A 144179-nucleotide genomic window follows, 5' to 3' on the forward strand; every position below is an offset into this window, starting at 1 on the left:
TGAAGGGATGTGGGAGGAAGAGCTGTCTGGAGCGGCTCCCCCCTTTGAGCCCTGAACTGTTTGAAGTGATGGACAGGCGATACCCCAGCAGGGGGATAAAAAGGGACCGGTTCGCTAAGGCAGGACACACACGCCACCCGAGGTAACGAGACCCTGGAAGCGGTACGCTTCTCACGAGTCGATGGGAAGTAGCAGACAACGGCCAGGGTGGAAAGGTACGATCAGCGGGAACCCGGTGTGTGTCCGCCCTTGCCTGGGTGCCGGGTTCACTGCAGAGGATCGACCGCATCTGGAGGAGGGATCACAGTCGGTGACCTCAGGTGACATCACCAAGGACCCGCCCAAAAGCTGTTTGTGAGCCATCTCGCCGGTCTGTGAGTGAAGCTGTGCTGAATGATGAGTTGTTCCTATTCTATGTCTCTCTTCCCCACCTTGTCCATCGCCATGACAACGATTACTGCGAACTGAACTACAAACTGGACTGAACTTTGAGTCATTTTGAAATTGGTCATTTACCCCTAGACAACGATAGAGCTTGATTGATGCGGTTATCTTAATTCTGTGCACATGTGCGTTTATCATCGCTGAACTGTTGCATTTATTATCCTTTCGATTAATGTGTTGCTTGTTTCTTTAATAAAACGTTCTTAGTTCTAGTACTCCAGACTCCAACTGAGTGATCCATTTCTGCTGGTTTGGCAACCCAGTTACGGGGTACGTAACATAAGTGGGGTTCTCGTCCGCGATTTTGAACGCTAAATTTGGGACGGAGTAAATTGATTGGGTTAAAATTCCCGAAAGAAAGAAAAGACAAACAGCAGAAATGGAGGTTGAGGAATTTATAAAGGCGCCGACCTTGGAGGCATTAGAGGATGCCAGGAAATCGGAATTGATAGCTGTGGCAAAACGGGTGAATCTTGCTAAGGTGAAGTCGACAATGAGGAGAGAGGAGATACACAGAGCTATTGTAGAGCACTATGTATCTAAAGGTGTGTTTCCCCAAGGTGAGCTGGGGGAGGTGTCTATTGAAAAACCTGCTGGAGACGCGGTACAGGTACAGCTTGAAAAACTGAGACTAGAGCACGAGTTCCGGGTACGGCAGTTAGAGCACGAAGAGAAAGAGAGGGACAGACAGATGGAGAGAGAAGAGAAAGAGAGGGACAGACAGTTGGAGAGAGAGGAGAAACAGAGGGAAAGGGAATTTGAGCTGGAGAAGTTAAAGATAAGGGCCGAGCAGGGGCTCGTGCCGAACCAAGGTGGAGGGTTCAGGGCGACCCAGGAGGTTAGGCTGGTTCCCCCATTTGACGATACCGATGTGGATCGGTACTTTCTCCACTTCGAAAAAGTAGCTATAAGTCAGGAATGGCCGAGGGATAAGTGGGTTGTCTTACTTCAGAGTGTACTGAAAGGGAAAGCCCAACAAGCTTACTCCGCTTTATCCCCGGAAGATGCCCAGAAGTATGAGGTGGTGAAGAAGGCCATCCTCAGGACTTATGAGTTGGTCCCGGAGGCATACCGGCAGAGGTTCCGGAATGCGAGGAAGCGGTGGGACCGCACGTATTTGGAGTTTGCTCGCGAGATGCAAACATATTGTGAGCGTTGGTGCGCCTCGAAAGGGGTAGAGGGGGATTATGACAGACTGCTGCAACTGGTTCTGATTGAGCAGTTTAAAGGTTGTGTCCCTGAGGGTATGAGACCCTACCTCGATGAGAAAGAGGCAGCCACGTTAGCCGCAACTGCTAAGTTAGCGGATGAGTATGCGTTGACGCATAAAATGAAGGTTGCCCCGAGTAAAGGCTACCAGAAGGGTAGTCAGGACGGCGGGGAGAGTCCACCGGAAAAGTCAGAAAGTAAGCCGGGGACTAGTGAAAAGGATAAAGTAGACCGGGAGCAGTCTGGTAGGAAGTCTCCTGGAGTCGTCTGTTATAATTGTGGGAAAGTCGGACACTTTGCGTCCAGGTGCTTTGCCCCAAGGAAGGAGACGGGGAAAGGAAAAGCGGAAATTTTGAATGGCTGTATTGAGCTGTTAAGCGAACCGCTAGGGAAGGACAGGTCTGAAAAAGTCCAGGAAGGGCGCGAGAGGTTTATCTCGGCCGGACTGGTGTCAGTGAAGGAGAGGTTAAAACCAGTTCCAGTGCGGATCTGGAGAGACACGGGAGCGTGTCAGTCACTAATACTGAAGAGTGTATTAGAGTTTAGCTCAGAGACCCAGACTGGGGAGGTAGAGGTCAAAGGTGTTGGGGAAGGGACAGAGTCAGTCCCTTTGCACCAGATACATTTACAGAGCAACCTGGTCTCTGGACTAGTCACGATCGGGGTGAGGTCCGAATTACCGATGAAAGACGTGGAAGTCTTGCTCGGTAATGACATCGCCGGAGGGATCGTGTTCCCAGTCGTGAGATTGACGGGTCAGCCTGCCAGCATGGAGGCCCCGCCCGCGATGGTGAATTTGGCTGAAACATTTCTGCCAACCTTGTATGAGACAGGGTGTAGTGAGATAAGAGGTAGTGAGGGAGCTGGGACGGACGTAGCAGTAGCCAGGAAAGAATTTGTGCAGACGCAGGAGCGAGACGAGGGGCTGATGGTTTTTGCCGAGACCGCTCTCTCTGACACAGCCTTGACAAGCTATTGTGCGGAGGAGGAAGTGCTAAGGAAGAAAGGGAAATCAAGTACAGCATCCGCAGATGAGGAGTGGGGGGTGGTGCAAAAGAGTTATGGGGATGAGGTTTTTAACATGGCCCACGAGGTACCCCCCGGTGGACATTTTGCGGTGCTGGAGGAAACAGTTGGTGGAATCATGAAAGAGAGTTACCGGCTGCCCAGGGGGAAAAATGTTATTGATCATGACCGACGCGAACTGAGACGGTCACCGGCTTTTGATATGCTAACAAACCTAGTCGGTGTTAGCGTGGAAATCAATGAAGCTAGGGGCCCCTTGATAAGAGGAAAAAACCATTTTGAAAAGATTAGGATGGGATCGGTCAGATGGGAGAAGGCTATTGTTTTGGCCAGGTCTACTGATAAGGTCTCTCCCTTAATCCCCGAAGGAGTAATTGAACGACTCGCACCCATGTGTTTGATTGTCCCGAGGAAATGCAAAGAACTGGGACGTTGGGTTATGTCGGTTACAATAGGGCGGCCAAGTAAACAACACCCATATTTTTTGAGTAATTCAGTGACTAAAGGGCTGATGAACACAGAGGTGTGTATTGGCAATTTAACACGGCTGTCTGAAGCCAGCTTGATAGTGAACCTTGGAAAAAATGAATTCGGCCACGCGAATGTCACTTACCTGGGAATTGTGGTGACACAGGGGCAGCTGGCAGTGATGCAAGCTACAGTGCAGGCTATCGCTGACCTCCCAACCCCGACAGACAAGAGGGCCCTCAGAAGGCTTTTGGAGATGGTGGGGTACTGCAGGAAGTTTTGCAATAACTCTGCGGTCAATACCCGTCCCCCTCCTACTAAGCCCTTGCGAGGGAAAATTGAGTCGGAATGGGACGACCCTTGTTGTTGTGGTCCGGGACAAAACCAAATGAGAGGTTACATTGGTCGCAATTCATCAGTGTTTTTGGCCACTATGAAGTTTGCTGAGTTGGAGCCTGGTCTAAGGGATTATTAATAACACGTGTAAAAGGAACAGAAAATGTGATGACTGTCTGTCAAGGTGTTGACAATTTCAAATTCTCTGTATTAGCTAAATAACTGTTAAAGATGTATATTGTGTATGTATCAGATAATGTAGTCATGTTTGTAATTTTTACCTCCCGGTAAAAATCCTTAAAGGGGGGAAGTGTTACGAGAATACACATAAAATTAAGATGTTTGCTGGCCTGGGCTAGCATCAGTGGCATCAGCAGTTGGTCTGCCACCTGCCCTCAGGGGAAGGAGAGATAAGGAACAATGGAGCAGCGTCTGGAGATGTGTAATGAAGGGATGTGGGAGGAAGAGCTGTCTGGAGCGGCTCCCCCCTTTGAGCCCTGAACTGTTTGAAGTGATGGACAGGCGATACCCCAGCAGGGGGATAAAAAGGGACCGGTTCGCTAAGGCAGGACACACACGCCACCCGAGGTAACGAGACCCTGGAAGCGGTACGCTTCTCACGAGTCGATGGGAAGTAGCAGACAACGGCCAGGGTGGAAAGGTACGATCAGCGGGAACCCGGTGTGTGTCCGCCCTTGCCTGGGTGCCGGGTTCACTGCAGAGGATCGACCGCATCTGGAGGAGGGGTCACAGTCGGTGACCTCAGGTGACATCACCAAGGACCAGCCCAAATGCTGTTTGTGAGCCATCTCGCTGGTCTGTGAGTGAAGCTGTGCTGAATGATGAGTTGTTCCTATTCTATGTCTCTCTTCCCCACCTTGTCCATCGCCATGACAACGATTACTGCGAACTGAACTACAAACTGGACTGAACTTTGAGTCATTTTGAAATTGGTCATTTACCCCTAGACAACGATAGAGCTTGATTGATGCGGTTATCTTAATTCTGTGCACATGTGCGTTTATCATCGCTGAACTGTTGCATTTATTATCCTTTCGATTAATGTGTTGCTTGTTTCTTTAATAAAACGTTCTTAGTTCTCGTACTCCAGACTCCAACTGAGTGATCCATTTCTGCTGGTTTGGCAACCCAGTTACGGGGTACGTAACATTACGTACCCCGTAACTGGGTTGCCAAACCAGCAGAAATGGATCACTCAGTTGGAGTCTGGATTACGAGAACTAAGAAAGTTTTATTAAAGAAACAAGCAACACAGTACTCTAATCAAAAGGATAATGAATGCAACAGTTCAGCAATGTTAAACATACATGTACACAGAATTCAGATAACAGGATCAATCAAGCTCTATCGTTGTCTAGGGGTAAATGACCAGTTTCAAAGTGACACAAAGTTCAGTTCAATTTAGTTCAGTTCGCAGTAATCGTTGCCATGGCGATGGACAGTGGGGGGGGGGGGAGAGGAGAGAGAGAGCAAAACAAATGAATATTCAACACAGCTTCCACACACAGACCTTTGCAGTCAGCTTTCGGGCGAGTCCTTTGTGATGTCATCTGAGGTCACCGACCGTGACCCCTCCGTTTCCAGATACGATCGTTTCCCTGCGCTGAACCTGGCACCCAGGCAAGGGTGGACACACACCAGGTTCCCGCCGATCGTGCCTTTCCACCCTGTGCGTTTATGGCCCGGTACTTCCCACCGACCTGTGAGAGATGCACCGCTTCCAGGGTCTTGTTACCTCGGGTGTCGTGTGTGTCCTGCCTTAGCGAACCTGTCCCTTTTTATCCCCCTGCTGGGGTATCGCCTGTCCATCACTTCAAACAGTTCAGGGTTCAAAGGGGGAGCCGCTCTTGACAGCTCCCGCTTTCTGTTACTCTATCTCCCGTCCCTTCATTACACATCTCCAAATGCTACTCCATTGTTTTCCTTATCTCTCTCTCTCTCTCCTGAAGACAGGTGGCAGACCAACTGCTGATCACACAGGACAGCTAACATCTTAATCTATTGTGTATTCTTGTCACAATACATAAAGACATGGCCTCCACAACTGTCTGTGGCAAAGAATTCCGTAGATTCACCACTCCCTGGCTAATCCTCTCCATGTAAACTTTATTAGGCCGTTCATCATTTGATAGGTTCCAATGAGATAACCCCCCCCTTCTTCATAATTCTACTGAATACAGGCACAGAGCCATCAAATGCTCTTCATGTGACAAGCCATTCAATCCTGGAATCATTTTTGTGAACCTCCTTTGCACTCTCTCCAGTTTCAGCACATCCTTTCTAAGAATGGGGGCCCAAAACTGCTCACAATACTCCAAATGAGCCTCACCAGTGCTTTACAAAGTCTCAACATTACATTTTGCGGCACTGTATTCCATCTGCCATTTCTTTGCCCATTCTCCTAATCTGTCAAAGTCCACCTGTAGCGTCTCCACTACCTCACAACTATCTGCCCCTCCACCTACCTTCATATTATGTGCAAACTTGGCCACAAAGCCATCAATTCCATCATCCAAATCATTGACATAGAACATAAAAATAATTAGTTCCAACACAGACCCCTGTGGAACATCACTAGTCAGTGGCAGCCAACCAAAAAAGGCTCCCTTTATTCCTACCCTTTGCCTCCTGCTAATAGCTACTGCTTTAACCATGCTAGAATCTTTTTCTGTCAGTCCGTGGGCTTGTAGCTTGTTGAACAGCTTCACGTGTAGCATTTTGTCAAAGGTTTTTTTGAAATTCTAAGTGCACAACATCAACCAATTCTCCTTTGTCTAACCTTGTGATTATTTTTTCCAAAGAATTCCATCAAACTTGTCAGACTAGATTTTCCCTTGAAGCAACTATGCTGAGTATGGCCTATTTTATCATGTGCCTTCAAGTAAATGAGGTCTCACCTCATCCTTAATCAGCTGCAACATCTTGTCAGACCAACTGGCCTATAATTTCATTTCTTCTGCCTCTGTCCTATCTTGAAGAGTGAAGTGACACTTGCAATATTCCAGTCTTCTGGAACCATTCCAGAATCTAGTGATTCTTGGAAGATCATTACTAATGCCTCCACAATTTCTTTTCACACCTCTTTCAGAACCATAGGGTGTACATCGTCTGGTTCCGGTGACTTATCTACCTTCAGACCTTTCAGTTTCCCAAGAACCTTCCCTCTAGTTATGGTACCTTCACACACTTCATGTCCCCTGACACCTGGAACTTTCACTATACTGCTAGTGTCTTTCTCAGTGAAGACTGATACAAAATACTCATTGAGTTCATCCACCATTTTGTTGTCCCTCATTACTACCTCTCCAGTCAACACACACACAAAATATTGGTGGAACTCAGCAGGCCAGGCAGCATCTACGGAAAAGAGAATAGTTGACATTTTGGATCGAGTCCCTTCATCAGGACTGGAAAAGAAGATGAGGAGTAAGAAAGTGGGGGAGGGAAGGAAAACTGAAGGTGATAGGTGAAACGAAGAGGGAGGGCGGGTGAAGTAAAGAGTTGGGAGGTTGATTGGTGAAAGAGATACAGGTTGGAGAAGTGGGAATCTGATAGGAGAGGACAGAAGGCCATGGAAGGAAGAAAAGGGGCAGGAGCACCAGAGGGAGGGAGGTGATAGGCAGGAACGAAGAGAAGGTGAGAGGGAAATGTGAATATGGAATGGGGAATGGTGAAGGGAGGGTGGTGCATTACCAGAAGTTCAAGAAATCGATGTTCATGCCCTCAGGTTGGAAGCTACCTACACGGAGTGTAAGGTGTTGTTCCTCTAACCTGACTGTGGCCTTAGTAGAGGAGGCTATAGAATAACGTGCTGCAATGGGAATGGGAAGTGGCATTAAAATATTGTGGCCAGTGGAATATCCCACTTTACTAGCTCTCTAGCATCATTTTCCAGTGGTCTGATATTCACTCTTAACTTTCTTTTTCACTTTATGTATCTGAAGAAGCTTTTCGTATCCTCTAATATTATTGGCTAGCTTACTTTCATATTCCATCTTTTCAGTTGCCTTATGTTGGTTTTTAAAAGCTTCCCAATCCTCTAACCACCCACAAATTTCTGTTCTATTATATGCCCTCTCCTTGGCATTTATGTTGGCTTTGACTTCTCTTGTTAGCCATGGTTGTGTCATCTTGCCTTAGAATACTTCTTCCCTTCTGAGATGTATATATCCTGTGCCTTCTGAATTGCTTCCAGAAATTCCAGCCATTGCTGCTGTGTCATCATCCCTGCCAGTGTTCTTTTCCAATCAATTCTGGCCAACTCCTCTCTCATGCCTCTGTAATTCCCTTTGCTCCACTGTAATACTGATACATCTGACTTTAGCTTCTCTTCTCTAATTTGAGAATGAATTTGATCACTTCCCTTCAGGGTTCTTTTGTCTTAAGCTCTCTAATCAATTCTTGTTCATTGCACACACTCAATCCAGAATAGTTGATCCCACAGTGGACTCAACTACAAGCTGCTCTAAAAAGTCATCTCATAGGCATTCTAGAAATTCCCCCTCCTGTAATCCAGCACCAACCTGATTTTCCCAATCTACCTGCATATTGAAATCCCCCTTGACTATAGTGAAATTGCCCCTTTGGCATGCATTTTCTATCTCTCATTGTAATTTGTAGGCCACATCTTTATTACTGTTTGGGGGTTTGTATATAACTCCCATCAGGGTTGTTTTATCCTTGCAGTTCCTTAGCTCTATCCACAATGATTCAAAATCTTCTGACCCTATGTCACCTCTTTCTAATGATTTCATTTCATTTTTAACAGCAGGGCAACGCCACTCTTCTACCTTCTTGCCTGTCCTTTTGATACAATGTGTATCCTTGGACATTAAGCTCCCAGCTTTAGGACATTAAGCTCCCAGCTTTACTCTTTTTTCAGCCACGATTCAGTGATGCCTACAACATTATAGCTGCCAACCTGCAACTGTGCTATAAGCTCATGCTATTCCATATACATTCAAATACATCACCTGCATTTCTGTATTTACACTTTATGATTTTGTCCATCTTTTATGCTGGAACTCATCCTATTAACTGCAATTTTGCCCTATCATCAGCCTCTCTTCACTACACATTGCCTCTGTTTGTAAACCAGCTACCTCATCTTCAGCACTATCATTCGCCCCTCCTACGATTCTTCTTCCATTGAAACATATGCAGCTCAGGACACTAGTCGCACCAAGCTTTTGATTCCTAACTTTTTTTCTGAGGACTTACCAACATCTGCCGCCACAACCTGCCACTGACTGTGCTGGCACTCTGGTTCCCATCCCCCTGCAACTCTAATTTAAATCCCACCGTGCAGCATTAACAAATCTTCTCGCTAGCATATTGTACTTCTTTGCCATCTATTTTACACAATCTTATCTCTTTGCCTGGCTGAGCACTATCCCGACAAATCACTAATAGCAATCCATTTTGTAAAATCTTTGCTCCTTTAATTTCGCCTATAATTTTGTTGAGCATCTTCGTCAAACGAATCGGGTTCCAATCACCAAGACTCCCCGTCTTCACTCAGTTTTATAATTGCTTTAATCTCATCTTCTTTCCATTATTTTGCTGTCCTGTCTTGATCATCCGCTGACTCCTCAGAGTCTGATATCCCATACCTCTGCTTTCTTTTCTTCCTCTTTCCATTCCGTTCCTCTTTCCCGCCGACCTCCATCTCTAGTTCACTTCCACTCTCGCCAAAAACTTCCTTCAACAGCTTGGCGCTTTCCTTGATGTTTGCCATTTTCCAGTCACAACTACGACTCCAGCTCAGACTCCGTTGACTTGGAGCTTGTTCAGCCTGCAGCCAGAGGCTTCTTCTTCTTCTATTTCCGGCTGTTTAGACTCATCTAGGCATATTACAGCCCTCCGCAGGATGTATAATTAATTATAGAACTTCAAGGAACTCAAATTCTCGAATACCAACCTAGTCTCACGTATAAACCGTATAATAGACTCTTCAATCAGATGTTGATTCTCTTGATGGCCAAACAAAGATTTAATAGAAAACCAAAATAAATTTAAGCCAGACAGCCTCTTGAACAACATGCTTCTTTCAATTTTGTATCGATTACAGCTCAGCAAAACATGCTGGACTGTCTCTGGACTACCACAGTCACATAATCCAGTAGGATGTTTTCCTATTATCTTTAAATAATAGTTTAGCCCACAATGCCCCAAACTAAGTCTTGTAAATTTCACCATATCTCTATGACCTAAAAGGTAACAGTCTGAGACCTTTTTAACTAGTAGGTGACTAGAAAAATAATGCCTGCCCCTTAATTCATTTTTCCAATCTTCCTGCCACTTCTTCGCTATACCTTTTTTAATCCTACTTCTCAATTCTGCTCTGCCTAGGGGAACTCTAATTTCTACTTGACTGCTCTGTAAGGAAGATTTTGCAATGCCATCCACAATTTCATTTCCCTCCACCCCAGCATGCCCAGGTATCCATGAAAATCTAACTGCACAAGCCATTTTCCTTACTCTAAACAACACTAAGAGAATCTTAATAGCTATGTCAGGAAGAGCTTTTGATTTACTCCCTTTTATAGACTCTAAGGCAGCAGCAGAATCCAAACAGATGATAACCCTACGTGGTTGAGAGTCTTCTATCCACCATAAGGCCCAGAGGATTGCTAATAATTCTGTTGCAAGGACAGAAACACCATCTGAAACCCAGTGACCAATCTTAACTCCAAGTTGAGACACATACATCCCAAATCCTGCCCTACTGCTCTCAAGGTCCACTGAGCCATCAGTAAAAATCTCCAGATAAGATTCCCATTTATTATTTAAATATTCATTTGTGATCAATGCTGATGAAATTGCATTGCTTCCTTTAAGCTGAAAAAAGGGGAATAGGTCCACTTCTGGTTCTGGAAAGAGCCAAAAAGGGACGGGTGGCAAGCAAATTTGGTCAACAATGTCTTCCTCAGTCAGTTTCAATTTCACAGCCCAGTTATTAACCAAATCTAAAAATGGGTATCTTTTAATTTTACTTTGGCGCTCTGACTTCCCCTGCAAAAGACACTTTGATGGACAGCTGTGATTGAATCCATTTAGTTTTACCCAATACTGCAGGCCCAGCTGAATTCATCTTAAATGTAGAGGCACTTCTCCTATCTCCACACATAATGCCAGGACTGATGTTCTAAAAGCTGCACAACAGAGTCTAAGTGCTTTGGACTGCACAGTGTCTAGTTTTCCACGCACTGCCGTAGCAGCGGAACCATAAGCAATACAACCATAATCTATAACTGATCTAATCATAGCTAGATATATTAAGTACATAGTTTCCCGCCTTGCTCCCCAGTCGCATCCAGCAATACTTCTCATAACATTTAAAACTTTCTCACACTTTCCAATTGTTTTATCGATATGAACCCTCCAAGTAAGTCTTTCATCAAACCACACACCTAAAAACTTGAATACCTTGATTCTTTCTAGCTGAGAATCACAGACACAATTCACAACCAGGAATCTTTCTTCTAAAGCCAAAAATCAAGTATTTGGACTTAGAAGCAGAGATCCTGAAACCCCATTTATTTGCCCAGTTTTCAACTGATCTTAAAGGCTTTTGTCTCTGCCTTAATATATACTTGATGTTTCTTCCTCTTTTCCAGATTGCACCATCGTCTGCAAACAATGATTCACCAAATCCTGTCCCTACCTGATCAAAGATACCATTTATCATGACATTAAAAAGAACTGGACTAATGATACTTCCTTGAGGGGTACCATTACCTATTTTAACTGACTTGGAGCTTGTTTTGTCTATTCTTACTTGAATTGTCCTTTCCTTAAGGAAATCTTTGATCCAATTAAACATTCTACCTCTAATTCCCACACCATAGAGTTTAATTAATAAGCCATCCTTCCATAGTGAGTCATATGCTCTTTCAATATCTAGAAATACACTTACCATTAATTCTCTATATTGAAATGCTTTTTTAATATCATGATCTAAAAGGGCAACAGTTTCCATTGTTGATCTTCCAGTTCTAAAACCATTTTGATAGGCAGCAAAATGTCCCTTATTTTCCGAAAAATAAACAAGTCTGTTGGTGACCATTCGTTCCATAGTTTTACAAAGCACTGACGTTAAAGCTATAGGCCAATACGAAGTAGGACTAGACACGTCCTTACCTGGCTTTAAAACTGGAACTACCACCGCATGCTTCCATTCTACTGGTAATTTTCCTTCTTTCCACACTGATTTAAACAATGCTAGAATTTCTATTAATACAGTGTCATCTGAATGCTTAAGCAATTCATAACACAGTCCATCCCTACCAGAAGTGTTTGAACCTGATTGGACAGCTTCCTGCAATTCCTGAAGGGAGAAAAATAAATTTATGGAGCTATTATCATCCAAACTCCTGTCCAATTTCCAACTTTCCTCTAACGTAATTTCCTTTCTCAAATCACCTAACTCTCCAGAACTGTGTAACACTTGGAACACCTCTACAAACATATCAGCCTTTTCCTTATTGGTTACAGCTTCAATATCTCCTTCCAGCAAAGCTGGGATAGATGGTTTCCTATATATCCCTGACATTCTGTGAATGATCGCCCATAGCTGTTTTATAGGTGTCTCAGGGCCCAGGGTTCCACAAAATCTTCTCCATCTATCCCTCTTTGCATTTTTAATTACTCTCCTTGCTACTGCTCTTTCTTTTTTATACTCCATAACATTATCTAACACTGTGTACTTTCTCAATTTCCTGTAAGCTCTATTTCTGTTTCTCACTGCTATATCACAATTTTTATTCCACCACGGAACTAATGCTCAAGCCTTAAGTATATTCCGTAGCAAAATAGTCAACTGAGCAACTTATGAATTATAGAACAGAGGGATTCATTCCAATCATCTATGGAGCCGTCGCTATTAATCTCTTCTATTATATCCACAGCTTTCTCCTGGTACTCATCCCAATGGGCCAAAGAAAAATTATACCTAGCAGACCTCTCCTCAACTTCTACTATCAAATTTCTACCAAATCTACATAATATAGGATAGTGATCACTTCCTAGTGTGTATCTGTCCATAACATCCCGTTCCCCAACCCTAGCTAAATTTGAGGAAGTGATAGATAAGTCTAAGTGACTACAAGTATTCTTTACAATATTGAATCTTGCAGGCCTTCCATCATTTAGCAGTACCATGTTGTATTTATCTAGAAACCCCTCTATTACCACTCCATTACTATCTTTACTTTCACTACCCCATATAGGATTATGGGCATTGAAATCTCCAACCCAGATTACTGGGGATCTTACCTTATTCATAATTTCATCCAAATCTGATAACATCATATTACCTGGATTATAAAAGTTAATCAAAGTTATTTTACCACGAGAGCTCCAAACCTCCACAGCCACAATTTCAAGGTTAGACTTAAAATCAAGTCTTCTAAACTGGAGTCCTGCTTTTATGAAAGTTGCACACCCTCCACCAGATTTACCTGTTCTGTCAGCTCTCAAACTATCATATCCAGGGATCACAAAATCTAAATGAGGCTTCAACCATGTCTCCTGTATACAGATCAAATCAGGCTTGTCTTTAAAAGTTCCAACAAATCTTTTTAATTCTTGACCATTTGCAGATAAACTTCTTGCATTCCATTGTAATATTAAAAACATCCAAATACTAATTACTGGCCTCTTCATCCACATAAAGCTCCTCCATACTCTCTGATCCCGACAACTGGGAAGTATTCAGTGATTGTTTGTCTGTCATATACTCATGTAATTTTTCCGGCAAAATCTGTTTTATATCAAGGAATCTCTCTGCAGCTCCAACAACTACTTTTATCATATCTGACCTCTTAGCTGTAGTTTTAGCCCCGACCAGTACATCAACAACAAACGCCAAAAAAGAATCTTTAGTCATCAACAATATGCCTGAATGAACCATAGTTGGAGAACTCAGAATGAACTGCCTCCCCATCAATCCAATCTTTTCTTTACTTATCCTTTGCTCTCTATCAACTTTCTTTACTACTTCAGCATATGATATTTTTTGTTGGATACTAACATCCTGAATCTGCTTTGCCTTACTAAAATACTCACATCCTCTGAACGCCTCTATGTGGTCCCCTCCACAGTTACTGCATTTAGGCACCGCTGCCTTACATGCTTTAATATCATGGTCCTCTCCACATTTCATGCATCTTCTTTCACCTCAACATGAACCAGCAACATGTCCAGATCTCTGGCAATTATAACAGCACAAGGGAGGCCTAATGTATTCTCTAACTTGATAAGACATACACCCAAGATAGACTCTAGTTGGAAGAACATCACCTGCAAAAACCAGAAGAACAGGGGAATCCCAATTAACACCTTCTCTCGATTTTAATCATTTGGCTTCAATCACTCAACCACCTTTAATATTGTCCAAAATTTCCTTTTCAGTCATGCCAGACCAAATACCATACACTACCCCCTTAACTCCCTTTCTTTCAGAGTAATACACTCCACTTTCACAACCAATTTTCCCACCATTTTAACACTGTTATATTGATCAATATCTTTGCAACAAATTTTCAGCAATCCATTAGACAAAATCTTGGCCTGGAATCCTTTACCTATTTGGTTCTCTAATGCTGCTGCCACTTTCAAAGGATTAAGGGCTCTAAATCCTCCTTCCCCTTCCTTCTGACCTTTAATTTTATACAGAACTATAAATTCCTCCAATTCACCCATTTTCCTCAATTTGTTATCCCCCATTACTTCAGGTCTTTCTCTTGATGCACCCCTTTTTTGGCTACCCTTACTTCTGGAGTATTCCACAGTCTCCCACCCTCTCCCTTCAATCTCAACCCCACCCCCCCCTCCATTTTGCAGCCATAGGCTACAAGCTAACCCTTTCCAAACTACTGGGCTCCTCCACACCACAGTCCTCAATCAATCAATCAATCAATCAATCAATCAACAGCCCCAGCTGCCAGTCTCAGCTGGCAGCTGGCAGCTCCATTCCCCAGCCACATTTCCAACCCAGCCAGAGATGAATCCTGAAGCTATTTATGAAGCCAGCCCAACCAAGAATCAGCTGCCTCAACAGAAACCGGAAAACCTGGAATAAGGAACATGGACTGGACCGTGAACCGGAATGCAGTTTTCACAGACCGGACCATGACACCTATATAGCTGCAACATTACCTCTCAGCTCCTAAATTCAATTCCATGATTGATGAAGGCCAATACACCATACACCTTCTTAACCATAGAGTCAATCTTCCCAGCTCCTTTGAGTGTTCTATGGACTCGGACCCCAAGATCCCTCTAATCCTCCAAACTGCCAAGAGTCTTACCATTAATACTATATTGTGCCATCATATTTGACCTGCCAAAATAATGATAACGACACCTGGAGGAAGAGCGCAGGGAACGATCCAAGGAGCGGGAGAAGGCAGCAGAGAGAGGCCGCGAGTCCGAAAGGAAGTGGGAGCACAGCTGGGGTCGGGAACGTCGGGAGACCAAGAGACACAGTCGGAGCCGCAGCACGTCCAGGCGAGACCACAGCCGGTGCTGACCCTCAGGGGCTGAGGGTCTGCCTGCCGCAGAAGGGAGATAAAAAGGAACGACTCACGCATCTAGACGGAGTGCACTCGTGGCGCTAGCAAACAGGACATGTGATTCAAAAGGAAAACAAGGGGGAAATAGGGCTAAATTAACATAACAAAGATGGTGATGATTGGAACCATTACAGCATTTGATAGCAGCATTGAAGACTGGGCAACTTACGTTGAGAGAGTGGAGTTATATTGTGAGGCTAATGGTGTTTATGATGAAAAGAAAGCCAGCGTCTTACTCAGTGTTATGGGAGCAAGAACATATGGGCTGCTATGGAGTTTGTTAACCCCTGAAAAGCCAGCTGACAAAACGTTCAAGCAAATAGTAGTCACTCTACAACAGCATTTAAACCCCAAATCATTGGTCATTGCTGAAAGATTTAAATTTCATGAATGGAATCAGAGCAAAAATGAAAGCATTTCTGAATATTGTGCTGAATTGTGCAAATTATCAGAACATTGTCAATTTGGAGCTGGTCTATCAGACGCATTGAGGGACAGGTTCTGTCTGGCATGCACTGTGAAACCACACAGAAGAAGCTCCTGGTTGAAAAAGACCTTACATTAGAGAAGGCACTGAACATTGCAATATCAATGGAATAGCAGCACGGGGTGCTTCAGAGATACAACAAAAATCTCTGGAATATGCTACGAATAAAATGTCACTAAACAGAAATGAAGGAAAGAAATGTTACCGTTGTAGGAACATGTCACATGACCCTGAGGACTGTTGGTTTAAAGTTAAAGAATGCAGAAACTGTGGCAAACTGGGCCACATTGGCAGAGCATGCAAAGCTAGTAAACAGCAAAAAAAGGACAAAATACAGAGAAACAAGAAACCCCAGAAAGGAAAACACAACAATGTAAATGGAAGAAAGCAGGTCTGACGAAAATGAATCAGACGAAAGTGAATTGTCTTGTCTGCAACTTCACAGCGTGAAAGAGACAGATGATCGAAGAGCAATATGGATCACTCCACAAGTGGCAGGCGTGAGACTGAAAATGGAGTTGGACACAAGCTCAGCTTTAACAGTGATCTCTGTACACAGCTACAAACGACTGTTTTCTCACATACCTCTGAAACGAGCTAATCTACTGCTAAAGACTTACACAGGACAGAAAGTGCACCCCAAAGGCAAAATTAAAGTGACAGTGACCTACGGAGACAAAACACAGCAACTGAACCTCTATGTACTGAAAAATGGAGGACCACCATTGCTGGGACGGGAATGGCTCAGGAAAATCCAGTTGGATTGGCACACCATCAAGGCAATAGATGTGTCAACAAAGGAGAGCAGCTCGGTGGGGAAGATGTCTGCAGCTCGGCAGGGAAGATGTCCGCAGCTCTCCTTTCACCCATTGTCGACTATTACAATGACAAAGAGGAGCTAGAGAGTGTCGATGATAAGAACAAATGCAGTATCCATGGCCGCGACTCATTTGAAAGGTTTCAATTAGATTCCCCCTCATCCTTCTGAATTCCAGCAAGTACATACCCACAGCCATCAAACGTTCCTCATATGATAACCCTTTCATTCCTGGAATCATCCTTGTGAACCTCCTCTGGACTCTCTCTAATGCCAGCACATCTTTTCTGAGATGAGACGCCCAAAACTGTTCACGATACTCAAGGTGAGGCCTCACCAGTGCCTTATAAAGCCTCAGCATCTAATCCTTGCTCTTGTATTCTAGACCTCTTGAAATGAATGCTAACATGGCATTTGCCTTCCTCACCACCGACTCAACCGGTAGGTTAACCTTCAGGGTGTTCTGTACAAGGACCTCCAAGTCCCTCTGCATCTCAGATTCCTGGATTTTCTCCCCATTCTCCTCCATTTACTTCTGCTACCAAAGTGCATGACCATGCATTTTCCAACATTGTATTGAATTGAATTGAATTGAATTAACTTTATTTCTTACATCCTTCACATACATGAGGAGTAAAAATCATTATGTTTCATCTCCATCTAAATGTACAACGTGCAATCATAGTAATTTATAATAATTTTAATAAATAGAACAGTCAGTGTAATACAGAGTACACTTAAATCAGCATGAGTTAATCAGTCTGATGGCCTGGTGGAAAAAGCTGTCCCGGAGCCTGTTGATCCTGGCTTTTATGCTGCGGTACCGCTTTCCCAATGATCCTACAGGCCCTTTTACACACCTGTCCTTGTAAATGTCCTGAATCATGGGAAATTCACAACTACAGATGCGTTGGGCTGTCCACACCACCCTCTGCAGAGTCCTGTGATTAAGGGAGGTACAGTTCCCATACCAGGCAGTGATGCAGCCAGTCAGGATGCTCTCAGTTGTGCCCCTGGAGAAAGTTCTTAAGATTTGGGGGCCTATACCAAACTTCCTTAACTGTCTGAGGTGAAAGAGACACTGTTGTGCCTTTTTCACCACACAGCTGGGGTGTGCAGACCACGTGAGGTCCTCGGTGATGTGGAACTTAAAGCTGTTCACCCTCTCAACCCCAGATCCATTGATATCAATAGGGGTTAGTGAAGCACCTTCAATTACTCCAAAAGACTGAGGTTTGGTAAAAATACTGAAAGGCTTTTATTCGCGTACAATACGACCTCCACAGTGAGTGTCTGCCCCCGGACTGAGGGGGAGGGGCAAGACGAACACCTTTATACAGGACTCTGTGGGAGGAGCCACAGGGGCAGTCAGCAGAGGGGTGTGTCCAGACAGGTAACCGAGTTACAACATATATACATGGTTTACCACATTCACCCCTCCTTTTTTTAAAAAAGAGTCCTGCGGGGTGAAGTGACTGACAATATTTACAAGAAGTATATTTACAGGTTAAGTCTATCAGGCGGTCGAGTCCATCGCTGTGATCTACGTAGCACCGGCGGTGATTGACTTCAGGTGCCAGCACGTTAGGCGTCGGTAATCCCTCGTGCGTGTGCGTTGCGCCCGGTATGGGAGTGTCGTGTGGTGTCTGTATAGGGTTTGGGGTGCACGGTGTCTCGTAGGTACATACATTGGTGGGTACGGGGTCAATAGTCACCACGGAGTGTTCAGGGTAGGGGCCCGGAGCTCCTGCGGGCGCCAGGTCGCGGATGGAGACCGTGTCCTCCCGCCCATCACGTAAAACCACGTAGGCATACTGGGGGTTCGCATGATGTAAGTGAACCCTCTCGACTATCGGGGAATATTTATTGCTCCTCGCATGTTTCCGGAGCAGCACTGTCCCCGGGGATGTCAGCCAAGATGGGAGGGTGGTTCCAGTGGTCGATTTTCTGGGAAAAGAAAAGAGCCGCTCATGAGGGGTGGCATTGGTGGCTGTGCATAACAGGGAGCGGATGGAGTGGAGTGCCTCGGGAAGGATCTCCTGCCAGCGGGAGACCGGCAGTCCCTTTGACCTGAGGGCTAAGAGTGTGGCTTTCCACACTGTGCCATTCTCCTTCTCTACCTGTCCATTTCCCCGGGGATTATAGCTCGTGGTCCTACTGGTTGCAATTCCCCTAGCCAGTAGATATTGGCGCAGCTCGTCACTCATAAACGAGGACCCTCTGTCACTGTGGATATAGCATGGGTATCCGAACAGAGTGAAGAGCTTGCGCAGGGCTTTTATAACTGACGTGGTAGTGGTGTCGGGGCAGGGGATGGCGAAGGGGAACCGCGAGTACTCGTCAATTACGTTAAGAAAGTACACATTGCGGTTGGTGGAGGGAAGGGGGCCCTTAAAGTCAACACTCAGTCGCTCAAAGGGGCGGGTGGCCTTGATGAGTGGTGCCTTTTCGGGTCGGTAGAAGTGTGGTTTGCACTCTGCGCAGACTTGGCAGTCCCTGGTCATCATCCTGATCTCCTCAAGGGAGTAAGGCAGGTTTCGGGCTTTCACGAAGTGGAAAAGCCCGGTGACTCCCGGGTGGCAAAGGTCTACATGTAGGGCGTATAGCCGGTTGATCTGCGCGCTGGCGCATGCTCCCCGGGATAGGGCATCGGAGGGCTCGTTGAGCTTCCCAGGCCTGTACATGATGTCATAGTTGTAGGTGGAGAGTTCGATTCTCCACCTCAGAATTTTATCACTTTTGATTTTGCTCCGCTGCTGATTATTAAACATGAATGCGACTGAGCGCTGGTCAGTTAGCAGGGTGAACCTTTTGCCAGCAAGATAGTGCCTCCAGTGCCTTATAGCTTCCACTATGGCCTGGGCCTCTTTCTCTACCACAGAGTGCTGAATTTCAGGGCCTTGAAGGGTACGGGAGAAGAACGCCACTGGTCTTCCTGCCTGGTTGAGGGTAGCAGCCAGCGCAAAGTCGGAGGCGTCACTCTCTACTTGGAAGGGAATGGCCTCATCCACCGCATGCATTGCTGCTTTGGCAATGTCCCCTTTTATGCAGTTGAAGGCCGCGTGGGCCTCGGCAGAGAGGGGGAATGTGGTGGACTTGACTAGGGGGCGGGCCTTGTCTGCGTAGTTAGAGACCCATTGGGCGTAATATGAAAAGAAGCCCAGGCACCTTTTGAGGGCTCTGAGGGTATTGGGAAGAGGGAGTTCCAACAAGGGGCACATACGGTCGGGGTCAGGGCCAATGACTCCATTCTCCACGACACACCCAAGGATAGCAAGTCGGGTGGTCCCAAATACACACTTGTCCTTGTTATAGGTGAGGTTGAAAGATTTGGCCGCTTGGAGAAATTTTTGGAGGTTGTCATGATCCTGCTGGTCGTGACCGCAGATGGTGATGTTATCCAGATATGGGAATGTGGCCTTCAGTTGGCACTGGTCCACCATCCGGTCCATTGCCCTCTGGAAGACAGATACACCATTCCTGACACCAAAGGGGACGCGCAGGAATTGATAAAGCCTGCCGTCCGCCTCGAAGGCAGTGTAAGGGCGGTCCTCCCGGCGGATGGGGAGCTGATGGTAAGTGGATTTTAGGTCTATGGTCGAGTACACCTTGTACTGTGCTACCTGATTGAGCATATCCGCGATGCGGGGTAGAGGGTACGCGTCGAGCTGCGTGAACCTATTGATGGTCTGGCTATAGTCCACGACCATCCTATTCTTCTCCCCGTTCCGAACAACCACCACCTGCACCCTCCAAGGACTTGTGCTAGCCTCAATGACCCCCTCCCTGAGCAGCCGCTGCACCTCCGACTTAATGAAAGCTCTGTCCCCCGCGCTGTACCTCCTGCTTTTAGTTGCCACAGGTTTACAGTCGGGGGTCAGGTTGGCGAACAGCGGTGGGGGAGGGATCCTGACGGTGGAGAGGCCGCAAGTGGTGTCGGTAGTGTGGCAGTTGGCATGATGTTGGGTGGGATGCGCGGGTCGGTGTGTGTGGGTGGTCAGTAGTGGGGTACGTGACATATCTCTACAAAATTGGGGATTTACGACAGTGATTGGTGGGAGGGCCCCGTCATACTTCATTGTCACGCTTATCACGTGGCTCTGGAAGTCCAACCCCAACAGCACAGGGGCACACAGTTGAGGAAAGACCAGTAACGTAAAGTCCCGATATTCTGTGCCCTGCACCACTAGTGTCGCTACACAACCCCCCCCCCCGGATGTCTGTTGTATGCGACCTGGAGGCCATGGTGACCCTCCGACTTACCGGCCGTATCATGAGTCCACAATGCTGCACCGTGGCTGGGTGGATAAAACTCTCTGTGCTGCCTGTGTCAAACAGGCAGCTTGTGCTGTGCCCCTCCACCAGGATGTCCATCATTGACCTTGCGAGCTGGTGGGGAGCGCTTTGGTCGAAGGTCACGGAAGCCAGGGTGGGGTCGCTGTCTTGGTCCGGCGTTGTGGGGTGCCCCGTGAGCACCCGTTGGTCGTAGGCAGTGGGAGGTGGCGCCGACCAAGATGGCCGCCCCCATGTCTCGCACGTGGTGGTGGCGTGCAGGGAAGATGGCGGCCCCCATGTCTTGCACGTGGTGGCAGTGTGCAGGGAAGATGGCAACCCCCACGTCTCTCACGCGGCGCTGCTCGATCTCGCTCGCGGTTTTGACTTACAACCTTGGCGAAGTGGCCCTTCTTTCCGCAGCTGGAGCAGGTAGCTTGTCGAGCCGGGCAGCGTTTCCGAGGGTGCTTCTCCAGTCCGCAGAAGTAGCACTTCGCGGACTCACGACTGGCTGCAGCCGAGGTCGATTCGCCGGCAGGTTGCGGGGTCTGCGGCACCCACGAGGCCATCGGGGGATCGCGTGCCTGGAGAGCCTCGGAGTTATGCAGAGCAGCCTCCAACGTATCAGCCAGCTCCATCGCCGAATTTAGGGTAAGATCAGCTTTTTCCAGCAGCCGCTGGCGCCCGTACACTGACCTGGTCCCCGTGACGAAGGCGTCTCTCACTAGGAGTTCTGCATGCTGCACCGCCGTCAGCTCCTGGCAATTGCAGGCTCACACGAGCGTCCGTAGGGCCTGGACAAACTCAGCACTCGATTCCCCGGGGCGTTGTTGCCATGTCGCTAAACGGTGCCGAGCATAGACGCTGTTTATCGGCCGCAGGTACTGTCTTTTGAGTGCGTTCATCGCGCCGTCGTAGTCCGGCTGGTCTCTGATCAGCGAATAAACCCGTGGACTGACCCTGGAGAGTAGAACTCTGTGCTTCGCTACGGGGTCGGTCGCTTTAATCTCCTCTAGATACGCTTCGAAGCAGGCCAGCCAGAGTTCGAAAGCGTTTCCAGCGTCAGGCATTTGCGGATGGAGGTCTAATTTTTCTGGTCTCAGGACCTGTTCCATGTTTAAAAACGTACAGCGAATAAAATTGAAGCACCTTCAATTACTCCAAAAGACTGAGGTTCGGTAAAATACTGAAAGGCTTTTATTCGCTGTACAATACGACCTCCACAGTGAGTGTCTGCCCCCGGACTGAGGGGGAGGGGCAAGACGAACACCTTTATACAGGACTCTGTGGGAGGAGCCACAGGGGCAGTCAGCAGAGGGGTGTGTCCAGACAGGTAACCGAGTTACAACATATATACATGGTTTACCACAGTTAGCCCATCTCCATTTCTCCTGTAATCCATAACCAGCTTCTTTGTTTTCGTGAATGAAATGAAATTGTATTTCATTTGCCACCTTCTTGCCCATTCTCATAATCTGTCTAAGTCCTTCTGCATCCTACCTGTTTCCTAAACACTATCTGCCCCTCCACCAATCTTCGTATCATCTGCAAACTTGGCAACAAAGCCATCTATTCCATCATCTAAATTATTTATATATAGCATAAAAAGAAGTGGTCCCAACACCGACCCCTGCGGAACACCACTAGTCACTGGCAGCCGTCCAGAAAAGTATCCTCTTATTCCCACTCGCTGCCTCCTACCAATCAGCCAATGCTCTAACCATGTTAGTAACTTTCCTGTAATACTGTGGGCTCTTAACTTGGTAAGCAGCCTCATGTGTGGCACCTTGTCAAAGGCCTTCAGAAAGTCCAAATATACAACATCCACTACATCTCCTTTATCTATCCTACTTGTAGTCTCCTCAAAGAATTCCAACAGGTTCGTCAAGCAGGATTTTCCCTGAAGGAAACCATGCTGACTTTGTACTATCTTGTCCTGTGTCACGAAGTACTCCATCACCTCATCCTTAACAATTGACTCTAACATCTTCCCAATCACTGTGGTCAGGCTAACTGGTCTATAATTTCCTTCCTGCTGCCTTCCTCCTTTCTTTAAGAGTGGAGTGACATTTGCAATTTTCCAGTCCTCTGGCACCATGTCAGAGTCCAATGAGTTTTGAAAGATCATTTCTAATGTCACCACAATTTCTAACACTACCTCTTTCAGAACCCATGGGTGCAGTTCCTCTGGTCCAGGTGACTTATGTATCTTTAGGTCCTTCAGCTTTTTTGATCACCTTCTCTCTTGTAACAGGAATTGCACCCACTTCTCTTCCTTCACACACTACAACATCAGGCATCTATATAAACAATGTCCAAGGCAATTTTTTTCACTGTACTTCAGTATATGTGACAATAATGAACCTATTTAGCAATTTACTTTGTAAAGGGGTATAAAATCATGAGAGGCCTAAATAGGGCAAACTTTCAATATCACCAGATCGAGAGTTAAAGGCATAAGTTTAAGGTGGGAGAGGAGAGATACAAGATGAAATTGAGGTCAACTTCTCACCCAGAGAATGGTGAGCATATGGAACGAACTGCCAGTGGAAATGACTGAGGCAGCTACACCGGTGCTGAAGGAGTAATCTGGAGGTTTAGGAAGGAATCTGCACAGATGAAAGTGCTTGAAGAAAATTGTGCACACAAGATGGCATTGATAAGTGGTGAGGCTTTGCTGCTCCAATGAGAATCATCAAATATTCCCGTTTTAGGACGACTACAGCTGAAATCCACAGTCACATCCATGGGTGCTTCAGTAAGCAACATTGTTTTCTGACATTTGAAAAAATCTCCTCTCTTTTTGCATAACTTATTTCATTATTTTTTTCAATATACAGTCCTGTGCAGAAGTCTATGGCACATATATACAGCTAGGGTGCACAGTACTCTATTTGTTAATGTGGAGCAGAAAGCGAATTTGTAAATCTGGTGAGAGCAAAGGGTGTTGGGGATGGCGAGAGTGGAGTGCTGCAGGAGGGGTGTGGGACAGGTGGCAGAGAAGGAGTGGCAGGGACAGCAGATGGCATGGGTGCAGACGCACACACCCAAGACACCAGGCAACATAATATGATTCCAAAAATTTGCTTTATTAATGATTACAGGATGTCTCTCTCATGCTTTCTGTTTCCTTCTCTCTCCCTTCCCCTTTTCCCAGCCATGATTCCCCTCTTATTGCTGCCTTCTCACTCTCAGTCTGACCCATATCAGAATCCAATTATCATCAGTCACATATGTCATGAGGTTTTTTTGAGATAACAGTACAGTGTAATACCTAAAAGTACTATGGTACTGTGCAAAAGTCTTAGGCTCCCTAGCTATGTATATGTGCTTAAGACTTTTGCACAGTACTTGTTACCATTTATAGTTTCTTTTTAAATTATTATGTATTACATTATACTGCTGCTGCAAAATAACAAATTTCACAATATGTGCCAATGATATTAAAGCTGATTCTGATTCTGATTCTGTCAAGAGACCTGAATTTGGAGCACAGAAATTGCAGGAAGGGTTTCGGACTGAAAATGGGTATAAACTTGTACAGGCCAAGGAGGCTTTGGAAATCTAAAATTCGAGCCGTAGCTGGATTAACATTCTGGGTCAGATGAGCTCTGGTTTACAGAAGCTGGCCAAGTATGTGTTGGTGTAATCACGTAAAAGATAAGAGGAACACTGCTGCCTTTGGCAATCTGTTCAGTCTGGTCACCGAATCACCACATGAGAAGTCACATCGCAGGTACAGTGCAGGGGATTCCATTCAGAGGAACGTTAAGAAAGTTAATTGAATGGTACCGCAACAGCAAACTCTCACTCAACGTCAGCAAAACCAAAAATTTGATTGACTACAGGCGGAACTTGGAGGTTCCTGAGCCAGTCCCCATTAGGGGATCAGAGCTGGAGAAGGTCAGCAACTTTACATTTGTTGGTGTTATCATTTCAAAGGATCTGTCCCGGGTCCAGCAAATGAGTGTCATTACAAAGAAGGCATGACAGTGCCTCTACTTGTTTAGAAGTTTGTGCAGATTTGCCTTGTCATCTAAAACTTTGACAAACTTCTGTAGATGCACATGGGAGAGTATCCTGACCGGTTGCATCACTGGCAGATCTAGAAACACCAATACCCATGAATGGAAAAACTAACAAAGAGTAGTGGATACAACCAAGCCCATCACAGGTAAAGCCTTCCCTACCACTGAGCACATCTACATGGACCACTGTCACAAGAAAGCAGTATCCAACATCGAGGACCCCCACCACCTAGGCCATGCTCTCTTCCCGCTGTCGCCATCAAGAAGCAGGTACAAGAGTCTCAGAACCCATACCACCAGGTTCAGGAATAGTTATTACTCCTCAACGATCAGGCTTCTGTACCAGTGTGGATAACTTCATTCGCCTCAGTGCTGAACTAACCACTGAACACAATCTATGGACTCTCAAGAATTGCACGAACTCAGTATTTATCTATTTTTTGTAGCCTGGGGAAAAGTACTCACTCAGGACAACAAATACTTTTTGGGTTTTCATTCCTTTATCTGTTTCAGATGTTTAAGTGCCAGAAGAGGGTCGCAAAACAAAACAAATGAATTTACAACCAGTCCTTGCCCTTACAATCTCGGTTTAACTTTTGATCCACACCTTGTATATGGACAGAATTGCGTATGTAGTATAAAAAAAATCAGAACTAATATGGTACTAATACGGTAGTGGCAATCCTGAAGGAACACAATACAAACAACGTTTGAATCCCACCCACCCTGCATCTTATACATAACAGTGAAAAATGTAAGCAAATACATCTCATCTAAGGAGTACACACGTGCTGAACTTCCGAACAGAGACTAAACATTCACGTTACGCGGTTACATGCACAATCTGTCCTGATACAATAAAGTTAGACAAAAGGTGCACTTTGGTACAACTTTTACAAGATATTGCCTGGTAGTTAAATTACAGGAAGACTGACCTACTTGATTGTGAGGAACTTTGCATAAGCCATGCGATCTAGCGTCGATGCCTCTACTCGTGAAAATCTAAAGCATCCACATGTAAAACATATCAAATTACCGATACTCTCAATTCGCCAACAAGCATAAATGAATTCACATGGATATCATCGATTAATGCTCACCTTTCCTCACCATGCCTAGTCTCAGGGAGGAACTCAATTCCAACGCCCCACCAGCGTCTTCAGCAGAAACAAAATGGTCTCCCCACTATCCCGCGCATGTGTAATGACATCATCATTTCCCTTAAAGGCACAGACAACTATTCTAGCATTAGCCGGATGGATGCCTAAGTACACTTTTAACGATACTGAATAAGATCCGCAGTCACCGGGTTACATATTTATTTATTTTTATTATGATTATTTGTGTTTTTTGTCTTCTTTTGCATATTGGTTGTTTGTCCATCTTTGCTAATTTAGGTTTTCACTGACTCTATTGTCTTACTTTGTTTTATTGTGAATGCCTACAATAAAAAATCTCAGGATACCATATATGACATACACACATGTACTTTAATAATATATTTACTTTGAACTTTAATGAATGTGATATATATATATTTCTCATTCCAATACAAATCACTCATCAAAATAGTTATTACTTTAGTATTAATGTTATTCAGGGTTAATTGCACTCTTAGATTAAACCACTCCTCTCCCCAAGAGGCAAATGCAAATAAAAATTGAATCACTTTGAGCTAGTTTATAGCATAGCAAACTTTTGGTAATTCTGATATTTTAGTACTGCTCACACCCTGGGAGATAATGATCAAAATCTAAACTTGGTACAAATCATAAACCCCAGTTTATAAATATGAGCATTATAATTTGGACAAGCGGTTCACATTGTCTAAGATATGTTACTTCATGCAAATTCTAACCTCCTTCAGGATTCTAAGCTAATTAATATTTGGTACAGTAATGCATTGTATACATAACTAAAGTGAGACAGGTTCAAACTTGTAAGTCATATTTCCAAGTACTCACAGTAACAATGATAAACCACTTTTGTTTCTCTCTTGCTAGGCAAAATAAATTTCTGCTGTTCTATTTTCTCAAAGTTGATTAGATATGCAGTTTTGGCTGTTACTGAGCCACAGGAAGGAAGAGACCTTCACATTTGACATAATGCTGACTTAATTTACCCATCCCAGTTTTCTGCATTACAGTTATTACTCATACTCGTCAAGATCCCAGCAAGATGTCATGCAAGACTAAGCCCTCCACTGCTATCGTCAAAACTCAGTTCTTTTCAATTTTATGACTGAGGCCCAAGATCCTGAACTCCCACTGGTTGTGATCCATCATATACAAATTCACTGTGTTTAGTTAGATCAGCCAATTGAACCAATTTTGACTCCTTTTGACTCAGAACTGAATCCTGAAAATCAGCTGATCTATTAAATTAGATATACAATTCTACATGCATAACTTGGAACCTGCCTTCACGACCATCCATCTGACAATTAGTTCAAAGTCATTACCCTTGTTCAGTAACCTCCTGAAGACATCACTTTCCCTTTGCATCTTAGATTACTAATCAAATATTTCTTCTCTCAGCTTACAATATTTTGTGCTATTATTGCTAATTGCCTTTCTCCACCATTCTAAAACTCCTTTCCAAATTACCCTTACATCTTGTCCTCAAATTTATACCTCTTGGATATCTAGTCCAATCCTCACAACTATCCTATCTAAAAACTCTTGCTTAATGTCTGGTCTTTTTTTAATCCAAAGGGTCAGTTTTTTATTATAAGAGTTGCCACATTGATGCATCATACTGTTCTGACATAGTGCTAAGGAAGTCATGGGATAGGGGGTTAATAATGGAAAGTGACAGAGGTAGAAGGTTAGTTATGATCTTATTGAATGGAGGAGTAGGTGCAAGGGTCCAATCCTGCTACCATTTTTGGCTTCATACTGTCAGTTCTGGGAGCCCAGGTTCGATCATGATCTTGTGTTTTGCATGTTTACTCTTTGATCAAGTAGCTTTCCTCTGGGTACTCAGGGATCTTCTGACATTTCAAAGACAAGCGGTAGATTAAATGTGCATTGTACATTGCCCCTAGTGTAGGTTAGTGTCAGAAAGAGATAGTAAAAAGAAAGTTAATGAGTGTCTGTTACAGGGATAAACAGAACTAGGTCCCCCTCTAAAAGCTAGCATATAACTTTGGACTAATTGCCCTCCTAAACATAAGAAATTCCCTCACTGCTGGAAACTAGTCCTAGATTGGAGGAAAGTATGGGGGGGGGTGGGGAGAGTGGATGTCAGAGGAGGGTTTTTTACACACAGGCTGGTGTGTGCACAGAATGTCCTGCTGGGGTAGTGATATAGGTAGAACCATTAGGAGCTTTTAAGAAACTCTTAAATAGGTACATGGATGATAGAAAAATGAAGGGCTATGGAGGATGGAAGGGTTAGATTGATCTTAGAGTAGGTAAAAAGGTTAGCACAACATCATGGGCCAAAGGGTCTGTAGAATGCTGCAGTTTCCGTGTTCTAGTATCAAATTGGCAAGATAGAATCCATGACGAAAATGTGATTGCTGTAATATCTCAGAACAGTAATAAATTTGTCAGGCAATAAATTCCTAATAATAAAAATAATTACAAAAATTAATAAGAAGAAAATTAACCGCATAAATATACCTTTAATTTTTGTTAACTGAAGGCAGTCAACCTTAAATTCTCTTTCCCTATTTTTAGAATAAGAGATCATGTTTTGTGCCTTAGTTATTCTATGTAAAATTACTTTTTTTCAGTTTCAGTTAGTATCCACCTGTGCTTCCAGGCTTAAAGTAAGGTGTGTTATGAGACACCCTATGACTGAGTGACATGACATCACACCACATCAGTATAAAGGTCTTAAATATAAGGAAACCTAAGTTTCCTGAGGTAGTCCCAATCTACTTGGCATTCAGATAGATTCTTAAAGTATAATGTGTTCCAGAGCATTTTGCACAAAGGCATTGTTATGGAATATTTTAATAATTTGGCTATATACTACAGGTAAGAAAGAATTGTACCATGATTACTGCTTATATTTTAAATTTTCTTATTAACACCAATAACTGTTGTATTTCACTTTTGTAATTGGGTTTTGTGGCACTTATGTGAATGCTTTTATTTCTGAACAATAGAAATTAAGTTATGATGAAGAAAATGTTTTCCAAATGCAAGGTAACTTAAGTATTGTAACTTGTGTTAATTGCAAAGATCAATACATGTTCTCATTGAAGATTATAATTGTGAAAAATGATTCTATCAAAATTAAGGTATAATGCAAATTGATGATGTATAGGTTAAAATGAATTGTTTGAAATCTCACTTCAAAAACATTGAAACTATTGGTATTTGTACAAAATGTATTTAAACAGCTACTGCATATTTCATTGTTTTGTGTGGTATCCCAAAACTGCAGTTTTCGTGATCGCCTTTAAGATAATGGCTATAGTAGAACATATTGGAAGGTATACTGTATCTAGAAATTATACTGTAGCCAGGTTTGACATGAAGGTCAGTTGACGTGATAATCTGGGAAGTCAGCTACTCTTCATGTTCTCTGAGTTTTCCCCCACCCCCCCCCCACAGATCAGGGTCACGTGAAGTCATGGGAGCAGGTGATGGGTGGTCGCATGTCACAAGTTTTGGTTATTGGCCCACTGACGCCAGGCAGACAATCTCTGAAGTGTATTGATAAAGGCTGGGGTCACTCGTCTTGTAAAGACACTGTCCAGAAAAAGACAATGGTAAATGACTTCTGTAGAAAAATTTGCCAAGAACAGTCATGGTCATGGAAAGTCCATGATCACTCAAGTCATACGACAGCACATAACAAACGAGCGAAAGATTGAAAAGGTGATCATGGATCAAAGACAAAGGCACCTGCTGGGCTCATTTAAGAAACTCATAGACAGACAGATGGATGGAAAGGAAATGGAGAGCTGTGGGCAAGGAAATGGTTAGATCTATCTTGGAATAGGTTAAAAGGTGAGTACAACATTTTAGGCTGAAGGACCAAGTCTGTGCTGTAGTGTTCTATGTTCTAAAATGTCTAATACTAGAGGCCAATGCATTTAAGGTGAAAGGGGGTAAGTTCAAAGGAGATTTTAGGGGCAACTTTTTAGCACAGATGGTGGATGCCTGGAATTCTCTGCCAGGGGTAGTGATTGAGGCAAATATGATGAAGTTGTTTGAGAATCTGATAGACAGGCACAAGCATGTGCAGGCAGAAGGGATTCATGTAATCAGGCATCATTAGCCTCACGAGTTCAGCACAACATAATAGACTATAATAGACAACATAATGGCTTCTTCCTGTGCTGTACAGAGGGCATTATCATACACCTGGCTGGATTAAATTCTCCACGCTATTACTCTGCCCAACTTTCCAACTGATCTGCAGTATATCCAGCTGTATCCTTATGCATCCTCTTCTGTCGTCTTCTACTCCACCAATTTTAGTATCATTGGCAGATTTACTCATCAACCTCCATACATTCTAATCCTGTTTATCATACCTGTGACAAATAACAATTCTCCTGGCACTGATCCCTGCACTACACCACTCCTCCAGAGGAACACACCTCTGCTTCCTATTGCCAAGCCAATTGTGACCACCGTTTGGATCCCATGTGCCCTGACCATTTGGACCAGCCTACCATGTGGGGCTTTGTCAAATGCCTTGCTAAAGTCCATGTAAATTATGCCTACCACACTATCTTCAATGTTTTAGTTACCTCCTCAAAACGACCAATAAAGTTTGTGAGACATAGTCTCTCCTGCTCAAAACCATGCCGATTTCTCTCACTGAGTGCAAATCCTGTCTCTTTGAATTTCTTCTAATCATTTCCCCGCAATGGATTCAAGACTCACTGGCTTGCAATTTCCTGACTTTTCCTGACAGCCCTTCTCGAATTCATGATCATCATTACATGCCGTGTTGTATGATATGGGTAATCTTGACCACAATTGCCTTGGCAAATTTTCTACAGAAGTAGTTTGCCATTACCTTCTTATGGGCAGTGTTGTTCCAAGACGGGTGACCCCAGCCATTATCTACACTCTTCAGAGATTGTCTGCTTGGTGTCAGTGGTTGCATAACCAGGACTTGTGATATGCACTAGTTGCTCATTCAACTAACCACTACCTGCTCCTATGGCTTCACATGACCCTGATCAGTGGGTGGGGGGGATGCTAAGCAGGTGTTACACCTTGCCCAAAGGTGATCTGCAGGCTTAATAGACAATAGACAGTAGGTGTAGGAGTAGGCCATTCGGCTCTTTGAGCCAGCACCGCCATTCACTGTGATCATGGCTGATCATCCACAATCAGTATCCAGTTCCTGCCTTATCCCCATAACCTTCGATTCCGCTATCTTTAAGAGCTCTATCCATCTCTTTCTTGAAAGCATCCAGAGACTTGGCCTCCACAGCCTTCTGGGGCAGAGCATTCCATATATCCACCACACTCTGGGTGAAAAAGTTTTTACTCAACTCCGTTCTAAATGGCCTACCCCTTATTCTTAAACTGTGGCCTCTGGTTCTGGACTCACCCATCAGCGGGAACATACTTCCTGCCTCCAGCGTGTCCAATCCCATAATAATCTTATATGTTTCAATAAGATCCTCTCTCAGCCTTCTAAATTCCAGAGTATACAAGCCCAGTCGCTCCAATCTTTCGACATATGACAGTCCCGCCATCCCAGGAATTAACCATGTGAACCAACGCTGCACTCCCTCAATAGCAAGAATGTCCTTCCTCAAATTTGGAGACCAAAACTGCACACAGTACTCCAGGTGTGGTCTCACCAGGGCCCTGTACAGCTGCAGAAGGACCTCTTTGCTCTTATACTCAATTCCTCTTGTTATGAAGGCCAGCATGCCATTAGCTTTCTTCACAGCCTGCTGTACTTGCATGCTTGCTTTCAGTGACTGATGTACAAGAACACCTAGATCTTGTTGTACTTCTTCTTTTCCTAACTTGACTCCATTTAGATAATAATCTGCCTTCCTGTTCTTACCACCAAAGTGGATAACCTCACATTTATCCACATTAAACTGCATCTGCCATGCATCTGCCCACTCACCAAGCCTGTCCAAGTCACCCTGCATTCTTATAACATCCTCCTCACATTTCACACTGCCACCCAGCTTTGTGTCATCGGCAATTTTGCTAATGTTACTTTGGTAAAGATGTATCTCCAATTCACCACCCCCTTTTTGAATTAGGGAAGACTATTAAGTGTTCTTAATATTAACTGTTAAGTGTCCTAGCAATCTCCTCCCTTGCTTCCCATAACCTTCTGGGATGTGCAGGTCCAGAGGATTTATCCATTTTAATGTGTGCCTATTCGAACAGTCCCTCCATCCTAACACTGACATGTCCCACTGGCTCCTGCAAAGCACCACTATTTACCATTTTCCAGTCTGAAAGATAACTATTTACCACCACAACCTGTTTTGTGCCTTTAAATTCATTTCCCAATTCCCATTCATGCTGACAGCAATGTTATAGATCTCAGTTTTGCAAGCCAGTATACGTAAGACTTAATTTCCTTCAAAAAATGTCAGTCCTGATGAAGTGTTTCAAACAAAGCATCGACAATTCCATTCCTCGCACAGATGCTGCTCGACCTGCCAAGTAGTCTAGCAGATGATTTGCTACTCCAGGTTCTACCATCTGCCGTCTCTTGTTTTGACATCTTCAGAATATTGATCATCTATTTCCCAATTACCTCTAAAAATCTATGCTAGCTAACATTAATTAATTCAAGTTCCAGAAAGTGGATTTATTTTCTGAGTGTTTCCATCATTTTCTGTTTTTGTTCAGGTCTTCAGCATTCTCTCATAGAAACACAGAAACATAGAAAATAGGTGCAGGAATTAGGCCAGGTGTTGAGGGGAATGGCCACAGGGGTACTCAGCAGTGGCTCCTTAAACACTTTCCCCTTCCTGACTGTCACCCAGTTTTCTCTGTCCTGCACCTAGCTCTCTATATGTCCTTTCTATCACCCCTTCAGCCTCCCAAATGATCTGGAGTTCATTCCGTTCCAGCTCCAACTCCTGAATGCGGACTCTTAGAAACTGCAGCTGGATGCTCTTCTCGCAGTTGTAGTTGTCAGGGACATGGGGGAGTCTTGCTGTCTTTCCACATCCTGCAAGAGGAGCAAACAACTATCCTGCCTGGCCTAGTTGAGCAGATATAAAGAAGGGGAGGAGGAAAAAAAAACTTAGCTCAGATGACACCTGTCGCGCCAATGTTTGCTGTTCTTGCCCCTGCTCTCCTTTAATTTGCTCTTGCTAATCACTCCCAAACATGGATTGCTTGCTAGTCAAAGCTCTATTATGCTGCAGTGACCCACTGCTCCGTTTTCTATGCCTGAGTGAAATCCTCCCCTGTCAAAACTTCCAGTGTCCAGATTGGTTGCTGGTCAAATATCTATTTAAAATGGAGGTTGATTAGTTCTTGACTAGTAAGGGTATCAATGGTTACGGGGTGAAGGCAGGAGAATGGGGTTGAGAAGATAATGGATCAGCTTATAGAATGGTGGAGCAGACTTGATGGGCTGAATGGCCCAATTCTCTCCTATGTAATTTGGTCTTATAATGAGCTAATAGTCATGAGTTCATGGACTATTCAGGAATCTGAAGGAGGAGGGAAAGAAGGAGTTCTTTAAAGTTGAGTGTGGATCTTTAGGCTCCTGGCAACGCACACAAATGGCTGGAGGAACTCAGCAGGCCAGGCAGCAACTGGGAAAAGAGTACAGTTGATATTTCGGGCCAAAACCCTTCAGCAGCCTTCTGTACCACTTCCCCGACAGTAATAAAAATGTAGTGAGTAATTTAAGTCTGGTTTCTGCTTAAAAGCACATCCTCGCCACCTCAGTGAGCATTTCATTTCTAATTTGTTCAGGGACAATTATTCCTTTGGATTTATGAATAGCAATAGAAATAGGAATGAAATATTTTGGGTCCTTTCACCTTCAAGAAAAGTGAAGTCTACAGCTTATACTGAATCCACTGGATTACAATTTCATTTTAGCTCTTCTTTGTCATATTCATGTGGCATATTTTTCTAATGATAGTTGAGATTTATTTTATTGAAATTAATATTCTTGCTATTTTTTTCTCTAATTGGCCAGAATGAAAGTGTCAGAATATTTTTGGGAAATGTTATTGTGGGTCATTTGAGTAAATATATAAAATATGGCTAATATAAGAGAGAATAATTTAAGGTAATTGAAGTATGGGGAGATGTCAAAGGTAGGTTTTTTACAGAGAGTGGTGGGTGCATTGAATGCACTGCCAGTGGAAGTGGCGGAGGCAGATACAATAGGTATGTTAAAGAATCTCTTAGGTGGACACATGGAGGATAGACAAATGGACGGCTCTGTGGGAGGGAAGGGTGAGATTGATATTCGAATAGGTTAAAAGGCCAGCACAACATCATGTGCCAAGGAGCCAGTATTTAGTCATGCACTTAACAACTTCCAAAGGCATAACAGACAGGAGTTCCTCTAGAAACTACATTTTTCTGCCTGAGACTGCAAAGGGACACCGAAACTGGCGTAGATGATGCATTCTCTACAGCCCCTCTATCCTTTAAAGAGTCTCATAAAGCAGGAAAGCAGCCTGCTGTTCAGTCCACCATCTCTACATTGACCAGTAACAATTCTTCTTCCAGTACTTAGTCCCTAGTCTTCTATGTCTTGGTGATCAAATGCCCAACTAGACACTTCTTAAATGTGGTCAGCGACTCTGCTTCCACTACTCAATTGGACTAGACCAGATTCTTTATGAGTCATGATGAAGGGACTCATCCTGAAATGTCCACTCTTTATTTTCCTCCATGGATACTGCCTGACCTGCTGAGTTCCTCCAGTATTGTTTGTGTGTGTTGCTCAAGATTTCCAACATCTTGTGTTTAGGAGTTTGGATATTATATTGCACTCATGTAAGCTGTTGGTGAGTCCACGCATAAAGTATAGGGTACAACTGAATATCAGTTTTTCACTTTGATTCTTAAACAAAAGCAATCTCTCAGCCTCTGGATTGAAAATTTTGGCCTCTTTGAGGAGACAATTTAACACAATTTATGATGAAGTACAGCATTATATTCTAATTTTAACTGTGTGCCTGGTAGTTTTGGATTTACATACGGAAATAGTGACTTAATGAACTGGATTCTGAATTGCAGTAATTACAAAACTACCAGCATTCTCTATTGTTACCCGATTGAAATGACAACTATGGAATTCTTCAGACATGTCTTACAACAACAAAGACATCTCACCAAAATATCAGCGCTGTTTTACAATCTATTCAACTTAATCCAGATAAATAAAACAAGAGACAAGAATTTCAGGCATTTAGCTCCTATTGTTAGCGAAAAATCTGTGTAAAAGTTAGATTTTCATGCAAGGCAGATCAGTGAGGCTTTAATGGAAAGTATCCGTTAGTCTTGCAAGACCACGGATCTGCACCTGGAAAGTCTTCCCTCTCCAGGGTGCAGGCCTGGGCAAGGTTGTATGGAAGACCAGCAGTTGCAAGTCTCCCCTCTCCACGACACCAATGTTGTCCAAGGGAAGGGCAAGGGCCGATACAGCTTGGCCCCAGTGTCGTTGCAGAGCACTGTGTGGTTAAGTGCCTTGCTCAAGGACACAACACGCTGCCTCAGCTGGGGCTTGAACTCACGACCTTCAGGTCGCTTGTTGAATACCTTAACCACTTGGCCACGGGCGGGCTACCTATTAAATCTCATGGTCCAACAAACATTTTAGCACGTTGCAACTCCCTCAGACAATGATATTTCAAAATAAATATTAAAACAATAGAAATAATTTATCTTTTTAAAAAGAAGTTTGATGTTTTATTTTCTATCCTGATATTTATTTAGTGCAGCATGAGGTAATTCAAGTTCAAAGTTCAAAAGTTCAGAATACATTTATTATCAAGGTACATCTATGTCACCATATACAATCATGGGATTCATTTTCCTGTGGACATACTCAATGAATCCAATAATCATGATAGAATCAATGCAAGACCACACTAACAGGGTAGACAACTAGTGTGCAAAAGACAAAAACTGCAAATACAAAAAGAAAGGGAAAATAATAATAACAATATTAAATGAACAATAAATATTGAGAACATAAGATGAATAATCCTTGAAGTGAGTCCATAGGTTATGGGAACTGTTCAGTGATGGGGCAAGTGAAGTTGAGTGAAGTTATCCCCTCTGGTTCAAGAGCCTGATGTCTGAGGGTAATAACTACTCTTCACCTTGGTGGTGTGGGACCAGTGGCTCCTGTACATTTTTCCTGATGACAACAGCAAGAAGAGACCATGATCTGGATGGTGGGGATCCCTGATAATGGATGTCGCTTTCCTGCAAAATTGCTCCGCGTAGATGTGCTTGATAGTGGGGAGGGCTTAACCCATGATGGATTGGGCTGGATCCACTACTTTTTGCAGGATTTTCCATTCAAAGGCATTGGTATGTCCATGCCAGACTGTGATGCAGCCAGGCAATATACTGTCCACTACACATCTATAGAAGTTCTGCATGATCCTGGTTTGCTTTTCAGTACTTTTCAATGTGATTGGTTGCTCAACCAGTTTCATATTGATTTTGATAGGTGTCACAGGTCCCTGACATCTGACTACAAAGGAGTTCTTCTTAAAAAAATCTCTATCAGCTGCTCAGGGTTTGTTATTCCTGGGCTTTGTTACTGAGATCCTTATTGATCATTGTTGAGCATAGATATTACAACTAGTAGGCCAATCAGCTCATCGAGTCTGCACCACCATCCCATCATGGCTGATCCCGGAACCCACTCAACCCCATACACCTGCCTTCTCACCATATCCTTTGATGACCTGATCAATCAGGAAACTATTAACTTCTGCCTTAAGTATACCCATGAACTTGGCCTCCACTATAGTCTGTGGCAGAGCATTCCATAGATTCACTGGCTAAGAAACTTCCTCTGGCTAAAAAAAACTCTCTGGCTTTTATCTCCATTCTAAAAGATCACTCCTGAATTATGAGGCTGTGTCCTCTAGTTCTGGATACCACCACCAGAGCACCCATCGTCTCCATATCGAACCTATCCCGTCCTTTCAACATTCAGTAGGTTTCAATAAAATACCCCCACATTCTTCTGAATTCCAGTGAGCTCAGGCCCAAAGATGCAAAATAACCCTCATATGTTAACCCCTTCATTCCCAGAATCATCCTCATGAACCTCCTCTGGACTATCTCCAAAAAACAGCACATAATTTCTGAGATATGGGGCCAAAAACTGTTAACAATACTCCAAGTGCGGCCTGATTAGTGTCTTTTAAAAGCCTCAGCATTTATTTGTAAATTAACCTTCTGGTAGTCTTGCACAAGGATTCCTAAGTCCTTCTGCACCTCAAGCTTTCTCCATATTTAGATAATAGTCCACACTATTGTTCCTTTTACCAAAATGCATTATCATACATTTCCCAACACTGTATCCCATTTGCCACCACTTTGCCAATTTTTACAATTTGCATAAATCCTGATGCAGTCGCATTGCGCTCAGCACTACCTACCCCTCCACCCATCTTTGTATAATCCGCTACTTTGCCACAAGCCATCAATTCCATATCCAAATCATTGACAAACACTGTGAAACGTTGTGGTCCCAATATTCTCCCCTGAGGAACATCACTGGTTACTGGCAGCCAATCAGAAAAGGCCCCCTTTATTCCCACTCGCTGCCTTCTGCCTGTCAGCCATTCTTCTATCCATGCTAGTATCTTTCCTGTAACATCATAGGATTTTATCTTGTTAAGCAATGCCATGTGTGGCACCTTATCAAAGCCTTCTGAAAATCCAAGTCAATGACATCCACTGCCTCTCCTTTCTCTACCCCGGTGGTTACTTCCTCAAAGAACTCTTAACAGATTTGTCAGGCAAAGTTTTCCTTTACAGAAACTATGCTAACTTTGTTTTATTTATCATTAGTCTCCCAGTGCCACAAAACTTCATCCTTAATCATAGACTCCAACATTTTCCCAACCACTAAGGTTAGGCTAACTGGCCTATAATTTCCTTTCTTTTGCCTTCCTCCCTTCTTAAAGAGTGGATGACGCATGCAATCTTCCAGTCCTCTGGGACAATACCAGAATCAAGTGATTCTTGAAAGATCATGACCAATCCATTTGTTATCTCTTCAGCAATCTCTCTCAGGACTCTGGGATGTAGTCCTTCTGATCCAAGTAACTTATTCAGCTTTAGACCCTTGGGTTTGCCTAGCACTTCTACCCTTGTAATAGCAATGGCCCTCACTCCTGCTCTCTGACCCTCATGGACCTCAGGCACACTGCTAGTGTCTTCCACAGTGAAGACTAATGCAAAGTACTCATTAGGTTCATCTGCCATTTCATTCTCTCCCATTACTACCTCACCAGCATCATTTTCCAGTGGTCCAATATCAACTCTCACTTCCCTTTTACTCTTGACACAAGGATTCCCAAGAAGTCAATGTGCAGACTATTTTCTAAAGGGAGAGAAAATCCAAAAATCTGAGTGGCATAGGGTCTTGGGAGTCCTTATGCGAACAACCCTAAAGGTTAACTGGCAGGTTGAGTCAGTGGTGAGGAAAGCAAATACAATGTTAGCATTCATTTCAAGATGTTTAGAATATAAGAGCAAGGATGTGATGCTGAGGCTTTACAAGATACTGGTAAGGCCTCACTTTGAGTATTGTGAACAGTTTTGAGCTCCTCATCTAAGAAAAGATGTGCTGGCACTGGAGAGAGTTCAGAGGGAGTTTTTAAAGATGATTCCAGGAATGAAAGGGCTATCATACAAGGAATGTTTGATAGCTCTGGGTCTGTACTCACTAGAATTTAGAAGGATGAGCGAGGATCTCATTTAAACCTTTCGAACATTGAAAGGCCTAGACAGAGTAGACATGGAAAGGATGTTTCCCATTGTGGGGGGAGTCTAGGACAAGATGGTAGAACCTCAGGATAGAGGGTCGTCCATTTAAAACAGAGATGCAAAGAAACTTCTTTAGCTAGAGCATGGTGAATTTGTGGAATTTGTTATCACTGGCAGAGATTGATAGGTCTTTGATTGGATACAGCATCAAAACTTATGGGGAGAATACTGGGGAATAGGGCTCAGGGCAGGAAAGAAAGGATCAGCCATGATAGAGATGCAGAGCAGACTCTATGGGCCAAAGGCCTAATTCTGCTCCAATGTTTTACAGTCTTATACCCCTCTCATCCATGTACCTATTCAAATTTCTCCTAAATGTTGAAATTGAACCTGTATCCATCACTTGTGCTGGTGGCTTGTTCCACACTTGCAACTTCCTCTGAGTGAAGAATATTCCCCTCAAGCTCCTCTTAAGCATTTCACATTTCACCCTTGACCCATGACCTCTAGTTGTAGTCTTACGGTGCCTCAGTGGAAAACTCTGCTTGCATTTACCCTGTCTATACCCCTCATAATTTTATATAGGTAGGTTTTGAACATTCTGTCAATAACATAAAATTTGGATTGCTAAAGAGATGGGAGAATACTGCTAGTACTTGCCCTGAGGAGTACTAGCAGTATTCTCCCATCTCTTTAGCAATCCAAATTTTATGTTATTGACAGAATGTTCAAAACCTACCTATATAAAATTATAGGTAGGTTTGTCTGTCTTCAGGCAGAATATTTGTCAGTTACGCCGATTACGCTCATTCTTGACTGAATGGGAACACAAACAGAACAAATTAGTGTGGAAATAAATATCTACAGTATATAGCTACACCAGTGGAGTTAATTCTATACAAAAACATATTTAGAGATCTATAGATAGATAACTGCAGTATTAAGGCAGAGTTTCCAGGAAAAGTTTACAAAATTTTAGAAGCTGTGCCAAGCCTAAAGTAACTATAGATAGCAAAATGCCAAACCATATCTCTATTCAGGCAGTGTATCTTTGATGGTCACAGATTTACCTTGCAGGCTTTCTTGGATACTTCTGAAATCAAGCACTGGCATTGTCAATGGTGAGTGGACAGAAGCAGAAAGAAAAAGACTCTTTGATCTGAGAGCAAGACTTTCAACTTCACACTTAATCGGTGTGAACGGTTGATTGCGAGCTCTGTAAAATAATTAATGGTGTGATACTCAAAGAAGCTGGAGATTTTAGCGGACAGGCGGCACCAGTGGTGGGAAACGGACAGTTGATGTTTTGAGTCAAAGCGCTTCATCAGGGCAAGAAAGAATGAGGGTAGAAAGTTGGGAAGGAGGTGGGCAAGAGCTGGTGGGTGTCGGTGGATCAGGGTGAGAAGAGAGGTTGATAGGCAGTTAGGCATTTAAGGGGGGAGGGATAGTGGGAATAATGCAAGGAGCTGAGAGGTGATGGAGGGAGCAACAAAAGGCTGAGCTTTTTCTTCACCAGTAACCTACACTCCCATTGGAGCGCCGACCATTGATCATCTCCCATCTATATTGTCTTCTTGTCCCCATCATATAATTTTGACCTTGATGTCTCTCCTTCATGTGTTCTTTGGTCACCTCTTTTTCCTTTTTCCTTGGGGATTCCATTTTTACTGCCTATCTGGTGATGTTGTTGGTTGGTTTCTTCAAGGTTTGGCCAAACGACCTCCATTTCTGTTTGGTATTCGTATCTCTATGGATTCCTGGTTGGTGTTTTCCCATAGTATCTGGTTAGTTACTTTGTCAGTCCATCTAATGTTTAGGGTCCTTCTCAGGCACTGGTTGATGAAAGCCTACCATTTTTGTAGTGTCTTCTTTATTGTCCTACAGGTTTCAGAGCCCTATAGGAGCAGTGTTTTAACATATGAGTTGAAAATTCTGATTTTGGTTTTCTTTACTCTGGCCTTCTTAATCCTGACCTTGGCATCCTCATCCATTCCAGCATACATAACCTCCGACAGGCTTGCTTGTCAGCTGTGCCTAGCCATTAGAAGTAACTCATCCAGTCAAACAAGAGGGTAGAGTCAGGGAAAGCAGCTGGCCCAGAGAGTGTATCATCAGAGTTGTTGAAGGCAGACTCCAGACTTTTGGCAGATGTCCTACACACTTTGTTCTGCCGCATCTGGGACAAAGAAAAGGTGCCACAAGTGTGGAAAGCAAGTCACATAATCAAACTTCCAAAGAAAGGTGTCCTATGAGACTAAAAACTTCTGAGATATATCCTAATGTCTGTGTTTGGGAAGGTGTAAACAGAATTATTCTGCAATACCTTCAACAAGCTGATGACACAAAATAAAGAGACCAACAAACAGGCTTTAGGAAAGGTCGCTCCTGCACGGACCGGATAGTTACCTTAAAGGTAACCTTAGAACAGTCAGTCAAATGGAATACTCCTCTCTACATCAACTTCATCAACTATGAGAAAGTTTTTGATAGCTTAGACAGAAACACTCCATGGAAACTTATGAAACATTATAGAATTTGATCAACATTTAAGAGAAGTTCAGATAAGTATAGCGAGGTCTGTGGTCCGGCTGTGGATCATCGTGACTCATCAAAATAACAGTTTGGCAGGGACTAGATGGGCTGAAGGGCTGTTTAGTACTGTAGTGCTCTATGACTCTGTGACTCTTATGACTGGAGGGGATAGTGGACCATAGAGTAAAGTGGATGAGGTGTGGAAGGGAATCGGTAGGATAGAGAGAGCCCCTTTCTCCTCACAGCATCTCTTTGTTTGCTCAGAATCAGAATCAGTCTTAATATCACTGGCATACGTTGTAAAATTTATTCACTTTATGTCAGCAGTACAATGAAATCCATGATAAATAAACAGAGAGGAAAACTGAATTATATTAAGTATATATCTCTGTTTATGAAATAGTTGAGTTAAAATAAGTAATGCAAAAACCAGAAATAAAAAATGTAGTGAGGTAGTGTTCATGAGTTCAATCTCCATTGAGAAATCAGATGGCAGAGGGGAAGAAGCTGTTCCTGAGCTGGTGAATGTGTGCCTTCAGGCTTCTGTACCTTCTCGGTGGTAACAATGCGAAGAGGGCTCGATCTGGGTGGTGGGGATCCTTAATGATGGACACTTCTCCTTGAAGATGTCTTGGACACTACGCACTAAGGAGGCTAGTTCCTATGAGGGGACTGACTAATCGTACAAGCTTCTGCAAATTACTTCGATCTTACGCAGTAGTCACACCCCTCCCCCATACTAGACGGTGATGCAGCTAGTCAGAATCCTCTCCGTGGTACATTTGTAAAAGTTTTTGAATATTTTAGTTGACAAACCAAATCTACTCAAACTCCTAACGAAAGAGAGTGGTTGTCTTGCTTTCTTTATAGCTGCATCAGCATGTTGCATCCAGGTTAGGTTCTCGAAGATATTGACATACAGGAATTTGAATTGCCCACTCTCTCCACTTCTGATCCCTCTATGTGGATTGGTAGGCACACACAGGTTTTAATGAAGTTGGTGACAACTATGGCATACTCGTCCAGACTCAAAGGGGACTCCCTGAAAATAGTCCAGTCCACCCATTCAAAGCAGTCCTGTAAGTGCTCCGTGCCTCCCTACTCCATCCCTTCCTGTATCTGCCTGTACTCAGGGAATAGAAGTACAGCCAGGTGATCAGATTTACCAAAGTGGTGGACATGGAATAGCATGGTAGGCACTCTTGACCTTAGTGTAAGAGTGGTCCGGTATGTTATTTCCTTTGGTGCTACAGGTGATTTGTTGATAGTAATTATTTAGTGACTTTATCAAGCTGGCCTGGGAAGGCATCAGGATGTGCTGTTTCATGCTGTTTCATGCATGTTGATTACATCAGTCAGTTTGTCAAGAGTCTGTCTGACATTAGCCTGAGGTAGAATGTACACCACTATCAATATGATCACTGAAATCTCCCGCAGCCGGTAAAAGAGCCGGCACTCAAATGCGAGGCATTCCAGATCTGGTGAGCGATACTGGGATGATGTCACTGAGACATTAGTACACCATGAGGAGTTGATCATGAATCATACACCTCCACCTCTGCTCGTGAGGGACCCGACAGTCCTATATTGATGGTGTATTGTGAACCTCTCTATTCGAATTGCTGCATCTAACACGAAAGGGGTTAGCTAAGGTTCCATGAAGCAAAGGACGCAAGTGGTCCTGGTGTCCATCTGATACAGCACCCTAGCTCTAAGATTGTCAGTTTTATTTATCAGAGACTGTACGTTTGACAGCAAGATAGTTGGTATTGGGAGCCGAAAACTTTGTTTTTTTTTTAATCACACCGTCATCCCAGCAGGTCGACCTGTTTTCACCAATGGCTTCTTAAAGTGACAGTGCACCAGCCACAGTCTGGTTGATTTCTATTGGTTTTAAGCAGTGATAGGTCATTAAATTGCATTAAAATTAAGGTGTAAACTCTTCTACAGAGTGCAGATGTTGGAATCTTGAAAAGCACAATGAGTGCCAGTTAGATTTTAACCTTGGTTGTTCCAAGTCTTCACAGAGAACGTAGAAGAGTACAGCACTGGACAGGCCATTCGGCTCAAAATGTTTTGATGTTTGGTTTCGGATAATTGAACCTGTACACAGCAGCAAAGCTACAATATAAGGTTTGACCCAGTAAAGACAGGATACCACAGGTCTGGGAATATTGTAAAGAAAGAAAGAAAGAGACTAACCTCAGGCTTCTCCCATTTGAAACATATAAAACCTATATTTTCAAGAACATAAAGATTCATGCTCTTCCTCTGTATAAAATAAACATCAATTTTGTTTCAACAGTTTCCTCAGAACTAGCATCAGAGGAAAAGGAAGCATCATCCAAAATAACTTCAAATTTGAAGGAAATCAAAACAAATCTCCAAAAAAAGGATGTTGTCAAAGCATTTTCCCCAACAGATACTAACACAAAGGGAGAAAGGACTAGAGAAGAAAAAGACCATGTTCCAGTACATAACCAAGCAGAACATCAAAATCAAAGCTCCACATTTTCTCCAATAGCCATGGAGAATGAATCAACCCAAGAACACACTCCAATATCTGACAGATCAGCACATCAACAAAAAGCATCCTCTAGTTCTCCAACAATTATGGCAGCTGTAACAACACCTACACGTTCTCCAGAAAGAATTGTGACAGAAAATGTACGAACCCAAGAAGAAATACCAGCATGTCAATTGCCAGGATATCAACATGGGGCAAGTTCACCAACAACCGCAGCAGGTAAGAAATATTGTGTTCAGCGGTAGTCTGTGAAAGATAAAAATTCAAGATCTTTATGAATTAAGTCAAAGTCAATTTATCAAAGTACATATATGTCACCATATACTACCTTGAAATTCATTTCTTGCAGGCGCTTACAGGACAATAATGAAACATAGTAACATTTCTGAAGAACTATACTGTACATAAATTACTGGTGGTTATCCATCGTATCCACCAATGACAGGAAACTTGTGCGGGGGAGTTTCTAAAGTGGAAAAGCCACTCTCTCAACCTCAATAAATAAAGACTGACTAACAATCAATGTTCAATAGAAGACAGATTGGGCAGATAGAAGTTAGGTACATAGATTTTTAAAAAATAAAGAATTAAATAAATGAAATGTAGAGTCCTTGAAAGTGAGTTTGTAGGTTATGGAATTGGTTCAGAGTTGAGGTGAGAAAAGTTATCCACACTGGTTCAGGAGCCTAATGGTTGTAGGGTAATAACTGTACCTAAGGCTGGTCATGTTTGACCTATGGTTCCTGTACTTCCTGACCAATGGTAGTAGTGACAAGAGCATGGCGTTGATGGTAAACCATACCATGTAAATCATTATGTGTCCATTAGACAATAGGATGATGTCAATAGTTATTACTGAGCAAGAAAGATTAGAACAAACGTTATTACTAAAATAAGCACAGGAATTGTCAGACACATTGAGTAGGTGAAACAGCACTGTGGAAAGAGGAAGAGAGCTAATGACAGAGTTTGAAGACCTACAGCCCCGCATTTCCTTCTTGTTCAGTTGCCCAACCAGTTCCTCTCTCATTGATCATCTAAGTGAACTCCTTTACACATTGGTCAACTTCTCCAACTCACTCACTGTTCCCAAATTGGAAGGCTGGAATATATTGAATGACTGCCTGGGGTAGTTATTCATTAAATTTCACTGCCTCCTGTGGCAGACAGATCCAAGGTTCACTACCTAAAAGGTGAAAGGATTCCTCCTCACCTCAGCTCTAAATGTCACACCTTGTTTTCTGACTTTCTGGCTATTGGAGATATCCATTCTATACTTATCTGTTTGGTTCAGTTAGAGTTTCGTTAGGACTGTGACACCGAACTGTTCCACAAGCTGGTGGCTATCCATTGTATCCACCAATGACAAAAAACTTCTCCGGGAGAGTTTCTAAAGTGGAAAAGCCGTTACACTGGGCAGTTCACTTTTAAGGACTCCACAACTCATGTTCTCATTATCTAGCTATCCATCTGTTTGTTTGTTCACTTGTTTATTTATTTATTGTACTTGCACAGTCTGTCTTCTTATACACATTGGTTGTTTCTCCGTCTGTGCTTCTCTGTAGTTTTTCACTGATTCTACTGCATTGTGTTTCTTTGTATCTATTGTGAGTACCTGCAAGAAAGAGAATCTCAAGTTGTTATATGATGACATATGTACTTTGATAATAAATTTACTTTGAAATTTGAACTTTAACAGGTTTCTGTGAGATCTCCTCTCATTCATCAAATCCTCAGTGAATGTAGGCCTAATTGATCCAAGTACTTTTCATGCATCAGTCCTGCCACCCTAGGAATCGATCTGGAGAATATTTATTGTACTCTCTCCAAGGCAGGAAAGTCTTTCCTCCAATAAGGAGACCAGAACAATACAGTACACTCCAGATGTGGTCTCAACAAGTCTCTACACAGCTGCAGTGCCTCCTTGCTTCCTCTGTTTAGCTCATAATCCCACCACTCTTTCTCACCCTTCCCTCTATCTGCTATCGTTGGCTGTGTGAAGTTATATTTTGTTTCAGTGATATATATATATATATAGAGAACCCATTTAGTTCGTCCCAGAGCCGGGGGTGCATGGTAGTGTAGTGTCTAGTGTGGTGCTTTATAGCACCTGTGACCCGGGTTCATTTCCTGCCATCATCCATAAGGGATTTGTACGTTCTTCCAGTGACTTGGTTTTTCTCCAAGTGCTCCAGTTTCCTCCCACATTCCGAGGATGTACTTGTTAGTGTTAGCAAGTTGTGAGCATGCTCTGTTGGCGCTGGAAGCACGTGAGCTGCCTCCAGTACAATCCTTGCTGACTTGATTTAACACAAGCAATGCATTTCACTGTATGTTTCAATGTACACGTGACAAATAAAAGCTAATGTTGCTAACCTTAACCCATACATCCCATACGGATGGGGGAGAATGTACAATACAAATTGCTTATAGAGAGTGACGGGAATTGAACCACAATCACAGGCACTAAAAAGGTGCTATGAAAGCTGTAACTCTAATGTGCCACCCAAATCTTCCTCTTTCAACATTCCAAAAGGACAGTTCCCTCAGTCACTCTTTTAAAGTTCCTATGAAATGTTTCTTATTGAGCCACCTTTTCTTCCTATTTAACATCAACTAATCAAGCAAGAAAATGCAGGTAACTCCGTAAGACCATAATACAAAGAAGCAGTATTAGACCATCTGGCCCCTAAGATCTGCTTCGACACCTCTGTCATACCTGCATCTATGACCGCCCCGGCAACATGTTCCATGCACCCACCACTCTCCGTGTACAGAAAAATTACCTCTGACGTCCCCTCTATACTCTCCTCCAGTCACCTTAAAATTATGCGCCCTCGTATTCGCCATTTCTTCTCTGAGAAACGTCCCTGAATGTTTACTCGATCTAAGCCTCTTATTATCTTGTACACTTTAATCAAGTCACCTCTCATCCTCCTTAGTTCCAAAGAGAAATGCCATAGCTCGCTCAACCTGTCCTCATGAGACATGCTCTCTGGTCCAGACAGCATCCTGGTAAACCTCCTCTGCACCCTCTCTAAAACTTCCACATCCTTTAATGAGGTGACCAGAAATGAACAGAATATTCGAAATGTGTTCTAACCAGGGTCTTATACGATGTGGTTCATAAAATAAAATTACTCTAGTGATGGGGTGAAGGAGGGAGGAAGATAAATACTTGCCCAAATGCAGACCATTCTGATTATAAGTTGACCAGATCAGTAACACCTGAAAACAAAACTTCCTTGAAACTTCTAAATGAAAGAGAGCAGTTGAGAAGAATGGGGGGGCATCTCATTGAAACCTGTTGAATATTGAAAGGCCTAAATAGAGTGGATGTGGGGAGGATGCTTCCAATAGTAGGGGAGTTTAGGACCAGGACTGCACAGCCTCAGAATACAATGACATCCCTTTAAAACAGAGATGAGGAGCATTTCCTTTCGTCAGAAAGTGGTGAATTTGTGGAATTCATTGCCACATGCGGCTGTGGAGGCCAAGTTATTGAGAATATACTAAGTAGAGGTTGATATATTCATCACAGCATCAAACATTATGGAGAGAAGGCAGAGGAATGGGGTTGAGAGAGATAATAAATCAACCATGATGGAATTGCAGCGCAGACTTAATGGGCCAATTGGCCTAACTATGCTCCTATGTCTTATGATCCTATGAAAATAAAAAGCCCCCGCAATAAACAACAATGAACTTCAAAAATTAGAAACTTGACCAACTAATACATGAATTTTAAAAAATGCTTAGTTTCATTCTCAAACCAAATAACTCTGTCATCAATTTCTGATGCCTTATGCTAGCGGCAATTGCTAAATATAGAATAGGCATCCGTTAGTCTCATGAGACCATGGATTTGCGCCTTGGAAGGTTTCCAGGGCGCAGGCCTAGGCAAGGTTATATGGAAGACCAGCAGTTGCCCATGATGCAAGTCTCCCCTCTCCACGCCACCAATGTTGTCCAATGGAAGGGCATTAGGACCCATACAGCTTGGCACCAGTGTCATCGCAGAGCAATGTGTGGTTAAGTGCCTTGCTCAAGGACACACACGCTGCCTCAGCCAAGGCTCGAACTAGCGACCTTCAAATCACTAGACGAACTCCTTAACCACTTGGCCACGTGCCAACTTGTTAAATAACAGCCTGCATAATTAATGCACACAAGAGATTCTGCAGCTGCTGGAAACAGAAACATAGAAACATAGAAAACCTACAGAAAAATACAGGCCTTTCGGCCCACAAAGCTGTGCTGAACATGTCCTTACCTTAGAACCACCTAGGGTTACCCATAGCCCTCTATTTCTCTAAGCTCCATATACCTGTCCAAGAGCCTTTTAAAAGACCCTATCGTATCCGTCTCCACCACTGTCGCCAGCAGCCCATTCCACGCACTCACCACTCTCTGCGTAAAAAACTTACTGCTGATATCTCCTCTGTACCTATTTCTAAGCACCTTAAAACTGTGCCCTCTCTTGCTAGCTATTTCAGCCCTGGGAAAAATCCTCTGACTATCCACACATCCAATGCCTCTCATCATCTTATACACCTCTATCAGGTCACCTCTCATCCTACTTCGCTCCAAGGAGAAAAGGCCGAGTTCACTCAACCTATTCTCATAAGGCATGCTCCCCAATCCAGGCAACATCCTTGTGAATCTCCTCTGCACCCTTTCTACGGTTTCCACATCTTTCCTATAGTGAGACGAAATCTTGAACTACTCACACAAAATGCTGGAAGAACTGAAGAGATCAGATAGCATCTATTTTTGGGAATAAACAGTCAACGTTTCAAGTTGTAATCCAAGATTCTGATGAAGGGTCTCGACCTGAAATGACGACTGTTCATTTCCTCATGTACATGCTGCCTGACCAGCAGAATTTGTGTCTGTTGCCTGCAGAATTCTATTTAACAAATCTGGCAGGTATTTGCGCATAATACATTTGGATAGACACTCAGTGACCACTTTATTAGCTACACCTCATAGCTACTGAGTGTGCGTTTGTGATGTTCTGCTGCTGTAGCCCATCCACGTCAATATTTGACTGTCAAGCATTCCGAGATGCTCTTCTGCATTCCACGTTGTTATTTGAGTTACTATTGCCTTCCCATCAGCTTGAACCAGTTTGGCCATTTTCCTCTGACCTCTCATATTAACAAAGTACTTTTGTCCATAGAACTGGTGCTCACTGGATGTTTTTGGTTTTCACACCATTCTCTGTAAAATCCTAAGAGATCAGCAGTTTCTGAGGTACTCAAACCACCCTGTCTGGAACCAACAAACACTCCATTTTCAAAGTCACTTGGATCACATTTCTTCCCAATTCTGATGTTTGGTCTGAACACCAACTGAACCTCTTGACTTCATCTGCATGCTTTATTGCATTGAATTGCTGTCGCATGAATGGCAGATTAAATACTTGCATGAACAAGCAGGTGTACTGTTGTACCTAATCAAATGGCCACTGGGTGTAGATTTTTGGTCTCAGCTGCTCAGTGTCCCATCAATACAAAACAATCGTGAACTATGACAAAACTGAGTTGCTTTCCAATTAATAAATTGTGTCTCTGTTTCCACAGTTGCAGCTGAGGAAGCAGGTTCTGTTCCATATAACATATCGTTCATTGTAAACAAACTGACATTTGAGGAAGTGAAATCAGACCCAGCAAAACCAGCAACAAAGATTGCAGCTGAGGTGAGAGAGGTGTACATGTTAGTCTGTTGGTGATATTTTCACCTCATTATTTCTTCTTTATCCTTCATGATATGCCATTTTTCGCTTGCTCCACAGCTCACAGATCTGTTCATGAACAGCAACATCAAAGCAACTTTCACGAAGTGCACCATGAATATATTCAGGTACAATATATTATCGTTACATTCAACGTGAGATTCAATCACTCTCCATAAGCACTACATAAGAATACTGAGTTTGCCACATTCCAAAAAAATTCAAAAGGAGTTTTGCATAATAGCAGTGCAGAAGTAACAACATTTCTGCCTGCGGTGTGTACCAAACGAGAATTCACTTGTGAGTTTAAGCATCAACTACAGCTTGTTCTGGCACAGAAGTACAAGTGCAGGAATGACAAAATCCTGACTATGGTGTGTGCTGACCAGCAATTCCTGAATTTAAACGTCAGCAAAGTTTTTGCTCAGGTATAGAACCTCAAAATTGATTTTGTAGAAATATGTCAATCACTCTGGACAAACTTCTTTCCTTTTCCACAGAGAGCTAATGAATGACAGCACTGGAGTGACAGTGAATTGTTTGTTCAAAAATGAGTCTGAAGCACAAGGCATCAACGAAGAACATGTGTATGATATACTTAAAGAGGAAACCAGGAACTCTTCCAGATTTGGGCCATATGAATTGGAGAAACTCAGCCTCTATGTAAATGGTATTTATCCACCCATTTCTTCATGTTCCTCCTTGCCATCTACTATACACGGTCTATTGTAGGTGATAATCGGCAGAGATCACTGCGCCACAATTAGGTGCAAAGAAAAATCCAACAAAAGCGCTTCAGCAGCTCAACCACTGACTGTTCAGGCCACGAGTGAGGCCTGGAAGGAACAGACATTTTTCTTAACTGACACCACCATTCATGGTGAATGATACAGAATAGGTATTCACAGCAACTTGTCAACAAGATCAGCAGATCTGTTAGAATTAAATATTCAACATGTATTTCAGGTTGTTAAGATACAGCAATGACCTGTAATAGTGTTTTTAGAAACATAGAAACATAGAAAATAGGTGCAGGAGTAGGCCATTCGGCCCTTCGAGCCTGCACCGCCATTTATTATGATCATGGCTGATCATCCAACTCAGAACCCAGCCTTCCCTCCATACCCCCTGACCCCTGTAGCCACAAGGGCCATATCTAACTTCCTTTTAAACATAGCTAATGAACTGGCCTCAACAGTTTGCTGTGGCAGAGAATTCCACAGATTCACCACTCTCTGTGTGAAGAAGCTTTTCCTAATCTCGGTCCTAAAAGGCTTCCCCTCTATCCTCAAACTGTGACCCCTCGTTCTGATTACAATTGTTTTTTCTCTGCAGGTTACACAGAGCTCCCTACTGCCATTGGTAAGTATGTGTGTCTGTTGTATTTATTTGAAATGTTTTCCCATTCTCTACATTCATGGTGGTATAACTCACTTACTCTGCAATATTATCATTTCATATGAACTTCAGCAAGGTCTTTGATAAGGTCACACTTGGGAGGTTGGTCAAGAAGTGTCAGTTACCAGGCATTCATAATGAGGTAGTACATTGGATTAGACATAGGTTTTTCAAGAGAGCCGGAGAGTGGTAGTAGGTGGTTGCCTCTTCGGCAGGAGGTCTGTAAATAATAGTGTGCCACAGGGATTGTTACTGGGCCTGTTGTTGTTTGTCATCTTTATCAGTGATCTGGATGGTGATGTAGTAAACTGAATCAGCAAATATTCAGATGATATCAAGATTGGGGATGCAGTGGACTGCAAGAAAGGTTATCAAAATTTGCCACAGGATCTGGACCAGCTGAAAGGTGGATTGAAATATAGCAGATGGAAATTAATGCAAATAAAGGTGAGGACTTACACAGTGAACAGTTGGACACTGAGGAGTGCGGTAGAATGGAGGAATCTGGGAATACAGATCCATAATTCCTTGAAAGTGGTGTCACAGCTAGATAGGGTTGAGTAAAGGACTTTTAGCACATTGGGTCTGTAGTGGATATGGCTCAGTCAATCACGGGTAAATCCCTCCCCACCATTAAGCACATCTACATGGAGTGTTGTTGCAGGAAAGCAGCATCCATATCAGAGACTCCCATCACACAGCTCAAGCTCTCTTCTCTCTGCTGCCATTGGGAAGAAGGTTCCAGAGCCTGAGACCCACACTAGCAGCTTTAGGAATAGTTATTAATCTTCAACAATCAGACTCCTGAGTCAGAGAGGATGACTTCAATCAACTTCACTCACCCCAACATTGAACTGTTATCAAAAATGTGGATTCATTTTCAAGGATTCATTATCTAATGTTATCAATTTTTATTGCTTATTTATTAATTATTATTATTTCTTTTTTTTTTCTTTTTGTATTTGCACAGTTCGTAGCCTTTTGCACCCTGGTTGTCCACCCTGTTGGTGCAGTGTTTCTTTGATTGTACCAGTATTATGGTTATTGGTTATTTTTTCTCTGAGTATGTCCACAAAGAAAATAAATCATAGGGTTGTATAAGGTGACATGTATATCTGAGATAATAAATTTACATTGCACTTTGAACTTTGGTCTTCATAAATCTAAGTATTGAGTACATTAGTTAGGATATAATACTGAAGTTGAATAGAACATAAGTGAGAACTAATTTGGAGTATTGGATACAGTACTGGTCACATACCTAAAGGAAAGATACGAGCGAGATTGAAAGAGTACAAGGAAAATTTACAAAAATGCTGCTGGGACTTGAGGAACCGAGTTAAAGAGAAAGGTTGAATAGGTTAAGAATTTATTCCCTGGAAAATAGGAGAATGAGGGCAAATTTGATAGAGGCATACAAAATTATGAGAGGCATAGATACAGAAAATGCCAGCAGGATTTTTCCACTGAGTTTAAGAGAGACTAGAACTACAAATTATCGGTTACGCGTGAAAGGTGAAATGTTTGAGGGGAACATGAGGGGAAAGCTTTCACTTGGAGGGTGCTGCAAGTGTAGTACAAACTGTGGGTGAAAGTGGTGGATGCAGGTTCAATTTGAACATTTAAGGGAAACTTAGATAAATACATGGAAGGGAGGCAATAGGAAAGGTGTAGACCGATGAGACCAAACAACATAACAGTCTGCTTGGACCAGATGAGCCGATGGACCTGTTTTTGTGCTGCAGTGATTTCTCACTCCAAGACCTAGTGTTGTGAACTGAAGCATTCTGATTATTGGTACGGAGACTCACAAAATGTCTGAGAGCTGAGCAAAAGTAACAATTAGGTTGCTAATTAAAACCAAATATTTCCATTTGCTAATGACCTAAATGAAGCTTCTATGTCTACATCTTCTAACTCCTCCATGGAACAAATCAGAATTCTTCATCACAACATCTTGCAAGAGAATTTCACTGAAGGATTTGCACAAATATATATCTCAAATTCCATTCTGTACAACAGTACAGATTGTGAAAAAGTTTTCGAAATGTGGGCTAATTATGTAAAGATCCGGCTGATAAATAGTGCCCTTTTTTCTACAGTTCCAGTTGAAACAAATCCCATAGTATATTATGTGTCATTCAACGTAAAAAAGCCAAACTTTGAGGAAATTCAATCAAACCCATCAGTACAGGCCAAAGTGATTACAACTGAGGTGAGAGTTTCAACCAGTTATGCAGCTGTTCGCATTTCAGTCTATCAATTCCATTTTATCAAACATTATAAACCATTGATTCTCTCCCCTACAGCTCACAGATCTGTTCCTGAACAGCCACATCAATGCAACATTCCTGAAATGTGTCGTCCACTCATTCAGGTAAGAAATGGGAACATTTCAGAAAGATTATTTTTATTGAAAGTAATTCTGCTTGAGTTATGATTTAAGAATACTCAAATAGACAAAATTTGACATGTCCCAATAGTTCAAGGAATTTTTTCCGACAAAAGGAATGCAGAAGAGATACAGTCCTGACTGCAGAGTATACCAACTGTTAATTCAGTTCCTGAATTTAAACATCAAAAATATTTTAATGCAAAAATTGAAATTCAAAATTGATTTTGTAAAAATATGTCAATCACTTTGGAAAAACTTCATTTTCTTATCTACAGAGAGGTAATGGATGACAGCACCAGAGTGACAGCAAATTGTTCATTCAAAAATGAGACTGATATCGAAGGAGTCATCATTGAACATGTGTATCAAGTGTTTGAAAAGAACACCAATGACGTGTCTATACTTGAGATATATGAACTGGAGAAGCACAGTCTCTATGTATCTGGTACATATCCATCCATTCCTTCATTCTCTTCCTTGTATTCTATGTCACACAGTCTATGTAGGGGATTACCTGCAGAGGTCACAGTCCTATAATCAGGTGCAAGATACAATCTCAAACAAGTCCTTCAGTAGCTCAATCACTGAATATTCACACCACAAGTGAGGCGTTGAAGCGTCAGACAATTTAATGACTGACAGCAGAGTCCATAGAGAACAATACAGAATCTGTATCCACAGCTGCTGGCTGAACATAAATGGCAGACAAATTAAAATTAAAAATTCAACAGGAATTTCAGTTTGATGAGGCTTGACAATGATCTGTAATAGTATTGTTGATAACAATCTGTTTTTCCCTGCAGATAACATGGAATCTCCGACTGCCATCGGTAAGTAAGATCGTCTGTTGTAGTTATCGGATATGTTTATCACTTCTCTGCATTCAGGAAACACAGATAACTTATTCTGTAAAATTACCATTTGATGGATGTTAAAAATTTGCCTTCTGAGTTTTGGTAAATATTCATGTAAGACTCATTGCATTTAGTGGCATGATCTTGGGGGTGGCGCCCACTGCCCGGCCAAACTTTAGTGTTCTTGTTTGGGTGGATGCTGCGTGTTGTCTCCCCTGTATAACATCTGTAGCCCGAAATAACATTTAGTCCACAATGTGTGGTTAAACGATTAAGATTTTATATTTAAGTATGGGGTTAGTAGAGAAACAAAAGAAAAGGAAAACAAATAAAAGGCGACAATAATCTCATAAACATGTCCAGTGCACAAATGTTGGAGCTCATGGAATCCCTTTCGCTGATTCTCCTTCGCTAGTTGGCCCCTGGGCTCCCGCCCCGAGTCCAGGACCAGCGGGTCCGGAAACCGTCTCCTCAAGCCATGTCTTCTCTCTTCATCCTCCTCACGCTTTCTCTCTCAAATCCCACGCAAACAACAGCTTTCAGATACACAGGAAAGAATAATATCTATCCCAATCGGTTAGCAAATGAATATAAGTCCCGTTATCACTAATTATAAACAAAACATGCTGCTACAGAGAACATTACCTCAGCAGTTAAAATTACAGAGAAGTCATTTTATTAGCCTTAGCAAGTAACATGAAAGAAGAAACCCCTTACATTCAGAGAAAGAGAGGATGCCAAGTTTATCTGAGAGATAAGTGAATGCAGCAATTACATTGCAGATAAAAACAAAACATTTCCATTTACATATGTCCTAAAAAAAAGTTTCTATGTCTACATCTTTTCACAACTGACAGGAGCAATTGAGATATCCTCCTCCCCATATCTAGTAGCATAATTTCAATGAACGAAAACAGCCTTATATAACACTGGTACATCAGGAACCATTGCATAAACTGTACAGCATTCCAGCAATTGGAAATGTTTTTGAGATAAGAGACTACTAAGCAAAGCCACCACAAGTAAATTGTGCCCTTTTATTCCACAGCTCCAGTCGAGGAAACAAATCCCATTATGCATTATGTGTCATTTATTGTAAAAAAGCCGAACTTTGAGGAAATTCAATCCAACCTATCAGAACAGGCCAAAGTGATTACAACTGAGGTGAGAGCTTCAACCAGTTATGCAGCTGTTCGCATTTCAGTCTATCAATTCCATTTTATCAAACATTATAAACCATTGATTCTCTCCCCTACAGCTCACAGATCTGTTCCTGAACAGCCGCATCAATGCAACATTCCTGAAATGTGTCGTCCACTCACTCAGGTAAGAAATGGGAACACTTCATCAAGATTACTTTTTAAAAATCATTCCGTTTGCGTCACGCTGGAAGAATACTTAGCTAGTCGAACTTTCACAGATACCAAAAAGTTCAAGAAATTTTGCACCACAATAAGAGTGCTGGAAAGTGTCTGTCCCGACTGCAGTATATACTTAATGTTAATTCAGCTCCTTAAGTTAAACGAGAATTTTTTTTTTAGACTTACAAACTGAATATTGATTTTGTAGAAATATGTCAATCACTTTGGAAAAATTTCATTCTCCTTTCAACAGACTGGTAAGAGATGACAGCACCAGAGTGACAGCAAATTGTTCGTTCAAAAATGAGACTGATATCGAAGGAGTCATCAGCCAACAAGTGTATGACGTATTTGAAAAGAACACCAATGACATGTCTACACTTGGGACGTACGAACTGGAAAAGGACAGCCTCTATGTATCTGGTACATATCCACACATTCCTTTATTCTCTTCCTTGTATTCTATGTCACACAGTCTATGTAGGGGATTACCTGCTGACTCCACAGCCCCAGAATCAGGTGCAAGATACAACCTCAAACAAGTCCTTCAGTAGCTCAACCACTGAATATTCACACCACGAGTGAGGCGTTGAAGTGACAGACAAATTAATGACTGACAGCAGAGTCGATACAGAATCTGTATCCACAGATGCTGGCTGAAAATGAATGACAGACAAACTAAAATTAAAAACTCAACCGGAATTTCAGTTTGCTGAGACATGAGATTGATCGGTAATAATGTTGTTGATAACAATCTGTTTTTCCCTGCAGATAACATGGAATTCCCGACTACCATTGGTAAGTAAGATCATGTGTTGTAGTTGTCAGATATTTTTATCCCTTCTCTGCATTCAGGATATACAGATAACTTATTCTGTAAAATTACCATATTTAGACGTTAAAAAGTTGCCTTCTGAGTTTCGCTAGACATTCACAGAAAGAAAGGTCGCCAAGTTTTTCTCAGAGATGAGTGAATGGAGAAATTACATTGCCAATAAAAACAAAATATTTCCATTTACATATGTCCTAAAAGAAGTTTCTATGTCTACATCCTTTCACTACTGACAGGAGCAATTGAGAAATCTTCCTCCCCATATCCAGTAGGATAGTTTCAATGAATGAAGGCAGCAAATATATGCCTTATGTTACATAGGTACATCACGAGCCATTGTATAAACTGTACAGCATTCCAGCAATTGGAAATGTTTTTTGAAATAAGAGGATATTTTGGAAAGCCACCACAAGTAAATTGTGCCCTTTTATTCCACAGCTCCAGTCGAGGAAACAAATCCCATTATGTATTATGTGTCATTTATTGTAAAAAAACCGAACTTTGAGGAAATTCAATCAAACCTATCAGAACAGGCCAAAGTGATTGCAACTGAGGTGAGAGTTTCAACCAGTTATGCAGCTGTTCGCATTTCAGTCTATCAATTCCATTTTATCAAACATTATAAACCATTGATTCTCTCCCCTACAGCTCACAGATCTGTTCCTGAACAGCCGCATCAATGCAACATTCCTGAAATGTGTCGTCCACTCATTCAGGTAAGAAATGGGAACTCTTCATCAAGATTACTTTTTAAAAATCATTCCGTTTGCGTCATGCTGGACGAATACTTAGCTAGTCGAACTTTCACAAATACCAAAAAGTTCAAGAAATTTTGCACCACAATAAGAGTGTTGGAAAGTGTCTGTCCCGACTGCACTGTATACTAACTGTTAATTCAGCTCCTTACTCTGAAAAGAATTTTTTTTTCGGACATACAGAATGAAAATTGATTTTGTAGAAATCTGACAATCACTCTGTAAAAACTTCACTTTCTTTTCGACAGAGAGGTAATAGATGACAGCACCAGAGTGACAGCAAATTGTTCGTTCAAAAATGAGACTGATATCGAAGGAGTCATCAGCCAACAAGTGTATGACGTATTTGAAAAGAACACCAATGACATGTCTACACTTGGGACGTACGAACTGGAAAAGGACAGCCTCTATGTATCTGGTACATATCCACACATTCCTTCATTCTCTTCTTTGTATTCTATGTCACACAGTCTATGTAGGGGATTACCTGCAGAGGTCACAACCCCAGAATCAGGTGCAAGATACAACCTCAAACAAGTCCTTCAGTAGCTCAACCACTGGATGTTCACACCACGGGGGTGAGGCGTTAAAGTGACAGACAAATTCATGACTGACAGCAGATCGATAGAGGAGATACAGAATCTGTATCCACAGATGCTGGCTGAACATGAATGGCAGACAAATTAAAATTAAAAATTCAACAGGAATTTCAGTTTGCTGAGACATGAGAATGATCGGTAATAGTGTTGTTGATAACAATCTCTTTTTCCCTGCAGATAACATGGAATTCCCGAATGCCATTGGTAAGTAAGATCCTGTGTTGTAGTTGTCAGATATTTTTGTCCCTTCTCTGCATTCAGGATACACAGTTAATTGAGGTATCCTCCTCCCCATATCCAGTAGGATAGTTTTAATGAACGAAGGCAGCAGATATATGCCTTATAGAACATAGGTACATCTCGAGCCATTGTAAAACTGTACAGCATTCCAGCAATTGGAAATGTTTTTGAGATAAGAGACTACTAAGCAAAGCCACCACAAGTAAATTGTGCGCTTTTATTCCACAGCTCCAGTCGAGGAAACAAATCCCATTATGCATTATGTGTCATTTATTGTAAAAAAGCCGAACTTTGAGGAAATTCAATCCAACCTATCAGAACAGGCCAAAGTGATTACAACTGAGGTGAGAGCTTCAACCAGTTATGCAGCTGTTCGCATTTCAGTCTATCAATTCCATTTTATCAAACATTATAAACCATTGATTCTCTCCCCTACAGCTCACAGATCTGTTCCTGAACAGCCGCATCAATGCAACATTCCTGAAATGTGTCGTCCACTCACTCAGGTAAGAAATGGGAACACTTCATCAAGATTACTTTTTAAAAATCATTCCGTTTGCGTCACGCTGGAAGAATACTTAGCTAGTCGAACTTTCACAGATACCAAAAAGTTCAAGAAATTTTGCACCACAATAAGAGTGCTGGAAAGTGTCTGTCCCGACTGCAGTATATACTTAATGTTAATTCAGCTCCTTAATTTAAACGAGAATTTTTTTTTTAGACTTACAAACTGAATATTGATTTTGTAGAAATATGTCAATCACTTTGGAAAAATTTCATTCTCCTTTCAACAGACTGGTAAGAGATGACAGCACCAGAGTGACAGCAAATTGTTCGTTCAAAAATGAGACTGATATCGAAGGAGTCATCAGCCAACAAGTGTATGACGTATTTGAAAAGAACACCAATGACATGTCTACACTTGGGACGTACGAACTGGAAAAGGACAGCCTCTATGTATCTGGTACATATCCACACATTCCTTTATTCTCTTCCTTGTATTCTATGTCACACAGTCTATGTAGGGGATTACCTGCTGACTCCACAGCCCCAGAATCAGGTGCAAGATACAACCTCAAACAAGTCCTTCAGTAGCTCAACCACTGAATATTCACACCACGAGTGAGGCGTTGAAGTGACAGACAAATTAATGACTGACAGCAGAGTCGATACAGAATCTGTATCCACAGATGCTGGCTGAACATGAATGACAGACAAACTAAAATTAAAAACTCAACCGGAATTTCAGTTTGCTGAGACATGAGATTGATCGGTAATAATGTTGTTGATAACAATCTGTTTTTCCCTGCAGATAACATGGAATTCCCGACTACCATTGGTAAGTAAGATCATGTGTTGTAGTTGTCAGATATTTTTATCCCTTCTCTGCATTCAGGATATACAGATAACTTATTCTGTAAAATTACCATATTTAGACGTTAAAAAGTTGCCTTCTGAGTTTCGCTAGACATTCACAGAAAGAAAGGTCGCCAAGTTTTTCTCAGAGATGAGTGAATGGAGAAATTACATTGCCAATAAAAACAAAATATTTCCATTTACATATGTCCTAAAAGAAGTTTCTATGTCTACATCCTTTCACTACTGACAGGAGCAATTGAGAAATCTTCCTCCCCATATCCAGTAGGATAGTTTCAATGAATGAAGGCAGCAAATATATGCCTTATGTTACATAGGTACATCACGAGCCATTGTATAAACTGTACAGCATTCCAGCAATTGGAAATGTTTTTTGAAATAAGAGGATATTTTGGAAAGCCACCACAAGTAAATTGTGCCCTTTTATTCCACAGCTCCAGTCGAGGAAACAAATCCCATTATGTATTATGTGTCATTTATTGTAAAAAAACCGAACTTTGAGGAAATTCAATCAAACCTATCAGAACAGGCCAAAGTGATTGCAACTGAGGTGAGAGTTTCAACCAGTTATGCAGCTGTTCGCATTTCAGTCTATCAATTCCATTTTATCAAACATTATAAACCATTGATTCTCTCCCCTACAGCTCACAGATCTGTTCCTGAACAGCCGCATCAATGCAACATTCCTGAAATGTGTCGTCCACTCATTCAGGTAAGAAATGGGAACTCTTCATCAAGATTACTTTTTAAAAATCATTCCGTTTGCGTCATGCTGGACGAATACTTAGCTAGTCGAACTTTCACAAATACCAAAAAGTTCAAGAAATTTTGCACCACAATAAGAGTGTTGGAAAGTGTCTGTCCCGACTGCACTGTATACTAACTGTTAATTCAGCTCCTTACTCTGAAAAGAATTTTTTTTTCGGACATACAGAATGAAAATTGATTTTGTAGAAATCTGACAATCACTCTGTAAAAACTTCACTTTCTTTTCGACAGAGAGGTAATAGATGACAGCACCAGAGTGACAGCAAATTGTTCGTTCAAAAATGAGACTGATATCGAAGGAGTCATCAGCCAACAAGTGTATGACGTATTTGAAAAGAACACCAATGACATGTCTACACTTGGGACGTACGAACTGGAAAAGGACAGCCTCTATGTATCTGGTACATATCCACACATTCCTTTATTCTCTTCCTTGTATTCTATGTCACACAGTCTATGTAGGGGATTACCTGCTGACTCCACAGCCCCAGAATCAGGTGCAAGATACAACCTCAAACAAGTCCTTCAGTAGCTCAACCACTGAATATTCACACCACGAGTGAGGCGTTGAAGTGACAGACAAATTAATGACTGACAGCAGAGTCGATACAGAATCTGTATCCACAGATGCTGGCTGAACATGAATGACAGACAAACTAAAATTAATAACTCAACCGGAATTTCAGTTTGCTGAGACATGAGATTGATCGGTAATAGTGTTGTTGATAACAATCTCTTTTTCCCTGCAGATAACATGGAATTCCCGACTACCATTGGTAAGTAAGATCCTGTGTTGTAGTTGTCAGATATTTTTATCCCTTCTCTGCATTCAGGATATACAGATAACTTATTCTGTAAAATTACCATATTTAGACGTTAAAAAGTTGCCTTCTGAGTTTCGCTAGACATTCACAGAAAGAAAGGTCGCCAAGTTTTTCTCAGAGATGAGTGAATGGAGAAATTACATTGCCAATAAAAACAAAATATTTCCATTTACATATGTCCTAAAAGAAGTTTCTATGTCTACATCCTTTCACTACTGACAGGAGCAATTGAGAAATCTTCCTCCCCATATCCAGTAGGATAGTTTCAATGAATGAAGGCAGCAAATATATGCCTTATGTTACATAGGTACATCACGAGCCATTGTATAAACTGTACAGCATTCCAGCAATTGGAAATGTTTTTTGAAATAAGAGGATATTTTGGAAAGCCACCACAAGTAAATTGTGCCCTTTTATTCCACAGCTCCAGTCGAGGAAACAAATCCCATTATGTATTATGTGTCATTTATTGTAAAAAAACCGAACTTTGAGGAAATTCAATCAAACCTATCAGAACAGGCCAAAGTGATTGCAACTGAGGTGAGAGTTTCAACCAGTTATGCAGCTGTTCGCATTTCAGTCTATCAATTCCATTTTATCAAACATTATAAACCATTGATTCTCTCCCCTACAGCTCACAGATCTGTTCCTGAACAGCCGCATCAATGCAACATTCCTGAAATGTGTCGTCCACTCATTCAGGTAAGAAATGGGAACTCTTCATCAAGATTACTTTTTAAAAATCATTCCGTTTGCGTCATGCTGGACGAATACTTAGCTAGTCGAACTTTCACAAATACCAAAAAGTTCAAGAAATTTTGCACCACAATAAGAGTGTTGGAAAGTGTCTGTCCCGACTGCACTGTATACTAACTGTTAATTCAGCTCCTTACTCTGAAAAGAATTTTTTTTTCGGACATACAGAATGAAAATTGATTTTGTAGAAATCTGACAATCACTCTGTAAAAACTTCACTTTCTTTTCGACAGAGAGGTAATAGATGACAGCACCAGAGTGACAGCAAATTGTTCGTTCAAAAATGAGACTGATATCGAAGGAGTCATCAGCCAACAAGTGTATGACGTATTTGAAAAGAACACCAATGACATGTCTACACTTGGGACGTACGAACTGGAAAAGGACAGCCTCTATGTATCTGGTACATATCCACACATTCCTTCATTCTCTTCTTTGTATTCTATGTCACACAGTCTATGTAGGGGATTACCTGCAGAGGTCACAACCCCAGAATCAGGTGCAAGATACAACCTCAAACAAGTCCTTCAGTAGCTCAACCACTGGATGTTCACACCACGGGGGTGAGGCGTTAAAGTGACAGACAAATTCATGACTGACAGCAGATCGATAGAGGAGATACAGAATCTGTATCCACAGATGCTGGCTGAACATGAATGGCAGACAAATTAAAATTAAAAATTCAACAGGAATTTCAGTTTGCTGAGACATGAGAATGATCGGTAATAGTGTTGTTGATAACAATCTCTTTTTCCCTGCAGATAACATGGAATTCCCGAATGCCATTGGTAAGTAAGATCCTGTGTTGTAGTTGTCAGATATTTTTGTCCCTTCTCTGCATTCAGGATACACAGTTAATTGAGGTATCCTCCTCCCCATATCCAGTAGGATAGTTTTAATGAACGAAGGCAGCAGATATATGCCTTATAGAACATAGGTACATCTCGAGCCATTGTAAAACTGTACAGCATTCCAGCAATTGGAAATGTTTTTGAGATAAGAGACTACTAAGCAAAGCCACCACAAGTAAATTGTGCGCTTTTATTCCACAGCTCCAGTCGAGGAAACAAATCCCATTATGCATTATGTGTCATTTATTGTAAAAAAGCCGAACTTTGAGGAAATTCAATCCAACCTATCAGAACAGGCCAAAGTGATTACAACTGAGGTGAGAGCTTCAACCAGTTATGCAGCTGTTCGCATTTCAGTCTATCAATTCCATTTTATCAAACATTATAAACCATTGATTCTCTCCCCTACAGCTCACAGATCTGTTCCTGAACAGCCGCATCAATGCAACATTCCTGAAATGTGTCGTCCACTCACTCAGGTAAGAAATGGGAACACTTCATCAAGATTACTTTTTAAAAATCATTCCGTTTGCGTCACGCTGGAAGAATACTTAGCTAGTCGAACTTTCACAGATACCAAAAAGTTCAAGAAATTTTGCACCACAATAAGAGTGCTGGAAAGTGTCTGTCCCGACTGCAGTATATACTTAATGTTAATTCAGCTCCTTAATTTAAACGAGAATTTTTTTTTTAGACTTACAAACTGAATATTGATTTTGTAGAAATATGTCAATCACTTTGGAAAAATTTCATTCTCCTTTCAACAGACTGGTAAGAGATGACAGCACCAGAGTGACAGCAAATTGTTCGTTCAAAAATGAGACTGATATCGAAGGAGTCATCAGCCAACAAGTGTATGACGTATTTGAAAAGAACACCAATGACATGTCTACACTTGGGACGTACGAACTGGAAAAGGACAGCCTCTATGTATCTGGTACATATCCACACATTCCTTTATTCTCTTCCTTGTATTCTATGTCACACAGTCTATGTAGGGGATTACCTGCTGACTCCACAGCCCCAGAATCAGGTGCAAGATACAACCTCAAACAAGTCCTTCAGTAGCTCAACCACTGAATATTCACACCACGAGTGAGGCGTTGAAGTGACAGACAAATTAATGACTGACAGCAGAGTCGATACAGAATCTGTATCCACAGATGCTGGCTGAACATGAATGACAGACAAACTAAAATTAAAAACTCAACCGGAATTTCAGTTTGCTGAGACATGAGATTGATCGGTAATAATGTTGTTGATAACAATCTGTTTTTCCCTGCAGATAACATGGAATTCCCGACTACCATTGGTAAGTAAGATCATGTGTTGTAGTTGTCAGATATTTTTATCCCTTCTCTGCATTCAGGATATACAGATAACTTATTCTGTAAAATTACCATATTTAGACGTTAAAAAGTTGCCTTCTGAGTTTCGCTAGACATTCACAGAAAGAAAGGTCGCCAAGTTTTTCTCAGAGATGAGTGAATGGAGAAATTACATTGCCAATAAAAACAAAATATTTCCATTTACATATGTCCTAAAAGAAGTTTCTATGTCTACATCCTTTCACTACTGACAGGAGCAATTGAGAAATCTTCCTCCCCATATCCAGTAGGATAGTTTCAATGAATGAAGGCAGCAAATATATGCCTTATGTTACATAGGTACATCACGAGCCATTGTATAAACTGTACAGCATTCCAGCAATTGGAAATGTTTTTTGAAATAAGAGGATATTTTGGAAAGCCACCACAAGTAAATTGTGCCCTTTTATTCCACAGCTCCAGTCGAGGAAACAAATCCCATTATGTATTATGTGTCATTTATTGTAAAAAAACCGAACTTTGAGGAAATTCAATCAAACCTATCAGAACAGGCCAAAGTGATTGCAACTGAGGTGAGAGTTTCAACCAGTTATGCAGCTGTTCGCATTTCAGTCTATCAATTCCATTTTATCAAACATTATAAACCATTGATTCTCTCCCCTACAGCTCACAGATCTGTTCCTGAACAGCCGCATCAATGCAACATTCCTGAAATGTGTCGTCCACTCATTCAGGTAAGAAATGGGAACTCTTCATCAAGATTACTTTTTAAAAATCATTCCGTTTGCGTCATGCTGGACGAATACTTAGCTAGTCGAACTTTCACAAATACCAAAAAGTTCAAGAAATTTTGCACCACAATAAGAGTGTTGGAAAGTGTCTGTCCCGACTGCACTGTATACTAACTGTTAATTCAGCTCCTTACTCTGAAAAGAATTTTTTTTTCGGACATACAGAATGAAAATTGATTTTGTAGAAATCTGACAATCACTCTGTAAAAACTTCACTTTCTTTTCGACAGAGAGGTAATAGATGACAGCACCAGAGTGACAGCAAATTGTTCGTTCAAAAATGAGACTGATATCGAAGGAGTCATCAGCCAACAAGTGTATGACGTATTTGAAAAGAACACCAATGACATGTCTACACTTGGGACGTACGAACTGGAAAAGGACAGCCTCTATGTATCTGGTACATATCCACACATTCCTTTATTCTCTTCCTTGTATTCTATGTCACACAGCCTATGTAGGGGATTACCTGCAGAGGTCACAACCCCAGAATCAGAGCAACATACAATCTCAAACAAGTCCTTCAGTAGCTCAACCACTGGATGTTCACACCACGGGGGTGAGGCGTTGAAGTGACAGACAAATTAGTGACTGACAGCAGATCGATAGAGGAGATACAGAATCTGTATCCACAGATGATGGCTGAACATGAATGGCAGACAAATTAAAATTAAAAATTCAACAGGAATTTCAGTTTGCTGAGACATGAGAATGATCGGTAATAATGTTGTTGATAACAATCTCTTTTTCCCTGCAGATAACATGGAATTCCCGACTGCCATTGGTAAGTAAGATCTTGTGTTGTAGTTGTCAGATATTTTTGTCCCTTCTCTGCATTCAGGATACACAGTTAATTGAGATATCCTCCTCCCCATATCCAGTAGGATAGTTTTAATGAATGAAGGCAGCAGATATATGCCTTATAGAACATAGGTACATCTCGAGCCATTGTAAAACTGTACAGCATTCCAGCAATTGGAAATGTTTTTGAGATAAGAGACTACTAAGCAAAGCCACCACAAGTAAATTGTGCGCTTTTATTCCACAGCTCCAGTCGAGGAAACAAATCCCATTATGCATTATGTGTCATTTATTGTAAAAAAGCCGAACTTTGAGGAAATTCAAACCAACCTATCAGAACAGGCCAAAGTGATTACAACTGAGGTGAGAGCTTCAACCAGTTATGCAGCTGTTCGCATTTCAGTCTATCAATTCCATTTTATCAAACATTATAAACCATTGATTCTCTCCCCTACAGCTCACAGATCTGTTCCTGAACAGCCGCATCAATGCAACATTCCTGAAATGTGTCGTCCACTCATTCAGGTAAGAAATGGGAACACTTCATCAAGATGACTTTTTAAAAATCATTCCGTTTGCGTCACGCTGGAAGAATACTTAGCTAGTCGAACTTTCACAGATACCAAAAGATTCAAGAAATTTTGCACCACAATAAGAGTGCTGGAAAGTGTCTGTCCCGACTGCAGTATATACTAAATGTTAATTCAGCTCCTTAATTTAAACAAGAATTTTTTTTTTAGACTTACAAACTGAATATTGATTTTGTAGAAATATGTCAATCACTTTGGAAAAATTTCATTCTCCTTTCAACAGACTGGTAAGAGATGACAGCACCAGAGTGACAGCAAATTGTTCGTTCAAAAATGAGACTGATATCGAAGGAGTCATCAGCCAACAAGTGTATGACGTATTTGAAAAGAACACCAATGACATGTCTACACTTGGGACGTACGAACTGGAAAAGGACAGCCTCTATGTATCTGGTACATATCCACACATTCCTTCATTCTCTTCCTTGTATTCTATGTCACACAGTCTATGTAGGGGATTACCTGCTGACTCCACAGCCCCAGAATCAGGTGCAAGATACAACCTCAAACAAGTCCTTCAGTAGCTCAACCACTGAATATTCACACCACGAGTGAGGCGTTGAAGTGACAGACAAATTAATGACTGACAGCAGAGTCGATACAGAATCTGTATCCACAGATGCTGGCTGAACATGAATGACAGACAAACTAAAATTAAAAACTCAACCGGAATTTCAGTTTGCTGAGACATGAGATTGATCGGTAATAATGTTGTTGATAACAATCTGTTTTTCCCTGCAGATAACATGGAATTCCCGACTACCATTGGTAAGTAAGATCATGTGTTGTAGTTGTCAGATATTTTTATCCCTTCTCTGCATTCAGGATATACAGATAACTTATTCTGTAAAATTACCATATTTAGACGTTAAAAAGTTGCCTTCTGAGTTTCGCTAGACATTCACAGAAAGAAAGGTCGCCAAGTTTTTCTCAGAGATGAGTGAATGGAGAAATTACATTGCCAATAAAAACAAAATATTTCCATTTACATATGTCCTAAAAGAAGTTTCTATGTCTACATCCTTTCACTACTGACAGGAGCAATTGAGAAATCTTCCTCCCCATATCCAGTAGGATAGTTTCAATGAATGAAGGCAGCAAATATATGCCTTATGTTACATAGGTACATCACGAGCCATTGTATAAACTGTACAGCATTCCAGCAATTGGAAATGTTTTTTGAAATAAGAGGACATTTTGGAAAGCCACCACAAGTAAATTGTGCCCTTTTATTCCACAGCTCCAGTCGAGGAAACAAATCCCATTATGTATTATGTGTCATTTATTGTAAAAAAACCGAACTTTGAGGAAATTCAATCAAACCTATCAGAACAGGCCAAAGTGATTGCAACTGAGGTGAGAGTTTCAACCAGTTATGCAGCTGTTCGCATTTCAGTCTATCAATTCCATTTTATCTAACATTATAAACCATTGTTTCTCTCCCCTACAGCTCACAGATCTGTTCCTGAACAGCAGCATCAATGCAACTTTCCTGAAATGCGTCGTCCACTCATTCTGGTAACAAATTAGAACATTTCAACAAATTTACGTTTTTAAAAAATAATTCCGCTTGAGTCATGGTGTAAGAATTCGGAAATAGAGAAATTTTGGCATATCCCAAAAAATTCAAATGTTCCCAACAATATCAGTGCAAGTAAGTGAAAGACCTGTCTATGGTGTACACCATCCGTTAATTCAGTTCCTGAATTTAAACATCGGGAAAATGTTTCTCTGGCATAGAAATTCAAAATTGATTTTGTAGAAATATATCAACCATTTTGGAGAACTTCATTTGCTTTTCTGCAGGGAGGTAATGGATGACAGCACCAGAGTGACAGCAAATTGTTCATTTAAAAATGAGTCTGATACAGCAGGCGTTAACAGAGAACGTGTGTATGAAGAATTTGCAAGGAAGACCAGTAACGTGTCTGTACTTGGGTCATATGAATTGGAGAAGAACAGCCTCTCTGTAAATGGTACTTACATGTTTTTCATGTCTTTTACTTCACACAATCCATAGTAAATGATGACCTGCAGGGGTTACAGCGCTGCAGTCTGGTTCAGGGCAACAAAGCCACACAAGTCCTTCAGCAGCTCATCTACTGACTCTTCAGGCCTCAAATGAGGCAGGAATAGAACAGACATTTTCCTTGACAGACAGCACAGTCCATGGTGAATGAAACAGTGGATGCCTAGTATGTGTGTCCATGGCCACAGTTTGTTGATCTTGTCAAATTTGAGAGAAATTATTAGGTAAAACTAAACAACAATATGAGCTGTATCTTGGGTTCTTTTGAATAATTTTATTTTGTAGACACTATGAAAGACTTCTCCTCAGGTAACCATCATCCTGTTTTACCGGTCTCTCTGACTGGCACTCTCCATAAAGACACGCACACACTCCCAAAATTAACTCTCTCACCAGTTCTGTACTGACCATTGCAATGATCATGGACGCGATAATGGGACAATACACTAAATTCTTTCCACATACATCACAAGGTCATTCACAGTCCAACAGATACATTGCCATTTCTTGAAATCTTTAACACCTTTAAACAGTTTGGGGTTTCTCTACAAACAACTCAGGATAGACTACAATTTTCTAGAGTAATGGATCTTCTCAGAAAAATAGAGCCATAGAACCATTGAACACTACAGCCCGGAAAACAGGCTATTTGGCCCTTCTAGTCTGTGCCAAAACATTATTCCGCTAGTCCCATCGACCTGCATCCAGTCCATAACCCTTCAGACCTCTCCCATCCATGCACCTATCCAATTTTTTCTTAAAACTTAAGAGTGAGGCCACATTTACCATGTCAGATGGCAGCTTGTTCCACACGCCCACCACTCTCTGAGTGAAGAAGTTCCCCCTAAACCTTTCCCCTTTCACCCTAAAGCCATGTCCTCTCGTATTTATCTCTCCTAATCTAAGTGGAAAGAGCCTATTCACATTTACTCTGTCTATACCCCTCATAATTTTGTAAACCTCTATCAAATCGCCCCTCATTCTTCTACGCTCCAAAGAATAAAGTCCTAACCTGTTCAATCTTTCCCTGTAACTCAACTCCTGAAGACCTGGCAACATCCTAGTAAATCTTCTCTGCACTCTTTCAATCTTACTGATATCCTTCCTATAGCTAGGTGACCAGAACTGTACACAATACTCCAAATTTGGCCTCATCAGTGTCTTATACAACCCCCCCCCACCCCCATAACATCCCAACTCCTATAATCAATACTTTGATTTATGAATGCCAGGATGCCAAAAGCCTTCTTTACAACCCTGTCTACCTGTAACACCACTTTCAGGGAATTATATATCTGAACTCCCAGATCCCTTTGTTCCTCCACACTCCTCAGTGCCCTACCATTTACTGTGTATGTCCTACCTTAACTGTCCTTCCAAAATGCAACACCTCACACTTGTCTGCATTGAATTCCATCTGCCATTTTCTAGCCCATTTTTCCAGTTAGTCCAGATCTCTCTGCAAGCTTTGAAAGCCTTCCTTGCTGTCCACAATGCCTCCAATCTTAGTGTCATCAGCAAACTTGCTGATCCAATTTACCACATTATCATCTCGATCATTGATATAGACAACAAACAACAATGGTCCCAGCACAGATCCTTGAGGCACACCACTAGTCACAAGCCTCTAGTCTGATAAGCAATCATCTGCTATCACTCGCTGTCTTCTCCCACACAGCCAATTTTGAATCCACTTTACAACTTCTCCATGGATACCTAGTGTCTGAACCTTCTGAACTAACCTCCCATGTGGGACCTTGTCAAAGGCCTTACTAAAGTCCATGTAGACAACATCCACAGCCTTTCCTTCATCTACTTTCTTGGTAACCTCTTCGAAAAACTCTACAAGATTTGTTAAACACGAACTACCACACACAAAGCCAAGCTGACTATCCTTAAACAGCCCTTGGCTGTCCAAATACTTGTATATCCGATCTCTCAGAACACCTTCCAATAATTTACCTACTACTGATGTCAGGCTTACCAGCCTGTAATTACCTGGTTTACTTTTGGAGCCTTTTTTAAACAACGTAACAACCTGAGCTACCCTCCACTCCTCTGGCACCATACCCGGGGCTAAGGACATTTAAAATATTTCTGCCAGGGCTCCTGCAATTTCTACAATAGTCTCTCTCAAGGTCCGAGGAAATATCATGTGAGTTAATTCACAAACTTGACTATTAAAACTGTTCAGGCAAAACTATTTTACAGTTTAACACTTGGAAAAAATATTTTATTCTTTTAAGGTGCTGTGGGCACAGGTCAAAAACAAATATTTTCACCAAAATGTTATAAAGATGTGTGTTGTTGAGATGATGGAAATAGCACAGACACCAATGTTGAGGATCTAAAGGCTTTACCACAGCTATTCTGTATAATATTAAATAGCTGACAGTGAACTGCTGCATTAAATTGCAATTGTGTATTCTGACAATTATATTTCCATTGTTTGCAGGTTACATGGAGTTATCCTCACCAACTAGCACCGGTGAGTATAGGTTTCTATTCTATTTTATAGGATATACTTGCCTATCATTGATGCTAATGACAGTTGTATTTACGTATTCTCCAAGTCTGTCACTTGATAACTGTGAATTGAAGAGCTCTCCTTTGAGTAAAGGAACTATACTACACATTCAATTGCAATAAAATTGACTTGATGAGCCATCACAGATGGCACGAAGCCTCATGGTTGCCTGAGAAATGAATGGCCTGAAAACTTTGCTTGTTGACAGAAAAACATGTTTCTTTGTTAATAAAAGAAAAGAATTTTTGATAACAACTTCCTTCACTTCCAGCAGGAATGATTGACAAATCCTTCTGCCAAAATGTGCGTGAAGAATTCCACTAACAAAGGAAGGGACTGTTTACCTCAGATTACATTTGTATTTCTCTGTCTGCTGTTTAAATTGTTCAACATTCCAACAAAAGAAAACAGATCCTGAAATGTGGCACAAACGTGCTCAGAGTGCAGCTCAGAAAGAGACCCATCGGCCCATCTAGTCCATGCTGATCCATTTAAAGAGCTTACTCACATTGACCTACAATGGGATCATTGCCCTCCATAATTTACAGCTAATAGATTGTGTCCTCTTCTTCCACAGTTCCAGACAAGCACACATACCCTATTTATTACAACGTGACATTTGTTGTAAACAAACTAACACTTGAACAAGTTGAATCAAACAAAACAGAAAAGGCGAGCATGATTGCAGCTGAGGTGAGTGAATTGCATCTGTTAGATTTCTGTTGACATGTTACTTCCACATGAAGTCATGATGATTTGTTCTGACACAATATTTGTTGTTGCACACAGCTCACAGACCTGTTCAAAGACAGCAAAATCAACACAACGTTTATAGAATGTGCTGTTGAATCGTTCAGGTAACACATTATTGCATTAATATTAAATAATTAAAATCAATTCTAATGAAGTTCTTCTGTGAAGCTCAAGCAATAAGCGATAGAAGCAGCATTCGCAAATGGTATTTCCCCCTTCATAACACATCCGAATCAATATAAATTACAACAGAGGAATGTGCTGGCCATTCCTTCAACTCTTGTAATGACACGACAGCAACTTTTTCATTGTGATCTTATTAACACTGCAATGAAATGTGTACCAAAAAGAGTTTAACATTTTTCCTGAACTTCTTTCCCTTTCTACAGAAAAGTAATGGATGACAGCACAAGGGTGACAGCTAACTGTTCCTTCAAAAACGAGTCTCTGATGGAAGGTATCGACAGAGAACGTGTGTATGATATATTTAAAGAGGAGACAAGCAACATGTCAACATTTGGGTCATACGATCTGGAGAAGCACAGCCTCTACGTAAATGGTACTTATGCAGATATTTGTACTTGTACCTCCTTGTCTTCTGCTACACACAATCTATAGAAGGAGATGATCTGTAGAAGTCACAGCACCACAACGAGGTGCAAGGCAAAAAACCCACATGAGTCCTTCAGCAGCTCAGTAGCAAACTTTTCAGGCCTCAAGCAATTCCGTGAAAGAACAGGCATTTTCATTGATTAACCATATATTGATTGGTGAATGAAACAGTGGAAGTCTAGAATGTGTATCCATAGCAACATGGTAATATTTTTGACCTGGGACAAATAAATAGAATAAACTTTAAATATATATGTTAACTTCAAAATTAAGCTGAATTTGTGGAACTGATCATTTACCAGAGTCCTCGATGTTTAATATTTAATGTATGCTCAAGTGCTGATCGATATGAAATAGGTGACTTGGAATGCACAGGATATATGCATCCCAAACAGGAAAAAGTGTTCTTAAGAAAGGATGACACATCGGTGGCTCACAACAAAAGTCAATGCCAGCAAAAAAAAACGATATAATAGAGCAAAAGGTAGCTGGAAGTCAGAGTACTGGGAAATCTTTTGAAAACCAACGTTTACAACAAAAAAGTTGCTAAGAAGGTAATAGTGGAATATAAAAGTAAGCAAGCCAATAATGTTCAAGAGGATATCAAAAGTTTCCTCAGATAAACGTGTAAAAGAGAGGAGAATTTGGATATTGGATTGCTGGAAATTGATGGTGGAGATGTAGGAATGGGGACGAACTTAATGAGCATTTGCTTCAGGCTTCACTATGGAAGACACTAGCAGTGTGCCGGAAGTTCCAGATGTCAGGGGTCATGGAGTGTGTAACGTTACCATTATTAGGAAGTAGGTTCCTGGGGAACAAAAAGTTTTGAATGTAGATAAGTCAACTGGGATGGATGGTGTACACCACAGTTTTCTGAAAAAGGTTGCGAAGGAGATTATGAAGGCATCAGTAATGATTTTTCAAGAATCACTGGATTCTGGAATGCTTTCAGAAGACTAGAAAATTGCAAATGCAACTCCACTCTTCAAAAAGGGAGGGAGGCAAAAGAAAGGAAACTATAGGCCAGTTATTCAGACTTCAGTGATTGGGAAGATGTTGGAGTTGATTATCAAGGATGAGGTCTCAGGATACTTGGAGACACACGATGAAATAAGCTGTAGTCATCATGGTGTCCTCAAGGGCAAATCTTGCCTGACAGTCCATTGGAATTCTTTGAAGAAATAACAATCAGGATCAACAAAGGAGAATTGGTTAATGTTGTGTACTTGGATTTTCATGCCTTTGACAAGGTGCCACATATGAAACTGCTTAAGCTACAAGCCTATGGTATTACAGGAAATATTCTCACATGGATAAAGCAATGGCTGATTGTCAGGAGGGAAAGAGTGGGAATAAAGGGAGCCTTTTCTGGTTGGCTGCTAGTGACCAGTTTTGTTCCACAGGTGTCTGCGTTGAGACAGATTAAGAGAATGGCCAAATGAATGGCAGATGGAATATAGTTTCGGGATGTGTATGGTCCTGCATTTTGTTAGAAGAAATGAAACGGTTGACTATCTTCGAAATGGAGAGAAAATACAAATACTGTGATGCAAAGGGACTTGGGAGTCCTTGTGCAGGATTCCCTGAAGATTAATTTGCAGGTTGACTCTGTGGCGAGTCAGGCAAATGCATTGTTAATACTCATTTCATTAGGATTAGAATATAAAAGTACATTTGTAATGTTGAGACTTTAGAAAGCACTGTCGAGGCCTCACTTGAAGAATTATGAACAGTTTTTGGCTCCATAACTTAGAAAGGTTGTGCTGAAACTGAAGAGGGTTCAAAGGAGGTTCATAAAAATGATTCCAGGATTGAATAGCTTGTCATATGAAGAGTGTTGGATGGCACTGGGCTTGTATTCACTGGAATTCAAAAGCATGGGGCATGACCTCATTGAAATATTGAATGGTGAAAGGCCCTGATAGCGTGGATGTGATGACATTGTTGTTAGAGTCCAAGACCAGAGGGCATAGCCTCAGAATGTAGGGGCATCCTTTGTGAATGGAGATCAGGAAGAATTTGTTTAGACTGTGAATGGAGAATCTGTGGAAATTTTTGCCACTTGTGGCTGTAGAGGCCAAGTCTTCACCTACATTTAAGGCAGAGGTTGATAGGTTCTTGATTGGTCATGGTATGAGGGATTTGGGGAGAAGGCGGGAGACTGGGACTGAGGAAAATTGAATCAGTCATGATGAAATGCTTGAGCAGACTCAGTGGGCCAAATGGCCTAATTCTGCTCTTATATCTTATGGTCTTATTCAACAAGTAGGTTGAACTGCAATACATTTTCTGACAACTCACTTTTCATTGTTTCCAGGTTATAGAGAGATTCCCTCACATATTACCCCTGGTGAGTATGGGTTTCCATTGTATTTTGTAGGATATTTTTCTCTGTTATTGAATGCTAATAATAGTTGCATCATTTGATACTTGTGAATTGATGAGCTCTCGTGTGTGTAGATCATATCACAGAAAACACAAAGTCTCATGGTTGCCTGAGAAATCAATGGCTTTAAAAATTTGCTCTCTGACAGAAAACACATTTTTAGTTGTTCATAAACCAGAAGCTGTTTAGATAATGACTTCCCCTTGCTTGTAGCTGGAACGATTGTCTCAAGCCACATAAAGGAAGACACATGCACATTTTTGTGTCTTCTGACACATTGACTTACAATGAGCATGGCATTTGCCTTTGACACCATAACATGGCAATATACTGACATTTTTCTGATATTTACATCCAAGATACGTATCACCAATTCTAAATTACTCACAACAAATTTTTTCTTTCATCCTCAATCAATTTTAATATGTTACAAGCTTCTGGAAGAGCTGTTTTGTAATCTTGTACATTTTTGGAAACACTTTTTAAACTAATTGAGTTTTTTGACTATAATTGGCATGCCGAGAGGATAGAGCCATCAAGATTGGTGAAGACCAAATCCTGTGTCCTTTTTGCAAATCAAGAACGTATTTATTCAATGCGTTACCTTTTTCATTCAATTTTTCATATAATTTCCTACTTCGGTCAATCTCCAGGCCAAATACTATTTTGTTCCATAATTTTGTTTTGATTAGAATTGTTAATGAATCTGTGAGTGTTTGTGGAATTATGTCAGTATATTTTGCCATGTGATAGTGTCAAAGGGAAATTCCGTATTTCATGCAGAGCGTATGTGTCAGAAGATCCTGAAGTGTGCACATCTCTTCCTTTTTGTGACCTTATATGATTTGTTTCAGGGATCATGTCAATCAAATTAATTGATGAATCTCTCATATAGGAGATGATAATCAAGGTTCAAAGTCTTTATGGTTAATCATTACAGCTCCAGATATTGCCAATATTTTTCAGAATATTCATGTTTGAAAATCTTGGGCAATGGCTTTGTCCTTTCATTATCATATCTATTTCAGTGATTCACCAGTGACCCTAGTCTGTAGAGGTTCTCCGTTTACATGCAGCTGAATTTATAATCTTCTTCATTTTGCCTTTTTTATCTTGTCTCCTTCTCGTCAACTGCATCTCTGTTGATAATAGGATTGGATTCTCTACCTACACATTGGATTATCTCCTCCAATAATTAGTATGTTTGTTTCTTTGCAGTTTACATCATGTGCGATTTTATTCTATTTACAGACTGGCTACGGGGTACCTAAACCAAAAAAAAAGTACATCTATCCTGATGACGTACTCCTTGCTAGAGATGGTAAAGAGGTGTAGTGGCTAGCATAATGCCAGGAGCCCAGATTCGATTCCTGGTGCTGCCTGTGAGGAGTTTCTACATTCTCACCATGATCACATGTGTTTCCTCTAGGTGCTCTGGTTTTTAAAGATGTGTGTGTTAGTAGGTTAATTGGTCACAACCATGTAATTGAGTAGAGTGGGTTCGTTGGGCTAGAAGGGGCTGTTACAATGCTGTATCTCTAAATTTAAAAAAATACTCTAGGATGAGTCAAATCCATTTTTCTATCACCTTTGTGCCTTTTAGAGAGTTTCTTAAATGTCCCTAGTGTATCTACCTCTACCACCAGCTCTGGCAACACATTTCACACACCCACCATTCTCTGTGTAAAAAAATTACCTCTGGCATTCCACCTCCACTTTCCTCCAATCACCCTAAAATTATGATCCCTTGTATTAGCCAGTTTTATCCTAGAGGAAAGTTTCTGGCTGTCAATGTCTTTCATCATCTTGCGCACAGTCATTTTGTTCGAGTGTTGTTTGAAGTTACCATTATGCATCCTCTCCTTTCCTTTGTTATGCATGCATTTGCAGTAGCTCAAATAGCAAATCCCAATAAAAAACGGCAATACAACAAGGTTGTTAATTTAATTTTTTTTTGGCAGATGAACCAAATCAAAGCAGATCTCAAATTCGATTTAATGTAACCTTCACTATAACAAATTTGCCTTATATGGAAGGACTTCATAACCAGGAATCCCACTTGTACCAATCAGCTTCGCAAATAGTTACTAAACAGGTAGATGACCAAAGAAACATTCATTAAAATTATTGAATCATTATTTAATCTATTCAGCTGACTGAAACTCTGAAAACATTGTTCTTGCAGCTCACTGCCTCGTTTGAAAAAAGTAAAATAAATACAACATTTATAGCCTGCAACACAATGTCTTTAAGGTGAGTATTATTCAGCATTTTCCTCATTGTTCACTTAACCAATCCATCCAATCAGATTCAGGACAGAGGAATGCATCAGGAAACTAATTCCAGTGTTTTCCTCTGTGGAAACGTTATTTTGTTTCATTCCACCAGCCTCATCCAATATGCTTGAACTGATTTTTTTTTCAGATGCTTAGGTTCTTTCTTTTAAGTGCCTGATTGCTTCAGAATCAATTATCGTTTACGGTCTCACTTTCTATCATTTTAAAGTATGTAACTTAGATTTGGATTGTTGTATGAGCAGATGGTGCTCACAAGTCCTGGTTATGCGACCACAGCTGAGAGGCAGACAATCTCTGAAGAGTATTGATAATGGCTGGGGTCATCCATCTTGTAAAGACACTGCCCAAAAGAAGGCAATAGCAAAACACTTCTGTAAACTAATTTGCCAATAGCAATCGTGGTCATGAGATCATAATCACTTACTTCATACAACACAGCACATAATGATGATGATGAAGTTAGAACTACAGTATATCTCCAATGGCTTCCTTTATGTATTTCCAAATGTTCCTGCATTGACATCTCTCACTGTGTAATTGCTTGCTACTTGCCAATATTTGCTCCTTCAGAATTCCAAAAGCACTTAAAAACTCTAGCAAAGGCCAGAGAGCTTTTGACACATTGGCCTTCATAAATCAAACTATTGAGTTTTGAAGTTGGGGTGCTTTGATGAAGTTGTATGAGATGTTGGTGAGGTTTAATTTGGAATATTGTGTGCCATTCCGGTCACTTCCTACAGGAAAGTTACCAATAAAATTGAAAGGGTACAGAGAAAATTTAAAGAATGTTGCCGGGACCAGAGAACTTGAGTTACAGGGAAAGTTTGAATACGTTAGGATTTTATTCCCTGGAGCACAGGAGAATGAGGGGAGATTTGACAGAGGTATACAAAATTATTAGGGATATAGATATGATAAATGCAGGCAGGCTTCTTCCACTGAGGTTGAGTGAGTAGAACTAGAGGTCATGGGTTAAGGGTGAAGTGTTTAAAGAGAATGTGAGGAAGAACATTTTCTCTCAGAGGGTGGTGAGAGTCTCAAACTAGCTTCCAGTGGAAGTGGTTTGATTTCAACATTTAAGAGAAGTTTGGCTAAGTACATGAATGGTAGGGGATGGAGGGCTACAGTCCAGGTACAGGTGAATAGGACTAGGCAGATGAACAGTTTACTATTTGTGTGCTGTAGTGATCAATGATTCTAACTCTACCACTTACACCAACATCCCCTTCTTTCTGCTTATACATGTATTATTATTACATGTGATTTAGATATTTTTGATAATTAAATCCTTACTAAGAACACAAGATTACAGAAAAAAAACCATAATTAACTGTTATAGGTTGGTGTTGCCACACATATCCGGTTTCATTTACAAAATGGTCCATTTGTGTTAATTGAGCTTGCAGTCACAGCATGTTTCAATGTTAATAGTATTGGGACACCTCATTAGGGGAGCAATTAGCATTACGCTATTACAGCCCGGGCCATTAGAGTTCAGAATTCAATTCTGGCATCCTCTGTAAGGAGTTTGTACCAACTCCCCACGAGCATGTGGCTTTCCTCTGATTTTCTCCCAGTTAGTAAGTTAATTGGTCACTGTAATTTGTCGTGCGATTAGACTATGCGTTAAGTGAGTGGGTTGCTGGGCAGTGTGGCTCTTTGAGTCAGTAGGGCTTGTTCCATGCAGTATCACTAAGTAAATAAAATAAAAATAAAGTCATTCCTCCGGGGAAAATCAAAAACACCGAATGTGAGATATCTAAAAAATAGAAAATGCTTAAACACTCAGCAGACCAGGCAGCATCTCTGGAAAGAGTAAGGAAAGGTCTTTGACCTGAAACTTTAACACTTCTATATCGTCCGTCACATTTGCTGTCAGACATGCTGAGACTTTCTTACATTATCTGTATAGTTATGATTAAGGATGTAAACATTTATCATTATTAAAGCTTTGCTGTCTCAATCAGTATATCAAAGTTTATTGTCATTTGACTGCCAAATATACAACCAAAGAAAACTACATTCCTCCAGACTTTCCTATGAAGCTGTCAGAAAATTGTGCGTAAAATGGTTGAATTTCTAGATTATGAAAGCAGTCCTTGAGTGATGGCATATTTTAAACTGCATGAATGAGATTAGCTAAAGAACAACTTCCATTTCAATTGGCTCCTGTGTTTCCTCCCTTCCTGCTGCATTCCATTAATATCATAATCACCGGTTTTGATGAGGGTTTTTTGACAGAAGAGTTAACTTTCTTTCCCCTCTGGTGCCACCCACCCTGCTCAGAAAGTGCAGCATTTTCTGTTTTAGTTTTAATTTTTCCAAAGTTTTCAGGTTTTTATTACTCCATTTATAATGTTTTTGTTTGGCAGTGCGACAAGCGATTACAAGACAAAAGTGTATGCAATCTGTTCTTTCAATGAAACTTCTGATGAAGAGAACGTGGATAGAGTTATCGTGTACCATCAATTCCGTTACAAGACAAAGAACCTCACTGCTTTGGGACCCTATTCCGTGGATAAATACTCTCTCTTTGTAAATGGTATGAAACACCAGGTCATTTCCGAGAAAACGTTCTCTAATTTCAGCATGTCTCTATGTTCATTTGAAAATGGGCTGAATATTTTTCCTTGGATATTTCCAAAATGCAATTCTTCTTAAATTCTGCTTCCCCTTTGAAAGTATAGAGCTGTGTTATTGCCTTGTGGATGGTATTAGTAAAGCAGAAGGAACCTGTCTTCTCCCAATCCCATTCCAATATCGGAAAATATCTTATCTGATCTCTGTGACCTAATTGCCCATGATGCTATCAAAGCCAGACTTGTGACTAGAGCTGACTAGGCCATTTGCAGAAAGGGACACCGGATTTCATTCTCACCACATCTTGAATTGTTTAATACACATTAGATATTGGACGAGCTCAGCAAGTCAGGCAGCACCTATGGAGGTAAATAAACAGGCAAATTTCCGGGCCAAGACCTCCTTGGTGCGTGTGTTCCTATTGCATTAGTTCCTTGTAGTCCTTTGAAAATAGCAATCAAATCAAAACTTCATCTTTTCGGTTTGTCTAATTTCTCTCTGTAATCTGACTCCAAAGATTGAAGTATCATTCTTGTGAACCTATGTTATTCTTCCTCCAAGATCAATAGGCCTTTACCTGAGTGTAGTCCCTAGAACTGATAGATTAGAGTATGTTAGTTTATGGGCATACACACCAAGGTACAATTAAGTTTCTTGCTCGCAAAATGCCTCCAACTTCTGGTGCCATTTGTTTTCACAAAATTTCATGTGTAAACTAACCAAGGATTCCCACATATTCTATCCCTAGTTTGCTACATATAAAAGTTGCAACACTTGCGTTACACATTTCTTTAAATTCTTTGTAACATATGAAGGATCTTAATACATGAACACCAGGATGTTTCAGGACCTGCAGTAGAAAGTCAAGATAAGTCTAGAATAGACTTCTCAATAGAATGTACCTAGCAAGCTAAAGGGGCTGGAGGCTGACAGTGCCCCAGATCTATGACCAATATCTTAGGGTCTTAAAGAAAGTGGTTACAGATATTGTGAACATGAAATACTATGCCAATGCTGGGGATCAAAGCAACAGGCACAACACACTGGAGGAACTCAGCAGGTCGGGCAGCATCCGTGGAAACGTTGACTGTTCATTTCCATGGATGCTGCCCGACCTGCTGAGTTCCTCCAGCGGGTTGTGCGTGTTACAGATATTGCAGATGTATTGCTTACATTCTCCCAAAATTTCCTGGATTCTGGTGAGGTCCAAGAGGATTGGAAATTATTCAAGAATCAAGAATCAACTTTATTCACCATATACATTTACAGGTATTAGGAATTTGCTGTGGTGTGTTGGTCAGGTTGAGATTTGCAAAAAAAAAAAAATTCAATAGTTAGAAAGAATAAAGAAGTAAATAAAAGATAAAGTTAGAGATTTAAGTATGGGGCTGGAATAAAACACACATAAATACATAAATTCCATGCATTTGCAATGTAAACAGTTATATAAAGCGGTTTGAAGAGTTTACAGTACAGTGCAATGAGGTGGTAATAGATAGAGGGGGGTGAGGGGGGCTAACTAGAATGGTTGATCTGATTAACTGCCTGGGGAAGAAACTTTTAAGATGATGTGAAGATTTTGTTTTAATAAGCCCTATCACGCTTTCCAGAAAGGAGCTTTGGGAAAAGGCAGCTTCCGGGTTGGGGTAGTATCTGCAATGATTTCTTTCTGTCACGATTCAAAAAAGAAGGGAGATAGAAAGCTTCAAACTACAGATCTGTTGACTTATAAACAATCAGAGCAAAAAGATTGCAATCTGTTATGAAGGAGGGAATGATGATATTCATAAAATTGACAGTGTTCTCCTTGCTTCCTTTAACCTCTGAGATGGAAACCACCAGTTTCTAAGACTTGTCATGATTGGCTTGTGCCATAATTTTTATCACTGCTAATTATTCTGCAATTAAAACAATAATTGAGACAGTAAACTACCACTTTTAAAAATGGTCCAAAGTAATATTTTTGTTTTTGAAAATATTAATGCAAAATTATAAAGCAATTGTGCACCATCTTATCATTCTTTAAGTATCACTTATCAGAATTTGTGTTTGTTTTTGATTTTTTGTTTTCAATTTATGTTGTCCTTTCAAAGCAGTGAGAAATGTTTTTTTAATCAACGTATGTTTCCTTAATCTCATAGCTTTTCTTATTTCAATATAATGATTGCACCTAACATTATCTTTATATTTAATTTCATTGTACTGTTCTTTTCCAGACTATCATGAATCAGCTTATCCAACCAGTAAGTATAAATTGCCAGTGCTTTTTATATTGTATTTCAGTTCTTATCTAGGCTTAATTGCATAGCTTTTATTTGGTACATTATGTCAATCAGTGAAGGATCTTTGAACATATGTGGGTTATTTAGTTTCTTGAGATGGCTCTGACATGCAGTTAGATTGTGTCTAATTTGTATCACAACCATACTTACAATAGTTCTTTATAGCCTTTCTTATTTATCATAATATTTAACAGAATTTGGGAGAACTGTTTTAGTGAGGTTCTTTTTCATATACTAAACTATTAACATCCTTTGATATTTAACAAGGGGTCACACCATGATTTATGCTTTGGCATGATATAAGGGGACGTGGAACGGTAACCATTCATTTAGAGACATGATGGCATAGCAATCAGTGTTCATGTTCTTTCTGTGACCCCATGGGTTTCCTCCAGTTACTCCAGTTTCCACTCACATTCCAAAGACATTAGTTAGCCGTTGATGAGTTCTGGGAGAGTGTCGTAACTTGTGGGCTGCTTGGCACCATCTTTGCTAATTTGATTTGACTCAAAATGATGCATTCCACTATACATTTGGATGTACATGCAAGAAATAAAGCTAATCTATTTAAAAAGGATCTTATTAATCTCCACTGATATTATTGTACACTCAGCTCTCCTTTCTTTAATTTCTGAAAGGTGCAGTTTCTGTATGATATGCCCTCTCATGTAGCAATTTGCAGAGAGTACAGTATTATTCATTAGGTGATGAATACTGAGAGTTCAGCACATAGTCTGTACACACCAGAATAATGATAACACACAATTATTTCACAAATCATCTCTCATATTTACAAATACTCCCGTTTCCAGCCATTAAACTGAACAGAACAGTAAAACACTTTCAAACTGAAAGTTTTGTCTCCGTCTGTGACTTTGTTAGTACTTTATAATGTGCTTAAGCTTTTCTTTGTTGACTGTCATTTACAGAACTGTACAAAAGTCTTAGGCCCATATATATAGCTAGCGTATCTAATACTTCTGCACAGTATGTATTAATTTTATGTATTGCACCGTGCTGTGGTTGTAAAAAAAATTACAACGTGTGAGTGATGATAAACCTGATTCTGACATGGTTGTGGACTGAACGTGGGAAGGGGACAGAGGGAAAGGAATCTGGTTGAGAAAAGGGGAAGGGAGAGAGGAGGGAATGGGAAGCACCAGAGAGACACTCTGTATTGATCAGTAAACCAATTGTTTGGGATCAAATGACCTTGCCTGGTGTCTCAGGGCTGGGTGTGTCTGCACCCATGCCACACCTCCCCCACCCAGTACTGTAAATTCACCATAGCTGTTAATATGTATTTATTTTCTTCCCCATAAAGTCAGGTCACAATCCAATTTTACAAAAACGCATTATTCACTTTTGTTTTTTGATAGCGATCCAGATTAGTAGTAAAGCAGCGTTATTGATTGTGTCTGTTTCCACTTTCTAGAAGAACCACCCATTGTACCTGAAACTCAGCACCCAAGTTTGAGTCAGACACCTCTATGCTTCAACGTGTCTTCTATCGCCACAAAACTACCATACAGTTCAGTTCTACTTGATCCAACATCACAAGTCCATCAATCTGCTTCATTTAATTGCATTCAACAGGTACCACAATTATTACAAGAATAGTGAGACAGTTTATCCATTAAGCGATAAAATGTTTAAAAATATATATATTTCTTGCAGCTCAACGGCATACTCCGCAACAGCAGTATCAGTGCAGCATTTTTGGGATGTACAAATGTCTCCTTCAGGTAAAAATCCTTTAAAACCTACAAACTGAAGACCTTGGAGACTTTTAGTCCTACAGTATATACCTGCAAATGCCCAGTTTAGTAGCAAGGCTTAAACTTTGCCTCTGTTTCAATGTGACTGACAATGTATTGAAATTATTTATTGAATTAGAGTTTTTTTTTAATTTAGTACTGTTATTTTACTCCACATAATGAGAATTGGTTTATTATTGTCACATCTACTGAGATACAGGGAAAAGCTTGTCTTGCATACGGCTCACACAGTGCATTGAGGTAGTACAAAGTAAAACAATGGCAGAATGCAGAATAAAGTGTTACAGCCACACAGAGAGATAGACAATAAGGGGAAAGGTCATATTAAGGTAGATTGTGAGGTCAAGGGTCCATTTTATCATTTTAAGATGTTTCCCATGGTGGTGGATTCCAGAACAAGAGGGCACGGCCTCAGTATAGAGGGATGTCCATTTAAAACAGAGATGCGGAGAAATTTCTTTTACTAGAGGGTGGTGAATTTGTGGAATTTGTTACCACAGACAATTGTGTAGGGCAGTTCGTTGGGTGTGTTTAAGGTGGAGATTGATAGGTTCTTCATTGGCCACAGTATCAAAGGTTACGGGGAGAAGGCCGGAGAGTGGGGTTGAGGAGGGAAATAAAGGGATCAGCCATGATGAATGGCATAGCAGGCTCGATGGGCCAAATGGCCTAATTCTACTCCTCTCTCTTATAGTCATTCAATAGTTTTGTAACAGTGGGGAGGAGCCTGTCCTTGAGCCTGCTGGTATGTGCTTTCAGCCATTCATATCTTCTGCTTGGTGGGAGAGGGGAGAAGAGAGAATGGCCAGGATGGGTGTAAATTTTGATTGTGCTGGCTGCTTTACAGAGGCAGCTAGAACTATGGACAGAGTCCATGGAGGGAAGGCTGCTCTCTGTGATGTGCTGAAATGTGTCATTACTCTGCAGTTTCTTGCATCAAGGGCAGGTAGCTGCCATTTCTTCAATCTATTGAGTTGATGGATAAGTGTTCCATTATAAAAGAATGTTTTACTTTGTATCTTATTAAAAGGATTCTTTATCACTGGACATGTTTTATATTGCCGACCGAAGAATGTATTTGATCAGAATTAGTAGAGCACAGGGCATTTAACATTGCTGTTTGAGGATGAATTTCTAGGAATTATTAAGGTTAATAATGGTCAGGTGTTGAAAGGGATAATAAATCAGCCATGTTGGAATGGCAGAGTAGACTTGATGTCCATCCTAATGGCTTAATTCTGCTTGTATATCTTATGATCGACCTCATTATGATCTTGCATTTTATTGTTTACCTGCACTGCACTTTCTCTGTAGTTTTTACACTTTATTCTGTATTTTATCGTTTTACCTTGTTCTACTTTAATGAACCCTGTAATGATTTGATCCATATCAACAAAGTTACAAGTAAATTTATTATCAAAGTACATACCTCTCACTATTTACAACCCTAAGGTTCATTTTTTGTGGGCATGCTCAAAAAATCCATAATAAAATAATAACCATAACAGAATAAATGAAGCATCTCACCAACCTGGATGTTCAACTGGTATGCAAAAGACAACAAACTGTGAAAATACAAATATAAATAAATAATAAAAAAAATAAACAATAAATATTGAAAAAATAAGATGAAGATTCCTTTAATGTGAGTCCGCAGGTTGAGGGAACAGTTCAGTGGTGGAGCGAGTGAAGTTGAGTGATGTTATCCCCTCTGGGTCAGAAGCCTGATGGTTGAGGGTAATAACTGTTCCTGAACCTGGTGGTGAGTCCTGAGACTCCCGTATCTTTTTGCTGATGCAAGACAAGCTTTTCACCAAGTTTTGCTACACATGACAATATTAAATCAATACTATATTAATACCAATTAAGCAGGATAAGCTATCTTTAAAGATTTGTAAGTTAGTGTTTTATGAAATCTAAGTGCATTATTTTTGAATAACATTTCAATTCACTTGTTTGGCAGCAATGCAAATAAGGGCCTTGTGAAAGTGCTTGCTACCTGCCTGTTCAAGAAAGATGTTCAGGAGGTTGACAATGTTATTGTGGATCAGGTATTCAGAGATGCAACAAGTAATACCTCCAACACGATTTATGGATTTCTCATGGATAATCTTCAAGTTACTGGTATTTATCTTACATTATTCCTGTGATAGATGTAACAGCCCATGCACATTAGCATGAAATAGGTGTAGAATTGATTCCCACTATATTTGTCTGCTTTTATTCCCTCCTACATTTTAATTTTATTAATTATCCATTTCATCATGGGCACTTAGGGCAGCAATGAAGGTTCTCCATCTCTGCCTGTCCTTGGAATCTTCTTTTTTTTTGTTCATTCAGAGTTGTTAGGCCTGAGCTGAATCCTCAGACCTGGGGGATGTGTGGACCACTCTTCATCTGGACTTTATCCCTTGACCCTGCCTGACATGGGTGACTCTACCAAGAGCCCTAATTCTAGCCAGTGTAGTTCTGTAGGTCATTGAGGCATATAAACCTCCATACCACAGCAAGCTTGTAGTCCTCTTGGAGGCCCCTCCTATATAGCCCTCCATTTTTCTATCATCCATGTGCCTATCTAAGACTTCCTTAAAATGCCTCCAATGTATCTGCCTCTGCCATCACCCTGGCAGTATGATCTACTTCTGATAACTCCCCAGTACTTTTCTCCAATTCCCTTAAAATTAGCCACTAGCATCAAATTAGACATTACTTCCCTGGATAACGTCTCTGGGTATCCAGTTGATCTATACCGGTCATCATCCTTCATTCCAAAGAGAAAAGCCCTAGCTTGCGGTTTCTCACTCAGTCTATGGTTGAACTTAAACCCCATGTGCCACTCTCCTGTGCAAACCACGTATCCCTAGTTCCCTTAAATCCAAACACTCAACGATATTCAAAAAGTTAACTATTTAGATATTTACGAGCTCTTGCTTAAGGTAACTTCCGTTTTGTTGCTGCATGTTTGCTTAGTTTTTTATCAAGATAAGAGATGTTAACAGTGAGGATTGTAAACATGAGGTATAGATTTTACATTTGACTGTAGTTTTTTCTGTATTAATTTTGGAGATATATTTAAAAATATGTCTTATTTTAGGTTGCAAGGAACCAGAAGTCCCTACCACAGTTGCCACACCTTCACAAGAGGTTTCACCAACAGAGGCAGAACGTCAAGGCGATCTCACCTTCGAAGTTAACTTCACAATAATAAACGTCAACTTTACAGACAACCTCTTTAATTCAAGTTCCTCTGAATATATAAACCTGTCTAATGGTATTACAAAAAAGGTATTGATTTCTGCTTTTGTTAATTGCTTAGGCATAAAAATGAGTTCTTGTATTTTTAAGGAAACGTTGCAGAAAATATTTTATGCACTTGATCTATTTAATTTTGAAATATTTGTAAACATAACAAGCAAATATGTCCCATTTAATTCCATTTTCATATAAATTCATTTAAATTATTATTTTAAATATTTAAAGAAGGCAAGGCTGACATTTACTATAAATCTTTACAGATGTCGGCGTTATTTAGAGAAAGCTCTTTGAAGAAAAGTCATAAATTCTGCCGTGTTACTGAATTAAGGTAAGGACAAGAGTTTTGTAACTTAGCATTTAAAGAACATAGTTAGAAATCTATTTCATTATTAATAATTGGACATTTCTTAAACTTTTCAAATAGTATTTCTGGCAATTTTAAACACAAGAGATGTTGGAAATTCAGAATATCGCACACAAAATGCTGGATGAACTCAGCAGGTCAGGCGGCATCTATGGAGGAGAATGAAGAGTGGATGTTTCAGGCTGACTCTTCATTGGGACTGGCATTCAAACAGCCCACTGATTCTGCCAGATATGCATTTAAAACGTGATTGACAATTTCTAAAGATTAGAGATTAGCTTTATTTCTTATATGTACATTGAGATGTGCAAAATACTATATGTCATTTGTATCCAATCAAATCAGTGAGGACTGTGCTGGGCAGCCCACAAGTGTTGTCACACTTCCAGTGCCAAGATAGCATCCTACAATTCGCTCACCCTGACCAATATGTATTTTTGGAATGTGTGAGGAAACACAGAGGGATTTTATAAACTCTTTACAGACAGCAGTGGGAATCGAATCCTGATCTTACAGCTGGCGCTGTAAGGCATTGTAATAACTGCAATATTAGTCTGAATAACAAAGAAGCAAGAATTGCAAAGGTATCAAGTGGGAAGTGTCCATTTGAGCGTTATTAGAAACATAGAAACATAGAAAACCTACAGCACAAAACAGGTCCTCCGGCCCACAAAGCGGTGTCGAACATGTCCTTACTTTAGAGCTACAGCACCTAGGCTTACATGTAGCTCTCTATTTTTCCAAGCTCCATGTATCCAAACTGGAGTCTCTTAAAAGACCCTATCATTTCCACCTCCATCACTGCCACCGGCAGCCCATTCCATGCACTCACCATCCTCTGCGTAAAAAAACTTCCCCTGACAACTCCTCTGTACCTACTTCCAAGCACCTTAAAACTATGCCCTCTCATGATTTCAGCCCTGGGAAAAAGCCTCTGACTATCCACACAATCAACGCCTCTCATTACCTTGAACACGTCTATCAGGTCATCTCTCATGCTCCATCGCTCCAAGGAGAAAAGGCCGAGCTCACTCAATCTATTTTCATAAGGCATGCTCCCCAATCCAGGCAACATCCTTGTAAATCTCCTCTGCACCCTTTCTATGGTTTCCACATCCTTCCTGTAGTGAGGCGACCAGAACTGAGCACAGTACTCCAAGTGGGGTCTGACTAGGGTCCTATATAGCTGCAACATTACCTCTCGGCTCATAAACTCAATCCCACGATTGATGAAGGCCAATGCACCGTATGCCTTCTTAACCACAGAGTCAACCAGAGTAACAGCTTTGAGTGTCCTATGGATTCGGACCCATGATCCCTCTGATCCTCCACACTGCCAAGAGTCTTACCATTAATACTATATTCTGCCATCATATTTGACCTACCAAAATGAACCACCTCACACTTATCTGGGTTGAACTCCATCTGCCTCTTCTCAGCCCAGTTTTGCATCCTATCAATGTCCCGCTGTAACCTCTGACAGCCCTCCACACTAGCCACAACACCTCCAACCTTTGTGTCATTAGCAAATTTAATAACCCATCCCTCCACTACCTCATCATTTATAAAAATCATAAAGAGTAGGGGTCCCAGAACAGGTCCCTGAGGCACACCGCTGGTCACCACCCTTCACGCAAAATGTGACCCATCTACAACTAGTCTTTGCCTTCTGTGGGCAAGGCAGTTCTGGATCCACAAAGCAATGTCCCCTTGGATCCCATGCCTTCTTACTTTCTCAATAAGCCTTGCATGGGGTGCCTTGTCAAATGCCTTCCTGAAATCCATATACACTACATCTACAGCTCTACCTTTATCAATGTGTTTAGTCACATCCTCAAAAAATTCAATCAGGCTCATAAGGCATGACCTGCCTTTGACAAAGCCATGCTGACTATTCCTAATCATATTATGCCTCTCCAAATGTTCATAAATCCTGCCTCTCAGGATCTTCTCCATCAACTTACCAACCACTGAAGTAGGACTCACTGGTCTATAATTTCCTGGGCTATCTTTACTCCCTTTCTTGAATAAAGGAACAACATCTACAACCCTCCAATCCTCTGGAACCTCTCCCATCCCCATTGATGATGCAAAGATCATTGCCAGAGGCTCAGCAATCTCCTCCCTCACTTCCCACAGTAGCCTGCGGTACATTCCATCCGGTCTCGGTGACTTTTCCAACTTGATGCTTTCCAAAAGCTCCAGCACATCCACTTCCTTAATATCTACATGCTCAAGCTTCTCAGTCTGCTGGAAGTCATCCTTATAATTACCAGGATCCTTTTCCATAGTGAATACTGAAGTAAAGTATTCATTAAGTACCTCTTCCATATCCTCCGGTTCCATACACACTTTTCAACTGTCACACTTGATTGGTCCAATTCTCTCACATCTTATCCTCTTGCTCTTCACATACGTGTAGAATGCCTTGGGGTTTTCCTTAATCCTATCCGCCAAGACCTTCTCATGGCCCCTTCCGGCTCTCCTAATTTCATTCTTAAACTCCTTCCTGCTCGCCTTATAATCTTCTAGATCTCTATCATTACCTAGCTTTTTTTGAACCTTTCATAAGCTCTTCTTTTCTTGATTAGATTTACAACAGCCTTTGTATACCACAGTTCCTGTAGCCTACCGTCCTTTCCCTGTCTCATTGGAACGTATCTACGCAGAACCGCACGCAAATATCCCCTGAACATTTGCCACATTTCTTCCGTACGTTTCCCTGAGAACATCTGTTTCCAACTTATGCTTCCAAGTTCCTGCCTGATAGCCTCATATTTCCCCTCACTCCCATTAAGTGTTTCCCTAACAGACCAGGTATAAACAGCAAACTAAAAAGAGGTCAAGAAAGAGTGAATTTTAGGAAAGAACAAGAGGAATAAAGAAAAAAATAACATTGTTTAAATATAAGATTCTGGTTAATTTTCAGTAGCAGAGAAGTTGTTTAGCTGCCATTAAGATTCATTATATCATTGAAAATTTACATATATACTGAGTGGCATGCCCTAACATCTGCCAGAATCTTAGTATATCTTAAAGGTGAGATATAATTTCTGCACAATTTCTGCAAGAGTAGGGCACCTCTGAAATTATACATTTATCTATGTGAATGGTTACTAGTAGCGTCCATTCTAGGCAAGAATAGTGAGCATTGATATTCCTACTGTGATATACCTGCTCGGTACATGGGCTTAGAAAAATGGAGGGCTATGGGGAAGTCTAGTAATTTCTAAGGTATGGACATGTTCGCCACAACTTTGTGGGCTGAAGGACCTGTATTGTGCTGTAGGCTTTCTATGTTTCTATGTTTCTAGGTTTTCTGTGTTTCTATAAAATCCAACACAAGTGACAGAATGTTTTAGTAAGACATTTGTACTTACATTGTTTCTGATTTCAATCTTCCCAACAGCCCAGGACCCGACAGCCCAGGATCGGTGAATGTTTTCACTACTTGCTTCTTTGACCCTGTTAAAGAAACTGAAAGTATCACTGAAAACAGAATCAGATCAGACTTTGAAACAGGAACAAATAACGTAACTTGGCTTGGCCAATACCAACTTAAACCTAGAAGCCTTTCTGTGGGTATGTGTTGTTACTTATTTTTATACATTTATTTATAATACATTGATGAACCTATTGTGCATTTGTTAACAGAAGTCTGAACCATACATAATTGCAGCGAATCGGAGAAGTTTGGATAAGTACGTGGATGGAGGGCTATGGTGTATGTGCAGGTTGATGGAACTAGGCAGAATGACAGGTTTGGAATGGAATAGGTGGGCCATAGGGCCTGTTTCTGTGCTGTAGTTCTATGAGTTTATGACATGGCATAGGTAATTTTAGAACAGGTGGTTTCAGGTGAAACACCATCCAATAACTGAGAGACTTTTCTAAGGGGATAGTGAGAGTTCAGGGTGAATGTTACAAGGTTGGGATGGTGAGTGTAAGGAATCCTGAATATTTGTCATCTCCATTAGCTTTCAGTTGGGGACTAGAGAACTGGAGCATAGCAAATGTGGTTCCTTTATTGAAAAAAGAGGAGCAGAACCAACCCAGATAATTTCAGGCCAGCGAGCCATACATCAGAGAAAGGCAACATTCGGAAAAACTTCTAAAGTAACAACTGACCTCTTTCATCGTGCCTCTGCTCAGTTATGTCTTACGACATCAAAGTTTGAAACTAGATCAGATTTAGTTTGTCCATGAGTGCAAAATAGCTTTTGTTTCATTATTAGCATTTTGCTCGTCCCATATTTCATATCAAATCCTGCTTACACAACATTTTGATTTTTTGGACCCACAGTTTTCTGGATTATGATTATGAAGGCACGTAGATGAAGATTACAGTGCACCAAATCTTCAAATGTTAATTCTTAAGATTTAATTTTACTTAAATCATCAAGGTCATTTGTTCAAATTTCAAAGTTAATTTGCTATCAAAGTATATGCATGTTACAGAGAATCTTACAGAGAAGATTTACTAGTACGTTACCCGGGTTTCATCTCCTAAATTACAGAGAAAGGTTGAACAAGTTGGGTCTTTATTCTTTGGAGCGTAGAAGGGGGGACTTGATAGAGGTATTTAAAATTATGAGGGGGATAGATAGAGTTTTCGTGGATAGGCTTTTCCATTGAGAGTGGGGGAAATTCAAACAAGTGGACATGAGTTGAGAGTTAAAGGGCAAAAGTTTAGGGGTAACATGAGGGGGAACTTCTTTACTCACCGAGAGTGGTAGCTGTGCGGAACGAGCTTCCAGCAGAAGTGGTTGAGGCAGGTTCGACGTTGTCGTTTAAAGTTAAATTGGATAGATATATGGACAGGAAAGGAATGGAGGGTTATGGGCTGAGTGCAGGTCGGTGGGACTAGGTGAGGGTAAGAGTTCGGCACGGACTAGAAGGGCCGAGATGGCCTGTTTCCATGCTGTAATTGTTATATGGTTATATGTTACCAAATACCACAATGAGATTCATTTTCTTAAGGCAAAGTCAATAAATCTTTAGAATAATAACCATAATAGAATTAATGAAGGACTGTCCAACTTAGTTATTTGACCATAATGCAGAAAACAACAGACTGTACAAATGCAAAAGGAAGGAAGTATTAATAATAAATAAGCAAAAAAATATCCTATCAAGCCTTGCAGGCATTCACAGTAAAATGAATATCAGGGTAGTATATGGTGACATTTATATATACCTGTAACATACAGTTCTAATTTGTTGTTTTCCTTGCAGCTGCGGCATCACCAGTTACCACTGACAAAGTAGAATTACCATATTGGGCCATCATCGTTATTGTACTGGGCATTCTGCTGGCTTTGCTTTTAGTTATGATTCTGGGATGCTTGGTAAGTTCATCAGTAAGTTAGTTCATGGAGTGAAAACTATGGCTAGGAATTAGGCTTGGCTTTGATGGACTGTGAGAGCTGAGGGAGTATGAGTATTTCATTCTTAGAGGTGGCACAGTTGCGTAACTGGATGGCAGGGTGGAGATACGTCTCTACCAAAGGAGGTGTAAGGTGCTCCTTTCCTCCACTGGCCTGCAAGTTACCCTTGGGCAAGGTGTAGTACCTGCTTAGAACTCCTACCCCCGATCGAGGTCACATGAAGCCATGGGAGCTGGTGGTGGATGGTCGTATGAGCAGCTGGTGCATATCACAAGCTCTGGTTATGCGACCACCGACGCCAGGCAGACAATCTCTGAATCAAATCAAATCAAATTCAAGTTTAATTAGCATTCAATCATACATGAATACAGCCAAAAGAAACAGCATTCCTTGAGGTCAAGGCGCAAAACATATACAACACATTCAAAATTGTGAGCAAAGAAAAACCAGTCATGCAAAAAAAATATAGAGCCCGAGTTCACAAACATACCCTCACAATCTAGCCTGTCAATTCACCAATCTAACACTGGAGGGCAGGGTCACCCATCTTGTAAAGACACAGCCCAGAAGAAGGCAGTGGCAAACCACTTATGTAGAAAAATTTGCCGAGAGCAATTATGGTCAAGATCATGATCGGCTACATCATGACAAGGTACATAATGAATAATGGTTGCATAGCGGTTAACACAATCCTCTACAGTGATATTATTGAGTCTCACCAATGTAGAGGAGGCTACACCAGGAGCACCAGATACAATAGATGACCCTATAGACTAGCAGGTGAGGTATTGCTTCTCCTGGAAGGAGTGTTTAGGGTCCTGAATAGCGGTGAGGGAGGAGATGTAGCACTTATCCTGCTTGCAGGGTTAAGTGCCAGGAGGGAGATCAGTGTGGAGGGACAAATAGACAAAGGGGACATGTACAGAGTGATCCCTATGGAAAGAAGGAGTAAAGATGTGCTTAATGGCAAGATATGTGCTGGATATGGAGGCTCTTGGGGTAGTAGGTGAGGAAAAGGGAACCCTATCTCTGTGATGATGGCAGGGGGGATGGAGTGAGGGTAGATGTGTGGGAAATAGAAGAGATGTGGGTAGGAACAGTATCTCCTCATTTCCTGCAGCACGTTTTGATGATTTTGTTTTCTTAACATATATCACTCATGGATTAACCTTGTAGAATCTTTCCTAACAGAAAGAGCATATGCTTCATCCTGATTTCTAGTTCAAAATGATCAAGCAAATAATTTCTGAATTTCGACCCCATTTCCATAAGAATATAGCCTACATCGTGTAAACATACACTACTTGAATATTGTGATTCTTCTGATAAAACATTGTTCAAATAAACTTCATTACCATTTCCTTGTAGATTGCATTGTGTATAAAGAAGAAATTCCATGGCTTCTACAACCTGCTACAAAATCCTTTTGGAATCTACTACAGTCACCTGGATGGAAAGAAGTAGTTCTTGCACTTGAAAGTTAATCTTACTAATATGATCATTGTAATATTTAAGAGTGTAGCTAATGTAATTTTGTAAAATATACAGTTCTATATATTTTTGACTAAGTCACCTTGAGCAGCAACTTCTGGTCAAAGTTTTATTATTTGGTTTTGTTCTGAGAAAAGTAGTTACCCAAGTCACTTGGACATATACACCTAACTCCTTCCTGGAAAGATCTTTGAAAAAAAGTTTAAGACTGAAAATGATGAGCATCCTTCACAGTTTCACACAAATTATCCATTGTTCAATTTGATAAGCAAGGATGATATTTTTCTATCTATTACTGCTACTATTTAGGTAACACACAAGTTTTGAGAGTATTAATATATTTCTTGTAGTTAAAAGGAAATAAAATTGGAATACTGAAATAACTTGACAGTGCAAGTACATTTTGTATTTAGAAAGTTATTTAAATTTCACCTCACATTTTCACTATGGTGCAACTTGCACCAGATTCACAGAAGTACTGAGCAACCCTGCCAACCCAGGCCAGCCTCTACTATTTCATCTTTTATTCCCTTCACCCAGGGGCTCCTGACCGTTTTTATGCCATGGACCCCTATCATTAAATAAGGAGTCATGGAGCCCGGGACGGGAACCCCTGCAGCAGGCTCTCTTCAATCTGCAGCATCGAGCAATTATTCAAGTCCTGTGTGGTCAGCTATGCAAGACTCCTAGTTCATCCGTTTTGTATAAATGAAGCTCAGTGCTGAATTGAGTTCTCACGTCAGACATCAGAGAATTCTTCAACCACTTGACAATCGTTCTGGGCATGTTAAATTTGTTCCTTAATTTCTCCGTATGTAGGAGAGAGAAGACTGCAGATGAACTATCTGTATGACAACAACAATTTATTGAAAGGGTATCAATGGATTAAAATATTGGAACAATCAGTACTTCATTCCTTTGTAAATATGTAAACCCTCTGTCTGTGTTCTGTTGTTCATTATATATTTATGAGAAATTGTAGGGATGATTCTGCAGTTTATTGCTGCCTATGGAGAGCTGCTCAAAATACATATACCAGAAATGTGGGCATATAATTTTAAATTGCAGAATCAGCCCTGGGAGAATTTAAAATGCATTAGTTTTGATATTCTAATTATAGAAAGACTTTTATAATTATTAATTTAAGACAATAATTTTCCATTATTATGTGAACAAGTTGGGATTTCCTAACCTAATAAATGTCAGTGTTTTAATGTTTGAGTAGTTCACTGTACTTCAGAGTTCAAAATAAATTTATTAACGAAGTACATAATGCCACCATATAAAACCCTGAGATTCATTTTCTTAAAGGCATTCACAGTAAATGCAAAGAAACACAATAGAATCAAAGAAAGACTGTGCACAAAGACAGACAGACAACTGATGTTAGAAAGACAACAAATTGTGCAAATAAAAAGACAAAGTCATAATGATAAATAGATATCTAGAACACTAGGTGTAGTGTCCTTGAAAATGTCAGAGAGAGTGAAGTTATCCCTTCTGGTTCAGGAGCTTGATAGTTGAATGGTAAATATTACTCCTGAACCTGGTCCTGAGGCGCCTGTAATTTTTTCCTGATGGCAACAATGAAGACAGAGCATGTCTTGGATGGTGGGAGGTGGGTCATCTGTTATGACTCAAAAATATTTTGGTCAAAGATTCTTTTAGAGTTGGCGGAAAAGCTTTCTTTTAAAACTTTGAGACTGAATCTGTCAGCAGGATCATATTATACTTGGGATATGGAGGGTTTAGAAAAGATGAATCAGACTCAGGCTTAATATCGTTAGCATATGTTGTGAAATTAGTTAACTTTGTGGCAGCAGTACAATGCAATACATGATATTAAGAGAAATAAAAAAAGCTGTGAATAACAGCAATGAGAAGAAGGCATACCCTGGGTGGTGGGGATCTTCAATGATGGACGCTGCCTTTCTGAGTCACCACTCCTTGAAGATGCCCTGGATACCACTGAAACTATTGCTCAAGATGGAGCTGACTCATTTTACAACTCCCTGTAGCTTATTTCGATCTTGTGCAGTAGCCCCCATACCTGATGGTGATTCAGCCAGTTAGAATGCTGTCTGGTATATCTGTAGAAATGTGCGTGTTTTTTGCTGACACACCCAATCTCCTGAAACTCCAAACAAAATATAGCCATTGTCTTGCCTTCTTTACAGCTGCGTCGATAGGTTGGGTCCAGGTTAGGTCCTAAAGATTTTGACACCCAGGAACTGGAAATTATTCATTCTCTACACTTCTGAGCCCTCTATGACGACTGGTGTGTGTTCCCTCACCTTACCTCTTCTGAGGTCCATAATCAGCTCTTTGGTTTGGCTGACATTGAGTGCAAGGTAGCTGTTGCAACACCACTTAACTAGCTGGTATGTCTCGCTCCTGTAGCCCTCTCATCTCCATCTGAGATTCTGCCAACAATGGTTGTATCATCAGCAAATTTAAAGCTGGCATTTGAGCTATGCCTAGCCATAAATTAATTGGTGTAGTGAGAATAGAGCCATAGGCTGAACACACATCCCTGAGCTTCACCAGTGTTGATTGTCAGCAAGGTAGAAATGTTATTTCCAATTTGCACTGATCATGGTCTTCTGGTTGGGAAGTCGAGGATCCAGTTGCAGGGGGAAATACAGAGGCCCAGGTTCTGGAGGTTTTCGATCAGAACTGTAGTCCAAAGATGTACTGATTAGTAGGTTAATTGGTCATTGATTTAATCCTGGGCATGCGCCTTGAAAGTCTAGAAGGGACTATTCCTCGCTGTGTCTCTAAATAAAAAATATTGAAATATCACACTTAGTGGAAAATATCTCATGACTTTTTCTGTGGAAGTGAAATACCAGGACATGAAAAACACAGAGTAAATACAGGTGATTAAAAATCTCTGTCCAACTCACATTTCAAGCCTACTCTTTAAAATTATCCATGTTACTGACCCAAACACAACATTGCCACCCACAGGAAAGGTTTTAAAAGCAGCAGTTTACATAATGTCTGTGGTATTAAGAGCCATTTTGTTATCAGGTCCATCGAGGTTGCATAGGAGAGTGTTCAGAATCAGAATCAGGTTTAATATCACTGGCATATGTCATGAAATTTGTTGATTTATGGCAAAAGTACAGTGCAATACATAATAATAACAAACTATGAATTAAATAATACATAAATATACATACATACGTACCCCGTAACTGGGTTGCCAAACCAGCAGAAATGGATCACTCAGTTGGAGTCTGGATTACTAGAACTAAGAAAGTTTTATTAAAGAAACAAGCAACACAGTACTTTAATCGAAAGGATAATAAATGCAACAGTTCAGCAATGATAAACACACATGTGCACAGAATTAAGATAACAGCATCAATCAAGCTCTATCGTTGTCTAGGGGTAAATGACCAATTTCAAAGTGACACAAAGTTCAGTCCAATTTAGTTCAGTTCGCAGTAATCGTTGCCATGGCAATGGACAATGTTGGGGGGGGAGGGAGAGAGAAAACGAGAGCGACTGATCATTCAGAACGACTTCCACTCACAGACCGGCGATATTGCTCACAAGCAGCTTTGGGGGGGGGGGGGTCCTTTGTGATGTCACCTGAGGTCACCGACTGTGACCCCTCCTCCAGATGCGGTCGATCCTCTGCAGTGAACCCGGCAACCAAGCGAGGGTGGACACACACCGGGTTCCCGCTGATTGTACCTTTCCACCCTGTGCGTTTAAGGCTGATCCCGCGATCAGCCGTCCAAGAGCTTCCCACCGACTCGTGAGAGGCGCACCGCTTCCAGGGTCTCGTTACCTCGGGTGTCGTGTGTGTCTTGCCTTAGCGAATCTGTCACTTTTTATCCCCCTGCTGGGGTATCGCCTGTCCATCACTTCAAACAGTTCAGGGTTCAAAGGGGGAGCCGCTCTAGACAGCTCTCTCTCCCGTCCCTGAGGACAGGTGGCAGACCAACTGCTGATGCCACTGATGCTAGCTCAGGCCAGCAAACATCTTAATTTATGTGTATTCTCGTCACAATACACATACAGATGTAAATATACATACATAAATATGTAGATAATGTCCTGGTTAAAATTTCTGTGAGGCATTACATTAGCAGTTTTCTGTAAAAGCAGTGTGCCATGCTGGAGATTGGGTTTTGGCTTAGGCTAAGATAAGGACCCATGTTGTCATAGAACATAGAACATAGGATGGTACAGCACAGTACAGGCCCTTTGGCCCACAATGTTGTGCCAACCCTCAAACCCTGCCTCCCATATAAGCCCCCACCTTAAATTCCTCCATATACCTGTCTAGTAGTCTCTTAAACTTCACTGGTGTATCTGCCTCCACCACTGACTCAGGCAGTGCATTCCACGCACCAACCACTCTCAGAGTAAAAAACCTTCCTCTAATATCCCCCTTGAACTTCCCACCCCTTACCTTAAAGCCATGTCCTCTTGTATTGAGCAGTGGTGCCCTGGGGAAGAGGCGCTGGCTATCCACTCTATCTATTCCTCTTATTATCTTGTACACCTCTATCATGTCTCCTCTCATCCTCCTTCTCTCCAAAGAGTAAAGCCCTAGCTCCCTTAATCTCTGCATACTCTCTAAACCAGGCAGCATCCTGGTAAATCTCCTCTGTACCCTTTCCAATGCTTCCACATCCTTCCTATAGTGAGGCGACCAGAACTGGACACAGTACTCCAAGTGTGGCCTAACCAGAGTTTTATAAAGCTACATCATTACATCACGACTCTTAAACTCTATCCTTCGACTTATAAAAGCTAACACCCCATAAGCTTTCTTAACTACCCTATCCACCTGTGAGGCAACTTTCAGGGATCTGTGGACATGTACCCCAAGATCCCTCTGCTCCTCCACACTACCAAGTATCCTGCCATTTACTTTGTACTCTGCCTTGGAGTTTGTCCTTCCAAAGTGAACCACCTCACACTTCTCCGGGTTGATCTCCATCTGCCACTTCTCAGCCCACTTCTGCATCCTATCAATGTCTCTCTGCAATCATTGACAATCCTCTACACTATCTACAACACCACCAACCGTTGTGTCGTCTGCAAACTTGCCAACCCACCCTTCTACCCCAACATCCAGGTTGTTAATAAAAATCACGAAAAGTAGAGGTCCCAGAACAGATCCTTGTGGGACACCACTAGTCACAATCCTCCAATCTGAATGTACTCCCTCCACCACCACCCTCTGCCTTCTGCAGGCAAGCCAATTCTGAATCCACCTGGCCAAACTTCCCTGGATCCCATGCCTTCTGACTTTCTGAATAAGCCTACCGTGTGGAACCTTGTCAGATGCCTTACTAAAATCCATATAGATCACATCCACTGCACTACCCTCATCAATATGCCTGGTCACCTCCTCAAAGAACTCTATCAGGCTTGTTAGACACGATCTGTCTAGCTTAGGAATGTGAGTCAGCCAATCAGGATTGTGGGATGCGAGAGAAAGTTCTAGAGAGCTGTGGGGAAGGGATTTCTGAATGACAGTAGACTGGCTTGTGGTCTTTAGGCAGGAGCCGCAGATTGGGACACAAAGGAAGATTGCATATGAAGTTTGCATAAGAGCCCGGTGAGAGGACTACAGTTTGTGGGGGCTTCGTTCAGAGATTTTGGATGCTGTTTCAATGCTGTTTTAAGATTGATTAAACAGTCCTAGTGTTTAAGCCTGTGTTTAAATTAGTGTCAGTGAAAGTGATTAAGGAAGTTTATTATGGACATCACAGGGATAAAAGCTGATGCGAATTGAAGTGGTTATCCACAGATAATGCTTATGTTCTGAGCAGGGTGGATGCCTAAATTCCCAACGAACTGCTTCTGAAGGTGCTGAGTTTTGTAAGAGTGTTGGGAAAAGTTACGTTGATTGAACGGCGTTGTGACCAATCACCTGGAAAGGATGTCATGTTAGTCCAGACAGGCACTGACGTAACTGAAGTCATGCTGCCTGATATGTTGGGAGACACTGGAAAGGAGAGGTCATGGCAGTCCATATTTTTAGAGAAGGAGGGCATGTAGCTGAGGATGAAGACTTCAAAGACAAGTTGTTCAAGTTTCTACAAAGAAAGGGGTAAGAGTTGTTTGATATGAAAGGTCTAATGGGTGATGGAAATTCTGAGCTGGTTTTGGCTATTACATTACTGGCTGATAAATGCCAAAGTTATCATAGGCTGGGAGTGTTCCCTGGAGTCAAGCCCACACCCACCGGGGAAGAAGAATATGCGGCTTGGGTGGAGCAGAAATCTCAGTTAATGGGTGAGTGGCACTGCTCAGATAATATGAAAAAACAGAGACAGGTACAGAGTTTAAAGGTACAGCGGCTGATACAGTGAGGTTTCTAAAGGCAGAAAACCCATTGGTCACGTCAGCTAATTACCTGCAAGCTCTGGAAGATACTTTCAGCACTGCTGAAAGTTCAGCTGATCTTAGGATGAGGTTTAGGCAGATGTTTCAGGAGGGAGGAGAGAAGCTGTCTGCCAACATTTTCAGGTTGGACAAACTGCTGCACTGTTTGTGTCACAAAGGGGGCATTCACCTGTCTGAGAGAAATGGCTTGAAGGTGGGGCAAGTTGGGAAGGGTGCGCTGTCACATGACATGATTGCTCTACGTGTTCGAATGACCTGCAAGATGCGCTCTCCTCCATCTTTTACCAAGTTACTCAGAGAAATTAGACGGGAGAAAAACATGACTGGGAAGCAGAACATTTCCAAAAGCTGAGGAGTGTCTTCAGTGGTAGCCTCTGCTGCTAAAGTGACCCCTGATGCCCCAGAAGTAGAGCTTTTGACGAATTAGGTGAAAACCTTCGAGCTGAGCTGACTTGATGGATGTCTGCTAATGTTTCAGCTAAAAGTGACACGTTCATTGGGAAAACCGGCCCCCCTGTAGGACTTTACTAGAGAGACGACCGCTATTTTTTGTTACAACTGTGGAGAAGATGGACATTTCAAGCAAGACTGTGAGGGACAGGAAAATCTTCAGAAAGTACATCAGCGGTTAATCAAATGGAGAAGGAAACAGGCAAAACTATGAGGGGATCCAGTAAAGGGACGGGCTGCTGTCTCAGAATGGATATATTCTAATCAGTATATCGAAGTGAATACTAAAGTGCAAACACTATTTCTGAAGGTTTAGCGGGACCAAGCTCTGACGTATCCATATGGATTGAAGGCGTTTATGCTAGAGCAGTGTTTCCCAACCTTTTTAGCCCAACGCCCCCCCAAAGCTCTTTCAAACTCGCCAACACCCTTCTAAGCACAACCGATCAACAAACTGACGCAATAGCCAGAGCTCTACATATCGTCCTTGCACATCTGGAGAAGAAGGAAGTTTAATGAGAATGCTGTTCTTGGACTACAATTTAGCATTCAACACCATAATTCACTCCAGGCTTGACATGAAACTCAGAGACCCTGCCTTGTGCAGCTGGATCCTGGACTTCCTGTCAGATCGCCGGCTGGTGGTAGGAGTGGGCTCCCTCACCTCTACCCCTCTAACCCTCAACATAGGAGCCCCTCAGGGCTGTGTCCTAAGCCCCTCTCCTTTACCCTCTGAACACCCATGACTGTGTCGCCATCCACAACTCCCATCTGCTAATTAAATTTGCTGATGACGCCAGCAGGTGGTAAGAATGGGCTCCCTCACCTCTGCCCCTCAATATAGGAGCCCCTCAGGGCTGTGTCCTAAGCACCCCTCTTTTACTCGTTGTACACTCATGACTGCGTCGCCACCCACAGCTCCAATCTGCTAATTAAACTTGCTGACGACACTACACTGATTGGCCTAATCTCAAATAATAATGATGCAGCCTACAGAGAAGAAGTCATCACCCTGACACAGTGGTGTCAAGAAAACAGCCTCTCCCTCAATGTCACAAAAACAAAGGAGCTGGTTGTGGACTACAGGAGGAATGGAGACAGGCTCACCCCTATTGACATCAATGGATCTGGGGTTGAGAGAGTGAACAGCTTTAAGTTCCTCGGCAGTAACAGTACTAAGGACCTCACGTGGTCTGTACATACCGGCTGTGTGGTGAAAAAGGCATAACAGCACCTCTTTCACCTCAGACAGTTAAGTTTGGTATGAGCCCCCAAATCCTAAGAGCTTTCTACAGGGGCACAATTGAGAGCATCCTGACTGGCTGCATTACTGCCTGGTATGGGAACTGTATTTCCCTCAATTGCAGGCCTCTGCAGAGAGTGGTGCGGACAGCCCAGCCCATCTGTAGGTGTGAACTTCCCACTATTCAGGACATTTACAAAGACATGTGTGTAAAAAGGGCCCGAAGGATCATTGGGGACCCGAGTCACCCCAACCACAAACTGTTCCAGCTGCTACCATCCGGGAAACGGTACCGCAGCATAAAAAGCAGAACCAACAGGCTCCGGGACAGCTTCTTCCACCAGGCCACCAGACTGATTAATTCATGCCAACACATCTGTATTTCTGTTATATTGACTATCGTGTTGTTAATACTATTTATTATAAATTACTATAAATTGCACATCGCACATTTAGACGGAGACATAACGTAAAGATTTTTACTCTTCATTTATATCATTTATAAGGATGTAAGTAATAAAGTCAATTCAATATACTTTCTGGTGTCACCAGAGTGTAAAAACCTGCCTACCATATGCTAACATGAGAAAAATTATTCTACTTTAATTTTTTTTTGTCTTTAAACCTAATTTACACCGTACCTATGTGTGGTACAGCAGCTTCAATATCAATGTAATCTAATCTAATCTAATCCTTGTGTTTAATGGTTTTCAAGAGTTAAAACACCTTGTTCGAGTTGTGACAACAAAAGCCTTAAATCCCACATGTAACAATGTCCAGCGGTTTCTGTTTTTTATGAGTATGTGGTTCACTGCACTGAAGCCTGTTTCAACAAGATAGAAGGATGGAAATGCAATAAAGAGCAGTTTGGCTCTTCTCCAAAGTCCAGGGAACTTTGTATGACAGTGTACCCACATACCACAAAGGTATTTTTGTAAAAAATTTTAGCTTCTTCATCATTCTGAATTTTAATAATTTCTTCCTGCAAGCTCTCTTCCTGTTCTTGCACGTTGCAAAGAAATGGGTTAATTACCCAGTCTGAAATTTCCAGATCGATCAAATCCTTGAATCGATTCTGAAAATCCTTCTTCAGTGACAGCAACAGCAGACAGTACATTTGCACATCACCATCTATTAAAGAGAGTGCCATACTTTCCATGCAGGGAAACTGTGAGAACAATCTTCATCCAATGTTTTGCCTATATATTTCCAATTTTCTGTTAAAATTGGACACTACATGTTTTGCCTGGACTAAATTGAAATTCTCACCCTGCAATTTCATATTTAGAGGGAGGCCTGCTGAAGGGTCTCGGCCTGAAATGTCGACTGTACTTTTTTCCATAGATGCTGCCTGGCCTGCTTACTTCCTCCGGAACTTGTGTGTTTTTTCGATTTCCAACATCTGCAGATTTTCTCTTGTTCATATTTAGAATGTCATGCAGATCGGCTAAGTATGACATATCTCCACTTAAAAGTTCAAAATTGTTTCCCAAGTTCTTGCTGATTTTGAACAAAAATTCAACCACAGTGTCTAAAAGACCAATGAAACATTTTAAACCGCAGCCTTTTGACAGCTAATGCACTTCAGCATGAAGAAGAACATAAGATATAGGAGCAGGAGTAGGCCATACGGCCCATCGAGCCTGCCCCCCATTCAATAAGATCATGGCTGATCTGTCCATAAACTCAGCTCCATCTACCTGCCTTTTCCCCATAACCCCTAATTCCCTTACTATGTAAATACCTATCTGACTGTTTCTTAAATATACTTAGTGAAGAAGCCTCAACTGCTTCCCTGGGCAGAGAATTCCACAGATTCACCTTTCTTTGGAAAAAAGAGTTCCTCTTCATCTCTGTTCTAAATCTTCTCCCCTGAATCTTGAGGCAATGTCCCCTAGTTCTAGTCTCACCTATTTCACCTAATGGAAACAACTCTCCTATTTCTAGCTTATCTATCCCTTTTAAAATATTGTATGTTTCTATAAGATCCCCTCTCATCCTTCTGAATTCCAGAGAGTATAGCCCCAGGCGACTCAATCTCTCCTCATAGGTTAACCCCTTCATCCCTGGAATCAACCTGGTGAACCTCCTCTACACTGCCTCCAAAGCCAGTATATCCTTCCTCAAGTATGGAGACCAGAACTGCACACAGTACTCCAGGTGCAGCCTCACCAGTACCCTGTATAGTTGCAAACATAACCTCCCTGCTCTTGAATTCAATCCCTCTAGCAATGAAGGCCAACATTTCATTTGCCTTCTAAATAACCTATTGTACCTGCTAGCCAACTTTTTGCAATTCATGCAAAAGCACTCTTAAGTCCCTCTGCACAACAGCATGCTGCAATTTTTCACTATTTAAATAATAATCTGCTCTTCTATTATTCCTTCCAAAGTGGATGATCTTGCATTTACCAACGTTGTATTCCATCTGCCAGGTCTTGGCCCACTCACTTAGCCTATCTATATCCCTCTGCAGACTTTCCACATCCTCAGTACAATTTGCTTTTTCACTCAGTTTAGTGTCATCAGCAAATTTTGCTACGCTATACTCAGTCCCCTCTTCCAAATCATCAATGTAAATGGTAAACAGCTGCGGGCCCAGCACTGATCCCTGCGGCACCCCACTCACCACGGACTTCCAACCGGAAAAACACCAAGTTATACCAACTCCCTGCCTTCTATTGGTTAACCAATCCACTATCCATGCCAATACACTTTCTCCAACTCCATGCATCCGTATCTTATTTATAAATCTCTTGTGCGGCACCTTATCGAACTCAAGTATACGACATCCACCTGTTTCCCTCTATCAACTGCACTCATTATGTCTTCAAAGAACTCCAGTAAGTTTGTCAAACAGGACCTGCCCTTTCTGGATCCGTGCTGCGTCTGTCTAATGGAACCACTCCTTTCTAAATGCTTACCTATTTCTTCCTTAGTGACAGCTTCAAGCATTTTCCCAACTACAGACATTAAGCTAACTGGCCTATAGATGCCCGTCTTTTGCTTGCATCTTTTTTTAAAAAGTGGTGTGACATTTGCTGTCTTCCAATCCACTGGGACCTGCCCAGAGTCTAGAGAGTTTTGATGAATGATTATCAACGCGTCTACTATAACCTCCGCCAATTCCTTCAGCACCTTGGGATGCATCCCATCAGGACTAGGGGACTTATCTACCTTCAGGCCCTCTAGTTTGCTCATCACTATCTCTTTAGTGACAGTGATGTTATCGAGGTCCTCACCTCCCATTTCGTCCATAACGTCCTTCTTTGGCATATTAGACGTATCCTCCACCATGAAGACCGATACAAAATAGTCATTCAATGCCTCAGCCATTTCCTTATCACCCAATATCAATTTCTCCTTATTGTCTTCCAAGGGACCTACATTGACTTTAGCCACCCTCTTCTGCTTTATATACTTATAAAAACTTCTGCTATCTGTTTTTATATTTTCTGCTAATTTACTTTCATACTCTATCTTCACTTTCTTTATTTCTTGTTTCGTTGTTCTCTGTTGCTTTTTAAAGTTTTCCCAATCCTCCAGTCTCCCACTACTCTTTGCAACTTTGTACACACGAGCTTTTAATTTGATAGTATCTTTTATTTCCTTAGTTATCCATGGCTCTCCCCATACTTACTGTCCTTACTTTTGACTGGAATATACTTTTGTTGAGCACTGTGAAAAATCTCTTTGAAAGTATTCCACTGTTCCTCAACTGTCCTACCAAATAGGCTGTGCTCCCGATCCACATTAGCCAACTCCCCCCTCATCCCGTTGTCATCTCCCTTGTTCAACCATAATACATTGGTTTTAGATCTAACTATTTCATCCTCCATCTGAATGCAAAATTCAATCATACTATGATCACTCTTTCCAAGAGGATCCCTGACTACAAGATGGTTAACCTTAGCTGTCTCATTGCACAGGACTAGATCCAAGATAGTATTTTCCCTTGTAGGGTCACTAACATGCTGCTCAAGAAAGCCATCACGGATGCATTCTATGAAATCCTCCTCAAGACTTCCTTGACCAACCTGATTCACCCAATCTATGTTGAAGTTAAAATCCCCCATGCCAACTGCCGTTCCGTTCTTACAAGCCTCAGTTATTTCTTGGTTAATTGCCTCTGCCATTGCAGTATTTTTATTAGGTAGCCTATAGACAATATCCACCAGTGATTTTTTCCCCTTTACTATTCCTAATATCTACTTAGGTGGACTCAACATTCTGCTCCATAGGTTTTATATCGTCTCTCACAATCGCCCTGATCTCATCCCTAATCAAGAGCGCCACTCCTCTTCCTCTGCCTTCCTGCCTATCTTTCCGTATTACCTGATACCCTTGGATATTTAATTCCTAGTCATTTCCACCTTGCAACTGGGTTTCTGTAATGGCCACTAAATCATATGCCTTGGTAGTGATCTGTGCCACAAGTTCACTAACTTTGTTTCTAATACTATGGGCATTTAGATAAAGTGCCCTTATACTCATTGTCCTTTTAGAATCTAGTGACCTATGCGATTTTTGCTTTTTACTTTTATGCTCTCTACTCTTACTTTTCTCTTCACTAACTCTAGCTTTAGTCTCTGCATCACTTCCCTCTTCTTTTCTGTCTGGGTTCCCATCCCCCTGTCATATTAGTTTAAAGCCTCCCCAACAGCACTAGCAAACAATCTCCCTTGGACATTGATCCCAGCCCTGCCCAGATGTAGACTGTCCAGACGGTACTGGTCCCACCTCCCCCAGAAGCGGTTCCAATGCCCCAAGAATCTGAAACCCTCCCTCCTGCACCACTGCTCAAACCATATATTCATTCTAGCTCTCCTGTTATTCCAACTCTGGCTAGCATGTAGCACCAGTAATAATCCTGAGATGATTACCTTTGAGGTCCTACTCTTTAATTTATCTCCTAGCTCCCTAAATACAGCTTGTAGGACCTCATCCCACTCTGCTCCTATATCGTTAGTACCTACATGCACCACGACAACTGGCTGCTCACCCTCCCCTTTCAGAATGCCCTGCAGCCTCTCCAAGACATCTCTGACCCTTGCACCTGGGAGGCAACACACTATACGGGAGTCCCGTTTGCGGCCACAGAAGCTCCTCTCTATTCCCTTTACCATGAAATCCCCTCCCACAACAGCTCTGCCATGATTTTTCTTGCCCTCATGTACAACAGAGGCATGATCCTGGCTACTGCTGCCTTCACCTGATGAGCCATCTCCCCCAACAGACTCCAAAGCGGTATATTTGTTTTGGAGGGAGATGACCGCAGGAGACTCCTGTACTACCTTCCTGCTACTACTCTTCCTGTTGGTCACCCATTCCCTATTTTTCCTTAGATCCTTAATCTTGGATGCTCCAAAGTGAGTCCATGCACAGCTCTAGTGTTGCCATGTGGTCTGTCAGGAGCTGCAGCTGGACACACTTCCTGCACACGTAGTCTTCAGGGACACTGTCAGCCTCTCTGAGTTCGCACATGTCACAGGAGGAGCATGGCACGGGTCTGAGCTCATCTGCCATGTCAGGGCAACGGATGTTAGCGGAAGAGGACCGCGGGAGAAAGGGAAGAGCCCGCTGGGGAAGTCAAAGATTGTTATCTGTGAGTCTCTGCAAATCAGTTCTTAGGCGAAGTCCCGTTTGAGCCAAAGGCCCCTCTGAACACTGCCCGTTGTATATGTCGGTCTTCTTTTTAAGCTCTTCCCGCTCTCTACTGGCTGACGTCATGTGCCTGTGCAGTCTTGCCTCTCTTAACTCCGAGTAGTAAAATGCCTTCTCTCCGAAAATCCCTTCAAACCTTCCACTCGCGGCCTTCTTGCTTTGAATCTAAAACTGCTGAAGAGTCCTTGCCTATTTAAACTCTTTCATCGTTATCTTCACATAATTTCCAAAATATTCTGCTAATTAATGGATGAGCTTTAATTTTGTTGATAGCAGATATTATGAGAGTTATGCTTAAAAAACGTCACTTACTGAGAGTTTGGTAACGAGATGCTGACGATGAATTGCACAATGGATTGCAAACAGACTTGGAATTTCTTTTTTCATAATTGCCACTAAACCAGCATGGCGACCTGTCACATATGATGTTCTATCTGTTGCATAAGAAATCATGCTCCTACTCAGGATACTTTCATCCTCAATATGCATTTTGAGCTCACTGTAGATCAATTTCTCCATTGTTATTTGTTTTTAACCTTCTACAAAAGAGAATCTCTTCATAAACTTTTCCATTTTTAGTAACCCATATATATGCCATTAGTAATGTATTGTTGTCTCGAACAGTTGACTCATCCATTTGTATCCCAAATTCTATTTTTTTGTAGTTCTGTGCATTGTTGATACACAATGTCTTCACTCATTTGATTAATATGATGAGCTACAGAGTTATCACTCAGAGGAATTGATTTTAAAATGCTGGTATCCATTTTGAGAACAGTGGTGAGCACTTCTGATACAACAGCCATTATTAATCTTTCACCAATTGTATGAGATTTTCCATACTCAGTTATCATTTTGGAATTGCTATGAGAAGCAATGAGACCATGATCAAGGAGTAAAGGGACCAAGGATAGGATGGATGGTAAAAAAAACAAAGACAGCATGCAATTAGACTGTCAGGAACAGCATGCAGATGATAGGACAAATTTACAGGCAGCAGGGTGAGTATCAGTGCATTAGCAGTACAGAATCAAAATGGTATCAAATACAGTACTCAAATTGTTATATCTCAATGCATGGAATTGTTATAGCGGGGGTGTTGGTGGCGGACCCAAATGCAAGACACAGACACTGAAGTACTCGGAACAGGACTAGGTGTGTCAGGAAAGCAGGGGAAGTGGGGAAACATAGAAACATAGAAACATAGAAACATAGAAAATAGGTGCAGGAGTAGGCCATTCGGCCCTTCGAGCCTGCACCGCCATTTATTATGATCATGGCTGATCATCCAACTCAGAACCCAGCCTTCCCTCCATACCCCCTGACCCCTGTAGCCACAAGGGCCATATCTAACTTCCTTTTAAACATAGCTAATGAACTGGCCTCAACAGTTTGCTGTGGCAGAGAATTCCACAGATTCACCACTCTCTGTGTGAAGAAGTTTTTCCTAACCTCGGTCCTAAAAGGCTTCCCCTCTATCCTCAAACTGTGACCCCTCGTTCTAGACCTCCCCAACATCGGGAACAATCTTCCTGCATCTAGCCTGTCCAATCCCTTTAGGATCTTATACGTTTCAATCAGATCCCCCCTCAATCTTCTAAATTCCAACGAGTACAAGCCCAGTTCATCCAGTCTTTCTTCATATGAAAGACCTGCCATCCCAGGAATCAATCTGGTGAACCTTCTTTGTACTCCCTCTATGGCAAAGATGTCTTTCCTCAGATTAGGGGACCAAAACTGCACACAATACTCCAGGTGTGGTCTCACCAAGGCCTTGTACAACTGCAGTAGTACCTCCCTGCTCCTGTACTCGAATCCTCTCGCTATAAATGCCAGCATACCGTTCGCCTTTTTCACCGCCTGCTGTACCTGCATGCCCACTTTCAATGACTGGTGTATAATGACACCCAGGTCTCGTTGCACCTCCCCTTTTCCTAATCGGCCACCATTCAGATAATAATCTGTTTTCCTATTTTTGCCACCAAAGTGGATAACTTCACATTTATCCACATTAAATTGCATCTGAAGAAACGACGCTGGACAAGACACAGGCCCTGGACAAGACGAGGACACAGGCCCTGGACGAGGCTAGGATACAGGGCCCGGGCTGGGACTAGACTGGGAAAGTGGGACCTTGACAAGGAACTAGGAACTTGGAACCTAGACAAGGATTCCGAGCCAGAGACTGGACAGGGACCCGGAACCTGGGTCTTGACTCGAGCTCGAACCCCGGATGTAGGTTAGGACAAGACGTGGCTACAGGATAAGGACTGGCAACAGGACTGGATGTGAGACTCCTGGACAGGATGAGAGAACCCCAGCACAGGACAAGGAAACCCCAGTACTGGGCTGGGCAAGGCACATGGACAAGATGAGAACATGAAGCTGGGCCTTGGTCAAGGGAGAGCAGGACGTAGGGCCTTGGTCGATGGATAGCAGGACGTAGGGCCAGGACTCGTACACAGAACACAGAGAGACAGTTCCAAACACAAGGCAGTGGAAAACGGCCAGACCTACCTAGCGAAGGTGTGGACACAGAGACAGTTCTCAACACAAGGTAGCGGCAAATGGCCAGACCTACCTAGCGAAGGCATGGACACAGAGACGGTTCTCAACACAAGGTAGCGGCAGATGGCCAGACCTACCCAGCAAAGGCGTGGACACAGAGAGACAGTTCCAAACAATGCAAGACAGAACCTTATCTAGACACAGAAAGGCCCCAATCTTGCCCTGGCGGTTGAACCTGACGGCGTTACAGGCCAGGACAAAGGTGAAGGTAGCAGGCAAGACTTCAGAAGGAAGGGGAAGGGGAGTAAACAGTCTAGCAACTGAAGCTTTTTCTTCTTCTTCTATTTCCGGCAGCTTAGACGCATTTACGCATATTACTGCCCTCCGCAGGAAGTATAATTAATTACACAATTTCAAGGAACTCAAATTCTCGAATATAACCTAATCTCATGTATAAACTGTCATGTGGTTTCCAAATAATTGCATTGCCTCAAATCACATTAATTTAATTTGAATCATTTGTAAAACTAAAAGCTTCTTGTTTGAGAATATTCATTATTGCATGCTTAACATTTAAAATTGCTGTTTTCCAAGTCTATCTACTATTTCCAAGTTTTCCTTTTCTTGAATCAAAGCTTGTAGTTGTTTATTGAGATCTTGAAGTTCTTCCTCAGTTGTTTCCATGTTTCCATTTTATAATCTGAATGTAGATAATTCACTTTGCAACAAATTCCTTTTTCCTTTTGTAACTTTGGAATAAGTTCCTCCATTTTTAATTTGTTTTCCATGTCACTGAATTTTGACAACAAGCATCTTTTCAGAAACGGTCTTCTTTAAATGAAGTACTGTTTCGTCCAATCTCTTTCCAACTCACAGTTGTTCTTATTGAGTACTTCTATTTGTGAACGGAGTTCTGCACATTTACCCTGTTACATACTTCATAAATTCTTCATCATTTGCGATAAGACTCCTTGCATTCCTTTGTGACAGATATATATAGCCATTAATTTACCACCTCTCCTGCCTATGTACTGTTTGATCCTCCATTCAACCTATCTTTGACTGCTTCCCACCTAAGTCCTGTAATACCAAGATATTTTTCTGCAGACTTGATTACAATTTTAATTTTTTCAGTTCTTTTGTCTGTTTGTGCTGAACAGTTAATTGCATCTACCATAAACAGTACAAAATCCTTCTTACTCATTATTAATGTATCCTTATTTATCATTCTATAGCCCTCACAATTCACCGGTTTATTATTCCCTGAATTTGTTTGCTCAATAGCCTTCTCTTTTCCAGCAAATGCTTTCACTGCCTCTACATAACTGATCCCTTGAGTTACTTTTACATATTGTATCTCAGTTTCTCTCTTGCTAATAACACACCCTTGATAAGCTGCACTGTGTTCCTCGCCACAATTGCAGCATTTCAGCCTAGCTCCCGCCTAACATTTCCTGTATTCATGTTCTCCAGCGCATCTTCCTCATCTTTGTTTTCCTCTGCAGACCGCCGCAATATGCCCGAATTTCTGACATTTAAAGCATCTTAAAGGCAGTGGTATATATACTCTGACCTTATAACACATATACCCTAAATAAACTTTAGTCGGTAATCTCTCTTCATCAAAGTTAATCATAACTGATAAACTATCGCACCTTTTCCCATTTCTTGTAGCCTTCAAACGTTTGACCTCAATAATTTTTGCTCCTTTTATGTTCTGTTTAATTTCATCCATAGTAACTTTTGTTGGTATCCCCAAAATAACACCTCTAGTCCACTTGCCATTGTTGGGTATTGAGCATTGTACTTTTTTGCTGCTTATTTTATTTAATCTTATCACTTTGCCTCGTTGAGCACTATCCCAACAAATTACTAATAGCGATCCATTTTGTAAAATCTTTGCACTTTTGACTTCACCTATAAGTTTGTTGAGTTGGGTTCCATTCACTAAAAGATGCTCCATCTTCGCTCAGTTTTATAATTGCTTTAATCTCATCTTCTTTCCGTTGTTTTGCTATCCTATTTTGTTTATCCCCTGACTCCTCAGATTTTGATATCTCATACCTCTGTTTTCTTTTCTTACTCTTTCCACTCCATTCCTCTTTCTCGCCAACATCCATCTCTAACTCACTTCCACTGTCCGTCGACCAGCAGTTCATCCTGCGGGATATTCTCTTTATCAACTCAGCAGATGTGGCCTCCCTACTCGTCTCCTCTTCAGCAGTTCCGCCCACGATCGGCACTCCGGAGTTGCTCGAATCGGTGATGAAAACAAACGACATTGTCGCCCTCCGTTCCTCGCTGCCCGCAATGTGCAGGCTCGGTACTCCACTATTCAGCTCTATACATTCAATTCGCCTCTCCCCAATTCAGCCTCAAATCGAATCAACTCCACACTATGTCAACTCGAGCCACTTTCCCAGCAACTGAAGCTGAACCCAGGAGCTGTTTATGTAGCCAGCCCAAAATGGGAAACATATGTCTCAATTATGGCACACAACAGGACAAGGGAAAACTGGAAAACCTGGAATAAGAAGCGATGGACTGGACCGTGACAGGAATATAAGAAATAAGGTGGATGATCTTGTTGCACTTTTACAGATTGTTGGGTGTGATGTTGCGGCCATCACTGAATTGTGACCGAAGGATGGTTGTAGTTGGGAGCTAATGTCCAAGGTTACTCATTGTATTAGAGGGATAGGAAGGTAAGCAGAGGGGGTGGTGTGGCTCTGCTGGTAAAGAATGGCATCAAATCATTAGAAAGATGTGACATAGGATCAGAAGATATTGAATCCTTCTGGATTGAGTTAAGAAACTGCAAGTGTAAAAGGACCCTGGTGGCAGTTATGTACAGGCCTCCTGACAGTAGCTGGGATGTGTACTACAGATTCCAATAGGAAATAGAAAAGACATGTCAAAAGGGCAGTTTTATGATAGTCATGGGAGATTTTAATATGCAGGTAGATTGAAAAAATCAGGTGGTAATGGATCTCAAGAGAGTGAATTTGATGAATACCTATGAGATGGCTTTTTAAAGCAGTTTGTTGCCTACTAGGATTAACTGTACTGGATTGAGTGTCATGTAATGAACAAGAGGCAATTAGGGAGCTTAAGGTAAAGGAACCCTTAGGAGCTGGTGATCACAATATGATTGAGTTCAACTTGAAATTTGATAGGGAGAAAGTAAAGCCTGACATAGCAGTATTTCAGTAAAGGAAATTACATTGGTATGAGAGAGGAACTGGTCTGGGAAGGAGATGTTGGCAGGGATGACAGCAGAGCACCAATGGCTTGAGTTTCTGGGAAAAATGAGGGAGGTGCAGGATAGATGTATTCCAAAAACAAAGAAATACTCAAATGGTAAAACAGTAAAACCATGGCTGACAAGGGAAGTCAAAGCTACTGTAAAAGCAAAAGAAAGGGCATTCAACAAAGCAAAAATTAGCAGAAAGATTATGAATTAGAAAGCCATTAAAACCTGCAGGAAGGAATTAAAAGAATAATTGAGGGAAAAGATGAAATATGAAAGCAAGCTAGCAAGCAACATCAAGGTGGATAGAAAAAGCTTTTTCAAGTATATAAGAAAAGAGAGATGAGAGTGGATATAGGCCCGCTAGAAATTGAGGCTGGATAAATAATAACAGGGGACAAGGAAATTGCAGATGAACTAAATGAGTATTTTGCATCAGTCTTCATTATGGAAGAAACTAGCAGTGTGCCAGGTTTTAACAGATGTGAGGGAAGTGAAGTGAGTGCAATTCCTATTACAAAGGAGAAGGTGCTCAAAAAGCTGAAAGACCTAAGGGTACATAAGTCACCCAGACCAGATGAACTGCACCCTAGGATTCTGAAAGAGGTAGCAGTAGAGATTGTGGAGGCATTAGTAATGATCATTCAAGAATCATTGGACTCTAGCATGGTTCCAGAGGACTGGAAAATTGCAAATGTCACTCCACTCTTTAAGAAAGGAAGAAGGCAGCAGAAAAGAAATTACAGACCAGTTAGTCTGACCTCAGTGGTTGGGAAGAAGTTGGGGTCAATTGCCAAGGACAAGGTTATGGAGTACTTGGTGACATGGGACAAGATAGGACAAAGTCAGCATGGTCTCCTTAAGGGAAGATCTTGACTGATGAACCTGTTGGAATTCTTTAAGGAGATTCCAAGTAGGATTGATAAAAGGGATGCAGTGGATGTTGTACATTTGGACTTTCAGAAGGTGTCACACATAAGGCTGTTTACTAGATTAAGAGCCCATGGTATTACAGGAAATTTGCTAGCATGGTTAGAGCATTGGCTGATTGATAGGAGGCAGCAAGTTGGAATAAAATATCCTTTTCTGGTTGGCTGCCTGTGTTGAAACCACTTTTTTTTATGCTGTATATCAATGATTTATATGATGGAATAGATGGCTTTGTGGCTAAGTTTGCAGATGATATAAAGATTGGTGGAGGAGCAGGTAGTGTTAAGGTAAGAAGCCTGCAGGCTTCATTCAGAACGTTAGTAGGGTAAAGATACTCACTACAAATTCCAACAAGGAAGTGGAAAATGAAATACACTGTTGGAAAATGCATGGTCATGCACTTTGGTGGAAGAAATAAAGGGACTGTGAGGCAAAGGGACTTGGGAGTCCTTGTGAAGGACATCCTAAAGGATAACTTGTATGGTGCACCGGGGAAACAGAAAGTTGTGTCCATTTCAATAGTGATATCTGTTACTTAATTTACAAATGGAAACGGAGAATGGGAATGGGCCTGTCAAGATTCTCCATCAGAACCACCTTCTACCTCTAGGACAAGAGGTACGAGTTGACCCAGAGCCTGCCCTGGAGCCTACACCTAGCAAGAGGATTCTGCGGTAATGTGCAGGAACTGAAGGACCAGCAGTGGCGTTGCTGGCATAGCCCTATGATCAACTCCATTCCTTCTCTCCTATGGAGGCATCAAGCAGGGTTGAAGTTGGCAAGGACGAGAGCAGAGCACAGGTGGGTGCTTGGCACCATCTGCCTGCATTTCGCAGGTCTTCCTCTCCCTCTCACATGCTGTTGTCAGAAGAAAGTGAAGGAGCCTTGGTACCCATGTTGCTGGGATTGATCAGCAAGGCTGTGGATTCATTTTTGGGGATTTGGAGGACATGTTACTTGTGTTCCTGGATTCTTGTTACTATTTATTTTCTGTTCTTGAATGGTTTGATTGGGGTGATTAATGCAGACTGAGGCACTTTGGTGAAGTATGGCCATGCAGCCTGTATTGGACAGTAGCACGGTCCAGACTGAACTCAATAAGTCAGATCACAGCTCACCATGTATTCAGCAGCGGGAAATACTTGATCGAATAGGATTATGTACTATTCGCACATTGCCTGCTAAAGACCGTCATTAGTCTTTCTTCTGTTTAACCATGTTTTGTGCTTGCTAGAAGTTGCTACAGACAATGGGGAATTATGTGCCAGGAGCTGAAGGCGCTTCTCTTTCGTTCAATGCATTGGCAGAAAGCAGTTCCTCCCAGACCTGCTTTGGAGGCAGTTCCCAGAACAGTAGACCAAACTCCTGGGTGTTTCCTCTGAATTTGCCTGAAGGAATCAGAATTTTCACTGCAGCACCACAAATGTTAATTAGTTACCGGGTACTGAAGGGTAGTCAAGACATCGGTCATCAGATATCACATGATGATTAATTAGCTGCTTAAAGAGCTGTCCACCATGAGATGAATAGGTTGTAAGCACTAAGAAAGTTCTAGACAAAAAGAGTGATGGACTTCTCTATACCCCTCGAATGGCACCTGGTATCCTGCTAATACTTCTGGTATTCCATTATCCATATTCATCAACCTTTCTCTATAGACCTTGCCCTCAAGAGAATGGAAAACTATTTCCATTCTCTTGCCTGGTTGAAGGTTACTTATGGCCAATTCAGAATTTATCCTCTGTAGTAGCAGGGGTCAAGAATATGATGTGATCTGAATATGGTCATTTTCTTTTAAAAGGGTTCAGCAGACAGCCAAGATGGGTGTGAAATATCACAAAAGGAAAAAATCAGGATCAACGTGAGAAGAAGCAAGAAAGAAAACATACAAATTAGGACCGAGAAAAGGCCGCACGGCCATTAAGTCTTCCTGCCATTTATCAAGATCTGGATTTGCAATTTCAATCTTGCATTCCTGCCTACCCTGAAAAAAAAACCTTTCACCTATTTACTTACCAAGAATTGATCTGTTTCTGCTTTTAAACTATTGACAGATTTGTACATTGAGGGAGAAAGTTCCAAAGACTCACAGCCATCTGAGAAATAATTTCATCTCATCTCTGAATTAAATACCTAGAAACATACAGCACAACACGGTCCCTTTGGCCCATGATGCTGTGCTGAACGTGTACTGTATGCCTTCTTAAACACAGAGTTAACCTGCGCAGCAGCTCTGAGTGTCCTATGGACTCGGACCCTATGATCCCTCTGATCCTCCACACTGCCAAGAGTCTTACCATTAATACTTTATTCTGCCATCATATTTGACCTGCCAAAATGTACCACTTCACAATTATCTGGGTTGAACTTCATCTGCCACTTCTCAGCCCAGTTTTTCATCCTATCAATGTCCCACTGTAACCTCTAACAGCCCTCCATATTATCCACAACACCCCCAACCTTTGTGTCATCAGTAAATTTACTAACCCATCCCTCCACTTCCACATCCAGATCATTTATAAAAATCACGAAGAGAAGGGATCCCTGATGCACGCTACTGGTCACCTACCTCCATGCAGAATATGACCTGTCTACAACCACTCTTTGCCTCCTGTGGGCAAGCCAATTCTGGATTCACAAAGCAAGGTCCCCTTGGATCCCATGCCTCCTTACTTTCTTAATAAACCTTGCATGGGGAACCTTATCAAATCAGTTGCTGAAATCTATATACAGTATATCTACTGCTCTACCTTCATCAATGTGTTCAGCCGTATCTCAAAAAATTCAATCAGGCTCGTAAGGCACAACATGTTTGACAAAGCCATGTTGACTGTTCCTAATCATATTCTGCCTCTCCAAATGTTCATAAATCTTGCCTCTCAGGACCTTCTCCGTCAGCTTACCAACCACAGAAGTAAGACTCACTCACTCAAATACACAACTCTTTATATTTAATGTGGTGGCAGGGTGGAGATACATCTCTACCAAAGGCGCTCCTTCCCTCTGCCAGCCTGCAGGTCACCCTTGGGCAAGTTATAGCCCCTGCTTAGCCCCCCGATCAGGATCACGTGAACAGTGATCATTCCTTCCAAATCCTCCCAAAATCCACCACGTCCAAGTCTGGTCCTTCAACCTGAATTTGGCCTCATCGTAGCAGGAGAAGAGATTGTGGACATACAAGGCAGTGTGGGAAAGGGAAGTTGAACTGAAATGCAGTGGCCACCTGGAGATCCTGCAGAGGATGGAGTAAAGGTGCTTGACAAAGTGATTCCAATCTATGTCAGGTTTCACCGATGTAAAGGAGGACATACTGATTTCGACTTCCTGAGAACAAGCTGTTGGGTGGAAGCACAACCCTCACTAACGTGAGATATTCGTCACATTCCACACCCAGAATTATGCTGTCAGAAGAACGTACCTATGACATTTAGAGATATTTAAAAACACTCATACAAAAGCAACTAGAACATTGGTAATAAACAAATACAACTTAAAGATAAATTTAACTTGATCCTTCAGAAGTGTTCCCCTTCATTACTTCACTGCTGCTCCCACTTCTCCTCCACCACAATAATCATATGAGTTGTAACCCCTTCAAATCCTGGGCATTTACTCACCATCCATTATCCCATCCCCAGTGTTTCATCAGCAACACTCCCCAGACTCCTGACTTCCCAAAACACAGACCATGTTCTCAACTCCCTACTACCATCGGGCAGGAGGTACAGGGGCCTTAGGTCCCACACAACCAGGTTCAGAAACAGATATCTCCCTCCAACCATTAGGCTCTTGAACTGGCATGTATAACTGTAAATCAGCTCAACTTCTGAACTGATTCCACAACCTACAGACTCACTTTCAAAATCTCTACAACTCATGTAGTCAGTAGTAGTTATTTTTTATTATTTGCACAGTTGGTTGTTTGTTAGTCTTTGTTTATGTATAATTTCTTCATTCACTCTGTTGTATTTCTCTATTTTCCTGTAAATGCCTGCAAGAAAGTGAATCTCAGGGTTGCAGATGGTGACATTTACATACTTTGATAACAAATTTACTTTGATTTTGACTCTTTGCTGAACCAGACCTGCATGAACTCTGGCCCACAATATTTGCATCACTTTGACACACACATGTAGAAATTCTCGGCAAGTCTGCTACAAATAGTGCTTGAGTACTATTGTGAGAACTTAGTCTATTGGACTCAACTGCCTAAAAGGGGAAGTATAATTCTCATTGATGGTCCATTTTGTGCATGACCAGATATATGATGCATTGTCAGAATTTTCATATGTGACATATTCATGCTCAAGAATACTGCCTTCCATGTCCTCCTTCCGTTTCAATATACAAAGACTACACAAAGAGTGTAGAGTACAGCAGATAAGTGGTTGAAAGTAAACATAAGCAGCTACTCTTCATAAAGAGACAGCATTCTTCTTGTCACCTTCCAGTTCCTTAAGCTTCCCTGGATGGTATTTCCACCATCGTCTGTAGGAGTTTGAATGTTCTCCCTATAACCGTTTGGGCTTCCTCCAGGTGCTCCAGCTTCCTCCTACATTCTAAAGACAGGTTAGGGTTATTAAGTTGTGGGTTTGCTACATTGCTACCTGAAGTGTCACACACTTAGGGGCTGTGCCTAGTGCATCCTCGGACTGCGTTGGTCTTTGATGTAAATGATGCATGTTGTAGGTTTTGATGTCTCAATGTGCTTTTGACAAATAAAGCTCATCTTTACCCTGGCGACTCTATTCTGATGTGCGCCACAACCCACTAATGTTCTTAAAGAGATGAGTTTGGGAAATTTGGTTAGGTGATGCAAGGACATAGTAAACTTTTTCATTGATGAGTGCATGGAACATCCACCTATACCTTACAATGGAGTATTTCTATTTGTTAAAATAACCACTGTTAATCAGAGAAACATCAGCATACTGTTGAAAGTATCCTGACTGGTATCATGATCTGGTACAGCAATTTGAAAGTGCAGTCAGAAATGGCAAGTTGTGGACTCTGCCCAACACAACACAGGCACAATCCTCCCCACCTTGGTAATATCTATCAGAGGTGTTGCCACAAGAAGGCAACAGCCATCGGTAAAGATACCACCATCCAGTCCATGCCACCTTCTCACAGCTGCCAGCAGGCTCAACAGCTACTTCCTTTCAGCTACTTGGTTCTTGAACCAGCCAGCACAACCCTAATCACTACAGTTCAGAAATACTATGACCACTTTGATAACTTTGCATTAAAATGGACATTGTTTTTTGTTCTGTTTGTGTTCTTTCTTGTAAAATTTGCTTATGTTATGAGACTGAGGTCCTTTAACATCTGCCAGACGATGCTGAGGATGTTCTACAAGTCTGGTAAGTTAAGTCTGATGAGGTTCTGAACTGGAAGAAGGCCAAATTTGAAGAAATGAGAAAGGATCTAAAAAGCGTGGATTGGGACAGGTTGTTCTCTGGCAAAGGTGTGATTGCTAAGTGGGAAGCCTTCAAAGGAGAAATTTTGAGAGTGCAGAGCCTGTATGTTCCTGTCAGGATTAAAGGCAAAGTGAATAGGAATAAGGAACCTTGGTTCTCAAGGGATATGGCAAATCCGATAAAGAAGAAGAGAGAGTTGTATGACATGTATATGAAACAGGGAGTAAATAAGGTGCTTGAGGAGTATAAGAAGTGCAAGAAAATACTTAAGAAAGAAATCAGGAGGGCTAAAAGAAGACATGAGGTTGCCTTGGTAGTCAAAGTGAAGGATAATCCAAAGAGCTTTTACAGGTATATTAAGAGCAAAAGGATTGTAAGGGATAAAATTGGTCCTCTTAAAGGTCAGAGTGGTCGGCTATGTGCGGAACCAAAGGAAATGGGGGAGATCTTAAACGGGCATTTTGCGTCTGTATTTACTAAGGAAACTGGCATGAAGTCTATGGAATTGAGGGAATCAAGTAGTGACATCATGGAAACTGTACAGATCGAAAAGGAGGAGGTCCTTGCTGTCTTGAGGAAAATTAAAGTGGATAAATCCCCGGGACCTGACAGGGCGTTCCCTCGGACCTTGAAGGAGACTAGTGTTGAAATTGCAGGGGCCCTGGCAGAAATATTTAAAATGTTGCTGTCTACAGGTGAGGTGCCGGAGGATTGGAGAATGGCTCATGTTGTTCCGTTGTTTAAAAAAGGATCGAAAAGTAATCCGGGAAATTATAGCCTGGTAAGTTTGACGTCGGTAGTGGGTAAGTTATTGGAGGGAGTACTAAGAGACAGAATCTACAAGCGTTTGGATAGACTGGGACTTATTAGGGAGAGTCAACATGGCTTTGTGCGTGGTAGGTCATGTTTGACCAATCTATTGGAGTTTTTCGAAGAGGTTACCAGGAAAGTGGATGAAGGGAAGGCAGTGGATGTTGTCGACATGGACTTCAGTAAGGCCTTTGACAAGGTCCCGCATGGGAGGTTAGTTAGAAAAATTCAGTTGCTAGGTATACATGGAGAGGTGGTAAATTGGATTGGACATTGGCTCAATGGAAGAAGCCAAAGAGTGGTAGTAGAGAATTGCTTCTCAGAGTGGAGGCCTGTGACTAGTGGTGTGCCACAGGGATCAGTGCTGGGTCCATTGTTATTTGTCATCTATATCAATGATCTGGATGATAATGTGATAAATTGGATCAGCAAATTTGCTGATGATACAAAGATTGGAGGTATAGTAGACAGTGAGGAAGGTTTTCAGAGCCTGCAGAGGGACTTGGACCAGCTGGAAAAATGGGCTGAAAAATAGCAGATGGAGTTTAATACTGACAAGTGTGAGGTATTGCACTTTGGAAGGACATACAGGTTAAATGGTAAGGCACTGAGGAGTGCAGTAGAACAGAGGGATCTGGGAATACAGATACAAAATTCCCTAAAAGTGACGTCACAGGTAGATAGGGTCATAAAGAGAGCTTTTGGTATATTGGCCTTTATTAATCAAAGTATTGAGTATAAGAGCTGGAATGTTATGATGAGGTTGTATAAGGCATCGGTGAGGCCGAATCTGGAGTATTGTGTTCAGTTTTGGTCACCAAATTACAGCAAGGATATTAATAAGGTTGAAAGAGTGCAGAGAAGGTTTACAAGGATGTTGCCGGGACTTGAGAAACTCAGTTACAGAGAAAAGTTGAATAGGTTAGGACTTTATTCCCTGGAGCGTAGAAGAATGAGGGGAGATTTGATAGAAGTATATAAAATTATGATGGGTATAGATAGAGTGAATGCAAGCAGGCTTTTTCCACTGAGGCAAGGGGAGAAAAAAAACCAGAGGACATGGGTTAAGGGTGAGGGGGGAAAAGTTTAAAGGGAACATTGGGGGGGGGGCTTCTTCACACAGAGAGTGGTGGGAGTATGGAATGAGCTGCCAGACGAGGTGGTAAATGTGGGTTCTTTTTTAACATTTAAGAATAAATTGGACAGATACATGGATGGGAGGTGTATGGAAGGATATGGTCCGTGTGCAGGTCAGTGGGACCAGGCAGAAAATGGTTCGGCACAGTCAAGAAGAGCCAAAAGGCCTGTTTCTGTGCTGTAGTTCTTCTATGGTTTCTATTCTGTGCTGGCCAGTGCGATCATGTTTGCTGTTGTGTGCTGGGGCAGCAGGCTGAGGGTAGCAGACACCAACAGAATCAACAAACTCATTCGTAAGGCCAGTGATGTTGTGGGGATGGAACTGGACTCTCTGTCGGTGGTGTCTGAAAAGAGGATGCTGTCCAAGTTGCATGCCATCTTGGACAATGTCTCCCATCCACTGCATAATGGACTGGTTGGACACAGGAGTACATTCAGCCAGAGAATCATTCCACCGAGATGCAACACAGAGCGTCATAGGAAGTCATTCCTGCCTGTGGCCGTCAAACTTTACAACTCCTCCCTTGGAGGGTCAGACACCCTGAGCCAATAGGCTGGTCCTGAACTTATTTCCTAGCATAATTTACATATCATTATTTAACTATTTATGGTTTTATTACTATTTAATTATTTATGGTGCAACTGTAACAAAAACCAATTTCCCCCAGGATCAATAAAGTATGACTATGACTATGACTGTGTTTTTCTTCTATGATGCTATGTGCCTGAGAAGTTGCTGCAAGTTTTGCATTGCACTTGCGCACACATCCCGTACTTATGCATACGATAATAAACTCGACTTTGACTTTGAAATCAGACTTACATCTTTCAGCTACTTCTTACTTAAGCCCATCATCCCTACTGGGGCAGAAGCCACTGACAGCAGCTTTGCAGAGTCCTCTGTCCTGGGCCAGTCTTTCACATTATCCCCTCATGTGGTCCATCTTCTTGGTGCATCCTTCCTCTCCCAGGGATGAGGTCTTTGGAGCTTCTGTTGGTGTTTATATAGCTTTAGGTTTTTACGGGTTATGGTTGATTGCTCCATATCCAGCCCTTCTTTCACAGCCAGGCTTGGGACCATCTACGGTGTAGTTATCTTTCATGCTATGGAGTAAAATTATTTTATTCATCTTTCATTCAACAACGCATTTTAGGTTGATTCAGGTGAATGCACACACTCAACAATTCAGGAACAGCTCCTTCCCCTCTGTCATTCAATTTATGAATGGACATTGAGCCCATGAACACTACCTCACAACTTTCCTATTTCTATTTTTGCACAACTTATTTAATTTGACTATTTAATATACAGTCTATATACTTACTGCAATTCACAGTTTATTTTCTATTATTATGTATTGCTTTTGTTATGTACCCCGTAACTGGGTTGCCAAACCAGCAGAAATGGATCACTCAGTTGGAGTCTGGATTACTAGAACTAAGAAAGTTTTATTAAAGAAACAAGCAACACAGTAAACGAAAGGATAATAAATGCAACAGTTCAGCAATGATAAATACACATGTGCACAGAATTAAGATAACAGGATCAACCAAGCTCTATCATTGTCTAGGGGTAAATGACCAATTTCAAGTGACACAAAGTCCAGTTCAATTTAGTTCAGTTCGCAGTAATTGTTGCCATGGCGATGGACAATGTGGGGGGAAGGAGAGAGAGAACAAGAACGAATGATCATTCAAAACGGCTTCCACACACAGACCTGCGATATTGCTCACAAGCAGCTTTCGGGCGAGTCCTTTGTGATGTCACCTGAGGTCACCGACTGTGACCCCTCCTCCAGATGCAGTCGATCCTCTGCAGTGAACCTGGCACCCAAGCAAGGGCGGACACACACCGGGTTCCCGCTGATCGTACCTTTCCACCCTGTGCGGCTAAGGCTGATCCCGCGATCAGCCGTCCAAGAGCTTCCCACCGACTTGTGAGAGGCGCACCGCTTCCAGGGTCTCGTTACCTCGGGGTGTCGTGTGTGTCCTGCCTTAGCGAACCTGTCCCTTTTTATCCCCCTGCTGGGGTATCGCCTGTCCATCACTTCAAACAGTTCAGGGTTCAAAGGGGGAGCCGCTCTAGATAGCTCTCTCTCCCGTCCCTTCATTACACATCTCCCAAATGCTGCTCCGTTGTCTTCCTTATCTCTCTCTCTCCCGAAGACAGGTGGCAGACCAACTGCTGATCACACAGGACAGCTAACATCTATGTGTATTCTTGTCACACTTTGTACTGCTGCTGCAAAGACAACAAATTTCATGACATATGCCCGTGATATTAAACCTGATTCTGATTCTGAAAATATATTGGTAAATTGCTGAACTTAAACATAATCACTGTGAAAGACTCAAGAGATTGTGAAGAGTGAATCAAAGTTCCAAACCATTGACAATTAAGAAATAAAAATATTGTTCATGAGATATTGTGGGGTGGAGCAATTTGACCTATACATGATCTATACCAATTATGTGATCATATAATCATTGTGCAAGTATGTAGAAAAACATATAATTTTAATGAGCAAAATTAGGCATGGTCATTCAAAATGTCACACATACCAATATACTTCTCATGTCATAATGTATTTGCTACCTCAGTATGTGAATAGAAAAGGTTAAATAAAATAATAAAACATGGTCTAAATCTGTGTGTTGCCTTGGTTTCCTTTCAGATGTAATGGCACTGATCGTGGTCGTATCTACAATGTCCCATAAAATAGAGCAATCCAGGACTTGGCAATGGAACATTGATGATCTGAATTAGATATTAAGTACTTTAATAAGAACCTTCAAATATTAGCTTTATTTGTCACGTGAACATTGAAACATACAGTGAAGTGTGTCATTTGCGTCACCAAGAATGTTTTGGGGGCAGGCCACAAATGTCGCATGTTTCTGACACCAATATAGCATACCTACAATTTCCTAAACCTAACCCGTATGCCTTTATTTGGAATGTGGGAGGAGACCCATGTGGTCACAGGGAGAATGTACAAACTCCTTACAGACAACAGCAGAACTGAACCCTAATGTTCCAACCGCTGGTGTTATAAAGCATTAGCTAAACGCTACATTGCCATGCTGCCCATTTCAATACCTTTTCAAATCATAATATAAAACATTTGCTCTTTATAAATAAGCTATAGTTTCATAGTCGCAATGTACAGAGAGAGGCCGTTTGAGCAACACATCCATGCCAACTGGTGGGTATGGTTCCATGTTAATTCCATCTTCCAGTGCATAGACCAGAGCCTTCAGTACCTTGGCAATTCAACAAAGGGGAGAGGTGGAGGGGGAGAGGGGAGGGGAGGTGAGGAAGAGGGAGAGGGAGAGTAGGGGGAAAGGTGGAGGAGGAAGGTGAAGGATGGGAGGGGGAAGGGGAGAGGAAGAGGGAGACGGGGAAGGGGAGGGAGAAGGAGAGGGAGATGGAGGAGGAGGGAGAGGAGGAGGAGGAGGAGGCTGAGTAGTGGGAAGGGGAGGGGTAGGGGAGAGAGAGATGGAGAGTGAGAGGGAGAAAAATAGAGGGAGGGAGAGGAAGAGGGAGTTTTGAGCCTGGTGCTACATGAGTCCAGGCTTTTATATCTTCTGTCCAATGGCAGGGCGAAGATGAGAGTTTGTCTGAGATGGGAGAGGTTTTTGATTTTGTTGCTGCTTAACCAAGGTACACAGAAGTGCAGAGAGAGTCCATGGAAGGGAAGCTGGTTCCTGTGATGTGCTGGGCTGTGTCCACAACTTTTTACAGTTCCTTGCAGTTGCCATACCAAGCTGTGGTGCATCTGGATAGGATACTTTCTAAGCAACACACAAGCTTTGCGAGAATACTTTCAATGGTGCGTTGATAAAAATTGGTAAGGATCAACAGTGACATGCTGGATTTTATTAGGCTCCTGAAGAATTGAAGAAGAAAGCTGTGAAGAACCAGATGCAATGCCACAATGATCTCAGTCAAACACTCAACAGCAAAGAATGCATCGTTAAAAGCTGTTTTTGACAACTGCACCATCCCCCTGCCACTTACTCACAAATAGGGCCTGTCATTCAGCGATCAGGCCTCACCTTCACAGGTTTGTCTTGCTGTTGCATACAAAGTACAGCTGCAAGCCTCACAAATACATCTCTCCGGCTGCGCATCCTGCAATTAAACATGAATGAGAGCTGCAATACTTCTCTCTCTTGGACAATACAATAACTTATTAGTGATGACCCAGTGGTGAGGAAGAGGGTACAGGAGAAAAACAGAAACCATGTCATAAACACAAGAGATTCTGCAAATCCTGGAAATCCAGAGCACACACACGAAATGCTGGATGAACACAGCAGGGCAGACAGCTCCTATGGAGAAAAATAAACATTTGTGGCCAAGACCATTCATCGGGAGCCAATGCACAGGCCAAAGCTTACCAACAATAAAGTGGACCCTGTTCCACTGGTAGAACATAACAATATACTTCCTTCTTCTCCATTCTGTGTAAGTTGACAGGATGGTTAAAAAGACATATGACATGTTGGCCCCAATTAGTCGGAGAATTGAGTTCAAGAGCCACAAGGTAATATTGCACCTTTATAAATCGGTTGTGTTCAGTTCTGTTTCCCTCAATATAGGAAGGATTTGGAAGCTTTGAGAGGGTGCAGGGAAGGTTTACCAGGATGCTGTCTGGATTAGAGAACCTCCTGTACTGTATGAGGATACGTTGAATGAGCTCTGACTTTTCTCTTTGAAATGAAGGAGGATGAGAGGTGACTTGATAGAGATTATAGGACGATAAGAACCATAGATAGAGTGGACAGCCAGAGGCCTTTTCACAAGGCAGTAATGGCTAATACGAGGGTGTATAATTTTAAGGTGATTGGAGGAAGGTATGGGGGAATTAAAGAGGTGTTTTATTTTACACAGAGAGTGGTGGGTGGGTGGAACACACATCCGGGTGATAGAGGCATATAGATTTGGTACATTTAAGAAACTTTTAGATTAGCACTTGGATGTGAAAAACATGGAGGCCTATGCAGGAGAGAGGAATTACATTGACCTCAGAGTAGGTTAGAAGTTCAGCACAACATCATGAGTCAAAGGACTTAGACTGTGCTGTAATGTTCTACATTTTCTCAATCAAAGGGCATCACTGTAGCACAGTGGTTAGCACAATGCTTTACAGTACAGGCAACCCAGGTTCTATTCCTACTGCTGTTTGTAAGAAGTTTGTACGTTTTCACCGCAACCGCATTCGTTTTCTCTGGGTGCTTTGGTTTCCTCCCACAGTCCAAAAAAGTCCCGGTTATCAGGTTAATTGGTCATTGTAAATTGTCCCAAGATTAGGCTAGGATTAAATTGGGGGAAAGCTGGGGGGCACAGCTCGAAGAGCCTGAGGGACTTATTCCATGCTATACCTCAATAAATCGATAAATGAATATCCACTCAAACAACTTGGATTTATGTGACAATAATCTAACCATGATTTAGTTAATAACCCTTGCAATGATGTTATCATGACTCTCTTTCTGAAGGGTTATTATTTCATCTTCAAGCCCTAGATTATTCCAGATCAGGAGAACTTTTATAACATTCCTAGCCTGAGGACAAAGCTAACCCCACAGAGAGTTCAGATGGTTTTCTGACTGGTTAGACTGCCTCTTTCTCTGGGAAAGTATACACCCTAATTATTACCACTTCCAGAGACGGTCGGTATTTAAGTGTAGACAGATGGCAAATTGTCTTCATTAATATAAGTCTCAGATATCACCACACCCTACAGAGAAGAGGTTCAATAATAGATCCATAATAACTGGATAATTATGTAGGAGGAAAAGTAGGTTTATCAAATCAGTAACGTAATTAGCTGTTCGCGACTACTGGCGACCTCAGTTCTGAGTTCATAAAAGTACAATCTTACAATTACTTGTTATCTGGAATTACTTGAATTAACTAACTTTTTTTAAAAGCTTGAAGTTATAATTTTACTGAGAATAAATAATAGAATGCCTAGAGATCATCAGAGATCTTGGAAGGAGATTGTACATTGTGCCTGTGATCATGGTTTCCTCATGGGTGCTCCAGTTTCCTGCCATATTCTAAAGACATACGGGTTAGGTTAGTAAGATATGGGCAAACTATGTGGGCCTAGAAGCATGGCAACACTAGTGACTTACCCCCAGCACATCCTCGGACTGGATAGCTGTTGATGCAATCATCAGATTTCACTGCATGTTTTGATGTGCATGTGACAAATAATACTTATCTTTATGTGGAATTTTAAGAAAGGATATCCATCAACTAATATGGATAAGATTTTTCTTCATGCTCTAAGTAAGGGTAATTTTGGAAATATACCTGCTGCTGAAAAATGCTTTGCCCCTTTGGTGCTTGAAGCCCTAGCTAATAGTGCATTTTCGACTATTTTTCATCAGCAGCTGAATGAATGAATTTTGTTAGTTTGATAATTGAACTAAACTTTATATTTTTCATCTGAACAAATTGACTCATGGTATAGAATCACAGAAATCACTTTCTGGTTCACTTAGGTTCATCAGAAGTGAAATGGTCTATCAAGGGTAATCCTCCCACCATCAAGCACATCTACGTGGCATGCTGTCACAGGAAAGCAGCATCCATCATCAAGACCCTCACCATCCAGACCATGCACTTTTCTTGCTGCTGCCATCAGCAAGAAGGTACAGGAGTCTCACGACCCACACCACCAGGTTCAGAAACAATTATTACCCCTCAACCATCAGGCTCCTGAACCAGAGGGGATAGCTTCACTCAACTTCACTCACCCTGTCACTCAACTGTCCCCGTAACCTATGGACTCACTTTCAAGAACTCTACAACTTGTGTTCTTGATATTTATTGCTTATTTATTATTATATTATTATTATATTATTTTTTCTTTTATTTTTGTATTTACACTTTGTTATATTTTGGACATTGGTTGTTTGTCTCTGTTGTATGCGTTTTTTCATTGATTCCATTGTGTTTCTTTGTATTTACTGTGAATGCCTGTAAGAAAATGAATCACAGGGTTTTATATGTACTTGGATAATAAATTTACTTTGAACTTTTGATGAATCAAGTATAAGTGTACTTAATTAAGTGGCCACTGTGTGCATATTATTCATAATGTCTTAATTTTCAGATCCCTTCACAATCAAATGTTTATGAGAACTGGAATTGGGTGGAAGGATAAGAAGACATTGACGAAGAAGCACAAACTCTCACTCTTACAAAATATTAACAAGCAACTTACATCTGCAGAATTGCTTATGTTTATAGATTAGCCAGCATTGTCATGGTCCGGTCCATGAAGTCTGCATTCCGGTTCACAGTCTGGTCCATGGACTCAGGACTCCAGGTCTTCCAGCTGTCCCTTGTTTGACTAAATCAAAGGCACCTGATTCCCATCTTTGGGCTTGCAATATAAGTAGCCTTGGGAGGGAGGGTGGGCTGCTGGTTTGTCTTGTCAGTCCCACTTGGAATAACCTGCTGATGGAAGGCTAGTGAAACCATTTGTGATCTCTAGGCCTGGTTGGAGGACCATTGCTTCATGGAGCCTTGCTGTCAGTAGTTGGAGTAGTCTTTGCAGTATGGATTTGGCTGTTTCCTGGGCCAGCTGAATGGCTGCCAGCCACTCTGAGCTAGGTAGGGATCTGGCTGTTTCTGTAGCTAGCTGAGATTGCTGGCTGAACTGAGACTTGGAGCTACCCTGTAGCAGAGATGGAACTATCTGTTCTTTGGTGTTTGTCTCTTCTTGTCCTCACCTCTGTGGGGTAAGCCAGGCTGTTTTTCTGTTACCCTGTGGGGGTCTTGCCTTGTCTTGTCCTTGCCTCTGTGGGGTAAGTCAGGCTGTTTTGCCATTGTCCTGTAGAGGGGATCAGTCCTGTCTTGTTCTTGCCTCTGTTGGGTAAGTCTGGATGTTCTGACATTACCTGATGGAGAGGCCTGTCCCACCTTGGTGTGGAGATGAAATTGAGTCCTGGCTTGTCTTAGGATAAGTTGTGGCTCTATGTTGATGTTTGGTTCCCAGTCTGTCTCTGACCTTCAAGACCCCAGGCCCTGAGCCATGTCATGTCCCTGCCTGGTTCTGGGGTCTGAACCCAAGGCCAAGACCCAGGTTCTGGGTCCTTATCCAGTGTTGGGCTCAGAGTCTAAGCCTTGTCTCCTAGTCTATGGTTCCTAGTCCTGGTCCTGCTTTCCCTAGCCCAAGTCTGTGTTCTTATCCCTGCTCCTGGTCTGAATCCTGTCATATCCCTACTCTAGTCAAGTCATGTTCCTTGTACTTCAGTATCTGTGCCTTGCACTTGGGTCTGTTCCCAGCACCCCATTGTGACAAGCATTGAGGGTATCTTCAAAGGGCTATGCCTGGAAAAAGGCAGCATCCATCATTAAAGACTGCCACCATTAAGGACATGCTCTCTTCTCTTTGCTACCATTAGGTAAGAGGTACAGGAGCCTTAAGACACACTCAACTCTTCCCCATTGCTATTAGATTTCTGAATGAACAATGCACCCAGGAACATTCCCTGTATATATTTCTTTTTTCTCCCCCTCTTTCTGCACAGTTTATTTAAATATACATATTTCTTATTCAGGCAAAGGAGGTGTAAGATGCTCCTTCCCTCTGCTAGCCTGCAGGTTACCCCCTTGGAGAAGGTGTAGCACCTGCTTAGCCCCTCGATCAGGGTCACTTGAAGCCGTGGGAGCAGGGATGGATGGTCGTTTGAACAGCTGATGCATGTCATGTCCTGGTTCTACAACTGGTGCCAGGCAATTTCTGAAAAGTACTGTATTGGCAATGGCTGGGATCACGCATCTTGCAAAGACACTGCTCAGAAGACGATGGCAAACCACTTCTGTAGAAAAATTTGCCAAGGACAATCATGGCCATGGACCTTCATTGCCTATGTCATAATGCACAGCATATAATGATGATGCCTCTTACTGAAAACTATAGTACAGTGCAAAAGTCTTAGCCATGTGTTGTACATATAGCTAGGGTGTCTTAGACTTCTGCACAGTACTGTAGTAATTTTATGTATTGCACTCCACTGCTGCCACAAAAAAAATGAATTTCATGACCTGTGAGTGATGATAAATCTGATTCTGATATGGGTCTCTATTGTGGACTGAAAGTGAGAAGGGGGCAGAAAGAGGGGAATCATGGTAGGGAAAAGGGGAAGGGAGATGGGAGGGAGCTGGAATCAGCAGAGAGACATTCTGTAATGCTCAATAAACCAATTATTACCTTGCCTGCTGTCTCAGAGCTGAGTGTGTCTGCACCAACCCTGTGGCTCTCCACTCCATGTTGACAAATACAGTACTGTGCAAAAAGTCTGCCTTTATGGAATTTGTATGTTCTCCCCATAACCACATGGGTTTCCTCCCACAGTCTGGAGATGTTAATTGGTCATTGTAAACTGTCTCATGATTAGGCTGAGATTAAATCCAGTGAATGCTGGACTGTGTGGCTCGGAAGGCCAGACAAGCCTATTCTGTGCTGTATCTCAACAAAATAAATAATAAAAAAGCCTTAGGCACACATCTGTAGCAAGGGTAGCTAAAGTACTGTAGTTTCTTATTCTGTATTGCAATACCACAAGAGAACAAACTTCATGACATATGCCATTGATATTAAACCCAATTCTGATTTGGAAGCATTAACAAATTTTGTTCAGAGTACAAATCTTTGTGTTATACCAGAAATAACTAACAGGTGTTTGTTTTACCCAACCAGTTGGTTGTTTAGATTGAGATAAACAAAAGAGCTAATGCATGATTACAGAGAATATTTGAAATAACTGGCAAGTCAGGCAGCACCAGCAAGGAGATGTAAGAGAGTCATAGATTTAATCCTTTTATTAGAACAATGTAAAGTGAGAAAACAAACTCATTTTCAGATGGCTGGAGTGATGAAGGGTGGAGAAACTGTAATATCACTGTCAGCAGGTAGACTAAGGACAGCTTGATGAAGCATTGGTTATTACTGCTCAACAATCAGGAGCAATCAGAGATAAAAAGAATTGGATGAGAATAGAGGAGAGAAAAATCAATGTAAAAGTGCACAACAATGGATGGTTGTTGATTGGTATATGGGAGTATGAGTAACACACACAAAATGCTGGAGGAACTCAGGAGGCCAGGCAGCACCTATGGTAAAAAGTACAGTTGACGCTTCAGGCTGAAACCTTTTGGCAGGATTCCTAAATACTGCAAGGTGAGAATTTAGAAGTAGTGTCCACTTTTATCAGAAAAGTAGAGGGAGGGAACAGAGAATCCCAGGCAATAGGTGAAACTTGGAGGGGGAGGGATGAAGCAAAGAGCTCAGATGTTGATTGGTGAAAGAGACAGAAGGCTATGGAAGAAAGTGGGGGGGATCACCAGAGGGAGGCAATGGGTGGGCAAGAAGATAACATGAGAGAGGAACAAGGGGATGGGAAATGGTGAAGGGGGGTGGGTGGAGGCATTACTGAAAGTTTGAGAAAACGATGTTCATGCCATCAGGTTGGAGGCTACCCAAACAGAATGTAAGGTGTTGTTCCTCCAACCTAAGTGTGGCTTTATCCCGACAGTGGAGGAGGCTATGGATGGATATAGGGGAATGGGAACTGGAATTAAAATGGGTGGTCACTGGAAGATCCTGTTTGTTCTGGCAGACAGAGTGTAGATGCTCCGTGAACTGGTCTCCCAACCTACATTGGGTTTCACTAGCATACAAGAAGCCATACTGGGAGCTCCGAACACAGTATATGACCCCGACAGACTCACATGTGAAGTGTCGCCTCACCTGGAAGGACTGTTTGGGGCCCTGAATGGTAGTGAGGGAGGAGGTGTAGGGGCAGGTGAAGCACTTGTTCCACTTGCAAGGATAAGTGCCAGGAGGGAGATCAGTGTGGATCGACAAATGGAAAAGGGAGTCGCGTAGGGAGTGGCCCCTGCAGAAAGAAGAAAGTCGGGGGAAGGGAAAGATGTGTTTGGTGGTGGGATCCAGTTGGAGATGGCGAAAGTTTCAGAGAATTATGTGCTGGACGCAGAGGCCAGTAGGGTGGTAGGTGAAAAAAACAAGAGGAACCCCATCCCCGGTAGCATAGCAGGAGGATGGGGTAAGAGCAGACGTGCGACAGGCCCAAAATGTTGACTGTATTCTTTTTGCACAGACGCTGCCTGGCTGGCTGAGTTCCTTCAGCATTTTGTGTGTGTTACTGCGGCATCTGCAGATGTTCTTGTGTTTGTGATATGGGAGTATGATATTGCTGTGGCAGTGACATGGCTGTGAGGCAGCTGAACAATCCAGGATGAAGAGTTTCCTAGTGTAACAGCAGCAGATGCAATAGCAGAGATTGCACCGCAGTATCAAATAAGGAATCCACCAGTGTGGTAATGGTTTAAGACAAATCACGCATTGCGGGGAGTGAGATACAGTAGTGCAGCAAGGCAGCTACTGTGGAGAAAGAACCAGAGTTAAGAGCAACACACACAAAATACTGGGGGATCTCAGGAAGTTAGGCAGCATCTATGGAGAGGAAGAAAAGGACGATCTTTCAGCCAAGACCCTTAATCAGGAGTCACACTGTGGTAATAAGGGAGGGGTATTCTAGAAGGACCTTTAAATTAGACCTTAAATATACTGCTTAGATACAAACCGGGGATGATCACTTTCCTGGAAAAATTGGACACCCAAACGGTCAGCTGGAGTTGGTGAGGTAGAAATGCAAACAAAATACAGAGAGGTTTATAAGTAAACAGAAATCATAGAACAGTACAGCACTGAATAGACCTTCTGCTGATTTTGCTGCTAATTTATACTAAACAACCATCACCTCCTTATTCATGTGTCTATTGAAAGGCTTCTTAACCTCCACCGAACTGCCTGTTTCCAATCCTACCCTGATAACCTATACCCAGCACCTGTCACCCCCTGCATAAAAAGTTGCCCTTTACACCATCTTTAAATGTTCCCCCCCCCACCTACCTTAAAAGCATGTCCACAAGTTTTTGACTTTTCAAAGATTCAAGATTCAAAGATTCAAAAAACTTTATTGTCATTCTAACCGTACATCAGCTCTGCAGGGCAGAATGAGACAGCGTTTCCCAGGAGCAGTGCAATCATAACATAACAAATGCAACACTAAATAATAAACATAACAATAAATAGTAAAACACAACAGCCACATGTCAGTTAAAATCAAGTTATAAGTGTCCAGTGCAAATTAAAAGGGTCCAAAGCAGAGTCAGGTAGAGCAGCTATTTAGCAGTCTGACTGCCTGTGGGAGGAAGCTGTTTAGTAGCCTTGTGGTTTTAGTTTTGATGCTCCTGTAACGTTTGCCTGACAGCAGAAGGACAAACAGTTCATGGAGAGGGTGTGAGGGGTCTTTAATGATGTACCGTATCTTCTGGAGGCATCAACTCTGAACGAGGTCTTGGACAGAAGGTAGGGAGACCCCAATAACCTTCTCTGCTCCCCTAACCACCCTCTGCAAGGCTTTTTTGTCAACAGCACTGCAGCTGGAGTACCAGGTTGTGATGCAAAAGGTCAGCACACTCTCAACCATGCCTCTGTAGAATGTAGTTAAGATGTTAGTGGGGAGTGATGCTTGTTTAAGCTTCCTCAGAAAGTGCAATCTCTGCTGGGCCCGTTTCACAATCCCAGTGCTGTTCCTGGATCAGGTGAGATTGTCCGAGATCTGCACCCCAAGGAACTTGATGTACTTTTCTACCCCCTGGATAAGATTATGACTGCTAACTAGAGGAAACAAGCTTGGATAATTAAATGACGACTCAGCCCGGGAAGTCCACGGTCTTTGAAAGAATATCTTCATCAGGGCCCCCCACCATACAGAACAGGCTCTCTCCTCATTGCTGCCATCAGGAACAAGGTACTGAAGCCTCTGGACTCACACTACTAAGTTCAGGACAGTTATTACCTCTCAGTCTCAGGCTTTTGGACTAAAAGGGATAACTTCACTGAACTTCACTTGCCCCATCATTGAACTGTTCCCACAACCTATGAACTCACTTTCAAGGACTCGCCATTTCATGGTCTCTATTTATTATCAAACTACTATTATTTTGCTTGTTTTCTTTACTGTATTTGCACATCTTGTCTATTTTGGCACATTGGTGTTTCTCTTGTGTGCAGTTTTTTTATTAATTTTATTATATTTCTTTGTATTTTCTGTGAAAACCTACAAGAAAATGAATCTCAGGGTTGTACATGGTGACACACATATACTCTGATAATAAATTTACTTTGAACTTTGAGCTGACGTTTGTGGGATGGGAAGTTATTGAAAAGAATTCTCAGGGGCAGGATTAACCTGAACTTAGAAAGGAGGGAATTTATCAAAAATTGTCAGTATAACTTTGTTATCAGGAGATCCTGGCTGAGTGTTTTCATTGAATCTTTGAAAGAAGTAGCAAAATGTACTGTGAGAGTAATATGATTGCTGAAGTCCCCATGGACTTCAGTAAAGCCTTTTATAACATTTCACTTAGGAGTCATAGAACATAGAACATAGAAATGTAGAGCACATTACAGGCCCTTCGGCCCACAATGTTGTGCTGACCATGTAACCTACTCTAGAAACTGCCTAGAATTTCACTTGTGCGTAGCCCTCTATTTTTCTAAGCTCCATGTACTTATTCAAGAGTCTCTTAAAAGACCCTATTGAGTCCGTTTCCACCACTACCGCCGGCAGTGCATTCCATGCACCCACCATTCTCTGTGGAAAAACTTAACCCTGATATCCCCTCAATACCTAGTTACAAGCCACTTAAAATCATGCCCCCTCATGTTAGCCATTTCAGCCCTGAGAAAAATCATCTGACTATCCACACGATCAATGCCCCTCATCATCTTATACACCTCTATCAGGACACCTCTCATCCTCCGTCGCTTCAAGGAGAAAAGGCCAAGTTCACTCAATCTATTCTCATAAAGTACTCCCTCCAGGCAATGTCCTTGTAAATCTCCTCTGCACTCTCACTACAGTATCCACATCCTTCCTGTAGGGAGGTGGCCAGAACTGAACACAGTACTCCAAGTGGGGTCTGACCAAGGTCTTGTATAGCTGTAACATTACCTCACGGCTCTTGAACTCAGTCCCATGGTTGATGAATGCCAGAGCACCATACGCCTTCTTAATAATGCTGTCAATCTGTGCAGCAGCTTTGAGCATCCTATGGACATGGACCTCAAGATCTCTCAGATCCTGCACACTGCCAAGAGTCTTACCATTAATATTATATTCTGTCTTCAAATTTGACCTACCAAAATGAACCATTTCACACTTATCGGGGTTGAAGCCCATTGCCACTTCTCAGCCCAGTTCTGCATCCTATCAATGTCCCGCTGTAACCTCTGACAACCCTCCAGTCTATCCACAACACATCCAATCTTTGTGTCATTAGAAATCTTACGAACCATCCAGGTCATTTATAAAAATCACAAAGAGGAGGAGTCTCAGAACAGATCCTTGTGGAACACCACTGGTCACCGACCTCTATGGAGAGTACACACCATCTACAAACACCCTTTACTTTCTGTGGGCAAGCTAGTTCTGGATCAACAAAGCAAGGTCTCCTTGGATCCCGTGCATCCTTACTTTCTGAAGGAGTCTGGCATGGGGAACCTTATCAAATGCCTTTCTGAAATCCATGTACACTACATCCACCGCTCTACCTTCATCAATGTATTTTGTAGAGTCATAGAGAAAAACAGCACATAAACAGGCTTTTTGCCCTACTGATCTATTCCTCCTTGCTAGTCTATGTACCTATCGAAATCCCTCTTAGATGTTGCAATAATGTTCATCTCAACCACTTCCTCTGGCACTCTCTGTGTAACTACCCTCTGTGTAAAGAAGTTACATCTTGGATCTCTTTCAAATCTCTCTCCTCTTATCTTGTATGTGTCCTCTAGTTTTAGAATGGAGAAACTGAAAGACATGGTGAAAACTCATGGGATTCAAGGTAAGTTAACAGATTGAATCCAAAATTGTCTGATTAAAGAAATGAAGACAGAGAGTGATGGTGCAGACCTACGTTTGTGATTGGAAGCCTGTGAGCAACAGATTCACAAGAATGACACTGTTGCTTGTTAAACATTTCTGACATGGAGATGAAAGTAGGAGGTACAATGGGTAAACTAGCAGAAGATATGGAAATTGGTGCTGTTGTTGAAAATGAGGAGGATAACTATGATGTTGATCAATTGATAAACTAGGCAAAGACATGGCAGAAGGAGTTTAATGTGCAATATTGTGAGGTGAGTGTATGGGGTGTCCAGGGAGGGATAGCACCCTGGTGCAGAGGCTTGTCATGTCCATTCTGGGACCGCTCACTCACCTTTGCTCCCCTCCGGACACTCAGCTCTCACTTGTGGCTCCGAGTAGCTGTCTGCATGCATAGACCTATTGTGTCGATAGGCAAATTGCAGTGGGTCCATGTCATTGCTGAGGCAGGAGTTGATCCCAGCCATCACCAACCTCTCAAAGCACTTCATCACTGTAGTTGTGAGTGCTACTGGATGAGCGTCATTAAGGCGGCACACCGTGTCTTTCTTGGGCACGGGTATAATTGCTGCCCTTTTGAAACATGTGAGAACTTCCAACTGTAGCAATGAGCATTTTAAAATGTCTTTGGACACTCTGCTATTTGATTGGCACAGGTTTTCAGAGCCTTACCAGGAACTCCATCAGGGATTGTCACCTTGTGAGGGCTCCCCCTCTTGAAAGACATCCTGACGTCGGCCTTCGAGACAGAGACCAGAGGGTCACCGGGTGCTGCGGGAATCATCATTGCTGTAGTTTTATTCTCCCTTTCAAAGCAAGCAGAGAGGCCATTGAGCTTGTCTGGGCATGAAGCATCACTGCCATTCATGATGTTGGAGTTTGCTTTGTAGGAGTAATGGCCTGCAAACCCGGTCAGAGTTAATGTGCATCCAATGTCACCTCTAACCTCACTTGGAATTATCCCTTAGCTCTTGAAATAGCCCTCTGCAAGTCATACATGATTTTCTTGTACAGACCTGGGTCGCCAGACTTAAATGCCATAGTTCTAGCCCTCAGCAGACTACAAACTCCAAGTGCATCCACGGATTCTGATTTAGGTATGTACTATAAGTTGTCAAAGGCACACACTCATCCACACGGGTTTTAATGAAGTTAGTGACATGCCCTGTCCAATCAAGAATCTATCAACTTCTGCCTTAAGTATACCCAATGACTTGGCCAACAAGGTCACCTGTGACAACAATTTCCACTGATTCACCACTTGCCTTGGATTCATCATTTGCCTTAGAGTGGAGACTGAGGAGTAACTCGAATGACATTTGCAAAATTAGGAGAGGCAAGGGTATGGTAGATGGCAGAAAGCCTTCCCTACCACAGAGGTATCGAAAATAGATATCAAAGATTTGGCATAAACGGTAAGGAAATCAGCAGTGTGTGGTACCCGTCTGCTTCAAGCAGGCATCAATCATACTGGTGCCCAAGAAGAGCGTGGTGACCTGTCCCAATGACTATTGCCCAGTTGCACTTACATCCACAGTGATGAAGTATTTTGACAGGTTGGTGATGAAATATATCAGATGCTGTCTGGGTGGCGACTTGGATCCACTCCATTATGCCTACTGGAGCAAAAGGTCCACAGCAGATGCATCTCATTGGTTCTTCGCACAACTTTGTAACATCTGGACAGCAAAGATGCTCTTTATCAATCACAGCTTAGTATTTAATACCATCATGCCCTCAAAACTAATCAGTTAATTCCAAGACCTGGGCCTCAATGCGCCCTCGTGCAATTAGATCCTGGATTTCCTCAGTTGCATACCGCAGTCAGGTTGATTTGGTAAAAATATTTCCTCCACAATCTCCATCAGCACAGGTGCATCACAGGGCTGTGTGCTCAGTCCCCTGCTCTACTTGCCTTACTGCTGTGACTGTGAGGCTAAGCACAGCTCCAAAACCATATTCAGGTTTGCTGATGACACCACTGTTGTGGGCCAAATCAAAGGTGGTGATGAATTAGCATACAGGAGGGAGATTGAAAATTTGGTTGAGTGGTGTTATAACAACAACCTCACACTCAATATCAGCAAGACCAAGGAACTGATTGTAGCCTTCAGGAGAGGGAAGCTACAGGTCCTTGAGCCAGTCCTCATCGGAGGATATGAGCTGGACAGGGTCAGTAACTTAAAATTCCTGAGTGTGACTATCTTAGAGGAGCAGTCCTGGACCCATCATATAAATATAATGGCAAAGAAGGTATGACAGCGTCTCTACTTCCTTAGCAGTCTGTGGACATACAACATGGCATCAAAAACTTTGACAAACTTCTACAATTGAGTAGTGGAGAATGTATTATTTACTGGCTGCATCATGGCCTGGTATGGGAACACCAATGCTTTTGAACGGAAAACCCTACAGAAGGTGGTGGATTCGGCCCAGTACATCATGGGTAAAACCTCCACAACCATTGAGCAAATCTACATGAATCGCTGCCATAGGAAGGCAGCAGCCATCTACAAAGATCCTCACCACCCAGGCCATGCTCTTTTCTCGCTGCTGCCATCAGGTAGAAGGTACAAGACCCACAGGATTCACACCACCAGGTTCAAGAATAGTTACTACCCCTCAACCATCAGACTCTTGAACAAAAGGGAATAACTACACTCATCCATTGAGTCATTCTGACAACCAATGATGTCACTTTAAGGATTCTTTCTCTTATTATTTATTGTTATTTATTTATATTAGCATTTTCACAGTTTGTTGACTTCTATGCTCTCCATGGTCTTTCATTGATCCTGCTACAGTTACGATTCTATAGATTTGTTGAGTATTCCCACAGGACAAAGAATCTCAGGGTTGTGTGTGATGACACATACAGTACCTATAAAAAGTATTCCCCCTACTTGGAAGTTTTCATGTTTTATTGTTTTACAACACTGAATCTCAATGGATTTCATTTGGCTTTTTTGACACTGATCAACAGAAAATGACTCCTTCATGTCAAAGTGAAAACAGATATCTACAAGCAACACACTTGCTTTAATTTCCAGCATCTGCAGATTTCCTCGTGTTTACAGATATCTACAAATCGGTCTAAATTAATTACAAATATCAAACACAAAATATTTGTTTGCACAAGTATTCACCCCTTTCAAGTCAGTATTTGTAGATGCACCTTTGGCAGTAATTACAGCCTTCAGTCTGTGTGGATAGGTCTCTATCAGCTTTGCACATCGGACACTGCAATTTTTCTCCCTCTTCGTTACACAACTTCTCAAGCTCTGTCAGATTGCACGGGGATTGTGAGTGAACAGCCCTTTTCAAGTCCAGCCACAAATTCTCAACTGGATTGAGGTCTGGACTCTGACTTGGCCACTCTAGGACATTAATTTTGTTGGTTCTAAGCCATTCCTGTGTAGCTTTGGCTTTATGCTTGGAGTTATTGTATTGCTGAAAAACAAATCTTCTTCCAAGTCATAGTTCTCTTGCAGACTGCATCAGGTTTTCCTCCAGGATTTCCCTGTATTTTGCTGCAATCATTTTACCCCCTGCCTTCACAAGCCTTTCAGGGCCTGTTGCAGTGAAGCATCCCCATATATGGTGCAGCCATAGCCATGCTTCAGGGTAGGGATGATGTGATTTTGATGATACATGGTGTTTGGCTTATGCCAAACATAGCCTTTGGTCTAATGGCCAAAAAGCTCAATTTTGGTTTCATCAGATGATAGAACCTTCTTCCAGCTGACTTCAGAGTCTCTCACATGCCTTCTGGCAAAATCTAGCTGAGATTTCATGTGAGTTTCTCTCCATAATGTACTACCCAGGCTTGCATATCTAGACAGACGGGGGGGGGGGGGGGGTCCTCACCTCAACTTATTTTTGCATGGTGACACTTGCTGGCTTCCCAGCACAATCCTCATTGATTTGATATTTTGATGTACCTGTAACAAATAAGGCTAATCATTATCTTTGACCTTTATCTTTATGCCCTCTTTTATGTTGGTTTTGACTTCTCTTGTTAGCCATGGTTATGCCATCTTTCCTTTAGAATACTTCTTCCTCTATGGAATGTATATACCCTGTGCCTTCTGAATTTCTTCCATCAATTCCAGCCATTGCTGCTCTGCCGTCATCCCTGCCAGTGTTCTTTTCCAATCAATTTTGGCCCGTTCCTCTCTCATGCCTCTGTAATCCTCCTTATTCCACTGTAATTCTGATACATCTAACTTTAGTTTCTCCTTCTGAAATTTCATGGTGAATTCAATCATATTATGATCACTTACCCTGAAGGGTTCTTTTACTTTAAGGTCTCTTATCAATTCTGGTTCACTGCACAACATCCAATCCAGAGTAGTTGATCCCCTATCGGGCTCAACCACGAGCTGCTCTAAAAAGCCATCTAGTAAGCACACCACAAATTCCCCTTCCTGCAATCCAGCACCAACCTGATTTTCCCAATCCACCTGCATATTGAAGTGTCCCATGACTATGGTAACACCACCCTTTTTGCAAGCGTTTTCTATCTCTTTTGTACGTTGTCAGTCACACCCTTACTATTGTATGGAAGTTGGTATACAACTCCCATCAATGTTTTTTTTACCCTTACAGTTCCTTAGCTCTATCTACAATGATTCAACGCCATCTGACGCTATGTCATCCCTTTCTATTATATCTTTTTTTTTTCTTACCAACAGAGCAATGCCACCCCCTCAGCTTTCTTGCCATCCTTTTGATGCAATGTGTATCCTTGGACATTAAGCTTCCAGCTATATTCTTTCAGCCATATTCAGTTATGCTTACAACATTATACCTGCCAATCTGCAACCGTACTGCAAGTTCATCTACTTTATTCCATATACTGTGCGAATCCAGACAAAACACCTTCAAGTCCTCTACTCACCCTTTTTGATTTTGTCCCATCATGCTCAACCTTGTGGTTCTTAACATCGCTTGAGTTTTTTCCAACATCTGCCTCCACAACCTCTCCACTAACTGTTCTGGCAATCTGGTTCCCAACCCCCTGCAGCTCAGTTTAAAACACACTGTGCAGCATTAACAAACCTACCAAATAGGATATTAGTCCCCCTGCAGTTCAGGTACAAGCTATTTCTTCTACAAACGTTTGTATACAGTTCCCACCTTCCCTCCTACATCAACTCTTTAGCCATGTCTTAACTGTATAATCTTCCTAGTTCTAGCTGCACTAGCATATGGCATGGGTTGCAGTCCTGAATTCACAACACTGCCCCTTAACTTAGCACCTAACTCCCTGAACTCCCTATGCAGATCCTTGTCACTCATCCTACCCAAGTCATTGAATTTGATCATAATATGATCACTTGCCCCGAAGGGGTTTTTTTTAAAACTTAATCTCTGATCAATTCTGGTTCATTGCACAACACCCAATCCAGAATAACTGGTCCCCTAGTGGAGTCAACTGCTAACTGCTCTAGAAAGCCACCTCGTAGGCATTCCAAAAGTTTCCCCTCTTGGGATCCAGAACCAACTTGATCTGTTTTTCCCAATCTACCTTCATACTGAAATTCCCCAACTAATGTAATATTGCCCTTTTGACATGATTTTTTATCTCCCGTTTTAATTTGTAGACCACATACATACTACTGTTTGGGGGTCTGTAAATAGCTCCCATCAGGAGTTATCTTTGCAGTTCCTTAACTATTCACAATGATTCAACACCTTCCAACCCTATCTTATCGCTTTCTAATGATTTGATTTAATTTTTTACCAACAGAGCAACTCTGCCCCCTCTGTTTTCCTGTCCGTTGAAGGGTCTCGGCCCAAAACGTCGGCTATACCCTTTTTCATAGATGCTGCCTGGCCTGCTGAGTTCCTCCAGCATTATGTGTGTGTTGCTTGGATTTCCAGCATCTGCAGATTTTCTCTTGTTTGTCTTCCTGCCTGTTCTTTTGATACAGTGTGTATCCTTGGACATTAAGCTCCCAGCTATAATCTTCTTTCAGTCACAATTGCCTCCAACATCATACATGCCAATTTGTAACTCTGCTACAAGTTCATCTACCTTATTCCATATACTGTATGCATTCACAATGTAACACATTCAGTCCTGTACTCACCCTTTTGATTTTGTCCACCCTTTTACTGTTGACAACCTCTCCTTGCTATGACTCTCACTACACATTGTCCTTGTAAACCAGCTACCTCAACCTCAGCACCATCACTCCAGTTCTCAACCCTCTGTCAAATTATACCACTTTACTCAACTTTAAAATCTCAACTCAGTATTTTGAGGGCCCATGTGGCAAATGTTCTCCTTACAACTCTATGTACCTGTGATGCCATTTTCTGGCTCTGTTTTACCAATTCCCTCTGTTCTACCGCACTCCTTCACCATATAAGTCCGACACTGGTTTGTCCTGCCAAAATGCAACACCTCACGCTTGTCTGCATTACTTGATGGATTGTTGAGTATGGAAAAACAGAATCTTAACCATAATTGACCTTCAGGTCAGAGAAATGTGTGAACATGGGGAGTGGGCAATATTCACACCTTGCCCTTATTCTTCTATGTGACAGTTGTGGGTGTGGGAATGACAACAAAAGCAAGGTGGAGCCGTCTCTGTGCGTAGAATCACCTAGAGCTAACTGGTATTACAGGTTCTTTATGATGTTTCACAGGTTAATTGGGAGTAAACCCAGTTAACAATTGCTTAAGTGCTCTTGTACATAGCAACTATCTCTTGTTGTTAAAGTATTACCCAAAATCAGCAATAAAAAATTGCATTCTTATTCTTATTCTATTGTGGAGCCCCACAAGGCCGTGTACTCAGCCCCCTGCTGTACGCACTGCACACTCATGATTGTGTAGCCAAGTTTCCATCCAGCTCAACATATAGGTTTGCTGATGACACAACAATTGTAGGCCGATTCTCAGGTAATGATGAGTTTGAGTACAGAGAGGAAATTAAGAACCTGGTGGCACGGTGCGAAGACAATAACCTATCCCTCAACGTCAGCAAGACGAAGGAATTGGTTGTTGACTTCAGAAGGAGTAGCGGACCGCATGACCCCATTTACATCGGTGGTGCGGAAGTGGAACAGGTCAAAAGCTTTAAGTTCCTCGGGGTCAATATCACAAATGACCTGACTTGGTCCAACCAAGCAGAGTTCACTGCCAAGAAGGCCCACCAGCGCCTTTACTTCCTGAGAAAACTAAAGAAATTTGGTCTGTCCCCTAAAACCCTCACTAATTTTTATAGATGCACCGTAGAAAGCACTCTTCTAGGGTGCATCACAATCTGGTATGGAAGTTGTCCTGTCCAAGACCGGAAGAAGCTGCAGAAGATCATGAACAAAGCCCAGCACATCACACGAACCAATCTTCCATCCTTGGACTCACTTTACACTGCACGCTGTCGGAGCAGTGCTGCCAGCATAATCAAGGACATGTGTGCGTTGCTGCAGATTTTCTCACTTGTATTTTGTTTATTGCTTTCTTTTACATACAAGATATGGACTTTGACTACCAAGATCCCTCTGTTCCTCTGCACTGCTAAAAATCCTGCCATTAACCCTATACTCTGCCTTCATGTTTGATCTACAACCATCAGGCTCCGAGTGTGGGTAACGTCACCCACCTCAACGCTAAACAGAATCCACAACCTATTCATTTTTAAGGAATACAACTCATGTTCTCAGTACTATTTATTTACTCTTATTAGTTGCATGGTTTGTCTTTTTTGCACGTTAATTGTTTGTCTACCAT

At 41.8% G+C, this 144179-nt stretch overlaps 1 protein-coding gene across 1 annotated transcript; it reads left to right on the forward strand.

Moving 5' to 3' along the window:
• The first annotated feature begins 43640 nt into the window (after positions 1–43640).
• LOC134337399 (mucin-16-like) lies at positions 43641–94715 on the forward strand. Its single transcript, XM_063032367.1, has 61 exons — positions 43641–43860; positions 49227–49342; positions 49439–49506; positions 49879–50048; positions 50714–50740; positions 52879–52991; positions 53086–53153; positions 53447–53616; positions 53975–54001; positions 55074–55189; positions 55284–55351; positions 55640–55809; positions 56158–56184; positions 56657–56772; positions 56867–56934; positions 57222–57391; positions 57750–57776; positions 58041–58156; positions 58251–58318; positions 58607–58776; positions 59125–59151; positions 59624–59739; positions 59834–59901; positions 60189–60358; positions 60707–60733; positions 61206–61321; positions 61416–61483; positions 61771–61940; positions 62299–62325; positions 62590–62705; positions 62800–62867; positions 63156–63325; positions 63674–63700; positions 64173–64288; positions 64383–64450; positions 64738–64907; positions 65265–65291; positions 65556–65671; positions 65766–65833; positions 66122–66291; positions 66640–66666; positions 67139–67254; positions 67349–67416; positions 67705–67874; positions 70383–70415; positions 71032–71147; positions 71244–71311; positions 71597–71766; positions 74140–74172; positions 76170–76303; positions 76394–76461; positions 78878–79047; positions 81302–81328; positions 82803–82963; positions 83045–83112; positions 85109–85269; positions 86240–86430; positions 86661–86728; positions 90174–90346; positions 92000–92112; positions 93520–94715. The coding sequence occupies exons 1-61, from the start codon at positions 43641–43643 to the stop codon at positions 93613–93615; spliced, it is 6231 nt and encodes a 2076-aa protein (XP_062888437.1). The 3' UTR covers positions 93616–94715.
• Positions 94716–144179: the final 49464 nt, after the last annotated feature.

This window comes from Mobula hypostoma, chromosome 24 (genome assembly GCF_963921235.1).
Source record: "Mobula hypostoma chromosome 24, sMobHyp1.1, whole genome shotgun sequence".
Taxonomy (NCBI): domain Eukaryota; kingdom Metazoa; phylum Chordata; class Chondrichthyes; order Myliobatiformes; family Myliobatidae; genus Mobula; species Mobula hypostoma.

Coding starts and splice junctions, on each gene's coding strand:
- LOC134337399 (XM_063032367.1), top strand. CDS start 43,641: ATGGAGAATGAATCAACCCAAGAACACACTCCAATATCTGACAGATCA. Junction 58,157..58,250: donor CCAAAGTGATTACAACTGAG/GTGAGAGCTTCA, acceptor TCTCCCCTACAG/CTCACAGATCTGTTCCTGAA. Junction 62,868..63,155: donor TGTGTCGTCCACTCACTCAG/GTAAGAAATGGG, acceptor TCCTTTCAACAG/ACTGGTAAGAGATGACAGCA.